The 143,781-nt window shown below is 41.6% G+C and overlaps 8 protein-coding genes across 12 annotated transcripts in view; 4 read left to right on the top strand and 4 right to left on the bottom strand.

The window, feature by feature from the left end:
• The window catches only part of helz (helicase with zinc finger), a 47,364-nt gene extending 27,514 nt beyond the window's left edge, over window positions 1-19,850 (bottom strand). For all 4 annotated transcript variants that reach the window (XM_070977278.1, XM_070977286.1, XM_070977269.1 and 1 more), the window contains exons 1-15: window positions 19,796-19,850; window positions 13,080-13,325; window positions 12,432-12,468; window positions 11,739-11,863; window positions 10,393-10,449; window positions 10,046-10,094; window positions 9,758-9,833; window positions 8,889-9,087; window positions 8,584-8,691; window positions 8,256-8,397; window positions 7,633-7,788; window positions 7,131-7,401; window positions 3,725-3,851; window positions 3,394-3,597; window positions 2,058-2,188 (exon numbers count right to left, since the gene is read on the bottom strand). In XM_070977278.1, the coding sequence (XP_070833379.1) occupies window positions 2,058-2,188; window positions 3,394-3,597; window positions 3,725-3,851; window positions 7,131-7,401; window positions 7,633-7,788; window positions 8,256-8,397; window positions 8,584-8,691; window positions 8,889-9,087; window positions 9,758-9,833; window positions 10,046-10,094; window positions 10,393-10,449; window positions 11,739-11,863; window positions 12,432-12,468; window positions 13,080-13,307 (1,910 nt within the window). In that variant the 5' untranslated portion in view covers window positions 13,308-13,325; window positions 19,796-19,850. The remainder of the gene's footprint in view (window positions 1-2,057; window positions 2,189-3,393; window positions 3,598-3,724; window positions 3,852-7,130; window positions 7,402-7,632; window positions 7,789-8,255; window positions 8,398-8,583; window positions 8,692-8,888; window positions 9,088-9,757; window positions 9,834-10,045; window positions 10,095-10,392; window positions 10,450-11,738; window positions 11,864-12,431; window positions 12,469-13,079; window positions 13,326-19,795) is intronic.
• Window positions 19,851-24,147: 4,297 nt separating this feature from the next.
• psmd12 (proteasome 26S subunit, non-ATPase 12) lies at window positions 24,148-30,003 on the bottom strand. Its single transcript, XM_070988722.1, has 11 exons — window positions 29,805-30,003; window positions 29,289-29,348; window positions 28,625-28,753; window positions 28,265-28,372; window positions 27,834-27,938; window positions 27,470-27,619; window positions 27,217-27,351; window positions 26,850-26,962; window positions 26,229-26,403; window positions 25,557-25,634; window positions 24,148-25,085 (listed from the first exon to the last, which is right to left on the bottom strand). Exons 1-11 carry the CDS (start codon window positions 29,910-29,912, stop codon window positions 24,876-24,878), a joined length of 1,371 nt encoding a protein of 456 aa, XP_070844823.1. The 5' UTR covers window positions 29,913-30,003; the 3' UTR covers window positions 24,148-24,875.
• A 5,875-nt stretch (window positions 30,004-35,878) lies between these two features.
• LOC139341121 (cytoplasmic phosphatidylinositol transfer protein 1-like) lies at window positions 35,879-106,774 on the top strand. Its single transcript, XM_070977477.1, has 9 exons — window positions 35,879-36,148; window positions 88,114-88,262; window positions 93,118-93,206; window positions 94,402-94,409; window positions 95,262-95,333; window positions 99,277-99,372; window positions 100,035-100,190; window positions 100,710-100,773; window positions 102,864-106,774. The coding sequence occupies exons 1-9, from the start codon at window positions 36,101-36,103 to the stop codon at window positions 103,220-103,222; spliced, it is 1,041 nt and encodes a 346-aa protein (XP_070833578.1). The 5' UTR covers window positions 35,879-36,100; the 3' UTR covers window positions 103,223-106,774.
• Window positions 106,775-112,538: 5,764 nt separating this feature from the next.
• Window positions 112,539-120,422, bottom strand: vwa10.2 (von Willebrand factor A domain containing 10, tandem duplicate 2). Its single transcript, XM_070990961.1, has 17 exons — window positions 120,186-120,422; window positions 119,564-119,771; window positions 118,866-118,951; window positions 118,667-118,760; window positions 117,952-118,080; window positions 117,686-117,872; window positions 117,199-117,368; window positions 116,846-116,958; window positions 116,555-116,671; window positions 116,203-116,406; window positions 115,985-116,120; window positions 115,511-115,663; window positions 115,281-115,373; window positions 114,906-115,015; window positions 113,996-114,160; window positions 113,578-113,901; window positions 112,539-113,052 (listed from the first exon to the last, which is right to left on the bottom strand). Exons 1-17 carry the CDS (start codon window positions 120,369-120,371, stop codon window positions 112,630-112,632), a joined length of 2,898 nt encoding a protein of 965 aa, XP_070847062.1. The 5' UTR covers window positions 120,372-120,422; the 3' UTR covers window positions 112,539-112,629.
• Window positions 120,423-123,290: 2,868 nt separating this feature from the next.
• Window positions 123,291-125,426, bottom strand: LOC139349891 (T-cell ecto-ADP-ribosyltransferase 2-like). Its single transcript, XM_070990935.1, has 3 exons — window positions 125,358-125,426; window positions 124,422-124,566; window positions 123,291-124,222 (listed from the first exon to the last, which is right to left on the bottom strand). The coding sequence occupies exons 2-3, from the start codon at window positions 124,557-124,559 to the stop codon at window positions 123,377-123,379; spliced, it is 984 nt and encodes a 327-aa protein (XP_070847036.1). The 5' UTR covers window positions 124,560-124,566; window positions 125,358-125,426; the 3' UTR covers window positions 123,291-123,376.
• A 315-nt stretch (window positions 125,427-125,741) lies between these two features.
• On the top strand, window positions 125,742-127,241 carry LOC139346514 (T-cell ecto-ADP-ribosyltransferase 2-like). Of its 2 annotated transcripts, XM_070985589.1 has the most exons (3): window positions 125,742-125,888; window positions 126,013-126,152; window positions 126,286-127,241. In XM_070985589.1, the coding sequence occupies exons 2-3, from the start codon at window positions 126,015-126,017 to the stop codon at window positions 127,189-127,191; spliced, it is 1,044 nt and encodes a 347-aa protein (XP_070841690.1). In that variant the 5' UTR covers window positions 125,742-125,888; window positions 126,013-126,014; the 3' UTR covers window positions 127,192-127,241. The 2 variants fall into 2 exon arrangements, with proteins under 2 accessions (XP_070841690.1, XP_070841698.1); XM_070985597.1 differs by having other exon boundaries at window positions 125,742-126,152.
• Window positions 127,242-127,696: 455 nt separating this feature from the next.
• LOC139349898 (ecto-ADP-ribosyltransferase 5-like) lies at window positions 127,697-128,986 on the top strand. Its single transcript, XM_070990948.1, has 3 exons — window positions 127,697-127,898; window positions 128,064-128,148; window positions 128,231-128,986. Exons 1-3 carry the CDS (start codon window positions 127,765-127,767, stop codon window positions 128,984-128,986), a joined length of 975 nt encoding a protein of 324 aa, XP_070847049.1. The 5' UTR covers window positions 127,697-127,764.
• A 3,916-nt stretch (window positions 128,987-132,902) lies between these two features.
• LOC139348131 (NAD(P)(+)--arginine ADP-ribosyltransferase 1-like) lies at window positions 132,903-133,790 on the top strand. The gene is made up of 2 exons (XM_070988084.1): window positions 132,903-132,968; window positions 133,056-133,790. Exons 1-2 carry the CDS (start codon window positions 132,903-132,905, stop codon window positions 133,788-133,790), a joined length of 801 nt encoding a protein of 266 aa, XP_070844185.1.
• Window positions 133,791-143,781: the final 9,991 nt, after the last annotated feature.

The raw sequence follows: 143,781 nt of genomic DNA, 5'->3' as shown, positions 1-143,781 counted from the left end.
TGGAAATTTGTTAGAGGGATCATAAGGTTAACTTTCAATTAACTGACAGAATTTGGGGTGGTGGGGGTCTCCAAGTAGCCATTCTCAAGCTGAAAAAGATTAAATATTGTCTTATAAACAAGGAATAGCTTTGAACATGACAGACATGGAGAAACATTCTGTTAATCTAATTGACTTCAGCGAGACCAGTGTTTCTCAATTCCGGTCCTCGGGCCCCACTGCCCTGCATGTTTTAAATGTTTCCTGCTCCAACACACCTGATTCAAATGAGTGGCTCGTTATCAGGCCACTGCAGAGCTTGATGACGCGCTGATCATTTGAATCAGGTGTGGTGGAGGAGGGAAACATCTAAAACATTCGGGCAGTGGGGCCCGAGGACCGGAATTGAGACACACTGAGCGAGACAGAGATAAAGTGAGGAAGAGCAGAATATACAAAATGATAGGAAATGTATGCACACACATACAGACTCAAAATGACAACTGCAATTGTGTTACTAGGGAGAAGCTGTGATGGGTGGGGTGCTGGGAATAGGATGTGGGTGGATGGAATAGGAGAGAGGGAAAAAGCGAGATGTGGAGTTGTGTGGGAAAGAAAGGCAAGAGGGTGAAGATAGAGGGAAACAACAAGGGTAGAAAGTGGGTAAGAAGAGAGGGATGTTGACCAAAATTTGTTTTACTCAGTCAGTTGTCCAGCATACATTCTGCTCTATAGCCTGATAAATCAGAAACATATAAATCTAAGCAGTGTACACATCTCAGACTAGGGACACACAAGCTGTGAGTACCCACAGTCATTTGTACTTTGAGGGTCTGTCTTACATTTGTGGAAATATCACTTTGTTTTGTCACCGCGTTATGCAGTCCACCTAAGCTAATACACACAGGCGTGTGTATGTGTGTTCAAACAACATAGATGGATAGGCAAGAGGGATGCACATAGTTATTGTGCATGCAGTGTTTGTATGTGCCAGTGTTTGTCTCCTACCATCACTGTCCTCATTATGAAGACTGCACCCTCTGAAGCTGCAAATGCACCAACACCAATTGATTGAGCTCCAACTGAGACATGTGGGGGGCTGAGAGATACCGTGTGTGTGTGTGTGTGTGTGTGTGTGTGTGTGTGTGTGTGTGTGTGTGTGTGTGTGTGTGTGTGTGTGTGTGTGTGTGTGTGTGTGTGTGTGTGTGTATGGGTGGATGAGATCAAAGGGTACTGTTAGGTGTGATGCAGAAGGTAAGACACAAGTCAACCATCTCCATACTCAAAGTTAATATACTGTACACTCTGTGTTTTCATCCTTAAACCACAAAACCAAGATGAAATACTTTTATTTACTGCAGTAATTCCAAATACTTCACACCTGAAGTGTATCGTCCTGTACACTGACATTTAAAACTCAATAAAGAGACTGTGCACCTAAACTTCAGCTAAACTCACTCCTTGGCCCACATTTAATGAAGCACCCTCACTTATCCAAAATCCAATTAAAACAAAAGTCCACATCAATCATATTCTGGAGCCCAGATAACACAGTGGCCTTGAAAATCACAGGGGATTATATTTGGCTCGAGTCAATAAAGATTACTGCCTCGCTCCCCTCACCTGTCCAACTTTAGAGAGAAATATCTAAAGCTGCGAAGAGCTGCCATCGTTTCAGAATGGCCACCAAGTCAGCAAGGATGGGCATAGTCGGTCAACTCTCAAACTGATGTGGTGTCCCCTCTGTCAGGGTATTTGTCAAGCTAATATGATGTGCAGGTACGAAAGGAATTTCTGAATAATAACTGCGTTAAAGCTTAGCAGTATTTACTATGCATGAATGTGTGAATATGCTGTGTGCAAACTAATGTTGTCAAGATACAGGACAAAAAAATTCCCTTTTCCTTGACTCTATTTGTATTTGTATTTTTATCATTTAAAGGCGGTCCTTTTTCCCACTGAATCCATGATGTAAGACAACACACCCAAAGAGGTGAACCCATAAAATGTGGATGGAATAATGGTGTCTCTCTTCAATGTAAAACACATTTCTGCAGTACACATGGTGGAATACACACCTGTTGGGGCTCCATGGGATGGTGGGGACAAGGCCAACATCAGGGAAAAGGATGGTATTATCTTTGATGCGATCCAGGGCATAGTGCATCTCACAGAGTGGCAGTCTGTTCAGCTGGAACTGGAGCTCCACCTGACACAGAGGGAACACCGAGAGTTTACTGCACAGTAAATCCAACAGTTTATCTACCCACACTTCCAAGTCATGTATTGGCCAAAGAAACTATGTTACAATGTAATTCAATCAAATCCACTACAAAAGCTTTGAAACTTTTGTTAGGCTTGCAGAATTTTGTATCAAATGACAAAGACAATCCACATTTAGTAAAGGACTGGGAGCCGAGGCAAGGGGCAGTAACACGTGTAAACACCCCAACCAAAGTCTCTGTTGCACAACGTGGCGCCATGTTTAATTAGCAGTGGCCTTAGCACAGCATAACAAATTGAACAGTTCTCTGTTTTTCCCATGACGTCTTGGAGAGCCCTTTATATTTCTATTTAATCCCTTGTCTTAAACCAGTTTTTTGTAATCACTAAAATTCTGTTTTCACTACTGGAGGACATTGTCTTCATCATACAGACAGAAACAGGCTTTTAACAGATATACTGCAAAATGTGCAATGCCTTTAGGCCAGGAGTATCAATATCAGAAGGAGAGAGAAAAAATAAACTACAGCTCAAAAGAAGTGCGAACACAGTAAGGAGGAAAGTGGTGGAGAAAGACAAAGCAAGAAAGTGAAATAAACAACAAATACAAGAGCAAAAAAGTCTGAGATACGCAACAGCAAGAGGAGGATGAAACTTCAAGGCTGTGTGGAATATTGTAAGAACTCACAGAGGAGATAGCAAAATGAAAGTGTAGCACGTATGCAGACAGGAGTCGTGTATGCAGAAGAATAAGAAGATTATGCTCCCGCAGTGATAGGAAGAGGGTCGTTTTGATAACTGTTAACACAGCGCCTTGCCTCATCTGCCAACGTTCAGGCTGGCGGGGGAAAAATATCAAGCTGACGAAGGTAGAGTCACTCAATAAAGGGACTTTCTCAGAACCAGAGAACCTGACAGAAAGCAGTCAGTGCTCACACAGACTAGCACATGCAGGTTTTCCCAGAAAGATGGTCTTCGTCTGCCTTGCAACCTTTCGTTCATATGCTAATTAATAGGAGAACTTTTAACACCTCAAAGAATATCGGGGCGGAAAAGATCATGAGCTGGATGCTAACTGAAGATCGATCATTCAACTGTCTTTTCTTTCCTGTCAATCCACCATTCTTATTTAATATGTGGTGGTGACAGCAGGACAGGAAGTGTCTATTTGTCCCTTGGTGCAGCCCTTACCTGTATTTCTCTGTCAGGCAGTAGCCCCAGCTCCTCACAGCAGTCCTTGCAGATCCTTAGGAAGATGTAGTCCTTGGTCTTCTCCTCGATCACAGCTTCATATACTCTCTCCTTGACCCCAGGAGGTGGCTGGCTGATGAAACCTTGTGGCAGCAGCAAGACTGAATTCACCTTTGTCATCACTAGCCGCCCGGCCAATGTGTCCTAAGGTTTACAAAAACAATAATAATTCAGTAGAGCTAGCTAGCTGTTTTAGTATGCAAGAGTGACAGAGTAACAGAAATCAATCTGGCAAGGTTGTCACAATTGTCAGTGCAACCAATACAGTTACCTCGGAAAGTGTTTCAGTGAGTTTGAAGCGTGCAAAGAGCTGTCCATTCTGGGCATACTTCGCTCCAACAGAAATACCGGTCAGCATAAAGCTGGTGACTAGCTGGAGGTTCACTTTGATGTTAAATCTGCGGGGACAAATGTGGACATCTTATTATTCTGTTGCAGACTTCTAGCTTGAGTTTATAAAGCATTGTAAAACATGACAGCAATCACAATAAGGCACATGAGTGTCCTTCCCTCACTGCAGACATGTTAATCCAGGAACTGTTCTGCTTTCCAGCAGTTCAGCCTTTTGCAACTTATTCAAAGTTAACTTGCTGTGTGTTACCACTGCAGGCAATATTATACATTTACTCTTAAGAGAAGCTGGTCTGCAGTCTCCACTCGATAGCCAGAACTGTCAGTACAAAGACCTACTTTAAAATGGATACGAGGAGTCAATGTGATTGGCTGCAAGCAGCACCAACACCAAACAAATTTCAGACACCCCACTGAAAATGTATGATAACAGGTTTTCCTTTCGTCCGACGACGTGCATGCCTCACACATTTGGGCATTCTCTGAATTTTGATTCACTACAGTGGCCGCATAATGACCGGCACACTATTCACTGATATTGGCAGCACATTGACAATCAGCTATATTTTGGCAGGTTTGTGCATTCACCAGACAAAGCCAAAACCTGCACAGGCATTTATCGTAAGATGTGAAGTCAAATATATGGGTGAATTGGGCTCTAAAGAGAATCACTAAAAATACCTTTTTACTGTCATTTTATTGATGCCTTATAGATTCTTACTAATGCAAGGTCACCTAAATAAAACACTGTCAGTGAGGAACATAAAAAAAACAGGAAAATTACTTTCAATATCTGTCACTCAGAGATAAACCACCATTGGAACAAAGGTTATCCATGAAAGAAGTGGAAAATTGAAGCACTTTGAGTAAATATTCACTTCAGTTCCAGATTCTCTAAGATTGTCTTTCTGGTCTCCGCTGGATCAGAAATGATGAAACAGGAAGCAATACTGGTGATGAACACTGATGGGTGACTGACATACACAGATAAGTTAACACATTCTGTATTTATTTGCAAACCAGTGGTGTTTCACAACCAACGGGACTCTTGAGGTTTCTTGTTATGGTTTTGCATCAGCTTTCTGCCTATACTCTCAGAGAGGGAAACGTCAAGACAAACACTGACAGCAAGGCACTCTTGACTCTCCGTGACTCACTTCATGTTCATTTTACATAATCGGGTAATACCTCTTGACCTCCTGATACTAGACTGCCAACTGGGAAGATGTTCCTCTCATCAAGCGGGAAATAAATCTAGTGTGAGATATTCGAGCAGAGATATGTATTTAAGTTATTAGTTGCACTTAAATGACTACAGTAAGCTTTTAACAATCGTACTATACGCCATGGGATCTTCGAATAGCAGGGAATCCAAGCTCAATCAGCCGTGAAAAGCATCAGAAACTGCCAGAGGGTGGATGGTTTAATGGGCAGAGAGATTATTCATATGCACATTGGAAACACAGCAAATTGAAAGAACATCTCACACTGCAGGTAATAACAGATAGAAATCCATAATTCTTCTCCTTATCAAGTTAAAAATGACAGTGAAATTGTGAGTCACGAGACAAGATCAAACTGAGAGCAAAGAGTAAAAGCTGAGAAATGTGAAGTGGTTGGGGAGGGTCTACTGTCACTGATTGTGGAAGGAAGCTGTGCCTGTGATCTCACCTGTAACCAGCATCACACTTAAATTAAACCAGTGGAGTGGCATGTAAGGTGGGGGTGGGGGGTTTGACAAAAAGGGCAAGATTTGTGTCTATCCTGGGGGATGAAAACAAGATTTTCTTCACCTGCCTCTAAGGAATCCCCTCAGACACTCTCACATTCACATGTTTCCATCATTTTTGGGGACATTACAAAGACGTAGACTTACATTAAGTCATTAAGCCCTGTCTTCACCCTGAAATTTTATGATTTACATTATGGGGACTCGCCATTTGTCTCCACAGGGAAGTGTTGAGTGCAATAAGGAATGCCCACAATGTGACTGAGTAATCAGAGTTAGCTCCCCACAACATAAATAACACACACACACACACACACACACACACACACACACACACACACACACACACACACACACACACACACACACACACACACACACACACACACACACACACACACAGCAAATTCAAAATGAAGGTCGAGCCTGACACCTTGTGGTCGGTTGGCGTCTCACACAGGGTCCAAATTGGCATGTATGTATTGTAACACTATTATCATCACATCATTATTCATTCTAAGTTATCAGGTGACCACTAATCAATACACCATTTAAGAATATTATTATAAATATAATAATATAAATATGTCAAAAAGGAAAGTGCATCAAAACTATCACCAGCTGTTTAATAGTTTTGTGTCAGGTAAGGCAGGACAAACACAACACTCAGTTGTTTGAAGTGTATTGAAGTGATGTTTGTTCTTTATTGCTAAATCACTGACGGGAGGTCCATTAAATCGACTGGTCTGAAGTCTTTTTTTGACAGTTCAGTTTTCAAGGACATGCACTCTGATTTTTTAAAGGTCTGATTGAAAGAAAAGCTAGTAAATGGAGCTCGAGTTAAGATTATTTTGTCACGCTATAATAAACAGAATTTTTGAAATATTTGGATGACATTTTCCATATCATCTTTTTTTTTTTTTTAAACTGATGCACTTCACATTTAATTTTCCTGTCTGTCAGTGGAGGCTGTGTTGCAAACATTTCTACTCCCAAGTTATAAATTGTCAGTAGCTTGCAAAGGTCTACTCTGACTGTAGGTTCAGTGCCAGAATGAGGTTGCAGCTAACATTAGTTATTGCTCTCAACGTTTCAGAATGGTAAGAGAGCAAGGCAATGGTTTTAAATTAGCATCATATGTAGGACATATGCAGATATACACATATCAGATGTGACTGTATATTTAGATTTCTTCTTGAGGGACAGCACACTGTAATGCATTTACAAAATAGAAACATATTGACAGACTTTGTCACAGTTGGAACAATTTAGTCCTGGTCATGTTTCCATCAGCGGAGAATAAGGATCTGGTGGCCTTATTGACTGGATAACTTTTAACATCACCAAGCAGAGGGATTACCGAGTCTGGACTGAGTCTGGAAATATTATCAACTTATTTTTAGCAGTGCAGAATACATACGCAACCCAGCTTGCAAATACCTTATTATTTTAATTATTCGAATGATCTATATTTCTATTATAATAATGTATTCTATATTCTCATTATGTATTATCTTATGTTGATGTTGTTCACGCTTTATTGTTCAGCTCAGATGTGGGAAAAACCAGCCATGAAACGTTCATAATGTGTACTCACTTGCTAACTTCCTTGTATTGTGCAATCTCCTCTATGTAGAGCAGGTCATGCAGCCGGGCCTGGTAGTTATCTTTGGTCAGAGTCTTGTCCAGGACTGACTGGGTGAAGAGCTGGTCGGCCGACAGAGGGATCTGATAGCGGGAGAGGAGGCTGCGCTCCAGTTCGGCCATTGTTTCATTAGGAGTGAATTCTACAATGGTCTTACAGGAAGAGTCCCAGCGCTTTGCAGTCAACAAGAGCTGCTGCCTGGCTGCCATCAGGTGTTCTAGGTCTGAGAACAAAAGGATGAGCAGGTGGTGGGAAGCATTTATTAGTAAAAGTGCTTATTTAATCGACTGTGATCTGCACATAAAATAAGTATCTTAAAATATTTAAAAACTGAAAATACAACATGCAAAAAAAAGCATCCTCGTCCAATCATAATCTATAACTTTACACTTACACAAAAACACATAAAAAAAAGGTCTTATCAAAGAACTCTCTATGATCTTCTTTAGCATACCTTCAATGGAGGCAGCGTCCACCATGATCCGCTGCATCAGCACAGGTTCTGATCCGAAGTCAAAAACAACAGTCTGTCGGAAGGTACCGAAGATTTCTGTGCTGAAGCCCACTGCTACCTTGTAGATGCAGTGGTCCAGGCCATTGTCTGCTGCCACTGTCAGAACAGCAAAGTTTAGTGTAAATACATTTTGACAATCTATTGTCGAAAAAATGAAAAAGAGGTGTAACTTTAACATTAACATGAAAGGAAACTAAGGTACGACACAGGCTGCAATTTCCACTTGCCTGCAAATGTAATAGTAAAAAAAAAAACAAATGTAGACCAATGCAAGATAGACCAACACATCACCGAACACAAAAAAATGTGGTATGTCAAAATGTACTGATTCAAATGTGATTTATACTATTTAAGACATTTTACAGCCTAAAATGAAAGAGCTCGAACAGAATCACAAAACTTATTGAGCTCATGAGTTCCAAAGAGAAGATCCACCGTCACACGGTTCAGTACCATCGTAATAATGCGTGACTAAAGAAATGTGTGAAAACACATTTTTAAAAACAACAAGGCACTGTTCAAGCAGGAGTGTAAGCAAAATCTGATGCCTGGTCATGACATACCTGCTGTCTCCTCTCCTGGAGTCCACTCTTGGCAACCTTTGGGGAGGGCTTGTAGCCGCTCCCCAGCTGACACACCTGTGATGAAGAAGTGTGGTCGGTGGGCATCGTACAGCAGGGCGATGCGGTACAGTTTTCTGGCCGGCTGGTCAAGGAGACAAATATAAGAACATCAGAACAATAATGGGATGATTAGCACCAACAAAGACTTGTTTGGTGTGCAGAGCAGAATACGGCCTTATTCTTCAGTGTCATATTGACAAATGATGTGCTGAGACAAAGGAAATATTTGAATATGTACACATGCTTGGTATTCAACATTACACCCTACCTTGCACAACAAGGAGAAGGTCCAGGAGTGGGAGGACTTTTTGGTGGTGACAGTAAGAGAGAGACTGGAGCTGGTTTCTACATTCACTCCTTCTAAGTAGTCACTTAGCTGGAAGACAAAAACACACATGGTCAGACAGAATCTGTTAGGACACTGAAAGCTTGGAGAGACTTTTAATAAAATCATAACACAGTACCATACACACATTTGTGTTCTGGTGGCCCTTCTAGGAAGTGACCGATCGCCTTGGCACAGGATTTTGGCTGTTTTTTATCCATTGAACTTTTGAGCTCGCAAGCACTCACCACTCTCTCTGGGGAGAGGGAGTTCATCCACTTCTCTATCAGAGTCTCCATGTAGTTCTCGGTGAAGTGTTTGCTCTCCTGCTGCTGTTTGAGGCGAATGAGGCGTGACGCATAGCGCTTCTGCCACTCCATCAGCTCCTCCTGCGAGTGGGCTGATGTACACTGGGCCCCGTACCGACACAGGCCCTGCTCCAAGTACCTGCAGTGAAGACAAACTGTGTGCTCAACTCATGCTACAACAAGTAGTCAATAAATCAATTATTCAATATATAAAAAAAAAAAACAATATGTGAGACTTTCAACTAATTATTTTATGTGATGAAATCCAAACAGACACAGCACTTGACACGATCAGGAAAAATGTGACTTGTGGATGTAGAACATTTAATAAAAGGCAAAGACAAGTTTGACATATCAGCAGACAAATACATCTAACCCAGGAAGCACTGTGCTGGTGGAAATCCAGTGGGACACACACTAAGAGCTACGAGAGACAAGTAAAACTCAAAGAAACTCAAAATCAGAGAAAGCTAAAAAGACTAAGCCTGAGGCTCAACAGATTTGTTGGTATCCGTCTCCACAAAGATCCAGGAGGTATACTGACGCTTGTGACAGGGTTGTTTCAGCGTGAAAAGCGATTAAATTAAAATTTATGGCAGTTAACTACCATGAATCAGAATCGTATAGCCTTCAGTGTAACTGCATACCATCATTACTTCCTGGCAGCTGTATTAGTCACTTTACAATCAAACGCCTGTCTCTCACATCCAGAACAGCAGACATGGCACATTAATTTTCCTCTGCAATATTCTGGATGAGAGACGACTTCCTCATTACTCAAACCTGTGTGCTAATTACCAAAAAGTTACCTTTTACAGAGGGTGTACTCCTCACTGCTGGTGACTCCTCGGGGAGGAGGCCGGAACTGCCAGCCATCTTGGACCTCTGTCAATACACACAGCCAAGTGGTCAATAGGACAGTGAGCCAAAGCCTTCAAAAACATTCAACGATGGGCTTGATCCAGCTTTTAACCTGTTTTGGATGTGTTCAAGGTGCCAACTGGCTGAGAAAAGACTTTCTAAACATAAATAAGACTTAGTGGACATTGATACATGTAGATTTTAGGTACTAAAGACATTGGTACAGATTTGCTCACCTTCCTCCTGGTCATCTGTGTATTCTGGTGCCATCTCCCTATTTATAGACTGACAGAGACAAAGATCGGGCGGGGTGGGTGGAGGTGGGGGCAGAAAGATTATTACTATTATGTCAACTACAAACAGCTGGTCCACAGGACTTATTACAGATAAATTAGTAATAAATCCACAACAACTACCAGTAAGGCAGAGGAGAACAAAATAATTAATTCAGTGCTGGAATCAGGCCATTAGTCATCCTCATGACTCTTGCCTCCAAGCATTAAACCATCACCTATAAAGCCAACAAGCACTAAAAGGCATGAACAAAGGAGGACAGGAAGCAGTAAAGTCTGCAGTTACTTACCTCGATTTCTGAGAAGAGCATTTTTAATCTGGTTAGGTCTTTTGCGACAATGCCATTCTGTGACAGAAGGGGAAAAAAAAAAACTCTCATTACAGCAACATACTGCAATCAGTGCTGTCAGTACATGTCCGTAACTATAAAATCCACTCAAATTCATCGTGTCATGTCCACATACACTGCATAAGTTTGAATATTTGCTGCTCCAAGTGGCAGTGAGAGATGTCAATTGAAAAGTGGCAGAAAGTGTGTAATTTAAAAGCAAAAGGGGCACAAGTGACAGAAATGTGCAGATTATCTAGATGAAGTGTTTATGGTTTATATGTTGCTCTTCAGTGGGAGGATTTCCTGTGGGTAACGGGCTGAGTCAACACGCTTACCTCCCAATTCGATACGATCACAATACTGGTGTGGACTGGATATGTATTGTGATTTTTAAATGCTGCGATTCTGCATGCAGTGTGATTCAACTTTATGATCTATTGCAATTTTTTTTTTTTTGTTTTCTTGACACGAAGCTCAGCTCAAGCTGTGTAAGAAAAATGTTTGTCTGTTTGTGTGTCTCTAAAAGACACAGAGAGCAACAGAGACCTGCCCTGCATACTGCATTGTTCCAACGTGCATAAAATGTTCCATGACTTTGGGGCCAAGTTCAACCTTTGAGTACATGCTTGTGTCTCTGTTTGAGTCAGTGTGTGTGTGTGTGTGTGTTGCAGTGGTCAGGACATGTGAAGCTGAAGACAGCATTCAGGATGAGCAAATGGAGAAGTTAGAAGAAAAAGTTACAAAAAAAACATACAAAGCCGGACCCTCTGTCTGCCCCTTACATTCAGAACGTAACAGAGTTATCGGTGGAGCATCACACTTCACTTGATCTTAGAAAGTTATTTTCATGTGGCCCGTTTTTCAATCTAGAAGTAAGCTTTGTAGAACTTCATTCCAACATTAGGTTGGAACTGATCAATATGAAATTACTCCACTGTTCACCAAATGATACTGTTTGGATCCCAAAAAATAGTTTTGGTTTTTAATAGGTCACATGTCTTCTCTGCACGTGCTTATTTGACAAAACACCACCACTTTGCAAAGAATATACCAAACTTTGATGGCATTGTATGTACACCGATGAACAACAGTATACAATACTGGAGCATCTCAGCTCGCTGTGAAAGTCAGTGATGATCTTAATACTTTTCTAATAATATTTTCAATATTTTACCTCTTTTTGGGAGTGACAATCTGACATCAACAGGCGTAATATCTAAGCATGACATAATAATAATTGTAATTTCAGTCACTGTGTAGGTTGTCTACATGCATATATTGTATACATAGTTCATTAATCATACCATTGGCTCTCCATACAAGGCTTTAGAGAGGATGCTGACCACCTCCTGCAGGCTGCCATCCAACAGCATAGAGCGCAAGCTGGCCTGTAGTGAACCGTCTCCCCTGGCAATCTCTTCTGCCAGGACTAGGACAGAATACCAAGAATTATTCATTATGGTTTCACCCAATATATGTAATAAGCTGTATCCAAATATGCTCTCCAGAACATTGCAGCTTCAAATTATGTGAACAATTCAATGAAAATGTGCGATGTTACATATTTTAGTCAAGCTGAATGTCAGTATAGTGTTGTACAGGCCATTCTACAAAGCAGGCTGCGACAGTGCACTGCTACATCAGGCTTACCACAGTTAGCTAACCATGTCAAACACTGACCTTCACTGGGGCAGCTTTGACCCTAGACATTGCCTGCCTTTTGATCAAAAAATGGGGCAAACTACTGACCCAAACCTTTCTTTTCTTTCAACTCTGACTGGAAGCAGTGACTTTAACCCAATAGATGCACACTAAAAAGTTTGGGACTTGCAAAGAAATGAGTCCAAATTGAAGATTTCTTCTGCGACACAAAGGCATGTTACAACTTGATGCTGCCATGACCCAGACAGCACACTTAACCACTAGATCAGAAAAATAAACAAACACACTACTGTATACAGTATCAGCAGATGGTTCCACTCTGAATTGCTACTCACCGTGTTTGCAGTCTTCATCTGCTTCATCATAGTTTTTCTGTTGGCAGATGGAGAAAAAAAAGTAGAAATGTGGTATCCATAACACATGAGGATTCTTTGTGTTTGAGGGTCAGAGTTTCACATAAGCTCCAAGAACGGCTATCTTTGCCTCACAGTGGAGTTCCTCACACTATCATTACAGGACTTAAGTAGTTCCCATAATCTTAGGGCTTAAGTAACTGGTGTAATTTTAGTGCTCTCGAAAGATGACAACAGCAGCATGGAGAAATAAAGTGGGGTTTATTGTTCTCATTTCTAATCTGCTCTTCATGGTAATTTAGCCTGCGATTAGAAGTACAACAGTGGATTTAAAGCATAATAATCAGCCTACATCATTTCAATGTAATGTACTAATTCAAGCATAGGAGAAAATTATTTCCACTGTGTGATATGACAGTTTACACCTCTATTTAAAAATTATGATTTTTATAATTCTCAAAGAAAGGTATCCCTCCCTCCCCTGGTAAAACTGAGTTATATTGGTATGATGAAAAATTGAAAGAACATGGGGGCCACAAAGCAAGGAGGAGGGGAAAGAGTGATGGTCTTAGACTACAGATTGCATCCATGCTAGGGCAGCAGCAATGTTTAGGCAGTCACTGTCCTCACCAGCTGCAGGAAGGCAGCAATTCGGTACAGCAAGACACGGCTGCGGAGGGGTCCGGCGGCGGCGACAAGGGATGGTGGGCTCGGCGGGACAGGGGCACCGGAAGACTGGGCTTGGGGTGCAAGGACCACTAGGGCGTCTGTGCTGTGGCTGACTGCCGCCTCGTACTCCCGCCTGGTTAACGATCTGCTGGCTTCTTCACATGACTTCTCCGCTCTCCTGTCCGCCATGACTCAGGGACAAAACATCTGGAGGACAAAAAACAAAAGGAAAGACATAATGTGATCCTTTATGAAGCAGGGCTGAGGCAACAGGAGAAAAAAAAATCTCATCTTTATCTTTTGGCCACTGCAACCCCAAATTTGGCTATAACCAATGTAAAGGGGGTGCTTGCAAATTTGCAGTATAGCACTAGATTGCAATCACTTTAAATGAATGACAGTCTTTTACAACAATAATTGCTGTATCATAATGTAAACTGAAATATGCATCCATTCTTAGACATTACTTAATGTGGCTGTACTGGAAATACATTAAAATGCCACATCAATACCACATCTGAAACTGCACAGTGAAGTGTGTGAATCATAGACACCACAGATTTTCTAGCAGACCAAATTTAAAGTTTAAGGAAACAAGAACTAGTTTATTTAATGGTTGCAGACACAGGGTCCATATTGTCCATATTGTATTGTATTAGTAGATTCAACACATAAACTCTGAAATGGAGCTGCTTTGTGTCCTTTCGCTTCCAGTTGAGCAACATTTTGCAGGTGCTCCACGAATCTTAAATGGTGCCATTGGTTAAAAACCAAAAACATTTTCATTGAAATGAAGAGAGGCTTTCCAAAGACCCTGCAACAGTTCAAGGCTGACATTCTTTTAAATGACTCTGCGTTACAGAAAACATCACACAAACCTACAAGGAATATTCTTCTTCCAACAGGAAGTGAAATACTGCCGATAAACAGTCAACCAAGGCACAGAAAAAGTAGTATAAATGTAAAACTGGGACATTTATTCCACATCTCATTTTCACTAAGTCCTCTGCTCTGGGCAGTCTGAATCATGGCAGCTTGCTTCTTGTTACCTCAAGCATGCTCACTGGTTGCATGTTAGATTCTGGTCTAGATTGTGGACATGCAAACATGGTCAGTGACCATCACACTGACCAGGTTTTTTCCATCATTTTTGGATGCTGCTGAAACTTGATTGTGAAATACATTGTGTACAATTTTTGTGAACGTAAATGACTGTGATAATTACTAATGTTAATATTCTAATGCCTTTAGTCTGATCTCTTGGCACAAGGACACCCAATAAAAAACCTTCTATAAATGCTACAAGGTGGAATTTGCAGGAAATAAACGTATAATTTCCACATTCTTCAGAGTGAAACAGTAAAATGTTGAGCGATGAGGACATCAGAGAACTAGAGATAGGGCTGTACTCTAGCTCTTTTGGGCGTTATGGATCATTTGTTGACGCTTGCTCATGTAGTTTTAAATATCACAAAGTTACATAGCTAACATTCATCCACTACTTTACAGATGGACATAAGTACATCATATATGGGATATATCAGTGCCATGGAGGTACAGCAAGACATCTTTCCATCCATGCAAGGGCAGGAAATTATATAGACTCCACATGCAATGCAAGTCAAAACGGTATCTTTCGTCTTATGTATTGTACTTCTAAAATGTTTAATGTTATACACAAACCTAACTGCCATCCAAAATGCCACCAGTCACTTTGGTGTAAATATCCCACCAAGACATTAAAACAAAAGCTACTACATGAGTCAGCCAGAACCAAGACAGATCTGCATCAAATAAAATGTTTTACTACTTCTTTGGAGTCCCTTGAGACCATTTAGGAATGAGACCAGCAAAATTTTCCACATGAACGATGATGGTCAACATGATCATTTGCTAACTAAAATCTTAATTTGAAAAGGGATTTTCATGCCTGCCGGGCAACTTACAAGTTATTACATGTGACTCTGACACAACTTTTAAAAAATAAATCTGATGTAAATGGTTTTCTTCTGTACCTTTGGTAACCCTTGCTTTACCTAACATACAATCTCAAAACTTGAACATGAATACATACAAAATAAAATACTGGATGCCGTTAACAATTTTGTATCTACAACAAAAACGTTTTTTTTTATATGAAGTATGCTCTCAAAAACACTAGGGACACAAACACTCGATTGTATCAGCTTCTGAAATGTGAATGTTTGCACAATTTCTCAATCTTATATAACTTTAAATGTGTTTTATCTCTGTGGTTGTCAGACCAAACAGGAAATATGAGGACTTCATCTTGATCAACAGACAAGAAACAACTTTTATTTCTACCCTAAAGAAATGGTTTTTGGTGGGTGGTAGAATGCAATGTGGATGCCTGCTCATTAAGAGTCACATCCTCGTGTCATGTTCTGTGTCATAAATCAACAGGAAGAGAGGATGAGCCTCCTAATAGTGGCTCCTACATACCTTGTTTTCAGGCCCTGTGCTTACATTACATTACAGTACATTAAAATACATTTGCACCTAGCTGGGATAGTGGTCATATGAGAAGCCTAAAGCATTGCATGAGACATGTTCTTTTTATCATGGCAAGCTCCCAGGCCAACAACAGTGAAGTCAACTGTCTGACGTCATCTGACTGCTCAGGCTAAGGTCATGATGACAAAGAATTGAAACAAAGAATGCAGAGCATAAGGGCTTTACTACCACTAGCATGATGTGCTGGAGAGAAGGTGGAAGGAAATGGCCGTGTTGTGACACTTCACAGCCACAGAGCCAAGCGGTCAAGACCAACTACGTACCAACGGGAAACACAAGCCAATACACTGAATCTCTACCGTGGACCACAACTCAGACCACCTGCTTCAGACTTGACACTGCTTCTAGACTTTAGATAACACATCATCTGCACATGCACTGATGAGACTGGTATATTTACGCACATTATATTTTTTCAGCAAACAGCTCAACACATTGTGTGTCACCCAGTGAATTAGACAGGAAATGCTTATCTAAAACATGGATTAACACAAATGTGCATGTGTATTATCATCATCAGTGGTTTGATTTCTTAATGCTTCTCCTTAAAACATCTACTGACTTTGACGTCTCCAACACAATGCACACAATCTATGTGAGTAAACTCAACGACATATACAATCAACTGTTGTCAAAATAAAGCAAAGATAGCAATGGTAAGGGTTGGCTAAAGACATCAGACACACATCATTCTCTGCTTACCAGGTAGTCAATCACAACATGTTTTGACAATCTATGTTTGTAGAGCCAACAACAGGCCTTGTAGGACCAGCAGCATCCTCTGGAGTGCACCTGCTGTCAGCTTCTTTTAATTACAGTTGTGCACGAGTGTTTGTTTTTTGTTTTTTTGTTTTTTTAAGGATTGCATGCCACTAATAAATTTACATCTAAACGCACACTCATATCCAAGTGGAAGAAGGAACAGCCTTGTGTTCTGTGTGGATGAGGAGGCTGTGCGTGGTTGTAGGTGGTGGTGGGAGGATACAACATCCAGCTACTTTACTGCACATTAGGGTGGAAGGGACTAAATTTAATTTAGAAAACCATGTGATTATCTCAATACTTTTGCAGCTTTTGATCAACACACAGTCAATAAAGACAAACCTCCATTGAAAATCAACTGTAAGGAAAGTCAATAATTGCACTATGTCTAGAAATTAGCATCAAATAGGCACAATTATTTCTAAGCCATGAAAACACCAACAATCATTGATCAACAATCAACAATTTGAAGTACTAAGATTATTATCAATTGTGCCACAGTAATCAAAATTCATGCAACAAAAAGCAAAGTATGCGCAAAAGTGTTAAACAAGCAATATCTTCAGCCCTCAATATGTGCACAGAGGAATCCAGTCTAGAAAGCATTGCATGTTATGATGAGCAGTTCAATAGTTAGGGCAGAAATCTGCTTTCACCCTTTCATACCGAAGCCAAGCAGTATAAGACCCACTGGTTGGAAGAAGCATCATGAAGCCTGGCCAGGTAACATTTGTTTCCAAAAAACACAGGTTTATCCCACATCACTAGTTTGGTGTGACAGGGGATGCTTTCCATTTGTCTAAATACCAAGCTTAAAAATATGTTAACCTACAGTGCATTCGATGCAGGATAACTACAGCATGACAATCTAAATCTCAGTCCGAGATTACAAGAAGCAGCATGCCCTCCTTCACTCTAAACAGATCGGGATAGGGATGGTACACTGTGACCTGCTGGGGAACACCAGGGCTACAAATGCTCAACCTTGGCAAACAGCCTCATAACTTTTGGTCCTATTTTCATTTCACTGGTTCCATTGTTGGTATCTCAAACAGGCAGGAAAAAAATGCTGGCCCTGAAAGCCCCATTAAAGTTATTTTGTGAAGAGATGGCTGGCAAAATAAACATTTGGTTGCAAATTAAAATTCCACAACAATTAGCTGATGCTGAATTTCCATCCTCATCCTCACCACAGCCTGAAATTTTGTTTTTGATTACAACTTGCTCAAAGGGGACGGTGAACATTGTGGCCTGTGGCCCAGTAATTTTGGGAATTTTGGTGACAGCTAGTGCTTGAGAATGAGACATGAGACAACCATTGTATGTTAAAGCTGCATTAAGAGTATAAAAACAAAATCAAACAACAGATAATGGCACATTCTGGGAGAAATGTGGCTTTTCATGAAAGAACATTCACTGGGCAATTAATGTATTATCATTGACTATGCGAGAGGAGGCAACCAACAGTACATCTGCCACTTTGGCTTAATTTTGCAATAAAGAGCTTATTAACCCTGCAGTAACCATTTCAAATAGTCGCTTCCTGAATATCCAGCAACAAGCAACTATGCTTGTAACAGCTGCTCTAGCCCAACTGGCAGTGCCTGAGTCAGCCTGTTCTTGTCTCTTAGGACTATAACATATAGACAAATTCTCAAGCCAATGTACAGTACATGTTGGGTGCACACATGACACGGACTAAATCTGAAGTTGGTGTCAATGTAGAGTATTCATCATGGGTTGAACTGCTTTGATTTCAATCAAAATTACCACCGTACTGCAAGACATGCAATATTTTTATTGCCTCAAATGCGATGTTGATGAATACAGCACACCTATCTCCATCTCCTCAGACAGTCACTACATGAGTTTGTACAAACTGAGCATAAACAAACTGAGCATGATGCATGTCCTGAGCAATTACCACTTTCATTTACAGTTTCAGATGAAATATCACAGCTCTGTTGTTCTCCATATTTTTTTATTTTTCTCCCAAAGAAAAAAAGTGAACTGCTGCTGAGTTCACTTCCTCTAAAAATTGAAGCGTCCTAAAGAGGAGCAATTTATATTTTATGAGTTGGTTACATGACAACAACTGGCCAACTATGACAAATAATGTGGCAGCACCCGCTATGCCAAAAGGTCACATATACCTTTACTAGAGCATTTTAAAGCAGGAAGACAGGTTCAGGTGCATTACACCAAGTGTGTTTATGTTGTACAGGATGGATGCCTAACCCATAGCTGAAACATGTCATGTTATGACATTACTGTCATGGCGGCAACTACGACATACCCTAACCTAACCTGACTAAACATGGAGGGACAATATATAATTATCATGAAGTAGTGAACAAATGTACATTATGTTTGGCATGCAAAATCACGGTTGAAAGATCCTTGGTGTAGAAGACAAGGTTTGTTGATGGGAAATGGGCCATAGGGTCAAAGATTAAACCAAACATAGGCTGTACCGCAGTACTTACTCCAATTAAGAGGGGTGGCTTCAAAAGCTAGCTAGGATAGCTCTTATCTAATGTCAGTGCTTGCAAGGCAGCCACTCCATAGGGGCAACAACAACTAGTCTGGCGGGATACAGCGGGTGGACAGCTGCCCTGGTTTTACTGTCCAGTCGTGGGATCGTACTACAGAGGCTACAGCTTCGAGTGCAGGCCAGTGAAGGAGAAAGCTAATTTTATAGCTGTGGATTGGCCGTAGAAGAACATCGAGAGCTTTTATGCAGGAATAACGTTATTTGACTTGACAGTATGGTTGGCAGCAGTGTGTAGAAAAAACGAGTATAAAACTTGCGAATTTCTCAGAGCCAAATGATTAGATTTCAAGAGAGCATAGACTATTAAACACAAACGTGAGGAATTACTTGTTTGGTCTTTCGGTGGGTAGTTATAGCTGTTGTTTGTCTGGTAAACTTGTCATGACTGTTGCAAGTCAGAGCGATGACGGCAGCGTTACAAAGCCCTGGAAAAAATGTCCCCACGGCGTTGGTTAACTTAACGTTCAGGTTTGCACGGGGTATACAGTGTTGCCACTAACCAGAGTGCGCGTAGCTAGCTGTTAGCTAGCAAGCCAAAGCACGGCCTTTCTTGGCACTAAACAGGCAAGCTCAAAATAAGAATAGCTGGCTGGTTTGTTAATGTTAGCAAGCTAGCTAGCTGGGTTCGCCGAAACAAAACGGGTTCGGGCCTGTAATTTTGCCACGGTGTTTAGGCGCATATAATTGATATGACATTGTGTTGTTATCCGTGCACGAACTCAAAGCATTCGTCATTATCCTAATGATTAATGGAGGGGATTCGCGTCAGTGGCTTTGCGATTAAAAAGACTATTGAAAGGGCTGAAAATGGGAAGTCAACACTTACCTAGCTTTACTTTCTACGCCATCTTGGATCCACTTGTCAGACCATCGCAAAGCATAGTGGGATGTACTGATCTGAAGGTTGAGAGGACTGGTGTGTGTGCGTGTGTGCGTGCGTGCGTGTGCACGGACTCCGATAGCAAAAAGCGTTTCTCTTAAAATGTTGATTTTTTTTTTTTTTTAATTTCAGTCATTTTTTGTACATTCCAATAAAACTGTTCTGTAATTTATGAAAAACAGAGGTTAAATGTAATATTGTAGGATTGATCATATTCTCTACAAATAGGACAAAAAAGTTCATATTTAGCATATTCACTTGTTTATTTGTATAAAAAGCATAAAATGCACAAATGTGACATTTTGCAATAAACACATTTTTGCTGCACAGCTACTTTGGTTTGTTTGGTTTGCAAGATATAAATGTGTGTGTGTGTGTGTGTGTGTGTGTGTGTGTGTGTGTGTGTGTGTGTGTGTGTGCATGTGTGTGTACTATATATATATGTATGTACGTGTGTGTGTGTGTGTGTGTGTGTGTGTGTGTGTGTGTGTGTGTGTGTGTGTGTGTGTGTGTGTGTGTGTGCATGCATGTGTGTGTATTATATATATATGTATGTACGTGTGTGTGTGTGTGTGTGTGTGTGTGTGTGTGTGTGTGTGTGTGTGTGTACTGTATATGTCTGCCTCTTGGAAGTCTCCTGGTGGCAAAGAGGGTAAGGTCTTCAAAAGTAACAGGTGATTTGGCGTCAATGCTTCCGGGTCATTAGGATCCGTGGATGCTTTGGTAATTGGACGGCCATTGGTAATGGCTTCCACTTCACAAAGAACGGGGTGAAGGCCTTAACCTCTCCCAGGATCCTCCTTGATGCAAACCAGCTGGGGGGTTAAAAGTCCACTGCTCAGTGGCTATTCTCAATTCACACTCTGCTCCAATGAAAGTCGTCCCATTATCAGAGCGCAGTTCCATCTTCCATCAGTGGGCAGAGTTTGTAGATGTGACAATGTCTCTTCACACTTTCACCCTGTTGCAGCCTGGAAAACTCTGGAAACCGGTTCCTTTGACTAAACTTGATGATCTCCAGTTCTGCTTGCTCAAGCTCCTCCACTGATAGACAACTGGAAACAGTCTTCCTCTTGAAAGTTTCCATATCCTTCTCCAATGAATGTCGCTGTTGTTCCGCATCCAAGTCTGACTGTGAAAGAACCATGCTCAGTTCTCTCCTCTTCTGACACAGAGACAAGAGCCAGGTCTTAAATCTCAACATCCAAGCCACAGACTTTCTCAGATGGGTCCAAGAGTCAGTGTACTGGATCATGCAGGTCGCTGCATCAAGCTCCTCTTTAGCTTGTACAGCATTCACTCCAGCAGTTCTCTTGACCTCAGGGTCATCTGTTGGAAGTTGATTTACATCGTCCAGATTGACAGGCCACTCACTCTCTGGTTGAAGGAGAAAATGAGGTCCTGACACCCAGGTTGAATCTCTGAGACTCAGTTGGCAACAAAGACTCTGAATCTGGAAGTGTCATTCCTGATATATTTTAGTAGTGAAACGCTGTCCGTCCAAAACACAGAATCCTGAAGATGTATGTGGAGCTCTCGACAGTAAGACCACTCGACGCCAGAGTGCTGTCCACTGACACCTCTGATTTCTTCCCAGCTTGGTCAGGGTCCTTTTCCTTTTCCTTTGGAGGAATGTGAAGTATGGTTGGATGTTAGAGACCACATTTTGTTACAGGAAATCTGTTTTCTGCAAACTTCACTGATGCTATACACAGACAGCTGAAACAGACATCATTTTCCCACAAGAAGCCGATCTTCTCTTGGTGTGCACTTTTCTCCAACTGGGGACACAAGTCCAATGTGTGTCCTCCTCCACAGCAAAAACATGTCTTCCTTGCCATTTGAATTGGCTTTGATTCCAGGCTGAGTTTTGTTTTCCACAGTAGTGGTAAAGCTAGTTCCTTTAATTCCAGAAAGAGGATGTGGACTGTGTTTGCTCACACCTTTATTTGTTGCCAGTGATGGAGCATCCTGTATGTTTCCAAACACTGGGTCAGATGAGATTCTCACTTGTCTTTCAATGAAATTAGTGATGTTAAGTCAGCCTCAGCTCTTAGACATGCAAAAGAAATTCTAGACACATTATCTTGCATGTCATTTGTCATGATTGTGGATGCAGCCTGCATTAGTGCTTGAGGTCCATCAGCTATTGAAATGAAAGACATCTGTTCATTCATCCCAACAAATCCAATGGAACATGACCGTCCTCATTGAGCAGTTCCTCTGGTTCACTCAACCACTGTTCAGCATCCCCTTTAAATGTCTTGCTGTGCTCCACAATGCTGGAGAACCGTTCATTTTGTTTACTCTGTTCATCCTCTGGGAGTAAAGGAATCAACATATTATGTCACCTGGTGGCGTTTTCACAAAGTTGACTTAAATTCTCCAAAAAGGGTTGTACATGTGAGACAGTTTCCTTTTTGTTCATGAATGATTTTATTTGTGGTATGAGCCCTTTAATTTTAAATTTAAATTTGAAACTTTTCAATTTTATTTACAGAAGCCTTTGCAATGAGTTGAGATTCTCTTTTTCCACACTCCATTTCAGAACTTGCAAGAGCAGCATTTATTTGACTCATTTTCCACTTTTGATTTTCTGTTTCACCATATTGTTTGTGCATTCAAAACACATCCACAGACCGAAACGAAAGTCATCCTGCAAACATCACAATTCCACATCAGCAGGGTAGCGGCAAATTCAAACAGACCAAGTGGAGATTCCTTATTTGACATCACAGGATAATAATGCATTGGGACTCCTGAGCAATCCGAGAGCTGCCAGCACTCCCATAACCAACTCTCAACCAACAATCAATCAGCCATTTGTCCCCAGTGGACATACAGTAGTGAATATGCAAGCCGCACTTCTTTCATTAATTCACAGCTTGATGCGCACATACACTGGCAAGCCAACTTGGGTTCTTATGCTGGCTTTGACTGCGAATCTCGAAGTTGTAGCTTGCTGACAGCCGGCATCTTCATTCGTCCTTTACCTCTGTTGATCGCTTTGTTTAATCTCCATTGATTTGATCCTTGCTCCAATGCGCCATCCGCTGATGTTTGTTGTGATGCCTTTTTTTTGTTGACCAAATGTAGTGACTAGGCCTAGCCTACTGGAAACGTAAAAGTAAAAGTGACTGAGAGGTTGAGGTAGGGCCTTGCTTGCCAGTTGCGTGACACACTTATTATTATTTTTGTTGTTGTTGTTATTAAATAACAAATAAACAATCAAAAATAACCAAAATGGCAAATATGTCAACCACCAACAAAATTATCTATGTACATTAAATTCATCATGGCTCCTCCAAACAGTGACAGGAGTTCTTATAATAAAATGTAAACTGTAATATAAAACGTTAAAGAATTATTGTTTAGTTTCAGACTCAACTCAGAAAAATGTACCTTGTAGGAAGTGCGCATGCCTCACAGCAAGAAGGTTGCCGGTTCGATCCCCGGGTCGGGCGGGGCCTTTCTGTGTGAAGCTTGCATGTTCTTCCCGTGCATGCGTGGGTTCTCTCCGGGCACTCCGGCTTCCTCCCACAGACCAAAAACATGCTCATTAGGTTGATTGATGACTCTAAATTGTCCGTAGGTGTGAGTGTGAATGTTTGTTTGTCATTACATGTGGCCCTGCAATCGGCTGGCGACCGGTTCAGGGTGTACCCCGCCTCTCGCCCATTGTAGCTGGGATAGGCTCCAGCCCCCCGCAACCCCGAACCCCGTTCATTTTGAGAACCAGACAGGCGTTAGTCAGGCATAAGATTCTGCATCATGTAAGTAAGTAAGAGTGCAGAGTAAATGTGCAGATGGTTGCCAAAGTGAAGGTGCTGAACCACCGTGAACAGCTTGTTGCTCCTTAAAATAAACTTCTACTGCAGGAATGACCACCATTCTCCCAAACAATATTCCCTCATTTGGTCATGGTGGCGATGATGATGATGCAGTGGGTTGACACTTGGTGACTATGAAGGTCAAAGCATATGATTCCCATCATTTCCTGACATTCAGTGACACCTCCTGCAGAAGCATCTGTGTTTCCTTATTCACAATTATCCTCTTTAATTATCCTTTAGTTTGCTACCTGCCTGTAGGTGGTAGTCAGTGTCCAACAGAGTGTACAGTATAGTCCCACTATGCTGTAACTGTTATAAAAAAAAAGAAAAAAAAGCAGGCACCCCTCAATACCTCATTGACTTTGTTGTACCAGTGTTTTAACCTGCTGAAACTTAAACCAGTAAAACCAGTAAGCAGTAAGATAGAAGTGAAACCCTTCATTAACTTAAACAAAAAAAAAAAAAAAAGATTTCTCAAAGAGATGGAGTTTATTTAAACATTACTGCACTAACAGAACCAGTCAGGCAACACTGGTCGAGACCAGTAACGGCATACAAATACAACCGTCAGCTGGGCTTCTGTTCACTAAAGACGGATTGTCATTATACTTGTATTTAATTTGTACTGGATTTCAACTAACAAACGTCTTGCATGGATTTGATTCATGTCACAGAAGATTTCTTTTCTCTTCTCCAGGTCTTTGTTACAGTATATGTGACTTAAGTGGCACCACAGCAGCAGCAGCAGCTGAAAGTCTTCTTAAGCAGTCATGTTTTGCAGACACTTTAACACACCAGTCAGGTTAAACACTATAAAATCTACATACAACCCTTAAACCAAATGTGAGGAGTTTATTGTTTACATTGCCAAGTGTACATTTAAAAAGAGCTTTCAGCCATGTTTTCATACAGTGAGAAACGCTAGACTTCTGTATATAATTCAATGAGAAAGTCTTCTATGTCAGAGGGATGCAGAGGCAAGGTGCTCATGAGTTTATTGTTTATGTTTGACTGAGTAGTAAATAAAAAAAATGAACAATGTTGAGGTGCCGTTCATGTGCTGCAGCTTTTTCTCCAATTACACGACATTGGAATAATGCTGCCTTCACAGTCCACCAGTATACTGTATATTCAAAAACAAAACAGAAGACAAATATCAACCAAAAGACAAAATAATGCACAATAACTGTGTTTCACTGCAGGTTGTGGATCATCTCCTCCTTGGCAATGAGATGCGTGGTCTTGTTGACCAGAGACATGAGAGAGTTGAGTTTGTGCGACCAGTCGTTGAGCAGGTCGTTGGGGTCTTTAGGCCTCTGAAAGTTGATGATGCCAGCCAGACGGTCGACTTTGGCATAGATGGTCTTGTTTACGACTAGGCTGGAGAGGAACTCCTCGGACTCCTAATGAACAGACAGACGCCATGTTAATGTCTTTCAAAGTTTTCTTCAGTCTGACCAAATCATTAGTTTCCTTACTGTCTAAAAGCAGCCCTGCAAGTCCTATTGGCTGAATTAAGATATTTTCCAAAGGAAATCTGTGGTACGACTCACTGTGTACTTCTACTCTTACTATATGTATGCATGTAAAGGGTGCCACAGCTAAGCTGACAATTCAGAATTTATGATTATTATTTTCAGGGTCTATTTAGTCGTGCCATAACTGACCACAAAACATGTCATTTGTCAATGACCCATAATTACCAAAGTCAGTACTGAACTCTTTATGTACAACATGAACTCAAAATGCCAACATTGCTGAAAAAAAAACAAAAAAACAGACTGAAAAATCATTTGCTCTAAGAGCATGCAACATTTTTCTGTACCGCTAACGTGAACTTCACACGTGAGCTCATTGGCGAAGGTGTTGCTTACATCAATAGAGAGGTCAAGGAGTCCGGCCATCCTCTTCATTGTGATTCTGGTGTAATATTTGGCCATTATTCTGATGTTCTGGAGGAAGAGTACGTCATTAATATACATTATCTGCAGCAGAATATTTACATAAATTATTTAAGGTTAGAACAGGGAAAACTCTTAGGTCACATCAACACTTGAATCAATCCACTTTAACACATCACTGAATCTGCACGGAGCTTCATAATCACCTCCATCTATTTCCCATGTCGCTTGCACTGTTCATCTACTGCTCTTTTGTAACTTCACTGCATTTATTCCAATTTAGAGAACATAAAAAAATCTTTTGAGTCTTAAAATAGCACTTTGAGCTTGAAACCTCTTATTCACTGCATGGTTTTTGCAAATTGTGCAAATGATATGCAGGACAGATCGAGCAAGGGGTGTTCAAATTAGAGCCTAATAATCAAACTGACACACTTCTACTTTCACTGTCGATGTGAATTAAAGAAATGACTTCGTCATCACATCTAGTGCAACTTCCATGGCCATAATTTGTCACCATAAGATGCTTCTTCTTCTTCTCTTCTGTGATTAATTATTGGTTCGAATGAGCTGGCTTAGTTTGGATCAGCTGTAATTTGATTAGACATCTCCCCACTGCCAAGCATCAACAGATGTGGGACTTACATGCTCCACCACTCTGTTCTTCAGGTCCTTCCACCTTTTCTCCCCCTCCTCTGAATACGAGAAGACGTCTGTGGCAGGGCTGTCGGGTGAGCCTTCTCGCAGCTCCTTCCCGTAATCCTCCACCAGGGAGGCCCAGCGCATCAGCTCCATAGTGGTGAACTGCTTCAGAAGGTCTCTGTGAACGGAGGAGGAAGATGGTGAAAACTCCCGTGTTCACACCTTGCAGTGCACACTCGTGTTGTCAGCATATGTGAAAGTTGCTATGATCATTCCCCAGCTGAGCAGCAACCAACAGCCTCTGCCATCAATCGTTCCCACGTGGAGAAAATATTAAAAACGCTACTGAAAGAACTGTTGTGTAACAGACTGAATGCAGACTCACACAGAATATAGGTAAAGGCTGTCAAACCGCATATATATGTGCCAGGAAATTCATTTGTTGAACTAAGCTGAGTGTTGATTCAGACGGCTTTTACTTTTTGAAAGATATGCATTTGTTTTTCTCCCGGTATCACACCCCTGCCCATTCATAACAACAAAATGCTCTCACGTAGTGCTGTAATCACACATGCTAGTGAAATTGCCAACATTCAGAGGAGCATAAAGTACAGCATCTCTTACTTGTATTTGGGGATTTCTTCCAGTTTCTTGTCTGCACTGATTCTGTGCACGAGGTCTGACTGCTCGTTGTCGTAAGGGGAAAGAATCACATACAGCACTACACTCTTCAGGGCCTGGAATACAAATGCATTCATGGATTTTTTTAGCAACTGGCAACAAGCAAAGTACATTTTGATAAGACATATATGTAGTGTTATTATTGCAAACTATACGGTGATCATTATTGTTCATAGAAAGCGACATGTATCAAAAGGATGTTCACGTCCTAGGTATGCACTCAGAGTAAAGCCAGTGTATTTAACTGTAAATTAAATGCATTCAAGATATGTTAAAAATATACTGGGGTATTGACAGAATGCTCATGTACCTGCTGCCACTTGCTGCTGTCCTCCAAGATGCAGGGGGTGTCATAAATGGCCCGGTAGTGTTTACAGATAGACAGGTATGAGCCCTCGTGCTGGTCCACCTGGATCATTAGGTTGTAGTACTTGAGCTTCGATTCCTGAGTTGATCATTACACAAAAGGGAAAAGTTACACCAAAGATGACTCAACAGCTTCTAAAGCTGTGCTGTAGCAAACAGTACTTTAGCAGTGTTTAGTCTCTAACCCTTCATCTCACCTCAGTGCCCTCCTCTTGGAAGAATTTGGTGTTTATCTTCTTACTGATGATCTGGGTGCGAATGTAATCCTTGACAGCAATGCAAAGCCTCATCTGTTCCAAGATAAACTCCACCTTCTCCTTTTTCTCCATGGAGCCATATGTCTCCACCTGAGCAGGAAGAAAACATATCTATATATATCTATATCTATATAAGCACTTTCCAAACTGGAGGCCATGAAACTTAATTTACATATTTTACCCTTCATAAATGTGGTGACAAAAGGTTCTTCAAACATGGACGCATCCCCATTTGTCCCCACAACAACTGTACAGAATTTTCTCCATCCCTCCGGGGAGAAAATAAAGGCAGCTCGTCTTTTACCTGCAGTTCCTGAAGAATGGACGCTGCCTCTTTGACCTCTCCGCTCTGCTCCTTGATGTTGGCCAAGGTCTTTGTCAGCCTGGCGCGCTCGATCTCTACATAAATCTGTGGGGAGGACATGTTTTGTGTATTAGTGAGGCTTATCTCTTGTCTTTTCTTTCACCAAAACTTACACACATACCTGACCACCATGTAAATCAGACCCTCGCAAACTGAATAAAACCTTAATGCCATTGTTTCATTTAATATACATGCACCAAATAAGACACAATTGCGGGGTTCCTCCATCACTGCTAACTTGAGACTTTCACCCTCACCCAATCTGGCACAGAGTGGCACGCAGTATTTGATTTGACAGCTGTTCAAATAAATATACCCTTTTTTTTTGTCTCTCATATACAGCTCTTTTGACACACAAACACATTCCAGACCTTGCCAGCAGTCACAGTGCGAAGTGTGTCGATGAGTCTCAGCTTGATGGTCAGATCAGTCACAGCATCCACGTACTTGTAACACTCTTGTACCATCTTGGCAACAGCCTGATAAAAGACAGACAGCAAACGAAAAAACATATTTAAATCTGAATAAGTGCTTGACAAAGAATACTGCTCACTAAATCTTGATTAATCAAACTATCTGACAACACACACTCCTGGGTTTTGTTAGTAGTAATACAGCTTGTAAAATTATTTTTGGGAGCACAAGAAAATACACAGAGTGTAGAACATAATAAAAACATCTCTGGACATAACTGTGAGACAAGAGCCTTCAGGGAAAAAGAAGCATCTGACCTGTTTCAGCTGACTCCTCCTTTTGGTGAGCAACATGATGTTTTCATTCAGGGCATCCCAGTCTTTGGCTTCATAACACATTTGGACCACAGCCACGAGGATTCTGGAGGTGGACACCATGTCTGATGCCTGTGCAGGGGTTGAAGGCAGATAAGTAAAACAAGAACTAAAATACACAAAAACATACACATGCTATTACTGCAGATCCATCACTTACTGTATTTCATTGACGTGACTACACTGTCAAATTTTCCGGTCTTGCAAATCTTTGATGCCACAACCCACCTTCATTTATCCTGTAAAATTGTGCTACTGTAGGCTGCTGGTCAATGCCATGTTTTAGGGTTCCATCAACCCCTGTTTTCCAGGCCTTTTTTTAATCCCCATCAAGCATAAAATAATCATTCAGTCTGCTAAGATCGGTTCCTGCAGATATCATTATTATCATCAAATATCAGATCTGCTCTGAACAGTTTTGATCGGAGTGTGTAACAATTAGGGAGTCTTTGCCTTACACCATGTTTTGGAGTAGACTGAGAAACAAATCATGCCATGAATGCGTTTTTGACATTCAGATCTGGGTCAGATGCGGGGTCTTCCACGGCCAAATGACAGGAAAGTAAACAAGCTGTGCTTAGAAAGTTACTGTACAGAGACCTCTTACCGTTCTGGTTTGCTTCTCCAATGACAACAGGCTCTCAATGGCCTCCTGCAGCTTGCCCTCCTGGAGCAGAAAACAAACAAACAAACAAACAAACAAACAAACAAACAAACAAATAAATAAATAAATTAAAAAAATGCGTTACGTACATTTACTGCTTAGAAAAACCATAAATGTTAACTTCTGAATTTGGACAATACGTTAGGTACTAACTTAAGTTTGGCTACCGAGTTAGCGTTAACGATAGCTGAAGTTGTTGCCAATGACTGTGCTGAGACTGCTATCATGCTAGCGACATTAAGAACAAAAACAAAAGCGTATGTGAGAATAAAAGGGACACAGAAATGTGTGGAGCTTAAACAACACATCAACATCCTTGAGCAGTTTACACTCAATATATTGTTTATGGGAGGTTTCCGGGTGGTGCTAAAGCAAATGGATGTTAGCTTCCATGCTAACACACTGATCCCGATGCACCATGACTCAGCCAGCGCTGGCCTCTTTTCGGACTCCGCTTACTTTAGCCATTTTTTCGCATTCCGGGAGACGCTGGTCTACAGTTGAACTGTAGTCGACCTCCATCTTCACAATTTTCCCATCGGACCTTTCAGATCGCTCTTCAGACATCTTTGCGGTGTTCAGTTTAGGACAATGCACGGTGCTTTGCTTTGCTTGCTACCAAATTCAGCCTAGCACTATTTTACCTGTCAAATGAACGAAAGGGGTAGGTGACCAATCAAAGGAGAGAATCAAATAGCTGTCCGAGGCGCCTGAAGGACCCAGTGAGGACCCACCAGAATATTTCAGGCAAGCGTTATGAAAGCCTGATTTTTGTCTTGGTACTTGGTTCCTTTGCAGGGACTCTGCAATTAATGTCGTTCCTTGAAAGCTGCACTATCAATCAGTAAATTAGTTAATAAACAAACAAATTAAAAAGTTCAGAATTAGAATCTGTTTTATTGGCCAAATATGTGTGCACATACAAGGAATTTGACTTGCTTCAAAACACTGAAATGTACATGTATAAGAAAATTGACATAAAGCTCAACAAGGACAAAAAGACAAAAAGGAGACCCCAGAAAAAGACTAAACAATAAGTTAAGTAGAGCAACAATATATAATAAACAATAAGAATTATATACAAAGTATGATAAGGCAAAAAACACTATATACAATGAGTGATGGAGGTAAATGATAACACGTAAAGCATATACACAAAATACTTTTCTATTTGGTAGCCTATTCAGTAGAATCAAAATCAACTCATTTTCTATGGCTTTAAGATAAAGAAAAATGGTGATATTTCTGAGCTTATCATGGTTATGTAGGTTGTTTTACATATATGTAAGGAATGCCCAATAATTATGACATATATGGTGATCATGATTGGTTGAAAATGCTGGACAGCTTTAATTTGTTTGACTAAGGGGACTTATGTTTTCAGACATCCAGCTTCATCTTATCTCTAAGCTGTCACAACTGGACTTAATAATGAGTGGCTCCCATCTCTATGGAGTGACTTTAATCTGTTCAGGAAGCCATTTAAATTTGGAGGAGATGCTATCTTAAATTCAGTGCCAAGTGAGTCTATATTTAGCTGAAAATTATTAGAGGTACCTTTTCATTCTTCAGGAGGGACACACTATTTTCTTTAATATAACTTTTGTATTTGCGAGCATGTGAAATGGCAAACACTGTGAAAGGTTCAAATGAATGAATGAATGAGAGCAATACAAAGGAAGGTAAAACAAACAAACAAACAACAAAAAAAAAGACAGATTTAAGAGGAGTCTGTAGCACCCACAAAAGGGGCTTAAGAACAGGATTTCACTTGATTTGGAGGAAATGTCCTACCTTTATACCAAATAAAGTGAACAACAAACTCAACCAGTTGGGGGGAAAATACTGTCACTTCGGGACAAGACAGTTCTGTATTTCATTTTAATTTCATCTTAGTGAAGACAAAGTTATAATGATGAGGTGGAGGATGACATTCATATTTCAAGTTGATGCTTTTTGTCAAATGGAGTTGAGAGCTTTTATTTACAGTATGACTACCCTAGAATCAAAACCCAGAGTCATGCTGTCAATAATGACAATGATGATGGAGGAGGAGAATGAAAATTAAAAGCAGGATGATGATAATATTTCTAGGAATTCATTTCGAAAGTGTAACACCTATCCTGCACTTACCAATTGAATGGTCAGGATGAATGAAGATCTTTGTGAATGGACATGATCATGTGAATGAACGCTGAGTGCAGTGACCATAGTCCACCAGTAGGCGTCTCTTTAACGTCTGCATTGTGCATTCCACTCCTCACACAGTTAACTGCTTTGAAAGGCACCACCACCAGTGCCCTCATAAATAAAACTAATGTGGGTCAGTGATTTTCCTGCTCATGGCAGAGAAAGCCCCTAAGCCCTGAACTAAAATCAGTTTGATCCCAGTGCAGGCTCAGCACAGACCTTGGAGGCCTGATAAACTGAAAATGACTCTGATCCACTGAGAGGAAGATCCAAAATGGAAAAAGATCTCTGACTGCAGAGGTATAAAAATATGCTGAGTGATCTGAGCACACTTTTCACACTTCAAAAACATCACGAAAGGCTCAGCTAATCATGATCGACATTATCTTCCTGAATACCAATGATGAAAATAACAGACTGTGCTGCACCAGGGCCAAGAACAAACATGTATTAGAGACTCTGATTAAGCTGTAATTTACAAAGTCAGTTAATGTGGACAGACCATCATTTTCAACGCAGCTCACACCAAAGAAAAATAAAAACTGAATGTTTGAATCAGGATCAGAATCTGCTTTATTGTTGAAGGTCATTGTTGACTCTGGTTTTTCACTGCTCTCCAGGTGCTTATAGAGGAATAGAAATATAGCTGAGAGCAAGGCCAAGTGCTGAAAATAATGGTAGAGAGTAAAGAATTCTCAGGACTGCAATGTACACTAACATGTGGAAAAGATATCTGTAAAAATCACCAGTTACCAACAACATAAATAAAAGTCTCTATACACGTAAAGTGTTATAAGTAGTAAACAATCAAAAATAAATAAACATTGAATTGACAACAGTGAGTGGATGATCACGTACAGTATATGTATGGCCATTGCATACATTTGACAGTGTGTGATGATGTGTACAAGTTAAAAACTGTACATTTCAAACTAAAAAATAACAAAAAAAATCACGATCTATAATGGAAGTAAGTGGATGTTTTGGTGTTACTGACACTGTATGACTGATTTAACTGGTCACCAGAGGTGAACCGGGAAAATTGGACGAGGACAGGTTCAACTCTGATGAGGAGGGATGCACACGAACGTCACTGAAATGTGCAGTGTGCACAGTAATGGACAGAAACCCTTTAGTGCACAAGAACAGAAGCCATTTGATGTGGTGGAGTACTGCTTGTGTTAGCCTACCTGTACATAGTACTGTATCTGCAATCAATATGACAAGATAGCTCAACAATAGATTGCATCATGCTTATATACTTGTGACTCGATGACTCTATAGGTCACCATGTTTATTATTCCAACGTTGCCTTAACTGTTCTGAAGCCAAATGAGTGAACACATAATCATATTTGCACATATTCATAATATGTTTTGTGAACATGTATTTCTCTGGTAAACATTGCACTTTAGTCACTTTATTTCTTGAAGCTTCCTGAAGAATGCAACATCCTGGAATGCTTTTATGTCAGTTATTTCATTGTGAATATGACAATTAATGTGCCGCTACACAATATCAGACCATTTACAAGAACATGAGCGGGAAAACTTTAATTAAAAACTGATGCGTTGTTAATGGGACTAATCAGTTAGGGCTTTAAAACAGCTTGTCTGAGGAAAAACATTAAGTAAATGTTGTATCTTTGTTTAAGACACACCTATTAAGAACTGCTCTTGATACTACATACATACAACATACAAGTGTAAGATATGTTACTTCTGTTGCATATTCTATTCATTTGATAAGTCTAGAAAGTGCTGACTTTAAATCCAAATGCTGTTTCAGAGGGTTTGCCACCTTCCATGAATCTATTTCTGGTGGACCCACCGTATGTTTGCTGACAGCGCCCAGTACTGTTTGTCAGCATCTTCAAAGCAGAATTATGAACATGAATTTTGCTGAGTCAAGTCAAATACATCACATGTCAATGAAGCCCGCCATGCAACTCCCACTTTAACTAAACGTGACCAATTATTAATGTGCTGACATTGATTATGTTTGACAAGCCACACAGGACGCTAAAGCACTGAGTGTGGCTGATTTTGTTCATGAGTGCCGTCATCAAAGATACAGGCTTACATGTCCCTCAGTTGGATGTTGAAGTATGCATTGGGCCTAGTGAGCTTCATTCATTTATGCCTGGACTGTAAAATCAGTTCTTGTTTAACAGGGGCAACCCAAATTATGTAAACCTGAGAGCAGCAGGCGGGAAACGGGTTCAGCAGATGTCATTTTCATTTCTCTACTGCATATTTTGTCCACATTCTGCTTAAAGTGAATTACTTTAAAACAGGAAACAACATCTACATACAGTGCAGTATCATACATACATACACATGAACCATTCTAGTGCATCTCTAGTCCACATTGAAACACTGAAGTGCAGCTTAAGCCTAATTTGATGAACGATACAGCCACTTCTGATAAACCATGAATTTTCACTGTTTTCTAAGTCTCATGGGGGCAGCTGTAGCCATTAGATCTGAAATGTGCATGTTGATCCCTTGCACTGAATGGTAAGCTGAAGGCTGCAAACTGCACACCAGCAGACACACAGCGTCCATAGCAGGGCACATCCAGGCCTGTGCTGGATCCTCATGAACTGCACTGTCTGCACGGTGGGCTGATGGTGTCAAGAAAGCACCGCTCTGTACTCTCATAGCACGATGACATGAAGTATGTACGTGGGACCGCGGTGCAGAGAGGTGAGACAGATGTCGGGGCAGTGTGAAGCAGAGCGCTGATGTTTCCTGAGCTGCGGTTGTGTCAGCCGATGTTTCCACCGAGCACAGCGTCGTATTTCAGCGGGCCTCGCAGCGGGAGGAAAGGGGGGCTGGGGCTGCTGTTAACCGCTGAAAATTTTCCGATGCCGAAGCTGCTTTAGAAGCAGCAGAAGAAGAGCGGAGAGCCTCCGTTCCCCCCGACTTCAGGACGTGTGTCGTCCTCATAACTTTGACGTCAAAAACCTTAAAAGTTGAGACTCTCAGGGAGGGCGGGTTTACGATGGACCGCTTAGAAAAGTACACATTTCCTTGATCAGCAATTTGGACAGTCACTTCTAACGGTAACCAACAGAGAGCCGTGTGTAGTCAGCGTGCACGAGGCAATGCCACGTCCGGTCACACGTTTTTCAAATTATTGGTCTTATTGAAGAATGACGCTGGAAATACGCTTCACTTAGCGGTTCAAGTTGAATTGTTAATCTGAATGTTTTACATATTTCTAACGATACGCAGGCCACTTGTAGTCAGTATTATGATCCAGGTGGCCGCTATGTAGTCAATGTGGATAACTAAACCGTACGATAAATAGACTAATAACATGTATCAGCCAGCATTTTGTCCAGTGTTACATGATCCAGTGTATTACGATATGGCCCAGATATCATAATCAATGAGATTGTGCAGATCAGATATAATTAATTAATTCCACTCCACTGTATGCTTGGGCAGTTTATTATGCCACCGAAATAGATTTGAAATTAATTGAGCCACTCAGTTTCAGCACATATGTTGAATATAACCAACCATCTGCTCTGCAAACACATGAAGTGAGTTCAGTTGTCAAAAAACAAGTGTGAGGTGAGATTATTTGTCTCCAACAGAAATCTTTTAGTTTATGGTGTCAGTATCTTAAACTAGACTAAATAAGGGCAGCATCATTGAGAGAGAAAACAAACAAACAAACAAACAAACAAACAAACAAACAAACAAACAAACAAACAAACCCCGAAAAAACTCGAGCCCCTTTCAACCCCACAGACACCCTCTGTACCCTGTTGTCTCCACATTCCATGAAAATCGATTAGATTGTGGCAATAGGTTGTTTACATCTGACATCACATCACTCTTGTTGTGGTGTGAACTGCAGCTGGAAGTGAAGTGGAAGTGATTTTCTGCATAGGAAACATTATAAGATACTCTTAAAATGCTTATGTTTTTGCATCACTTATGTTTGCTGAAGTCGATCAAACCGAGAAACCATGAGGAGCCTTTATTGAGTATTAAAAGCTGTTGTTCATAAGGGTAAAAAATGCAAGAAATTGAACAAAAACCCTGAAAACAGTGAGCAGTTAACAATCTGTGGTCAAGAGAAGAGCTATTCTTTTAAATCTAGGTGATAGATTTAAAGTATTGGCTACAAGCAACACGACTGACACTTGTTAAATGTCTATCACACAGAATGTGTTTTCAGAAAAATACATTGTTACTGTTAACGAAATTAATTTGATACTCTTATTTTGAAGCCATCCTTCCTACGTTTTCCGGTCCCGTTCGTCGCTATTTGCCCGTAGCTTGACTCCTCAGCGTGATAGGAGGGGACAACCGTGAACAGAGCTCATTTCTGCCCTCACTTTCGCTGCTGCAGAGCGTGTCCACCGGTACCGATGAAAAAACTCAGCTGTATCTCGGGGTGTATTTCATAACCCGGGCTCACCATCCTCCCACATGCGCTGACACGTCTCCAGATATTACACACATCCCGTCGGTCGGCGGAGGGAGCGTTTACTCAGCTGGTTTGACACATTGTGAACACACAGAAGAGACGGGGAGAGGGGGAAGATGTTGCTGAAGGAGTACAGGATATGCATGCCCCTCACAGTGGAGGAGGTGAGTTTCCTGCTCTTCTTTAAACACTTTTTTGCGTAATTTTAACCGCGACGGGGAGTCATTGTTGTTGAAACAACTCTTAACGGCTAAAACGTTGCGCTTTGATGCTCCGGACATGTGATCAGGTTACGTGAAGTGGAAGAAATCCACTTTAGTGCAATTCAGATAAACTTCACGTCTCATGCCAAAACTTTAATCCTGCTTAAATGCAGCATGTTTCAGAAAGATGTTAAACACTTTTACTGTGACCCCATGACACCCCCCCCCACACACATTGTGCCTTACACACACACACACACACACACACACACACACACACACACACACACACACACACACACACACACACACACACACACACACACACACACACTTACATGTGAATTGGATTGCTTTAAAACCATGCTGTCCTATTGGTTGCACATGATGGCACTAACACAGTGCAGATCAGGGCTCTGTGCCCTTCCTGTTCCTCTACAGTGTGAAGAGCTGCACGGACTGTTATCAGAAAGAAAAGGTGCACTGTCTGTATTCATGTCATGTCTGTCTGTTAGGTCTCAGACTCAGTCTAAAATTAGAAGGTGAAGATGATTGCTGTCCTGTCCTGTCCTGTCCTGTCCCGGCACGCATGCTGTCCAGCAGCACCATCTCTGCCGCTTGTGTTGTGATGCGTGAGGCTTGTTGTTGGTTTTCCTGTAGCTCGACGCCAGGTGGAATGACGGTCTGGCACATCCTGCCAGTGCTGTGTGTCGAGATGAAAATCCTGATGAGCCCTGGTTGTCTCTGAAGAAACGTCAGAAAGCTTCAACAAGCAGCGCCGGCGGCCAAATCATCAGCATTTTACATTCAATCAAAGTTATTTTTAGGAAAGAAAGGCAGAGATGGAGGCAGATAAAAGGCTGTTTGGTTTCAGATCTCTTACACATATTTTCACATTTCCTTTCCTTTAATCTCTGACTGTTGATTTCCACCAACACGTGTAACTTGCAGCTATCAGCAGCAAGCTCATGCCTATTTTAAGGGCTGTTAGGAGGCGTTCTGTGGATTGATGTGGAATGAGATGCACCCCTGCTTTGTGAATTAGGCCGACTGAATGGCTGCACATTTACACCAAAGTCTTGACCACCACCGGCCTGCCAGGGCTGTACTTTCTATCTCAAGCAGTGAAAGAGACGTTACATCACTGACTCATAGAGAAACCGGCTGTGAAAAAGGAAATGTCATCTTTTAATATAAAGGCGTTGAGGGAAGAATGCGCACGCAGGTCCTGTTACACATGCTTTTGAATATCATTGCGTGGTGTGTGAGACACTGCACGTGTGTGTGTGTGTTTTGCGGCTGTTTGCATTCGTACACGCCTTTTCCCGTTCCGTAAATCAACCTTGAGCCTTCACCATGCGCGAACTTATGTACGGATGGCTGTCACGAGAGGCAGGAGCACAGTGTTTAAAAGCTCAGTGTGATCAGAGGTGAACAAAAAAGGTTATCCCACCACCAAAACTCCAAATAAAGAGAGTCAGTTCCACTGTTAAAAAAAGTGACGAGTCTGTTAATACATGACGGTGTCGTATTTTGTGATGATGCTGATTAGAAGCGCTTGAGAATATGTTATTTCATATACACTTCAGATTCATTATGGCCAGGAACTAATGGATCGAGCCAACATTAAGGCTGCCTTACCACCACCTGCTGTACTACTTCCTGCCACTATAAATCGCTCCAGAGAAAAACACTTCCTTCACAGTGCAGGCCAGACGTAAACAGGGATGTCCACATCTAACTTATGATTACACAAAGAAACCAGTTCAAGCTGTTAATAACTCTCTGTTTGTCAGCTTGTGTAGGTTTTTCTTACTGGTTTGCTGTAAGGTCACGAAGGTTCACGATATAATGAAGCCGAATTGGACACTCTGTTTAACTGCTTCTCAAATGCAGTATAATTAGACGTGATGTGCACACTGTACATCTGTGGGATGCCACAAGCCACAGCCATAAGCTTTCACTTCATACTGAGATTGTAGCATTTAAAAAGGGGATGGTTGCGTAAGCCTTCCACATTTTAGCAAACGAAGGGGAGAACGGCTAGCTGTTACTGCTCAGATCAGCACTGCACTTTGCTTCCATCTATTCTTATTCTGTTGTTTTTTTTTTTTGCAAAGATAAAGCCCCGCTTTGATGAATCCCAGGAAGCCGGGGCATCATTGTTTGTCCTAACTTAGAAAGAAGCCTCCTCACTGTTCAGGGGAGGAGGTGGCGCTTCGGCCTGTTTGTTCTTATCATGGCGGCACACATTGAGCAGAGGGTCATCCCTTGTCTCCTAAAAGTTGATTCAAAGTTTCCCGTCTGTCCAAAGGGACAGGAAAGATGGAATGAAAGAAGACTGGATGGATGGATGGCGGGTTAAGGATAAACTGCTGTGTGCCGACTGCTGTGGGGGTTAGGGGACAGGGAGAGGGACAGGATGGCAGAGAGGACGGAAAGAGAAGAGGGGAGGAGCGGGGGTGATGAGGGAAGCTCTGGGAGATTTTTTTCTTTGAATTCCCCTGGGTCATGCACTAATACACTGTGTGTTTGTGCGTTTAGATTTGGAGTCATAGGGACATGCAAGGTCACGTCTCTCTGTGTATTGTCTCTGGGAAGAGATTACTGTCTGCTGCTGGCTGTGTTGCGTCATCACACTCTTACTACTGCAGATGTTGGACCGGCTATCTTCACACTGTTTATACAAGTTGAACAAACGCCGCGCACATGGAAGAAACCATTTAGCAATACCAGATCGTATGAGCTGTTCCGTGAGCCTTCATTCTCTGTCCTCTTAATCATCTCCTGCCTGTCTGGGTGTGTGTCTGGTGTGCTACTCCTGCCTTGTTTCCCTCTTGTTTTCTTCATTCAATTCATTTGCACAAACAAGTCCAACAAAGGATTTGAACCGATGACTTCGCTTCTCTCTGTGGAGCTTTTCGGTTTCTTTAAATGAAGATAATACTTTGACATTTTGCTCAGATTGGCAGGAAATAAGAGGAAACTGGGTAAAATAATTTATCTTCCAGCACCTCCAAGCCTCGTTAGATGACACATTATCTCCATAAGCCAACGTGTAAAAACAAGGTGTGGTTCTGGCTTGTTGTCATCTGGAGTTCTGTTGTTACTGTGACGTTGCCAGGCAGGCAGGGAAGACAAAGGGAAGTCACTGCTCCTGGCCAAGAAATACTCTTGGATATTACCAGACTAGCTGTTTCCCCCTGTTTTCAGTTGTTATGCTAAGAAAAGCTAACTGGCTGTAGCTTCAACTCTTAGCCAGAAAGTGTTAAACTGTCCCTTTAAAGGACACTTTGGACTCTTAATGCGGTATCACTGCGAAAACCAAGACAATGGGAAAGGTCTCAAAGACAGGGACGTGACAGCTGAGCAGTGGTTGCAGTTTCAGCCACATAGCTAAAATATGTTTTAAAATATGTAAGAATAGCTATTTTCCACCTAACGCTGTTGGAAGGGTATTTCAGCCTTGTCCTTTCGGGCGATTCAGTGTTTTTTTTAGTCTATGAAATGTCAGAAAATGGTGAAAAATGCACATCACAGTTTGTTTAGCTCTGGGAAAACCAGCCAAATATTCACATTTGGGAGGCAGGAACCGCCAAAGGCGTGGCATGTTTGATTCACAAGAAGTCTGTGTTGCAGATCAATTTTCTGGCTAAAAATTAAAGGACCATTGAAGAAAGTGGAAGTTTTTTTTTTTTTTTCGTGGCACCTTAGCTGAATGAACTGAAGAATAACAATGTTTCACACACACAATCATGTCGAAGGCTCGAACGGGTGATGACGAGAGAGAGGCAGTGTGCTAGCTAGCTTCAAGGATCTATGTGTGGAGTCAAATATTCTTTGGGGAAAAAGGCGAAGCTGTACCCGTTTCTGGTCAAAACTGTAAGCAAGGAGTGTTGCCTGAATGTGAGAGTAGCCTCTGTCAATTAAAATGAATTTCACAGGGCTTTACTGTAGTAAATGGAAGACCAGTTTTTTGCGATTAGTGTGAACTGATCCTTTAAATCCCTTCATTCAAAGGGAAGCTTAGAAACTACCCATGCCTTTAAAACCACAGACTGATTGCTGATTGTTTCTGGTGAGGTTGCTGACCTGATTACTCATCTTTTTGGTGCTTTCCGTGTCAAATAAATATGTAATTTTCCCAAAAGTATCCTCCATGCAACATCTGAAACACAGAAAAACAGTCCTCCTTGGGTCTAGATAGGTTTCGTAATTGCAAATTCAGACATGAAAACATTTGCTGCCATGAAGTTTGATGTTCACCGTGCAGTGAGACGGGCCAGGATGACTCAGTATAACCCAATCAAGAAATTCAGGTCTGGATAAAGTTTCTGCCTTTCAAGGAGTCCAGCCACACTGCAGCTTCTGTGTTGGAGTATTGGTTTAAAGTTCCATCTCAGACAAGATTTAGATGTAACTCTAACCAGAACCACTTAGCCAAGAAATAATCATCTTCCCCTCTCGGTCCCTCGGGGCTCACTCTGCTCTGTTCTTCTCCAGTGAGTGGGGCCATTCATCAGCCACGGCGTCCATTTTTTTTCCTGGAAAGGACAGGCAGGTGATGCATCACAGGAGACACGGATAGATGTGTTCCCTCTCCTGTCTACTGTTATTTCTTTCTCTGCTGCAGTCCCTCTTACTTCCACCTCCCTGTCTCTGGTTGGCATGCCCTTTGTTCCAGCTCACGAGAAAAACGCTGACATCGTCCAACCTTTGGCTGACCCGAGTCACCAAATGTCGCCCATATTCACCCTTAATGTGCCCTTGGCTGAAGAAGTCTTCATCACAATGTGGACTTCGTACTCTGATAGCTTTGTCCGCATGGTGGAAAGAGCACAGGAGACTGCTTAGAAAGACCCAGATGGTCCCAGCTGAATAACGTTTTCACCGGAGCATGGATTCATTCCCGGGCTAACAAAACGGAAACAGATCTTCATTGCAGAAGGCCTCTTTTTTTTCTCCATTAACCGTAGTGACTCAGAGCATAATGACGTTCAGCGAAGGCCAGGAAAAGAGACACCCATTCAAAGCAGAATTAGCTGAACATCCATGTGTTTCGAGCCTATCTGATGAAGTCAGTAGTTGTTCTGCTGTTAGCTCTGGCAATAACTGAAGGATTCTAGATATATCAGCATTTGATTGTTTCTATAATCTGTTTTTCTGTCCTGTTGTGCACACAGTAATCCCAACCGGCGCTCACTGTTCAAATCAGTGAAGTCCTCAGAGCAGTTTGGAGGGGATAGCTGTAGAAATGGGAGAATGGGAGGATGTGGGGCTGGCTGCTTGAATGAATGCTCAGATGGATGGCTGCTTGCTCACGCCGGCGTAAGCGTCTCTGCAAGCAACGCTCTTGCCAGAATTTATTAAAGAGTTGCGTATGATGCAGTGTGCCCCACATTAGGCACAAACCACACACCGTTCATTCACCTTACTAAAGCCTCATTTGGGCTCACACTGTGTGTTGCAAGTGGCACACCTGCACCTGCACAGCTTAAGATATGAAAACACACACACACACACACACACACACACACACACACACACACACACACACACACACACACACACACACACACACAAATCAAATCAAATCAAATCAAACTTTATTTATATAGCACTTTTCATACATAATAAAATGTAACACAAAGTGCTTCACAGGATTTAAAAACAATAGAAATCAAAATAAAGCAACAATAAAAACCCATCCCTCCCACCCTCCGTATGTACAAGCACCCACCCTCAACTACATGCATACACACACGCACACATGCGCACATACATACACACACACACACACACACACACACACACACACACACACACACACACACACACACACACACACACACACACACACTCACACTCTTACTGCAGACGATGGCAGGGGTAACGAGACACACACACACACACACACACACACACACCACAGAAAGCCATTTGTCTAAAAGCAGCTGGTGCACAGAAACGCAGTTAACACCTGATGCAGCGGTGTTGTATTTTAGTGGACCCATGAAGTACTGTAATAGGATTAGAACTGCTGCGTCATCCCAGGAAGGATTATCTGTCATGAATGTACATAGAGGCGTTCATGTTGTACAGACATTGTATCAGCCATCAAGCATGACATTGACAATTTGAACCATTTCAAGCGATGCTACCTTCCATGGCTTGAGGCATCATTAAGTGGCAGAATTTTTATTCAAATAGAAATTTGGCAAAAGGCAGTTTCATCAGTGTTGGTCGTGTCTCTTTTTGCGTCATTACGTCATCGATGTTGGTGAACTTCTCAGGGATTGCTGGTTTGTTAAAACCCCTTTTAATAAGTACTCTTTAACAAGATTGGTCGCCATTGTTCAATCTTGGAGCACGTTTCCATGACGGCAGCAGTTAATTTCATGTATCCACAGGCGGGGAGGGCTGAAAGCGCTGAGGACAAACACGCTTTAGCTCAGTGAGAACAGCAGGCTTGTTCAAATCAAACTGTTCTTTCTTTCTTTTTAATTAAACAAGACAGCATCCTTGGAGTTGTGGGTGTTCCTGCATTCACGACTTGTGATGTAATGGAATGCAATGTGGAACTGTGCAAAGTGGGCGATTATTGATCACAGAAGGGGAGCTTTCCCCTTCCTCTGTGCCCGTTCAGAGGGAGGTCAGGGGTCGTGGTCAGTCAGTAGGATGTTTGTCCACAGGCCGGCCTCACCCTTGGATTTGGGGTTGAGCTCCTGTCTCCCTACTTAAAGCTCCAAGGCACACAATGTCCATATTATTCTTTCACAAGCACTGCTCCCCGTTCATTCAGAATATTGTTTTCTCTCTCTGTGATTAGACGCCTCCCACCCACTCCAGTGTTTGTTTAGGAAATGGGGCCAGTGGTACGCTGTTTGTTTCTTTGGTGTCATGGTAAGGTGCCATGCCTTTCTGCCATCTGGTATACATGACAATGCTGTGATTCAATCAACATCCCATTTGCTGCCATTTACTCTCCTAGAGGAAACCATCACGGGTTGTGATGGACCATTATCCATGGATGAGGCCCATTCTCATTTCCTAGATGGGTGTGTGCATGCACGTGTGTGTTGTATCAACAGAGAGGCTTGTTTCAGAACACGAGAGCGACGCCTCTTTGACAGTCACACTCTGGAGATGGGCTGTTTCAATACTGTGTCTGTGTGTGTCTCTCTCTCCCTCATGCCCACACTTTGAGTGTGCTTGTGTCTTTTATTTAGAGGTGACACACACACGCACACACCACAGGGGCACGTCATCATTGTCTTATGAGCCGTTCAGCAAACTGTACTCTGCAGCAGCGTCCGCCGCTCCACCGTGGAGACGCTCAGATGAGGTCAATGATGAACTCTGCGTGCTGGCGAAGCGTGACACTGTTTCCTAACGTGGAGAAAGGGAGTCAAAGCCTGACGGTGGCTTTCTGACAAATGATGTGGCCTGAAATGAAAAGCGGTTGTCCTTCGTTGGAAATGTTGCTTTATTTTTGCTTCCTGCTCCGTGTAATAACTTTGGTTTACTATGACTGTTCGTCTTCTCATATTTACCCTATTACTTTTAAAATAATACATTCATTCTGACAACTACGACAGGTATGACTTTATTTCCAACACTAATGGTTCAGGGTCAGTGACCTACTTGTAAAATATCTCGGGGCATATTTATCCATTGTGGGTAACAGCACCCTTTTTCAAAGTAAGTTATCGTCATTATCACTTTAATTTTACATTTTACTGAAATTTTGCCGTGAAACTGTCTTGCGTCGTCATGGAAAAAACGAGAAGTTCTTTCACCATCGTTGCTCTGGCAAATCACAGGAGGAATAAGAGCCATTTTCTAACAACAACTACAGTCTGAAGGCAGCTACTTAATCTGTAACGTGTGGCTGAAAATAGAGACAAAGCAGCTGATTCTTTAGACCAAAGCCACTCTTCTTGCCGCGTTCAGCGTGGAAATCTTCACAGAAACTGCTTTCTGGTGCTAATACGGGTTCACTAGCTTCCACTGTGTCCTCAGATTGGCTGCAACAGCATGCTGAGATTAAAATGAAGCATTAACTTTGCTGTGTTGCTCTACATCAACATGGCAGAGGAACTTGAAGGATTGGTTATATCTGGTCTTTCTTGTAGTCATGAATGGACCTTTTGTACAGAAATAATGTCACCCAAATATCTACAAATACGGTAAAAAGCTGAGAGGCTGGATAGAAGATGAGTGTGGGTTAATGGAATTATGTGAGAGGTGAAGCTTCACAGCCTCTTTGCAGTACTCGACATTACAGACATTCATTTGAGCACTCAGCCAAGTACCGACAAGTGCATTTGCACACATTTCTTTGTTGTTTATCAGAAGAGATTCCACAGATGACATGTAATAGTTTATTCTTTGCCTGGATCTGTTCTTTTTTGGTGACGTGTGGAATGATTGGTCAGTGCCAATGGCTGCAAGGTCATGCTTACACCTGCAGGGAAGCAATACAGCATCAGAGAGGGTGACAGGGAAGTTGATGAGGATTATGTAGTAGTATGATTCTTATGTTTCATATTAGTACATCATTGAGACTTGGGTGGTGGGAAACAGATCTTGTCATAGGATATTATATGCATGTTAATCTTGGTAAGGTTTTGCCTCGGGGGGATTCACTGTCTGGATACTCAGCTGTGCATACTCACAATGGCAGGATAGATTCTCACATAGGAGCATACACATATATTTTATATATGTGTGTATGATGTAAGGCAAATTCCCCTCTAAAGCTCTTAAACACTGCACAAAAGTTAATGTCTGATGTCCAATTTTCTTGGGTTTCAGGGGAATTTTTTATTACTTCTATTACTGTTAGGGCTGCAGCTGAGCATTTTCATTATTAATTAACTGCTGATTATGTTCTCGATTAATGTCTGATCGTCCCATTAAATTGTCTTAGGCCCAACGTGACATCTTACATTGTCTTGTTTTGTCCAAAATCCCCAAATGTTCACGATACATGTACATGGTACATCATTATGAAGCCAGATCCAGAGAATGTTTGCTGTTCTTGCATGAAAAATAAGTTAAATGATTAATTAGTTATTAAACCCCAAACATGCTAACTTGCAACATGCTAAATATGAGCTTTTTAACTTGCAAACATGGACCATTCAAACTAGCCACTGATAGCATGCTAACATGTAAAATGTTACATATCGAGTGTCGTCATATTCACAACATGTTAATTGTTGACTTTCATATATTAACATGCTAATGCTAGCATTCTGCTGACGATGTGGAGCTTAGCAAACAAAACGACCACTGTATAGCTTCTCTGATGGTGTCACCTTCAGGCCAGACTCCACATAAAGCTATCGTAATTTTTCAACCAGCCAACGGTCTGGTTTTCTAGCATGCAGTGTGAGTGTAATGTTATCATATCACAAAAACATGACCCTCAAAGAGCTGCTAAACTTTTTATACTTTTGGTTTTGTTTGTTCTAGAAGTGAGGGTTTGTTATTTCTCTTTATCTCTCTTGAATATTTTATCGTGTCAAGTGTCACAGCCTATCACAGTCATCCACCTCAGTTTATTTACAGCATTTCCTAATGCAAACACTAAACCCAAATCCAAATGATTCTTCTGAAAGCTGTGTATGTGTATGTGTGTAGGTGGTGTCTCATATGTGACACCCACGTGCTTCGACAGTGCATGAATTTGAGCTTTTTGCACCATCTTCATCAGCTATGCTGCTAAGCTGCTAAAGCTATGTGAATGGATGGACGGATGGATGAATGAAAATGATTCGTACTAGTGTTACAGTAGAGCCACATTGCTCCCAAGTGACTTGATGTCTAAACTGGTGGGGTTCTGCGCTCCACAGCGGGGGGGTCGTCTGAATGAGGTCGTCTGAATATAAAGCACGCTCCAATATCCAAAAGTGACCAAATGCAGCAGACACAAGCATTCAACAACAAAAAAAAAGGTTTTAATCGATGAAAATAATGCACAACACATCGCACAGTGTCCACTTTTTCCTTTTTCATCAAACACTTCCCGTTGGACTGTAATCCTCTGCTCAGGCCAGAACATGACCTTCTTTTAAAGAGGCTGAGGAGAAATATTATCACAAGGTCCACACGAACACACCGTGGAGCTCCACAGCGAGACTTAGGCTTCTAATATCTCCATTACTTCAGCAAACGATAGCACTGATAGCGCTAACACTCCAGCGTCAAAATGTCTTTAAAGTGGCTTTGTGTTTATTTGGCTATGTTATCAGCGGCCGACCATGCGCTGTGTGCTCTGACACTGATTAGGGCTGTGCTTGTATTGCTAACTGTTTGCCTTTATTTCTGACTAACTCTTACCACCGCAGGCTATGAAGCGCGAGTCGTCATCTGATCAAATTTAATTTAATGTTCTTGCGGTCCTGTCTCACCCACTGTGGTTTCAGGTGTGTGTGTTTGTGCACGTGTTCACAGGCACAGACCTGATGTTTGTTTTTTTTTTCTTTTACAACCTGTACTTGCACAGTAGCTGCGAGTCCCTGCTTCAGCTCCACTGAGAGACTGATACAAGTGCAGCAGAAGGGGAGGCACAGCAGAGCATGGAAAAGGAAAATGAGAGCCTTGTCCCTTCTTTTCCTGCCTCTTTGGTCTGAAGAGAGATGAAAAGGAAAGATTTACCAGAGGTTTAACAAGATGGGATGAGAGTAGACAGATGGAGATGGTGAAAGGAGGGTCAGCAGAAGCCTTCGAACGAATTACCTGCTGTAAAAGACATGCAAACGGGAAGAGGGAGACAAAGAAAAAGAGGTAGACAGAAGCTTGAGTTGTCCCATGAAATATGAATATGGGCTGAAGAGTTTAGAGGGAAGTCATCTACGGTTTAATGCAGCCAGTGGTTTCTGAGGAGCTCATTAATATTGTGTCAGGGGGACTGTGGCTTGTTTACAGAAGCATTAAAATGATGTAATTCCAACAGCTTTAAAAGATCTCATGAAAATTAATGCTCTACTGTATGTTGGTTTTCTGTGTTTGTTTTCCAAAGCTCTCCAGGCTCTTTAAATTGAAGCCGGTCAGGCTTAAATCCTTAGCTGTGTCAGTGCTCACATGCGCACAGAATACAGTGAGTGCGCTGTGAGTCCATTTTGTAGCTGCTGTTGGAAAGTTTCAAGAGGTTCGATTTCCATCCTGCGTTGAGGAGGATACGCTCAGGATAAGAATACACTCACGCACGCTGGTCATCATGCTGTTCTGCTATGCCTCCAGCCTACGCACAGGTGCATCTTTGGAAGAACTATCAGCTCAGCCCACACATGCACAGACTTGCACATACACACACGCACACACATGCACACAAATTAGACAGGCTATAGATAGCTATATGCTGACACACTTCATTATCATCTCTCGTTTCCATGGTAACCAGCGCCATCTATCCCTACCATTACCCCCATAGCAGAGTGGATTATAGTGATTATGGTGTAAGGATAACCATCCGTAGGATAACTGTCAAATAATGAGGCAGATGATGGAGTCTTGCCTTCCCTCAAGTCTGGGATTTAGCACCAAGCATTTCCTTTGTGTGTGTTTGCTGTGTTTTGTCTTCGAGGGTAAACAGGCTGCGTTGACATTCCAGGTAAACATAATCTGCTGCTCTCAGGTGGTCAAATGTTGCTTGCAGAATTTGTTTACAATAACATGATTTCATGGGGTTGTTTATTCTAATCAAGCGTTCGGTTTAAATGCAGCCAATTAGAATCGTGTGTGGCGAGTGTTCGCTTTGTGTTTCAGCAATATAAGGATTATGTTTTATGTGGTTTTAGCAGGGATAAAACTAGTGAGTCGGCGAGGCTGCAGCAGTGCTTCGTGCTCAGTGCTAATGTTAGCATGCTAACATGCTCACAGTAACAACGCTAACAGGCTGTTGTGAAGTTCATATCATGTTTACCATACCATCACATTTTCTAATTAGCACTAAACACAACGTCTGATGGGAATAACATTAGTTCATTTAAGAGACGGGCTTACGAGCATCATTATTGACATCACAATTAACAGTTAAACCAACAGTTAAACTTTGGAAATGAAAAATAGTCACATGTTCATAGATTCTGTAATTTTAAATGAGAGAGAAGGAGTATAATTTTAAGGACTTTAAAAAGATTATTGAAGAGTTATTGTGTCCGGGGAGATCTTTGATTTCATGGCACTCCATCCAATTGCTGTTGAGACATTTCATTCAGAATCACAAATATCAAAAGCATGGTGGTGCTAGAAGAGAAGTCAGCCATCACCAGAGTCACTAGGAAACATACAAGTGTTCTTAATGACAAATCCACAGGGGAGACATCTGGAAGAACATGTTTTTGAAAAATAATCTTGTAGTAAAGAACTCTAGCCCGTCTGCAGCTGTGTCATTTGAATGTCATGGAAGGCAGTACTGTATATTTTTCACCCACAGAAAAAATCTTAATAGCCCTCAGCCCACTGTGTGGCAGTTAGCATCTCAGCAGTGGCAAATCTGTTTAAGTCAGGAGAACAAAGGCGTCAACGGGTTGTGCTGCACAGGTTTGACATGGAAGACTGCGCTGCGTTCAAGTGATTATAATGACAACAGTGACATTTAGTGTGGTGCATCGTCATCTCCCAGGTATCCTGTGCTGGCTAAAAGTAGCAGCTCGAGTGCAGTGTTTTTTTTTTTTTCCCAGGTAGAGGTATCTGCCATCCAAATACAGAAGAGCTCCCATGACAGCGATTCTAGGGTAATGGTAGAGATACAGAGCTGCACTGGTGTCATCTGGAAAATGAGCCAGTTTGTCTCAGTTCCCACTCAGTTGGGTTTTTTGTAAAAGGTTTTCGGGGGACGGCAGCGTCCTGCGAGCCTGGGAGAGATGTAAGGTCAATATTTCCTCTGTCACGTCCTCACGAGGGAATTGTGATGAACACCGAGATCATCATCATCAACCCACTGAATGACTGCTGAAATGAACTAATAAACTCCACGTCTTATCTTAATGGCCTCACAGTGATGGTTGATGTTCAGTCAGTGTGGGACACTGCAGCAGGAGGGAGGGAGGGAGGGGGGAGGGGGGAGGGGGGATGTAAGGACAGAATCACCATTGCTCACATGATTGTAAAGTGTAAATAGGTCACATTTTCAACTCTTCTTAGAAACATAAGAGTAAGGATTGATTTTTTTCTCACTGATCATGTGGATGTCTGGATGTGTGTTCGTGGCATGTGTGTATTTTGTCCCCTATCTTAGTGTTGTCTTAAGCGGAGTCAGCCCTGACCACGGCTGATTCCTAGTGTCATTTAGATGATTAGGGAGTGAAAACCTGCCCGTCTGCCTGCTAAGATGTATCAACTGGCGTAAGTGTGTCTTTGTGTGAGAGTGTGTGCACAGGGAAACAGAGGACACCAGAGGAACAATGTTTGGTGGAGCAAGAAGCAAGATGTTCCTATTTGTTCATTTAGATAACAAGAGCATTAATCACAGTGAAGGTTCCAGGCAGTCAGTTCATGTGAAACTGATTTTTTTTTTTTTTTTGAAGCACATTGGCTCTTAAAAAAAAAAAAGATGCTAACAATAATGACTTAAACATTACTTTTCTCATTTTGTAAAACAGAATGTGACAAATAAATCCGTAGATACAAATGTACCGAATTAGTAATTGTTGTTGAAATAATAAATATTTGTGCAACTTAGTAAAAAAAAAAAAAAAAAAGTTTTTCTATGGCCTGCAAGGAAATTATGGCAGCTTTAGGACACGTGACATAATGATAAAATCACCTGATTGACAAACAAGTGTTGCGCATAACATGGCTGATTCAGAGTGACCCCTGCCGCGCACCCACCCTCAGAGGTTCAGTTTAAAGGCATAGTTGTAATAATCCTTTATTGCATTTTAGAGGGAATTACAGAAAGTAAAGTAACTGGCCTTGTTCCATCTGATTTTGTGCTGCACGTGGCATGAGTCTGCGGACAGCAGGGCACTGGTGGAGGAGTTGGTGACGTGGCTGAGAAGTTGGAGGTGTGCTGCCTGTCACCTGCAGCTTTGCAGTAAACGCTGTAGCAGTAGGAAACGCTTGGTTGGCATTAGCAGTAGTTTAAGACAGCATTTTTTCTGGGAGTGTCCACACAGACACCCAGTTCATATTACTGCAAATAAATTTAAAGCACTGTCATTGGTGGGCCATAGGCTCAATCACCATTGCGTTAGCTCATTCAGCAATAGAGGAACTTAACAGACATGAACAGACAGACACATGTTTGACAGGCAAATCTTTGAGACTGTTACTTTAAGCATATAAAGGAACAAGAATTTTAATTGTCACTACAAAGTGGAGCACTGTGTTGATGAAGGAGGCTACAGAGGGATTCTTGTTACATGTGGTGGAGTTATTAGTTCCTGTCTGACCCTCGTTAAAAGAACCGTGCGGCCCACAGACCAGAAACACCCAAAACTGCGTACGCCAAGATAGGCATTATTCATATTTCTGCTTTAACTTTTAAGAATAACTGAATACTTGGACCAGCAATAACATACTGCCACTGTAATAATGCCAAGAAGTGGAACTGCAACCCTGATTCCAAAAAGGTTAGGGCACTGTCTAAAATATGAATAATGATAGTTATGTTTTACACATTGCAACACCTATTTTGAAATCAGGGTTGCAGGATTGATATAGTAAGACGCAATCTTGGAGATAAGTTTCATGGTGTAAATCTGGGTCAATGTTTTTTTTTTTTTTGTACATATTTTCAGTAAAAAATGCTAGTTCATTTTCAGTCTTAATAGTGTGGGCCTGACTGTTTGAGTAAACATGAGTGTGCCGCGTGCAGTGGACTTGCAGTCATGTTATAGCAGATTTCTGGGTATCAACGTCCTCGAATTTCAAACACATGCTATTTGGAGCAACCGACATGCATAAATTGCATAATACAGCTTTAAGGTGCTTACCGTGTGTGCTTCAGTTTCATAGTTTCCATAACAACAGTGAATGTTTCTTGACGGCTATCCTAAGTGTACCAACGAGTGGAAAGTCGGGGGGAAAAACAAAACAAAAAACACTTGAGAAGGTTGATTTGTATGCACAAGTCCCATTCTGTTCATTTGAAGGTTGTGGTGCAAACAATCTAAGTGTGCATCTCATAAAGACTATCTCCTCTCTCTTTCATCACGGTTCACCCTCCTTTCACTTTCCAGGTTTTACAGCCCTGGAAAGGCAAACAAGGGGCAGATGTGCCGGCTCTTTAAATAGACCTAAAGAGGTCTTAACAAGCAGCCTGCTCAAGTTAAAGTCCGGCTGCCCCTCGTGGCCCTTCAAAAATTCCAGAAATCGCATACAATTATTCTAATTTATTCTCAGTTTGTTTAATTTTCCCTTTTTATATGAGGTTATTTCCGTCGCACCTGTTATTTGGCAACTATAGAAATGCTGCTGCCATTGCTAAGGAGGCATTATTACTGGAGGAAACAGGAGAGCAGTGCAGGGGCTGAAACATATTTAGCACAGTCCAAACAGCTACATGCAATTTTTCTATTTCCTCTGCATTTTTAACATTTCAATATGCACCATGAGAGTTCTCGGAAGCACAAGAATCTGACAAAACTTGTGCAGAAGCAGAATTGGGGTTATAGATGAAGGTTCACGTACCTGTTCTCGGTGCTTTGAGCCTCTTTCTGCAGCTTCTACAGGCTGCATGGACTCTCTGACATGATTCACCCCATAGCGATCGCTCGGTGCTTATTTTTTACTCTTCAGCTTGTTGCTTTCTGACCCAAAACGTACCGTTTGTTTGGTGCTACCACACTGCTGATCACGTCCCACACACACTTCTTTTCTTGTTGCGCATGCTTCCGTGTTTTTGCGCGCGTATGAATCACTTTCATCCCACATCCTTCTCTCCTGAGGGCGACCCTTTTCAAAGCCCTGTGCTATAACCTCAGAGTTTACTGAGGGGGGTGCAGGGAAGTGCTGTTGAATCCTTTCCTGGTGTCTAAAGTGGCCCGATGAAAAGTGTTGCATAGAGGCTATACAGTACTGAAAAATCCACATGCACAAATACAGGTAGACATGCAGTGAACGTCTACATGTGTACAATATATCCATTTACAGAAACACATACACAGAAAACAGAATGTACACCCCCTCCCTGCCCAGTTATTAGCTTTTTCCTCTCAATGTGACCTCTGAATTGCATCGGCCTCCCTCTGTGCCCTTGAGTGGCCTTATACTGTACGTGCACATGCTTTATCCCTCTGATAAAGATATGAATGTTAGAGAAGACGTAACAAAGACATGCAAGAGCGAGAGATGAGTCAAATGAGGAAACAAAGCTTATGATGGGTGCCGGCCTTTGAGGGACATATCCTGACATGTTTTTGTTAAAGCTGGTTTTACCATTTTTTGTCTGCTCTGCTTGGATCAGTGATCACCCAGAGCAGCAAACAGCTTATCGTTAGCCTAATAGCATAATTGCCTCAGTCATATTTTAAGGTTTTCGGGCGATAAGGCAGGATGAAGCAGCAGTGTCAGGAGAGTAGAGTTAGGCAGATATCTCAATTTGGCCAAAAAATGACTCATGGCAATTATGCTATGAGGCTAACGTTATGCTGGTTGTGCCTTTTGTTTCTGCAGCAGTGTCACACTGAAGGGTTGAGCCTTTCAAAGAGGCTCATTAACAAGCAAGACAGTGAACTTCATGTGGGAAAACTGACAGATAGGCGGCCTGGCTGAGTGAATACAGAGGGCAGACCAACGGGAGATGCATTTTGGGTCAATGTGCTTTTCTGTTGATGCTGAAGATCACTCACAAAGCAGCAATTTCAAACTTGTTGTAAAAGAGGTTGATGCACACGAGGCGTTTCACTTTTTCTGTCATCTCTAATTAAACTATTTTACCTTCACTTGTACTAGAAAAGCTGGCTTTTCCTGTTTTATTCTCCGTAAAGCAGTTTACCTTGTGCTGTGCTGATGGCAATGCAGTCGATTTCCTGCAGAATCTGTCTTCCTGGACAGCAATGTAACATACTTTTATAGGCAGTTAGTCATCAGAGTTACAGTCTCTTTTGTTCATGTTAAGTACTGGTGTTCAGAAGTTAATGTGGTCAGGATGAGGTTAAAATAATGCACGTACTGTAGCGTCTCTGTCAGTTTTGAAATGGAAAGAAAGAGCGAGGCTGTAGTAAAACTGAGCCAAGCCACCGTTTAACCTTTCTGCGAGGCAGGAATGCTTTGCCGGGTAATTAATAAGATATAGTTCTGTCTTGTCTCTGTCTAACTCAAAACATTTTCTCCTTCTAACTTCCTTCCCCTCTGCACCCCCAGTGATGTCATTGCACACAGCTTCTCACAGCTATACACACACACACATGCTGATGCACACACATCTCAGGCGCTGGCCAAGACTCAACAGTGCAGATATTTTGGAAAAAGCTGAGTGATTTCCTTGAAATAAACGGAAAAGAGAGGCATTGCTGTCGGCCTGATTTGGCCTTAATAGGGCTTTGACGTCAGTTGGAGGCAAAACTGAAAGCTTCACTTGAGACCTTAATAGAGGACCTCTTGCAATCCCTCCTTTTGCTGTTCCTGTGAAGTCGATCACACTGGTCACTCCTTCTGGGGCTCGTAGGGGTTTGTGCTTTAGAAATCTTGCTTTCAGAGTGTATAAACATCAGCTAATTGAGCACTAACTGTGAAGTTAATGGTGTCACAATTAAGGATTTTGCTAATAGCTTCATCAGTTCACCCTCATAGTTTTACATTGACTTGTTAGTAAGAATATCATCATCGTTTTTAATACTATTCTAATGATAATAAAGACGCTGGTTTTCCTTTGATTTGCCTATGTTTGAGTTTTCTGACCAACTTGGATCCCTAGATTACATCAGGCAGTCAGCAAGATGGATTAGTATTATCCTTGAGGCCGCCTTTGTGGAAGCGTTTACTATATCTGTTTCTGGGATTGACCCTAGTCGTGGGTGTGTGTGAAAAGCACATTTGCAGCATTCTTGCTGATGGATGACGCAAGCAGCTGGTCAGCGAAGTGGGAACTGGTCCAGAGGGCTGAACTGTATGCTGAGGCTGAACGTCAAGTTCTCTTTGTTTGTTTACCTTCCCCCTTCCTTCATTGGGTGGCTTCACTGTAGGGCTGAACGACTTTAAAAAGCAAAAAATCAGATTTAGGTTGATTTATGCATTACATGGGTATTGCACTTCGGGCCATATTGTGATTTTGATGGTATTTGGATTAGTTGTTCAGCCCTGCTTCAACGCTCCGATGAAGGCATGGAGAGAAGGAAGGAGGGGAGGTTAGGGAAGGCAGGAATTCAGGAGGAGAAAGAAAGATGGGGGAAGGAAAAGAAAGAGGAGAGAAATAAGTTACAGCCAGTCTGACATCGTTGACAGCTGAGAGGAAGTAATTTGTAGAAAGCTGAGGTGGTGCCAAAAAGAAAGTTGGCCTCAAGTTCAGCCTATAACACAGCACATCTGGAGTATGTTTCCACCCTAGACTGTCGGTATGTACAGAAAGCTGGAAAGTTGGATAAATAATCCAATATACTGTATAGTTTTCATGAAAAAGTTCCCCCTCTAATTTTTAGAATCTGAAACACTTAACACTACATTTGCAAAGCAAACCAAACTGGAGACAGCTCTGTGATTGTGGGCAGTGAGAAAGGGGAAGTGACTGACGGACATCCAGAGCAATAATATTTAGCAATAGTAATGTTGAGGCTTGGCTTTGGCTCCGCGCTCACCACATCAGTCACTCCTGCCCATCACACACAAAACAAATGAAGATACAGGCTTGCAGCAGTGATTGTTCATGTGCGGCTTATTTGTGGTCCAGCATAAAACCGAACGGTGACGTCAGATTCGCCAAGCCGCACGTTGGTTCAGCGTCATGGAAAATCAGCTCGGGCGCCCACTTGGGTGTGGGCACATACATGTGGCTGCCTTTCGCGGCGTAGAGCCCGTGTGTGCGTGAGAGAGGGGGCACCATGTTGTTTTAATTTATTCATTCCAAACGTTTGTACGTCATCAACTATTAATGTGACCGCAGTGACAGACTTTCGATTCATTATTTAAAGCAACAGTCTTATTTAATCAAGATTGCCATACAATATATGAATGATTGGATGTTTTCTCTCAGGATAACTTAATCTGTCTTTGGCATCCCATTGTAAATTACATCGCTAAATTTTTTTATATGCTTCCTTAAAATTGGGCTCGAACCACTTCAGAGCCTTACATAAACCTCTTTCTTGCATATCCTGCTACAGGCCTTTTCCTCAAACCACGAAAACACTGTCAAACATTTATGTGTACACATTGGAGTCCTCTGTGAGGGTGTTTACTGGACAGAAGCGTCAGGGCGAAACGAGGGAAATTGCACTCTGTGGTAGGAATTCTTTAACATAACCGTCTTTTCTTGTTTAAACCCAAACGGAGACGCCACGCCATGCCCGTATTTTGCAGGGTGTTTGTGTATATACAGTGGTTTGTGTGTGAGTGACCCGTGTAGGTCACAGTTTATACATCGTGTTTGATAATGTCAGCTTGCTGTGTTGCGTTTAAGATCATCAGTAGGAGTTTATAGTGTCCGTGCAAGTGTCCATATTCCACCTGCTCAGTTTGTTCCACCTCCTTTTAATATGGTTCTAAGTGCTTGCCTGTCTGTGCCTCATGCACTACCTCCTTTCAGCGGATTGTGTTTGTCCTTGGATCAGCCGTCCCCGTTAGCGACGCTGTTGTGGAAAACAATTTTTCTTTGGCCATGGAAACACAGACGGACAGAAGGTCAAGGACGTTCATACGGAAGCCTTTAGAGTCAATCAGCGCGCCGTGCCAGCTGCTTTTTGTTTGACATTTTGACTGCAGAAGAGTCGAAGTGGCTTGATGAGTCGGCTTCTTCGTTGACCGAACAAAAGAGAGATGGCTGAAAACCAAGACACTGTCTGATGCAGGTTACGCTGCTGCGACTGTTGACTGGAAACATTCCTCTTTGTCCTCCGTTGTGTTTGCTTTTGAAGGGGAAAACTTCAGTGCAACATTTGGTCACCAGCGTTGGAGATAGAGAGCCGAAGTCCAGCGTAACATCCGGGCTAGCTGCGAGCTCAGCCATCTCTCACTGACTTAAAATGGTCATAAAAGAGCTTCACCCCTCCAAGGGTATAGTTTTCCAAAATTTCAAAACCTTTTTTTTTTTCACCTGGGATGAGCAAAGCCAATGTTCCGTTTCATAGAAGTGATTCGCTGCCTTTGAACTGAGAGCCAGCCATTAAGTAATAAATGTCCTTTGAGTGATTTACAGGCACTGAAATGTCTTGTCTTGGCTCCGTTTCTGGCCACGCCACCTCACGCCTCCATCTCTCTCTCTGTTGCTTTCTCTCGTCCTCGCTCTCTTTCTGACACACACACACAGACGAATGGTTCACAGGCACCAACTTAACGCTCCAGGAAAAAAACAGACTGCAAACCTGTAATGTACTTCCATTCAGCTGCCAAGTCCATCGCCGGCCGTTTGAATCCACTTGTTCCTGTCTGCTCAGTGGCGCTGCCACTTTTCTCTCTCTCCTTGTCTTTTAGCCTGTACAATAAGACCCATGTAACAGCAGGACTGTTAGTTCTTCATACCATCAATGGATGAAATGTCACTCTTTGTGGTGGGTTACACTACAGGCTGACAGATGCACTGCTACCATCCTTCTGCCTTATAAATTTTAATAAAGGCTAATTCCAGATGCTTATTTTTGCATCCAGCAGATATAGAACAACATGAGCATTTTTTTGGAATCACGTTTCAGACAATCTGAGGATGTATGTCCAGTATTCACTGCTCGTTTTAACTCCTTTTATCTCCTACAAACAGTGTTTGCCGTTGGCTTAACTTTCTCTTTGTTTCCTGTTAGCTGAATGTTGTCTGTCTGCTGTTTGGTGCAGGGAGGTATAGCACAGAGCTGGTGTATTGAGCTTTTTTTCTGGGTACAGGATTGATGAAAGTGGTGCAACTGACCAATACAGTGAAGAAAAACATTCAACAAAAAGGCTAAAAAGGTGAAAAGCTTCTGTCAAACTGGAAAGTTGGGTGATAATTCACCATGACTCCAGCCCTTTCGCATTACAGAGTGGTTTGATTTGATGTCAAATATAATCATTCATGTGGTTTATACTCTATACTATATTAGTGTTAGCAGAGCGTCAGTCGGCCAGTTATTTGGACGTATGTCGGCTTTGCTGAGGATCATGAATAGTCAGGCTTGAAGGCCATGTGACTGCCCTGAGTTTGGAGAATGTCCGAATCACATGGTCTTCATGCAGTTTCAGTGGCTGATCCACTGCAGAGCCAACAGTGGTCAACGGGATAGAAACTGACTGGTGATTTTTTTTTTTTTTTTTTTTCGGGTTGTCATTTCCTTTTCTGTTACTCAGCAGTTTGTCAGAGGACTTCTGTAGTCAACAGTGTCTCAGTGTGCCTTGATGGAAATGTCTGAGATTCTTGTTGCATCAGTTTTCACTCTGAGACAGCTGAGAGAACTGTGTACAATACATCCCAATCACACACACACACACACACACACACACACACGCACAAAGTGGGCTATCTCTGTCTCATTCTCGCTCACAGATGTTCGCAGACAGTCATCTCTCCTTAGGGAGCCACTGCAATGGACACTCAATAAGGAGAGCTCTATTGATCTCCATGCAGGTGGTGAGATAAAGTAGGGCCCGGTACGGCTTCAATAACACACTTCGCTCTGTGTCAGCCTGCCATACGGGCTGTGCAGCCCTCAGGCTGCCCCGTCACACAGCCTGTGTGGCGCACAGCGCTGCATGTGACTGACACTGAGACTGTTGTCATGACACGGTGGCTGACTGATTCAGCTTGCTGAATTACACATATCTGCTGTAGCTCATCATGTCGGTGGCCCAAAACTCTCCAAAGGCTTGGTTGTCTTTAGGTCACAACCTGAGGTGATGTGAGGCTCCCACAGAAGATTTGTCAATTTTCTGCATTTTGTCAATGAGCCCTGAGGTTGGAAGGACTTCTTTGATCATTGCCTTGTTAGAGTTGTTTTCTGGGCGTGATACATTGGCACCATAGAGATCAATATTGAGGTGCCCGGTAATATACATTTTTCTTCTTAATGTTGCTTTGTACATGCACAAAGCCTTTTATTTTTTAATGGCATTTCAGACGTCAGTTGTTTAATGGAAATACTGTGTATGTGAGATGTAGTTTACTACTGTGCATGGAAACCGACAAGCCACTCTGTTCCATTAAATGCTTGTGCTAATGGATGATGGGAAGAAACCGGCAGGCTCGTTCATATCATATTTCCTATCAGTGCTGTTTTCAGCTGATATTGCTTTGAAATATTAACTTGAAGTCTTGAACTGAATGATCGCTGCCATGTTGGGGTTTTTCACAGCATCATATGTCTGTGACATTTAATGGAAATCAGCATGGAAATCCCAGATTTGAATACTCAGACTAGAGGAATTGGACATAATAGAGTTCATGGGATTCATGTAGTTTAACCCAAAACACACAGACAAACACTTGTCTATAAGTGGCCTGTGAGAATGGAGGCCACAAACAATGAGCCCAGTAAGAATGAAGAAATCTGGAAAACCGGGAAGGGAGAGAAGTTGATGTAACATAATTATCTTGTTGTTCAACATTCCTGACACACTGTAACCCTGCTGACTGGTTGCTGAGAGCTCTGTGTGTGTGTGTGTGTGTGTGTGTGTGTGTGTGTGTGTGTGTGTGTGTGTGTGTGTGTGTGTGCAGTAGTGCACATACTTCTGAGTTTTATCATTATTTTTCATTTATGATCCAGAGAAATTTAAAAAGCTGCCATCTGCTATCCCACACTTTGATGTTCAGACATGCTTTGAGGTACCTCTCCTCACCTCTGACCTTGACCCATCACCGTTACCATGGCACTTGCCATCAACCACCAATTAGCCAGTTCCTGGAAAAGGGAGGCCATTCTTTGCTTCCCGGAAAGCTCTGTGGTGCTCTAAAAGAAAGGAAGAGGGGCGATTTGGAAAAGCTTCGATTCCCATATTGATACAGGGCCAACTGAGCTCATTTCTATTCTTCCACTGTTCCTGGGCTTTCAGGCCTTTTTATCCTTTACTCTTTGTCTGTTACCAGGCAATGGGTCAGAGGGTTTGTACTTCAAAAGTTTAAATGGTGGAAAGTAAATAGTTTTACTTAAGTTTTACTTCATGCTGCTTTCTAAATCTACTCTTTATACAACTACTGTGCAATAGATTAAACTGTCCAACAGTATATAAAGTAGGGGTGGACGACGTGACCTAAAATTGACATCATGGTACTTTTTTTATCTTGACTGTATGATATCATCAAACTCAAAATGTAATAACTCAACACAAACCACGCAGTACACTCCAGCTCACGTATCTGTATTCCCCTGCAGGCAGGAGCCCAAAGATTGGTGTGTGATGTCCTTTTATCTGCTGCACATACATGTCCTTGTATGGCAGCGGCGTTGCTTACTGATCCTTAGCAGCTGCAGCAGAAAGCTGCGCTGCATTCGAGCTCAGAAACGCTTGAGAAAATGTAGCTTGTGTGGACACCAATGTGCTGCTCGAGTGACAGGAACAGTTTCCCAATTCCGACCTTCTGCTCTGGTTACTTAATTGGCTTCAAATGAGGCTTAATGTTCACACAGTTTCTCTTGACTGTTGAATTGATATTGAATATTGATATTGAATACGTCAATATTGCTCCAGCATGTGAGTCTACAGTAAATGCTACTAGCCACATTAGCCGTGGAATGTGCTAATGCCAAATTCAATGGGCTCACCAGCAAAATAAAGGAACAACGAAGACTTTTGTATTAGTTCTTGCAGCAGCTTCCACATCCTTGTGTGAGTTATGTGTGACGGTACTGCAGAAGCCATGTTGTGGCTGCATGTGACTCCTGTGTTGCCTACCCCTAACGTGAAGTGCTCCACCTCCACCCGCTGTAACATTAAATTACAGCTTATGTGGTATGTAGAATAATAGAACTCTCTGAAATGGCCAAAGTACTGCTGAAGTGAAATGAATGTAGGACTTTCGCTTGTGTTTTCTGCTACTTTTACTCAAGTAATAGATCTTGAGTACTTCTTTCACCACCACAAGGTTGTCATGGGTCCAGTTGGTCTTCTCTGGAAGTGTAGGCGTCGGAAAAACATACAACTGTTCCAGAAAGAACACTTGAGTTGGATCATTCTGTCCTCCGTTATCCCTCGGCTTCTTTCTGTGTGGTCTGAAGAAGAAAAAAGTGACTTTATTCACATTTTGCATTTTCACACTGTCAAGACATGAACTCGTGTGATTAAGAAATCAGTGGCTGGGGTAGAATATCAATAACCATTCAGAGTCGTAGGAATGAATGTTTGGATTGTTGTCAGCGGTTGAAGGTTTATGACTATATAGAAAAGGCTTTCTTATTAACTCAGCATTGGTTGATTGCCTGTTGCTTGTCGAATGGCTGTAGTATCTAGTTTAATATTGTTGGGGATTGAACTCATCGTTTTACTTGGAGCTGAAATGGCTCTTTTTTATTTCTGGATTTTGTTTTATTAATGAACTGTTTCCCTGGTAAATATAATAACCTTTATTTAGGCATTTTAATAATGCAGTGCTGGGATCACGCGAAGGTGTGCTGGGTTGTTATTATTCCTGTATTAATCCATCATAAACTCTCACAGGGAAGTGAAGATGTGGGTTTTCATTAGAACACCTTCAGTGATTTGAGAAAACACATGTACAAGCATGATTGTTTTCTCCCTGTGTGTGTCTACAGCTGTCTACAGCCTCTGTGCTGTCCTCTGTGTTACTGTCTGTGTGAACCTTATCTCCATCTGACCCACTGGCTCCCTGAGATCCCACCTGTCCCGTGTTTTTCAAAGGCACATTTTCTTCCTCTCTGACTGCTGCTGACTGCTGACATTTCCTCGTTAAATTCCACAGTGAACATCTAACAGTGTGCAGCTAAAGAAAGATGACCTGTGTCACACGTCCAGACCTATTTTTGAACATCCTCCGGCTCTTTACACACAAAGCAGGTTCTGTACCTCCTACATACTCACAAAGATGCATGAGATGGAAGCATATTTTTACAACTGTGTATGCTGGGATCACACAGAGAGGCCTCACAGACACTGTCACTCCTGCAGAGAGCAGCAGTCTATTCTGTCAAGTGTGTTCTGGGGCCTTTTTGTGACATCGACGGATTTTAATGTGTATGAACTTGTTGCCTTCAGCAGTGGATAATATATGTAGGTGGATGGAGAAATAACATTAGCGTATGATAAGATGAAGGGCTTTTTGCAAGCAAAGTGAGAACACCATTAGCCTTATCGGGCTATTAGGTTACAATGCATTCTCGTCTCTTGAGGATACTGAAAATCAATACATTTAATGGGAAATATAAGATATCCATTTATGCGTGCCCATATTCTAGTTTACAATCCATTTACTCATCCGTTTTTCAAACTCATAACTTCACTTCACCCAGCACAAGTGCAATCATTCTGCAGCCAGAGGGTTCACGTTCCCACTTTTTTTTTTTGCCCACAGCTGTTTAGCCACACTCTGCGCCTATCAGGAGGCTGTCAGGCTTGAGTCCAATTTAAACAGGATTAAACTCACTGTGGCAGCCTCTGTAATTCTAATTATTGTCAATCCAGCCACAAGAGTAATCCACTGTGCATCTGCCGTGTCAAATCTAGAGCAAATTACCTGCTGGTTTTCAGTGAACCCCGAGGTCATCTGATAATAGCAGCACAATCGAACGTACATCTTGCATGAATTGTGGTGTATTCATGGTGGGCAGCATAGGTGTGTATACATGAAAGCATGGGCTGTAATGATTTTAGATTGAAGCACATTTGGATACTGTAGCTCATAAGTAATGCTGATAATGTGCAGGTTGTCTAGTAGCTACTGTGAATCTTTGCTGCAGAGCGAGCTGTAGTATCTGAACAGTGGCTCATGCACAGGTAAGTTTAATGCAGTGTCAACGCAGGTTTTAAGCGACTGCACCCACTTTCCCTCTGTGAGAGACTGTAGCTGTCCAAGGTACTGAAGTATGTTTACAGCCCAAGTGGTTGGCTCTGGCATGTTGTGCATTTACACAGACACACACACACACACACTTCATTGCAGAAAATGCTGACATCCACGTTTCATTGACCTAACTTCAAGCTAACCAACTTTGTCAAGTGAAGTTTTTTTTTTTCCTCACTGATGCCAGAGGTTAATGGTGTGTGCGCGTGTGCATGTATGTGTGCATGTGAGACTTTCACATTCCTTGCCCTGCCCCTTATTTTCCATTCGGTGAAAAACATCTGTGTGTGTGTGTGCGTGACAGAGAGAGTTTACTGTGCAGTTTTCTTGTTTTGTGTGTCTATACAGGCTTCTGCTTACAGCATTTCCAACCATCAATGAATAAGTCAATCACTAAAGGATACCATTTTTCATATGCATGAAAACTCATTACACAAAATTTGTTTACCCATAGTGCATACTACAATATGCTAATCTGAATAAGAAAGAAGTGAATACGCTGCAGACTGTTAATGTGTGTCTGTCCGTGATGTCCGTGAGTGTACATGGTTTGTAGTGATGGTGGAGACAGTTTGGCAGCGTTCCCTCTCTGCTTCTTCACTGCCTGAGGTGGATTTATAGCTGCCAGTTACCTTAGCCTCAGGGGGCTAGGAACTGTTTCGAGGTAGACGTCTTATCAAGATGAGTGACAAGTGCTGGGGGTGCATGCCTGACCAACTGAGGCAGAGGAGTACAAACAGTAAACTTTACATCCTGCCTCAAGGTAAAAAAAGTTGCATGTTGTGTCTTTAATGGCAGGTGGAAAGTGGTTGATTTACAGAGCGTGTTGCCGCTCGGGATTTAAAGAGTGAAAAAGGAAGAATTCTTTAAGAGGAAAGGATGGAAGGGATTAAACAGACATTAAAAAAGACACGTAGAAAAGGTCAACCTTTGGGTTTAGATTTGAGGGAGATGAAACAGGGAGAAATAGGTGCAGTTGCAGAAAATAGAAAGTATTTATTTAAAGATGAATATTTATGAATATATTTATGAATATTTATAAATAAATATTTATATTTATTGAGGCAGAAAACTGGAAATTTGCAGCTGATGAAAGATGCAGGATTTTTTGGGAACAGAATAGCTAATTATATAATAAATCATTGTTTTCAACTTCTTTCCCATCCTCTCTTCTGTGTGGTGAGCTTCAGACCACAAACCTCAGAGCAGTATGATTGTTGGTGCAGCACCCAGGGGAATACTTCTGTGAATTTGGCAGCAGAAGCCTGATTTAAAATATCCTCTGGCCTGTTGTAAGATACTGAGAGCATTGTTTGTTCTGTCACTTCAATGTGCGTTGTGTATCCTCCAGCATATTATGACATCAGCCTCCTCACACGCTGAAATCTGCAGAGCCTTGACGTATATGTACATTATTCAACCTTTTAACAGAAAAGCACTGCCTCAAAGGTATTTTATGGTGATATTATAAAAAAATGTGAGTTATTAATTCTGATTCCATGACAGTTTGCGCAAATTGTGATTAATTTGATTATTTGCCGAAGAGAAGCAACATTGCCATCGTCCCCCAAGGACGAGTTTCATGAATATTAGCAGAGAATGAAAAGAAGCTCTCCTTTCTCTATTACATTAAAAAACACAATGAGCAAAGATGCAGAGGATGTCGTGGAGGCATGTCATGACACCTCTGATTACTGAAACCCAATGTAAGCAAAGTTTGAGAGGAATATTTTTGACAACAGTGAGAAACTTAACGCTCCTCTTGCTTCCAGGTTGTAGCTGCTTTCCTTTGGTCGAGGCAGCCAGCAATTAACGATAAATGAACACTGACAAATCGGTTTGGTTTGGCAAGCTGCACTTAAGTCGTCCCAAATGTTCTCCAAGCAGGCGCTCAGACCAAATACAGCTCCATGTTAGAAATCTGCAGAGGGCTGCCTTGGCGGGGGCGTGCTGCTTTAGATAGCAGTGAGACACGAAATACAATCCCGAAGGTCCAGTTTGAGTAACACGTCCACGAGTTTGAAAGCTGATCAGATGCTACTGTCCACAACTTTTTAGTATTATGAGGAGGGATTTTACAATTCTGGAAGGTTGTCACGATGGCAGTTATGTAACCTTTCGTCAAGATGATCGTGAGCGTGGTGCAAAAGTAACTTTTCACCCACTGGCCAAACGGTTGGTGAATGTAGTGAATGCAACTCTACCAGCCACCTGCTTATTTTACCAGCATCCGACTGGTTGCTGGTGGTAATTTTGTGAGATAAACTGTACAAATGTAGTGTTAACATTACAAAGTGAAGACTGACATAACTTTTTTTGCGGTGAGACAGATGAAGAGGCAGAAGGGAAACAGAGGATAGAGAGGGGTGTGACATGCAACAGAGGTCACCAGAAGCGATCCGATGACAGTGGCAACCATGTTGGTATACGCTGTAACCATTCAGCTGTGACTTTTTTTAAATCTGGATTCATCTATTGTGTCTTTAGTGTCTTAATGAAAAGATGGGTGTACATTACATGTGTAGCAGTGAGGGTACATAAGTGCACTTTAGTGACCTGTTGCTAGCATGGACATATGATCAGTTTGTACTCTTCACAAAGACTTTTTGTGTTAACATGCTGTATCATCACCACGTAGTTTCTGGTCATAGCTGCCATCATCAGAGCCAGTTGTTACTTGAGTTATGTCTCTTTCCATTCCCTCACAATTTCATCTTATGCACACAACATGCTCTTATTAGAACAGAGAAAAACAGTATTTAGATAGTCTGAAACTAGGATAGTCTGAGCAGAACTGGAGGGTTTCAAATAATATCTAATTATCCACACTTGTCGCCATTGTGGCTGTGCCATGATGGAAGAACGTGTGTGCGTGTAAATCAGGAATGTTGCTAATAAAAACAAAGGCATATGATGAAGAATATTGCATAGTACATGATGATGTCCATTGAGATGAAACCCCATCAGGACGTGGATTCACTGACAGCTCACTGAAGATAAATTGCCAGGCTGCTCAGTGTGTTCACGTGAGCGTGCCCGAGTGTGGGTTTGTGTCCCATAGTCTGCAGCTAGAACTATAATTAGCTCTTGTGTTTTGGTTGCCTTGGTAGCACCACAAAGTGTGTGTCTCTCTCACTCTCTGTATGTGTGTGTGTTAAATGCCAAGACATGTTAAATGGCAGTTATCAGTCAGCTGCACATCTGCATTGATGTGGCACATTTGAACAAGTTACACAAGAGTAAAATGCACAGGTACTAGGCTCTTAGATCAGCACGAAAACAACAGTAGAAACACAATAGGTTGTTTGCAGTCACGTGACCTGAAATTCAGATGGAGGGCAGGAAGTGAAAACCTCAATGGACGAGATGGAGGAAAGTTGTTACTGGGCTAGTTTAGATGAAATTACGAGAGAAAGGTATGAAGAGAAAATCAGAAACATATGTTGAATGTGAGCCTTGTCTTATGAAGAGGAGTGATTTTTCAACTGAACCGAGAGAGCAGTAGATACAACCAACTACCTGGTCATTCAGACGCTGGTGTGCTCGAGAAACCAATGACAATATACAAAAGTATGGAGGGGTACAACTTTTTTGTTAGTGGTTGGGTCCACGACCTCGTTGCCAAAGTGCTCCGTGATGACAGTTGTTTTGTTTTCCTCTGGATTAACTGAGCAACAAACTTTCGGTGCTGCGTTGCTGAATGTTGCCGTTTAACATTACAGTTGTTTGCTAGGTCAAACACTCGCAAAGGCAAGGTGAAACGCCACTAAGACGTGGATCACCTTGAAACAAGACAGAGCACGTTATTTATGTTCAGCTCTTAGGTGAAACTGTAAATGCTGATTTAACACAATGCGTCATGTGCAAACAACCGATTAGGTTGAACAGATCCAAGTCGATTTTTTTTTCCAGCAGTTGTTTCCAGGATCTAAATCAGCAGTTGCAAAACTTAGAGTGTGCTCACATCAGTAAACTCTCTAGCAGTTAATTTGAGCAGTTCCTTTAGTGCAGTGGGAATAGCAGGTGTCATTTAAACTCGGATGGTGTTTCATGGCAACACAGCACATCAAAATGTGGCTCCCAGTCTTCCTTCTCTAAGAGAATCACAGTGCATTCATTTTTAAGGAAGCCTAAATACATTTTTTTTTGTTTTGTTTTGTTTTTTTTACAGCTGTTAGACCAATGTTGAAGCATGAGCAGCAGCCAGCAGTTTGTTAGCACAATAAAACAGAGGGAAGGGGTTCAGTTCCTACCTGGCATGTGCACTAAGATTATATAAATGACAGAGTAAATACAGACCATTGTGTTTAGTTTAAGTTAGCAACTGGAGTCACATAAGTCTTGAGCTTCCGCTTTTTACCTGGCAGGTTGCCATATGTCTGTCCTCTAAATTTGCTGCTTGTGAGTTTGTGCAGGTTTTTTTAAAGCACTGGTCTACATTAACAAGGCAGTGTGACAGTACAAAAACAAGTCAAGTACCACTTTGGTCCAGATCAGGATCAACTAAAAGAACTGCAGGTGTCCCAACCCTCAGTAAATACAGTTGCTTTGAGGCACATCAGGGCAGTGAATGTTTTTTTATAGCAGAACATCTATTCAGGGAAATGGGCAGCCTCTTTAGATCTCTTTCTCCTGGTGTCACACATACTTGCAGAGCCCTAGACAATGGACCAGGTCAGGTGTGCAAGGTCAGTGGAAGCGTTTCCAAGCACACCTCCTGTTTTTGTTTACAATCTGTATGCATCAGGGAAAAGTGCAATAAATTGTGAGGGTGTGGTGATCCATTGTGTCATCTTAGCCAGTCACATTACTCGTCTCATACCTTTCAAACATTTTTGCATTTGAAGCAATTTGCGATATTGGGGATTATTAAGGTTTTATTTATTGATGGTAAGCATTGAATTTACATTTAATTACATTTAGTTCTATTAATAGGCAACAATAATGCAACTAATGCCTAAACTTTTAAAGCCAGCTCCTTGATTGCATGAACTAACAATTCTTCTTGACATATCTGCATGAGGTAACCAAAACTATAAGTTTTATAATTTTGTGGACCTCTGGAAAAATGGCTGGAGAGCAGCTGAATTCATTTAGATGTAGCTGCAACTGCTGCTTGCTGTGATAAGGAGATATATATATATATATATATATATATATATATATATATATGACCTTTGCCTTCATGTTATGTCTCCTTTTTTGTTATAATTCTTTTTTCCTTGTGGTCATAACTGTGAAAAGTTTCAAGATGTTTGTAGTCTTAATGATAAGGGATTGATAATTATTAAATAATTAATTATTAATGATTCAATAAGAGTGGAATTATTAATCCATTCAAATATAATATTATATAATAAATATTATAGTCTCTGTGAAACAATATTTAACCACAAACACAGTGAAATTTGTTCATCATTCAGACATTCCTCTCCACTCTTCCCCACTGCCAGAACTGGCGATTGGTGATTCTTGTGAGCAAAAATGTGAATCATGTTATATATTGCCCAAGCTTAGTGTCCATTAGGCTGCTGCTGTCCCAATAATGCACTATTGATTTCTCTCAGCTTGTCAGCTTGACAAACCCTTTGTTGTAAACAGGCCTGTTTCACACCAGGGTCCATAAAGTTCACAACCTGGAACGAATCAATTATGACGTATTGGATATCAATACAGCATTATGTCAGCGTTGTTCCGTATTCAACCGTACAGGTTAGGGTTTGAATCTAGGGTTTTACATGGTTTCTGGTTGTTCTTAAGAGCTTCATCAATAACAAACTCGATCAAGAGGCTTTACCAGTATTTCACTGATAATGATCTTTTCCTTACTCTCAATGTAAGCTAATGTTAAAATGAAGCTAAGATAATTTGCTTGGTGCCAGAGGAGCGACTGTCAGCACAGCTGGCGAGAAAGTGACCTCAGCTGACTGGCCGGTGCTATCGTGTTACATCGGGAATCATTGGCGCATGTAGAATTACACCACCGTGGACAGCAACACAATCTGACCTGTCATTATGCAATCACCCAGTGTGGCAATCTCAAGAGCATTGCATCAGTAAACGTCCAGGTCATGAGAGGGTGATGCAGACGTCAATGGGTGACATAAGTAAGGGAGATCAAGATGGGGTGGAGAAGGGAGAAAAATGCCAAGATGTGAAGGAAAAGAGAGAAGGCCATGTATGGTCGGCATGCCAGACAGTAGGAGTGAATGTCTGTCCAACGGGATGTGCATGCAATATTTTGTTTGTGAAGGGATGTTTTTTTCACCTCACTGGGGCTGAAAGTGGTCAGTCACTGCATTTGCCTCCAGCTCAGTGTGAAAATAACCCTACCCTGCAGGTGTTTGCACAGCCGGTCCAATTAGGCACTGCACAGGGTGGATCTCAACCTCAGCTGGCTGTAGTAGGCAGTTAATCTCTACACTGGATTTTAGTTGATGATCATTGGGACACTAATGAGGCCATGTAAGCTCCGTGGAAATAGAGCTGTTGACTGACTTGATTTCATTCATAAAATAACATGTAACCTTATCAGGTTCAGTTTGTAATGACTCAAAACACTGACGAGAAATGAGGGTGACTTTCCAAAAGGGGGGGGGGGGGGGTATTATGAAGACACATGGAGTGCAGAGTAAGACAAAGAGGAAGGACAGAGGAGGAGGAGGAAGCAGGAAAATTGACTGTCCTTTGTCCCCGATCATGAAGTCAAACTTCAACCAGCACGGCTAAAAATGGGACAGTAGTGGCCCTGCTGCTAACACACGCACACACACACACACCCCAGTGGGGGTTCCCATCAAAGCTGCCTTCACCCATGCTGACCTTTTCATTTAAGTTATGTTTGCTCACCCTATCACTCTGCCACTCACAACCTCCCTGTGTGGTATAAACCATTCACCTGCGCTCCTACACTGAGCCATTAGTTTCATGCTGAAGCAAATACACACACACACACACACACACACACACACACACACACACACACACACACACACGCACAGACAGACAGACAGTCTTTGTTACTCTTTTATTCATCTCCCTTCCCCACACATTCAGCACAGATCCCACACGACCTGTCTTTATCCAAATAGCCTATGATTTACTCTGTGTTGCGCTGTGGAGCTGCTCTTTGTACATTTAGCTTTCATATTAATTTCCTCACCATGCATTATAATGCAGCAGCTACTGAGCAGCTAAATGAAGGAAAAGCACAGCAGCAAAGGACACATAAATTATGTGAGCACGCTGAGAGATGTGCAGTGTGCAGCAACAGACATTTTGAAGTTTGTCGGTTATTAATCCTAAACTCAGTGCTTGGCTTTAGCAAAAGCATTGTGAAATTATAGTAATCTTGAAGTCACTGGGAGGTTGCCAGCTAACCCGCAGATACTCTAGCAAATCACTGCGCCGCAGCAAGAAGTAGTGCCCCTCTTTTTTTCTTTTTTGTTTTTGGTGATAGGTTTTGTTAACATTGTACATCGCCAGGCTAGCTGTTTCCCCATTTCTAGTCTTCACTCAAAGCTAAGCTAATCAGCTACTGGTGATAGCATCATATTTACCATGCAGACATGAGTGGCACCTACCTACTCATCTAACTCTTCGCAAGAAAGAGTGCTTTCCAAAATGTTGGAACTAACTTCTCAGCTACGATCTTTCTGAATTATGATGATAATCAATTGTGTTCATGTGCAAATTATATAGGTTGCATGTCACAGGTTACTCTCTCGTAACACATACCCAGGTGGTTCAGATCATATCTGTGGGAAAAAAAGACACTGCACAGCTTCTTGCTGTTACACTAACTAAAAACCATAAGAGAGGGGGCACTAGAAAAGGAAGGTGTGATGCTCTCAGTGTTCAAAAATAGACCTCTTTGTTAAAAGTGTGGCTTTTTAAAAGGACATTAGAGAAAGTTAAAGAGCTAGGAAAGGACACTAAATGCAGATGTACTTGCAAGCCGGTGTGCAGCTGTGTTGCATAGTCTCTGATGTCTGTCACTGCATTGTCTTTGTTTCCTGGCTGCTGTGGTCACTCTGCACTGACACTGCCTGTGTGTAGAATGTGTACATATGAGCAGTGGCAGAGAGGAAGTACTTTAAGTGGCTGCACATATGCGTGCACACCACAGGTTTCTGTCTTGAGTTCTAAATTACTACCCGGCAGGGCTGCATGGAAACCCCCCCCCCCCAAAAACGTCACTTTTAGTTCACGCTAAATTCTGAAAACTAAAAACAAAACATGCCAAATTTGTTTTGACACATTCTCCTCATTCGTGCCATCATCATAACTTCAAGAGATCTGACCATCTGTGGTCACAGTCGCAGTAAGAGGAGAACATTTAAGGGTTTTGGCATCAAAAAAATGTGTGAAAATGAAGACAGATTGAAAATCCAAGAGCCTTGGAGAATGACATGGAGCTGAAAGGAAAATTATTTGATGAGAGCGTGTGGAAGTAAAGGGCCAGAGTGGAGGAGTGAACGAGGTGACAGATAGAAGACAGATGACAGTTATAGTTAGGAGAGAGAATGGGACTTGTGAGATTTAGACAGAGCAGAGCAGAGCGTGGTGAGCATTCAGTGATTACCCGGCCGGCACTGCGAGCGCTCCAGCCAGTCACCTCCCCTCCTCCTCGTCCTCTTCACCAGGGTTTATGGCTCTTTAATGGGATTTGGTGTCACTGTCTCCCTGTAGTTCACAGCTTTAGAGTTCTGTTGGTCAGTCTCCTTGTAAGTTTAACTCTAAAGTTCTTTCAGAACTTTATATCACACCAGCTAGTTTTAGCCAATATCATGAGCGTAGGAATTTATCCAACTGGCAGAATTTTTTCATCCCAGAAATAACAAGATTCTTATCATCTATCTCTAATGCTGCTGTTACTGGTAAGGCAAGGCAAGGCAAATTTATTTGTATAGCACAATTCATACACTAGGCAATTCAAAGTGCTTTACAGAAGCATAAAAATCATACATTTTGATTAGAAGAGAACAAAAAATAAAAATAAAATACAATTAAAGGAAAATTAAAGACAGACACCAGTAAAAGACAATAATTTAGCATTTAAAATGATTAAAACCATTGAGCAAATACATTTACTTTAAGTAAAAGCTGTAGCTAATAATAATGTTTTCAACCCTGATTTAAATGAGCTGACACTTGGTGCAGACCTCAGGTGTGCAGGGAGAATGTTCCACAGGTGAGGAGCATAATAACTGAAAGCTGCTTCACTTTGTTTGGTTCTGATTCTGGGAACACACAATAGACCTGTCCCTGATGACCTGAGAGGTCTGGATACTTCATATGGAGTCAATAAATCTAGAATATATTGTGGTCCTAGACCATTTAATGCTTTATAGACCAACAGTAAGATTTTAAAGTCTATTCTTTGACTCACAGGAAGCCAATGTAGTGATCTGAGGACTGGTGTGATGTGGTCCATTTTTCTGGTGTTTGTATGGACTCGTGCAGCAGCATTTTGGATCAGCTGTAGTTGCCTAATTGATTTTTTTGTTTAGGCCAGTAAAGACTCCATTGCGATAGTCCAACCTACTGAAAATGAATGCATGAACAAGTTTTTCCATGTCTTCTTTGGACAGACAACCCTTGATTCTGGTTATATTTTTCAGGTGGTAGTAGGCTGATTTGGTAATCAGCTTTAAATGGTTGTTAAAATTCAGGTCCGAATCAATAATTACACCAAGATTTCTGGCTTTATCTGTTGTTGTCAGTGACATGGAGTTAAGTTGAGCACTGATCTTTGACCTTTCATTTTTGGGGCCAAAAACAATCACTTCTGTCTTATCTGCATTAAGCTGAAGAAAATTCTGGCACATCCACTCATTGATTTGATGAATACACTCACTCAGTGAAAGTAAGGGACTGCAGTCATGTGATGACACAGAAATATAAAGTTGTGTATCATCTGCATAAGTATGATAAGAAATATTATGATGCTCCATAATCTGAGCTAGGGGCAACATGTAGATATTGAAAAGAAGTAGTCCGAGAATGGACCCTTGTGGCACCCCACACATCATCTTTTTTCATTCAGACACATGCTCACCAATTGACACAAAGTAGTCTCTATCTTGTAAATAGGATTTGAACCAGTGTAGTACAGTGCCAGTAAGTCCCACCCACTTTTCCAGTCTGTCAAGAAGTATGTCATGATCAACCGTATCAAAGGCAGCACTGAGATCTAATAATACTAAGACTGAGGTTTTGGAAGCATCATTATTTAGATGTATGTCATTTAAAACTTTGATAAGTACAGTCTCAGTGCTGTGGTGTGGACGAAATCCAGACTGAAATGCATTAAAACAATTGTTGCATCATGAAAGCATGTGTTTGTTGAAAAACAACCCTTTCAATAATTTTTCCTAGAAAGGGAAGATTTGATATTGGCCTGTAGTTACTTATTACTGAAGCATCCAGATTAGTCTTTTTTAGGAGAGGTTTTATTACTGCAGTTTTCAAGGCCTGGGGAAACTGACCGGACTGAAGAGAATTATTTATTATCTGCAACACATCTGGAGCTATGCAATTAAAAACATTTTAAAAAAAGTTTGTTGGCAGAGTATCAAGGCAGCATGTTGTGGATTTTAACTGTGATACAGTTTCTGTCAGCCTTGTATGGTCTGGTGGAAATCTTATCCCGCCTCAGTGATAAGTGATTTACATTTACACACCCTTTTCTGTGTATTACTGTACTGACTTTTCTCTTAACATTTATGGAAAAATCAGGCCGATTAATCAGCTCCTTGTTGGCCGATCAGAACAGGCCTAAGAAAACGATCTGTGTCCCATTTACAAAAAGGACAGAGTAGCAGTGAGGGTCAAATCTGTGGGAGAGAATGTATTTAGAGTGTCCTTGTGGGTGTGTGTGCGTATGTATGTGTGTACTATATATACTTCTCTGGCAGGCATGCATATTGGTTTGCATATGTGCCACCAAGGTGAGCATGTCGTTCACACCTGTCTGTATGTATGTCAGTGTACGCTCCTGTTTTTGTGTGTGTGCGTGTGTGTGTGCGCGTGTGTGTTTGTCGAGGAGGATGGTTGTCCCTTTGGTAGAACAGGGCTAATGGTTTGTTTACATCCTCTCAAGTTTCGTGAGGGATTTACAGTCCCTGCGTTGTCCAGTAAGGACAAGGAGGGAAGCTCTGCAGGATCCTATTCCTGTGCATCCTCTTCCTCCTCGGTTCAGTTGTCTCTCGCTACTTCCCGCTTATGCTTTATTCAGTCGCTCTCTTACTCTTTCCCACTCCATGTCTTGCTTCTCCATCATTTGCTGTCTCACCTGTTTTTCAGTGTCTCATTCTCTCTCCATGAAATACTCACTTTCCCACTTTAATGTAGAGTATCTCTCGCTTGCTTGCTGTCTGTCTTTCAGATTCCTTTTTGCTCCATCGCTCCTGTCATTTGTCTTGGTTTAGGTCTTTTCTCTCATTTAATTCTCTCTTTCATTATCTCCCTCACTCTTCTCTGTTTGGCTGGGTCCTGTCTTCCTCTTTCCTCTTCATACTACCTCCTGCCTCCCCCCATCCCATCGTATCAGTTTTCTTTTTGCTTCACATCTCTCTACAATATTAAGAGTCAAGCCCTGTCACAAATTTGTCAGACTGGAGACCTGCATAAATGTCTTGAGCCTGTTCCTCATTTTCAGACCCCTCTTGAATGATAATTCAACCGCACCCAAGCCTAAGTCATAACAGGGCATCATCATCGCCGAATCATCTCTCATCATGAGATAATTTCCAGTAACAAGCTCCCAGTTCGTGCCATCCCACAGTGACGGCTGCAGTAAGCTCCTCTTGGGAAGATTGGAATAGTAGAAAATATTGTTTTCTCATTGTCTTTGTCTAATAATGTATTCAGCATAAACTTGTTCTGCAGTGTGTTAGTGTCTGAGTATATATCTCTGTTATATATTGTAATATATGAGCAATGTTTATTTGGCTTGTAGCCAGTGAAATTGAAAGTGTTTTTGTGGGACCCCTCCTCGCTACTCATCTCCCAGTTTTGACCAGTTAATCTAAAGCGATCCAGTAATCCTTGAGAATAAAAACTAAGATTAGAGGAAAGCTTTAAAATAACACTGTGTGTCTGTGCTTCGTCTCCTGTCAATCATCATTCCCAACCTCATGTTGGGAAGAAATAATGAATTAATCTTCAGTGATTGCTTTCCATCTCAGATACATCCTGAGCTCCCCTCCATTCACATTTGTCTCTTTCAGGCAGAGCTTGTTGTATAAATTTGTGTTTAACAGGTACTCCTGATTAAAAAAGAAAGTGTTATAAAGCAAAAGAAAATTCCAGAGGTCATGTAGAATCACTGTCAGCAGGATCAAAGCTGTTAAGACATGTAATTTACCTTTTGACGACTCATTTTCATTTTTATTATTTAATGAAATCGAAACAAACGTGCAATTTCATAGCAGCCACTTACCTCATTCATGTTTCTCCCAAAAGCCTTCCACAGCCATCTTTTTATGGTAGCAAATGTGGGTTGGCATGAATTAATTGGTCTGAGTGCGCACTCAGTGATCAGGTAATGAGTACAGTCAATTAAATAATCACTCAAACTGTGAAAATGACAGAAAATGTGCCAGATTCTGTGACACTGAGGTTCAGGTGGAGGAAAAAAACAAACGGTGTAGAGGAAGCATTGGTGCTAAGTGAGTGTGTCAGTGCTGCTGTTAAATGGAGGTGGGTGAGGAAAAAGGTGTTCTGTGTGTGTGTGTGTGTGTGTGTGTGTGTGTGTGTGTGTGTGTGTGGGACATACAATGGAATACACAATATAGATCACTCAGAAAGTAACCACATTCGCTTTCATCCACACACACACACACACACACACACACACACACACACACACACACACACACACACACACACACACACACACACACACACACACACACACACACACACACACACAAAGTCGATGTATGTATAGTGCATCTGCCCACTTTGAAAATCCAATGACACATGGGGCACTGAGCATATGTTCTGCCCCCCTTTACCCCACTCCAAGCACCACACACAAGCGTACACACACACACACACGTACACACACACACACACACACACACACACACACACACACACACACACACACACACACACACACACAGAACACGGTGGCATGTTGCTGAGTGCTCTTCACACCGCTCTCTTGTGACACACACAGCTTGCAGCAGCTGTGGGCACCCATCTGCAATTCATAGCACAACTTCCATGACCTTCACCTCAATGCCAACAGCTAAATGTGTTGCCCAGCTCCATACAAGCTGGGGATTTGACTGGACTACCTCTGCTGTTAGAAGCTTTCTTCAGTCCAGACAGGTATAACATTATCCTGACGAGCCAGCATTCGAATTTGATGTTAAGGGAAATTTGAAAGTGGAAATATCAGCCAAGTTGACTGGCACGTCTGTAATGCTTTGTTTGCTTCTGGGACAGCAGGTTTCCTGTGATAGATTACCTCTTGTACTCCGTATTTATCTGCCAAACTGCATCCAATCTAGAGTGATGATCTGGATGCTCCATCAAAGTCGTGCAGTTCTCTGAAAACAGTCCAGATCAGAATCCAGTAATTTCCATGAATATGATATTGTGATGCTCGTCCTCGTGTTGTCATGAAGAACATGACCACAGGAAAACATCCCTCTGACTGTCTCTGGCATTGGATTTGTATGTATAATTGTGCAGTGTGCATCATCTGTGTGTGCTGATCTGTGACGATACGATGAATAATAATAGTTCAGGTGATTAATAGGTCTGTCTGAGGAGAGGCGTGTGACCGGGGTGTATGCCTCAGCTGGCCAGCACTTTATCCCACATTAGCAGGAACTTGGAGCTGACAGGTGTCAGGTTGAATCACAGGTGGGCACAGTTTATTTCACATAAAGGTCAAGGGAGCGGCCATCAAAATCAAGATACACCAGTTGAAATCTGTTTTTGAAATACAGTTCCCATTCAAATGTGAAATTTCAGTGGTTGTTTCCCCTTAAAATCTTGTGCGTGATTGCAATGACACTGAGAAGTAATCAATAATCTGAGATTAACCTGGATTCAATATTTTCTATTTGTAACGTATTAATACCCTTTCACTATAGTTAATGTGCGGATACTTCGCCATGCAGTATATTAGACAATGTTTAGCCTCAATCCAATACAAAGGTGTATTCTTAGGAAAGTGAACAGCTGTTGAATGGATTCCTATTAAATTTTGAACAAACATTCATGGCTCCAAAAGACGAATCCTGCTGGCTTTGGTGATCCACTGACTTAATCTGGCACCACCAAGAGAGAGAAATGTCTCAACCGCTATTGAATGCATTGCTACTGTGATTGCATTTCTGTAGTTTGTGCTTAACACAAATTAGCAAATGTTAGCATGCTAAAATCGATGATCCGAATCCATTTTGCTGTATAAAAATGAATGGATTGCTTTGTTATATTGTATTGGCAGATACTGAGCATGTCGTCATGCAGTGTAAAAACACCAGAGGTTTGACTTCTGTGTAAACACAATCCATCCCTCAATTATCCAGAACAGCAGATCAACTTTGACAAAACACATTGTTGACTTGCTTTGATGAGCAAGACAGAGACCGGAAACACATTAAATTTAATTTCATAATGTCTATCACAGTTCAGCGATCACACATGTGGCACATTTGTCTGTGTTAGTCTCACTTATTGGAAATACTTTGTTTGGTTTAGGCAACGGGTGGCACCTGGGTAGAGTGTGCAGGAGGAGGAGGAGGGAGAGGACTCATCCATAATGATGTCTGTTTTTTCTTTGATATTTAATACTATATGTATTTGGTCATATCCACAACATCAATGAAAGAATGGAAAGCAATGTACAGGCATGCAGAAAAGGATACGAAGTATCTACAGTTGTGCAATGTCATCAGCACGCCTGTTCGCACACAGAGTACCAGCGACAGGTGTACCAGACCTTTGTCTGCAGGGCATTGACATTGTGCAACAGTCGCACTTTCCTTAGCTTTAGGCAACAAAAGTACTCGGTTAAGTTTAGGCAAATATGTAGGTCGTGTTTGGCTTAAAAATGTTGCTATTACATATGTTAAGTACATTAAAATAAGTCAATGTTGACTTTCTTTTTCACGTGGGACTCGAACAGCAGTCTCACCTCCTCCATACGCAGTCTTGCTCTTTAGATGACTTTACCTAACTTCCTCCTTTCTTCCTCGTAATTATTACTATAGAAGTCATAATTGCTACGGCCACTAGAGGTCGCAGCCCAACAATACACGTAAATGTGGATCTTAATAAGCTACTTGCGGAGACGATTCTGCCATTTTTCTGGTGAGGACAGGCTACCTTCTCAATCTCTTGTGCCCTTCTTGTTATAAGCAGGTGCAAACAGACAACCAAGTCTTCACTGACAAACACATACTTTTCCTTTTCTCATGCAAATTTGAAATCCCCCCTCAGCTCACTCTGTGCAGCTCACTCTGTGCACGCGAGGCTACCTGTGGAGAGTAGAACAGAGATGCACTGCAGGCGTTTCTCTGTCCTGAACGTTGCTTTCTTGTGTTTATGCTGCTCAGATTGTACAGGCTGAACAACACCGATAAATTGTCTTTGTCATTTTCTCTCTCACTCAATCACTATCTTTACCATCTTTTTGTTGTCTTGTTCATTTGCCCTTTCTCTGTACTCTGTCTTGCCTTCATACGCACACACACTAATTACACTCCTGGTCCACCTATTGACTGTCAGGCCTACAGCTGAAGGATAATCTTATCTGGAGAGAGCAGCCCAGTTCACTGCACACTGCCGCCCAGTTGATTAAATGTGCACAGAACAGGGGAAGAAGATTGTGTGTGTGTGTGTGTGTGTGTGTGTGTGTGTGTGTGTGTGTGTGTGTGTGTGTGTGTGTGTGTGTGTGTGTGTGTGTGTGTGTGTGTGTGTGTGTGGCCGTGTGTGTGGCCGTGTGTGTGGCCGTGTGTGTGTGTGCCTTTGCCATCATAGGTAATGAAACTGCAAGGTGATGGGCGCATAGCTGTGCCAGCAGTATGGGATTGTGCATGTATGCATTTGTGTGTGTGTGTGTGTGTGTGTGTGTGTGTGTGTGTGTGTGTGTAGATGGATGTAGGCAAGGCTGCCAACCTGTGTAATCCTAGCTACATAGAGCAGAGGTGATATTTGTGATTTTTTTTTTAAATGTATATCAACTTTGTCCAGTGTTCCTTTATGGATTGAGAGCATTCTTAAGCTAAAATCGATATGATCATGTGAAATGTGCTTTGTCACGCAACTAAAAACATTTTTTTTTTCTTATTTAATCGATATGGGGAGTATTTGTTGGACCTGACACTTCTTGGGGGATAGGAATGAACAGCGTTCATGGGGACAACAATAAATGGTTAGGGTGTCTTAACAAATCACCATCTCATGTGGCCAGCAAGGTCACCCGGTCTGTGCATTTACCCAGGGATCACCTGAGAAATCAGTATCATCCTTTTGAAGGGATTTCTCTGCCAATTTACATGTTGTGAGAATTCAGTCAGTGCTGTCCGCTGTTCTCCAGCAGTGGTGCCACCTTTGGCAAGTGGTGAAAACTGGACACCCATCCAAGAACTGTTGGTGGGTTCCAGCAGTGAAAGAGGTGTTATTCTTCTCACGTTCCCCCTTGTTTTCTGATATTGGTCAGCTCAGTCTGCTCTAATGCTGCACCTTTGTCCACATTCCCACCACCCACCACCTCCATTACTCAAGCCACTATCGCCCTGCTAATGCAGCAATCCATCAGTATGAAGGGCTGAGAGTGTGTGTGTGTGTGTGTGTGTGTGTGTGTGTGTGTGTGTGTGTGTGTGTGTGTGTGTGTGTGTGTGTGTGTTGGGGGGGGGGCTGCTTAGAGAGAAGTAATAAAGCACCAGGGTTTTCTTATTATTTGATGTTCAAGATTTCCCCATAAATTTATTTACTCATTTGTTTTTGTTGATGGGAATCATGACCTGCCCGAGCATCAACTCTGGCCACATGACATCAAAGTCACTTTGTTGTATGATTTTGCTAATCTTTGTTATCTTACTGAGGATAGTTTCAATTTGATTCACACCATGACTGCTTAGAGCGACTTACAGGTAGAGCTATATGGTGGTATTGCTAGTTGTTATAGAGGTGTGTGGGTTGTAGCTACTGTTGCTGTTGCAGTAACATAAATAACTTTTACAGCGCTCTAGACTGTGGCCATTTGGGTTGCCTGAGTCTTTTAGAGACAGCTGTAAGATCTAAAATTTATAATGGGGGCACCACAAGCAAGATTCTTATGAAAGCACCACCATTAACAAACAACTACAAACAACATAATAGGCAAACAAATGGCCAAAGTAAGACTGATGGTGGCACCAACTCTCCAGGAGCTCATTGAGATTTCTGCTCTGAAATAGGATCCAGTAGGCCACCATCTGAAGACAGGCATATGACACCCATTCAAAATACAGACTATAAAAATGATCTGCAGCACAGAATGAATTTCAATGGAAAAAAAACAAACATTGCTGTAACATTTTTTTCCTTTTTGTTTTTCCACTGCTTTGAACCTTGTTCCGCAAGAGGAAGGAAGGGGTCTGGTGTATTTATTAAGAGTCCAACACTCTTCCTGTGTGGGCTGCGTGTGGGTAGGTGTGCTATTTTCTCAAAGAAACTGCTGCTGATGTTTTTAAAATAGCCATTGATAAAGAAAAGCCCACCTTTCTGCTTCGTGTTACCACAGGTCCTCAGCATGCGATCTTAAATAGCACCGTGTACATACGTGCTTCTCACACTGACTCATTCACTGGGTAGAAAAGGAAAGCACGTTGAGCTCATTTACACAAGCTGTGAGCCAATGATTATTTTTGTTCTTCAGTCGTCATCCCCATTTCACTCTTTCTGGCAGAAATTTGGCCATCAATAGTACTTGAGCTCTGGGGCAAGAAAGGTTTCTTTTTTCCCTCCTGAAGTTGCTCTCGCAAGTTGAGTTTCAGGTCCTGCCAAGCATGAAGTGGTCTCGCTGTTGGGCTGTCGTGGTGGGCCTGCGGGGCATTAATGTGGCCTTCAACAAGTGGAACACAGAGATTAGCGGAGCTATTAGTGTAGCTATTACCTCACGCTGACATTCAAATAGAGAGGTGTGCTGACCTGGATGCTGAGGATCAGTGCTCATTGACTGCAGGTAAATTATGCCCTCAGTGACACTTGTTCATAAGACTCTTTGGCTGATGTGGAGGACCTCTGTATGCAAGTCATCTGTTCTGCATCATCAGCCATAAAAAGTAATGTGGAATTCCTAGAAAATAACAATAATACAAGCTGAATAGGGTTTAAAGATCTTGCGTCGAGGAACGTCTTCTGTTATTTAGGAAAATGTAGCTAGTTCCTTGAGTCATTACTGCCACCTTTTGGTGGAAGCCTTCCATTTTGCACTAATTAGTCTTAATATGTCTTACTCAGCCAATGATGGATCACAGTGTCTCTTTGGTAAACACAAATTTAATTACCACCCATAAAACAAAATTTGTTCGTGTGTTCGTATGTTTGAATGATCAAACAATGTGGGTCTGAACTTAGAAATGTCACATACAATGGTAGCGCAGCTTTAGGTCAGCCCTGAGCTGTTTGCTGCCTTCTAGAAACTCACTCTGATATGAAACCTTAGGGCGTCTTAGAAACATCCATTTTTGATGGTACCATTGATGATGATAGTTGAACGTCATAATATCCAGTTGATTATTCATATCTACCAATGCCTCTGTCTGGATGGATGTGGTTTCCACTTGATTTCAACTGTACACACAACATATCCCATGCCACCTGTGTTAAATGACATCAACTCCAACAAAATACCATGTGTATAATGGTAAAACAACAAACCATTAAATACACAGATTTCAATTCTCAGTAGACAAACTGAACTAATTGCAGCTCATCATCAACAACAATAGACTGAACTCAGGTTGCTAAACTGTTTCTGTTGTCACAAGTAGTGATTGATTCAGTGTTTGCCACTCAGGGCAAGGTCTCACTTCACACAGAAGCCAAATAGAAACGCTTCCATCACTGTGTTTGTCTGAGTGTGAAGTGAAGCCAGAGTACTTGTGGCCTCCGTATGTTTGATGGGTGATGTTGTCATGCAGAATAATGAGGGAGATCATCTCTCCGTGGACAGAAAATCATTCTACTCTTGCCTCTATCCATTCCCACCTGTCTGAGTTTATTGCTCTCACTCACTTGAGTTCCTTCTTCCACCGCTTGCGCACCGAGACCTGTAAATGTAGTGATATACAGCGACATGCAGCCTGTACTCATAACTCCTCCCTTCCTCCCCTTTCTCTCCATCCTCCTGTCTTCCTCCCATCCTCTTCTCCATATCTGCTGATTCTCCATTTCTTTACATTCTTCCTCTGTTATCCACTCATTTTTCCTCCCTTCTTGCCCCTTCAGCAACAGTACTGCAGCTTTGCTGAACATACAGCGATGCCTCTGAACTCTTTCTTCTCCTTGTTTGCCCCCCCGCTCCACCTTCTTCATGATGGTGCTGTAGCATTATCGACTGCACAGCAATGCTGAGGGAGTCCAGATAGAACCACATATTGATTGATACAGCTTAACGCTGCAGTGTTGTTTATTCATATTGTGTTCTTCCAGTCCAGCGGTATGTCTGGCTGTCTGACAGCTAGTCTAGACCTTTTTAAGCCGCTAGAAATGTGAGCAGTGTGTGCACAGGTTTGTTTTTCTTTTTTTTTTGTTAATGAATAGAACTGTTTGTGTTTGAAGTTTTGTTGAGATTGCAGTGAATTAATGCCTTTCTCAATGGTTGGGCAAGGCCCGTCCTTTTACGTATTAACACTTCAGGTGGGCAGCAATAAATGAGATGAAAATGAACTGGATTGGGAAATTGAAAAATGATTGATGTGTGAATAATTTAAACGACTTCAGATGTGTGTCTGGGGTGTGTGAGTCCCAGAAATGCTGAATGCAAATGCACGTTAGAAGGTTTATTAAAAACACACTTTGATGATCTAATGTCATTTGAACAATGTCACCTGAGCTCAGGCCCAGGAAGTCGATTATGTGTTTGTGTGGAAAAAGAAAATATTCCTACTTCCTGCAAAGTGGTTTTATAAGAGGATAAATGTTAGCACTTGATAAACAGCGGGCTGTAGAATTTGGAAACTCTGGAACATACAGAATGACGCCAGGCATGAAGCCTTGTGTACTTAACTAGTATTTAAACTTCACCAACAGCCCAGATGAATATTATTTAGTTAAAGAAACTGAAATCCAGTTTGCTTTGACTCAGAAACCCTCCCTGCAGCTATAAATATCGAACTCGGCTGGATAACAGGCTGTCAAAACGAGGGACGTGTGCAACTAGTCGCCATGTCGAGGCTACGATGTTTGGTTACTGAGGAATGGTTTTAAATGGCTCTTATATGCAATATTTTATTGGAAAATGTCAAACCTTATAGATTCAATTGTCCCCAATTTTCTGACTTTTAAACCAGTGGACTAATCTAAGTTTAACCTTGAGCTTAAACTTCAGAGAAATTAGTGCTTAGGAACATTGTTAGTCAAAACTTGCAGTAGCTAGTGAATCTATGTGCCTCAGCTGTATTTGTGCAATGTAAACACACTGAGGGCAAATACATGGCAGACCAGTATTTCTCACAATGATTCCATTCAAAGACAATGTGAAACGCACACACAAGACCTTCAAATCACACACTATTATTTATCATTTTTGTAAAATGTGGAAATTACAAGTAGTTCACGTCTGAAGACGCTCAGGCACGACACAGTTGTCGGCTGTGAATTCACACCCGTTTCAATGAAGGCTTCTGGGTTTGGGTTAAAACAACCTAGAACCCTGTAATACAGGGTGATAATGACAACACACTCTAGTTTATTGGCTCTGATTAATGAGCAACAACAACCCAGAGCACCTCATCATCAGACAAATTGAATAAAGAGCAGACAAGTACTGGCCTCTTTGTGCTGGCTGCGTCATGTCGCTAAACGATCAATCATGCTGTGAAGATTCTAGACAAGAGACGGAGTGAGTAGTACTCCAGCACTGCAGCGTTCTCTGAAGTGATTGCCTGTTTTGCTTTGACGTGGGAAAATAACAGGGCCATTCAGCCAGTTAGTGCAAGCTTTCATTCGTTGTTGTGCAATCCTTCCCTAATATGGAGCGTACTGTTTTTGCCTGTTCATGGTCGAGCACATTCATCACGGTGTCCTCAAACATTTCAAATCATCGCACCGGCCCTGATAAGAGAGAGGTAATATATGCACGGCCTTGATATTTTTAGAAGTCCATGACCGCTACAGCTCATCGATGACGACATGAACGGAAAAGGACACTTCTTGTCTAAAGGGATGCTAAATTAGGCTGATGTCACACTGTGCTGCATCCGTAACCTTGTGTCTTTATTTCTGTCTGTCTGTACTTGTGTCTCATTTTCTGCAACTTTGTCCTCACTCACATGCACAGGACTCACAAAAAAAAAACAAAAACAAAACGGCTGATCCCCCTTTTAATTCCCCCCTCAGCTTGTCCTCTGCCTCAGTGTCTTTCAGTCCACACCACTCACTTCCCTCATTTCACATGTGACACGAAGAAGAGGGATGGAGCGCGTCTGCATTATTTACAGTAGCTCTAAACCTGGCAGGCTCGCACTCACCACAGCACAGAGCTGTTTTTAGAAACACTGCCTTTGCTTTCGAGACTTCAATGAAAAGGTGAACTTTTATTAACGGAGCTGATGTGGCCGCCGTTTAAGAGAGGAGAGACTGACATAACTGAGGATGAAGCAAAAAGAACATGTTATGCAATCTGTTCTGGCCGGCTACTGTATACTCTCCAAGGGATGAGAGAGGTAATGTAATAACATCAGCTCATGTATGCTGCATTAATAAATTAACACACAAATAGGCAGAAGGCTTTTTCTGTTTTAAACGCTGAATTACATAAGCTTTTCTAACATCAGCTCCACCATGTCTGGCTTTGTACATATTTGAAAGCGTGTACGTTTTCAGTGCTCATCCTCTTGACATTCCTCCTAATTAATTGATTGTGACTCACTGAACTGTCTCAAAAATGAACACATTTCTGGCAGATTTCATTAACCAGCAAGTCTTCCAAGTCTGATCACGAGAACACAAACCGACCTTGTTTTTATTGAATAAATGCAGTGCGCTTACATATAGTCAGTATATGTGATGATTGGCCATTGCTCTCAGAACTGCCGTACAGAGCCTTACACTGTGCACGGGTCACCTCGGGGCTCATTCTGCCGACACTCAAAATGTCCTTTAGCTGTGCTGTGAGTGCCAAAAATGTGCTTTTGCTTGATGCATTTCATAATCTTGCAACATGACAGCCCTGCACTTACCAACTTCTACTGAACTTTTTAAGTGGCTGGTTGGTTCTGCTCCACTGCTCCAAGTTGGTTTAGGAAACTGTGGGCGCAAGTGGCTGTTAAAACCTCTATAATGATAATTATTATTAATGTTATAATTATTAATATTCAGAATTTATTAAAAAGACATGACCTCTTGTATCTGAAAGGGGTTGCTTGTAGCGCTGAATGAACCTGCGGAGAATTAGCATCTGACTGTGCAGTCATGCAGTCTGCAGCTCATTGTTTAAGTTTTATGTACTGTTTTCAGGCAAAAACCTTAAGAATGGGTAGAGTGAAAAGAAGAGTTGATACTGGACTCCAAATTGATGCTAATGTTGCTATTCATCTGCTGAAAGTGTAAATAGGGAACTGTTTGCTCACAAGTTTGCAGTATCCACTTATACTGCTGTAATGAATAATATGTGAGTGTTGTGTTCGCTGCTTGTTTCTGCTGCCCTAAGTGGCTTTAAGGTTTTTGAGTTTAGCATTTTACAAAATACACTCATTCACTTTGTTTCCAAAGACTGTCAAAGATTGATAACGCTCTCCTTTGTGTCTTTGTGTTTGGTATGGAACTGATGTTGGTGGGTGATTAGCCTAGCTTAGCATAAAGACGGGAGACAAGGGGAAGCAGCTAGCCTGGCTCTGTCCCAAATAAAAAAAAGTCCACCAAACATCTAAAGCTCACTGATTAACCTGTCATGCAAATGAAAAATGCAACTTTGGGCAGATACTGTTCGAGCTGTAATGATTCTTGGAAGAACAACAGTTTATACATCCTGCGATTAGCTGTTCGCCAACCAATGGTTACAACTTGTAACTCCCTCTAAAACCACAAATTGTTGTCACAATAGTTACAGGTAAATTTACTGATGGTTGAGTCAAACTTTCAGAGATTTCCCTTCGCTACTGTGGGTCTTCACTGCTGTCACTGTGTAGTCAATTTACACCAGTCGACAGATAAAGTGGGAAAAACACTTTTATGACAGGTTCCTTGTTGTGGTGGAGGCCGGCCAAACACCCTGTGTCTTCCTAGCTATTTGTCTCTGATCTTACCCTGCTGCTCTGTCTGGCTTTCCAGTTGGGGAATTCTGTGTTCAGACAACCCTCTGCGGCCTGGTGTTGTTTTTTCTTAAAGAGTGTGTCGTTTTCTGCCATCACAAATCTTGCATATACACCATTGTCTAGAGACTGGGGGCCTTGAAGTGAATTGATACAGAGTGAGTGAGTCATAGTGCCGCTGCCCTTTCCACAGTGAAACTCGTCTGCACTACCACAGAGGACATGGCGCCAAGGTGCTACAGCTGGGTTTGTGACCTTTAATGCATAGGTCGTGTACATAACGGGGTAGAAGTTTGGTGATGTATAACTGAGGAACGTGAGTGTAGGAGACACATTTCTTCAGGCGGTCTGTGGTATTTGATACAGCATTCATTGCTTGGTAATTTTTGGATCCAAGAGCGTTCCATTGACCAGTGGTTACTATGTTGAGCGAGAGGAACTGTACAAAATGCTTTTGAGCACATCTGTGTGTCTGCGCACTGTACGTGTGTGCAGGACTGTGCGTACTGCTTTTAAATTTGCAAGAGTTTGCATACATGCCTGCGCCGTGCAAGTGTTAAAACCAGCTTTCTGGAAGCCGCAGATATCCTACCTATGCAAATCCTCCCATGATGGGATCTGATATAGCTGCTTGGTTTTGCATCCTTCTACTAGGCTTGGTCTAATGACCAGCAGGGCTTTACATAATTATTTCATTTATTTTAGCAGGTACCTGTAAAATACACGTATTCATCAGAGATTTCCAATGGCAGCGAGGCACTGACTCCGTTTTGAGGCCCTTTGGGAGATATTTTATGCGAGCACCTTACATTTTTCCCAGGACATTATTTCACAGCCAACAGCCATGTCAAATAAAGGTCAGGGAAAGAGTGTGGAAACCACTGGAATACAGTTGATTTAGTTCTCCTTCATTAGCAGTGCCATATTCTCAAGCACATGTGGGGGAGAGGAGCGCAGAGGGAAGAGGAAGCCATCAGAACAGAGTTCAGCTTCACTTGTTCACAGCCTGTAATGTATAAAAGGATTATAAGCATCACTGGCTGTCATCAAGCCATCTTTTTCTTGCCCTTTACATCTAATTTCTCCTCATCTTCCTGCTCCCTTACTTAACAATCTGTTGTCAGAATTTTCCACTTGTGTTCCTTTTACTCTCTTTAATTTAATTTAATTCCAGCCCCTCCCTCTCATTACAACTCCTCAAGTTGCCCTCCTTTGATGCTCCTTAGTCTCTCAGTCAGCTCCGGGTTCATTCATTTCCATATCTTTCCTCCTCCTTTCTGGCTCTTTTGTCACCAACAGAAGCTTTGGATTTAGAATATGAAGATTAAACATCAAAAGCAGGCAGAAGTGCTGCGTTTAATCAGTTTATTGCTTGAATGAAGTGAACAAGCTGTGGGGCATCGGAAACTAAAAGCTGTTATTGCATGGCCGGAGTATTTAATTAAACGAACACGTACAATGTACAAATGCCACCGTCATTTTAAGTCCGGCCTATTATTGAAGAAGTGTTGTTGCTGCAGAAGCTTGACTTTATTTTGTTTTCTGACCTTTTGCTCAACTAAGTCTGGAAAACAAGGCAATAAATAAAGACGGAGTGTTGACACAGGGCAACACTCAGGCAGGCAATTCATGATGAAACTCACACAAACATCTGCTTTTTACTTTGTGGAGGAGGACTTTCTCTCTGTATTTTGGCCTTGGGGCAGAAATAAAGAATCCTGAAATTTTTATTTATGATGAAAGAAAGTCGGACTGCACCATTTATGTATATTCTCTAATAGTGAAGGTATGGCAGACATCATTATTGAGCCTTTGACAAAAGAAGCAAAAACATAATAAAAAATGACACGATGACTATTCTACTATTGTCTTTTATTACTATCAGTGTTGTTAGTGTTATTCCCTGCTACTTTTTTCAGAGTTGCATAAGATTTTCATGTATCTAAATGCCACAAATGCACAGTTGAGACAAAAAAAAATGTATGTGTATTTATTGTTGGACGTAGTAAGAGCAGAGCATTGGTTTACTTTGATGCAAAATACAGAATATCTTATTATATTATTCTGTTTCGATGGCTCCCCATAGTTACATGACTCCTGTTAAGATCTGATGCAGGCTAACTCCAACTGGAAACACTTCAAAATGTGGAAACAGCAGACGAAAAAAAACAATCCCAGCACAAATCCATTAAGTAGCTGTTCTCTGGCTTTCGTTCACATCACATGAGGAATTCTTTTAAGGAATCTGAAAAAAATGGAAATTCGAACATGGAATATGATTGAAAGTTTCCTAAAGTGGTTGTTGTCTGACGAAAGTTAATGAACTTGTCCTGTCTGTGTGTTTTATCTCCCAGTACCGGATTGGGCAGCTGTACATGATCAGTAAACACAGCCACGAGCAGAGCGATCGAGGGGAAGGAGTGGAGGTGGTCCAGAATGAACCGTATGAAGACCCGGCTCACGGCCAAGGGCAGTTCACAGAGAAACGAGTCTACCTCAACAGGTCAGAGGAAAAGTCTTTTCTAGTTCATTGTCGAACACTCATTTGAATGTGGAGTGCCCGTACAGCCTCTACAGGCAGTTCATTCAGTCTGCTGGGTTAAACCTGTCGCCACTTCATGAGAGCTTCCACAGTGTATATGATGTCTTTATTAGAGTCCTCTGGCCAGCAGAACATAAGTGAAACACTACAGCAGTGAGCTCAGTAACAGTCGCTACTTTGAATGATTATTTTTGGACGTTTATGTTTAGCCTGTGGTCTTAAAGCTTGCTCACCGCCTTGGACTATATCTCTCCTTTCTGGACTCCCTCTTACTCAGAACAGCTCAGCTCAAATTTGATCCTTCACCATGATTTTTACCAAAGCTGAAAAAAACTGGAGTGCAAATTACCACTTATATCATATATCAACTGGCTCACACTACATTCTTGAATAAGGCTGTACAGGTTTGCACAAATACACACATGCAAACACACTCAGCTTTCCCTGAGTTACTTATCCACAGTTATATGTCACCCCATACTGATGCATCTCATCCTGCGTGCATCCTGTGAGCCTTTGATAATGTGTTTTTGCATGTGACCCTGCCACACACAGTTTAGTCTGACCCACATAAATGAAGGAGAGATGACAGAGAATAGGATGGTGAATATGAGAAGAAGAAAGGAAAATGACAGCGGGACAGAAAGAACAAAAAATAAGAGCAAGGGAGGGGGAATAGAGAGGGGCGGGTGGCGGGCAGAGATGCTGCGGGCCATTTGTTTGAGCACAAATACCTGTGTCAGCATTTGCAATGCCGGGGAACTAATTATGTTGAGTCAGCACAGCTCAGCTCTTCAGAGGAGAGAGGAGGAAGAAGGCAGACGGAGCAAGCAGATAAACAGATAAGTTGGGCTTTCGCACAGACAGTCTCATGCAGTTTCCTCTCTCTGTTCCACAATTTCACAGAAAAACTGCTTTTACAGTTGCTCGCGGCTTTGTTTGGACAATAAAGCAATCATGGTTTGAATAGCAAAGAAAAGGAGGCTGTCATATGGATTTTTGTCTTTGCACACCAGTTCCACGACAACCTCCTAGACACCTCAAACCATTGCACCGTCTGTGTTTCACTCTCGATTGTGTTTTTTAAGTGTGTACACTTAGAAACTCGCCCCAGGCCAGGCATTCAACAGCTGGCTTTCAAGTCTTTGCCTATGATGGGAACGGCGGTAGAGAGAAAGCGAGAGGGGGAAAGCCAGAACAGACAAATGAGAGAAAGAATACAAACACTGACCTTTCCAGAGTAGCTGACATTTTGTTAAGATAAAGTGTTCATTTATCAGGATGAACATGAGTCGATGCATGAATACCACTCACTTTGTATTGGTGTGTGAGCACCGCAGTTTCCCATGTAATGTTTCAGCCCTGTCCAGAAAATGCAATCGTAGGGTTGTTTGCTCCCCTGACAGAATGCAAAAAGACGCTTGAAAAACGCATGAAAGGACAGCCCCGTGCAATCTGTGTATGTCTATCTGAGCTGTGCATCAAAAGTACTCACTGAGTGAAAAATGGAAGGTCAGCAATGTAAAATCAGGGTTGATGAAAAATTCAGTAAATTCAGTAAAAAAGAAATATCTGCTACTTCACATCAGGCAACGTTAAATAAATTTAGATTTGACCATAACTCAGCACTGTTCTGCCCCATTCTTCTAGCCATCTATCTGGCTCTGCAACAACTAAACATTTAGCTCTTGATTCACCAGCAGGGAATTCAGTCTGGACTCATTCTGTCACACTTCAGCTGCCCCATTAGCCCTCCCAATCTGCCTCACGCTGTACTTCGCTATCTGTCCTGATCCCATCCGACCTGAACACCGATTCCACGCCTGTTTTGTCAATAACCTTCCTTAAGAGCGGAGAGGGGATCATTGATTTTCTGATTTAATAAAGTGTTGCCTTTCTTTGGGTGCGTTCAACTTAACTACGGTAGGTTTTCTTAAAAAAAGAATTCTAAATACAATCCCAGGCTTTGGTGTGAAAACTCCCAGCAGCCACCCACCACGCTTGCACGCCTGGCAACGTGGGCTCCCTCGCAGCAGCTATTGGCAAAGATCTGTAAAAGAACAAGGAGGGAATGGGAGAAATCAACAGATGGGGGTGTAGGAGGAGTGTCAGTCTCTTTTGTTGGGAGGGAGGGAGAGAGAAAGAGAGGGAGAGAGTGAACAGGCCTGCCAACGTTCACACAATGTGACCGTCAAAGGCTGGTTTTATTCACAGCAGTCACGATGCAGTGGGCGCCATTTTTGTCCTCCTGAAGGAATTGTTTTCCATGTCAGTCAAAGCAAGTGCAGATGAAGGCAGGCTCATGAAAGCCTGTGCACTTCTGTGTTTGACACGTCTCATAAATAAGTTGTCAGTGCAGCCGCAATTATAGTCTTGGCAGAGTTCAGAGTTCAAGATCACAGAATGTCAAGCATGAACACAGTAGAGTTGGGCGGTATCCAAATTTTGATACCGTCAAACCTTCCCCACATTTTCCCGGGGTATACGGTATTACTGTGACTAATTAAAAATCACTTTGCAGGGCAGCGTGACATGCGCGCAGTTCAAACAGTCAGTGCTCACGCTAAGAAGCACCAATCGTAACTTTGTAGCATACCAGAATGACGGGGAGAAACTCAGCTAAAGCCTCTACCAAGCACTGCTACCCAAACAACACACAATTCATACCCCAAGAAATTATATATGCATATCTGCTGATTTCACCACTTCATGCAAACCACAAAAGCCTGGTATCATATGAAAAAACTTAAATAATAAAGTTTGTCTTAAATTTGCTGTTTTGTGGTCAAAAGTTATATTCCAGCCCGAAAACACGCTACTAATGTCTCCCCCTATGACTCTGTGTTAGTTTGAGACCAATCACGAAGGTCCTGCTTGTTTACATAAAGAGGAGGTGGTATCTAGAGTGGAGGGAGCGCTCTTCAGGCAATAACCTATCTCTGGGCTTACTTCCTTCTGGATCGTCATTGGTGTTTCTATGGTGAATGTGGGCGGGTCGCTGAGCTATTGACCGGCGTAACCACGCAGTTAGTTTCACCGCTCCGTCTCATGAATGAGCAGAGCGCTCACAGAGGACTCTGCTGAGCAGCCCGAAGTGTTATTTTACTGTTTTATTTGCATTTTGTCCTTTTATGAGAGCTAAGAACAATAGCAAGCAGAAAAAAGCTGAAAAACTGTTTTCAACAGTGGAGTTTCTCCGTATGCTTGGACGAGATAACGGTACCCTGCTCAGATGCGCCTAAATGAGCGCCTGGACATACCTGTGTTAAAACATCTGTATGATTGCTCGGGTTCATTCTTAACACGTACTTTTGCAGTCACCTTTTCCTCGAGTAAAAATTCAACCAGATACATTGAACAGAGTGGACTTCATTTTTCTTATGACGATGCTACAATTATGTTAGATCCCTACAGACCTATATGCACAGCATTTTTTTAATGACGGTAATGAAACTGATACCGTTGGTTTTTTTTAGATACCGTGGGATACCTTATTACCGGATTACCGCCCAACCCTAGAACACAGTGTACTGTGCCCCTACGAACAGTGAACACATGCTAGACGTTATGCAGAGGTTCAGGGTGCCAGAAGGGGCTGAAGTCTAACTGACAGAATAAAATGGGAATATTACAAAGATTCATATCTGTATGTTAAATATGAACCTGTTGCAGCTGGTTAGCTTAGCATAAAGACTGGAAACAAAGTGAAACAGCTAAAGATTTGCCTAGCAGCAGCTCTCAAGATCATTGAAAGACATATTTTATTTGGCTAGGCGCAGCCTGGAGTCTTTTCCAGCGTGAACTCCAGGAAGTTAGAGTTCAGCACAGGTATTGTAGATGGAACTAGGATTGCTGCTTCCCCCAGTTTTCAGTCTGCGCTAAGCTAAGCTAAGCTAACTGGCTGCAGATTCATATTTACTGCACAGACATGAGAGTGGTATCAATATTCTCATCTAACTCCTAGCAAGGGATTAAAAACCATACCTCCCAAAGCGTTTGCTCATTAGTCTGACGATTATTCTCTTGAATAATGGATTTATTGTTGACAGTCGTCAAAAAACAGAGAAACAACAAAACGTCCATCCCATCACGTCGTACTCATGTTGTACAAGGAGATGTCTTCAAATTGGTTGTTTTATCAGAACAACATTCCAAAACCAAAGACGTTCACTTTCCTAATACATGACAAACAAAAGCAGCAAATCCTCATATTTGCCAGAATAAAGAATCTTTTTTTTTTTCACCATTTTATTTAAATATTTTAAACTTTTTTTTTTTTTTTAACACAACACTTGGTCCTGTAACTATCAAACTAATACAGAACACAGTCAATGGGGAGGAAAGTGAAAGCGTGACACTTTCCCCTCCATCAGTAGCGCCACTGAGGTAACCTTGAGCAAGGCCCTTAACCCCCATCCACTGATTGTACTGAGCAGTTTCCAGATGTGGATGTGTGCAACCGTGTGAATGTGAACAGAGTGTTTCTGAAAAGAGAGCTCAGCTTTCAGCTAAAACGTCAGTATGAAGACATACACCACAGCAGGTAAAAAAAAGAAACAAAACTTAAAAGTCTGAAGGTACCATGGAGAAAAATGTGTGTTCGTGTTTGATCTCCTCTGAATTAAAGCTTTTGGAAGCGTTCTTTTCACACCAAATCTTGATTTCAATGTTAGAGCAGATTTTCCTTTCACAAGTGGAACAAGTTTTTGATGATTGCTGCGATAAGGATAGCGATTTCACCCCCACCCCTGCTCTGAGGCTGCACGCTCACGGTCTCTCCCCTCGTATGTCTGTCTGTCTCAATGTCTCTCTGCAGTAAATTACCCAGCTGGGCTCGAGCAGTGGTTCCTAAAATCTTCTACGTGACAGAGAAAGCATGGAACTATTACCCTTACACCATAACAGGTAAGCAAATGTGTTTGCTGGACTCAAACATTATATGAAATCCATTTAGCTGCTGTGACAAAAAGAGCCCTATGTTAGCACTCCAGCCCTCTTCCTGTGTAGAGAAAGAACCTACAGTAGCTCGGGCTGGAATAGTTTAGCGCTGCAGTCACATGAACACAAACAGTTTTTTTTTTTTTTTTAAAGGTCAGCTTCTCAACTGCTTTTCAGTGGGCAGAAAGTACTTTTTTCAGTCCAAACAGTTTACTCAGAACTATAAGTGCTTTGCTGGATGTTTTTAGGGAGTTGCGAAAAGATAGTATGAGCGCTCACAATGTTTGTGGAGCATCCACTTCTGACACGGTCCCGCATTTGTTAATCCATTTTAAAGAAAAGGCGCCTCCAGGAAAGAGAATATAATTCAGGGCGCTCCGATGCTCGGTTGTGAAGGACGTGTGAAGCATTGAAAATCAGCGGTTTTAGAGCAGTCTAAGCAGCATGTAAATGAAATGTGAAAAATCAGAGACCTTGTGAAGACAAAAGAGGAAGGATGGATCAATAAGATGTGACCTTTAACTTCAAAAGGTGATAGTATTGATGGCAGCTCTGGACAAAACACAAGCGACACCATAGATTCACAGTCTGTAACGCTGACACACATTTAAAGACAGCTCGGTCCAGATGTGACGATGACACGCTGATCAGTCACACCATGGCGGCTTTCTGTGTGTCACCCCATCAGTTTGCCAGGAAGGCGTGTGGGAAAGCACGCTGAAGCCGACATGTATTTACTGTGCATGTTTTGCCGTGAAGTAAACACTTTTGATCCACACTGACTTTCAATGAATGCGGCTGTGGAATAAGCTTCCCTTCGCACATCACCAACATTACAAGCAGCCAGCAGTCAGGAATGCAAAGATCAGAACACATTTCTGTGGTGCTTTAATGATCCTGATCTAAGGGAGAAGTTTTACAAGCTGAGGAATACAGATAAAAGGGAATTTCTGTGTGATGAGAGCAAATTAGAGAAAGTAGAGGAGAAAGTCACTGAGGCGGGGAAGATGTGCGGTATCAGATATGTGACAGTCACTATGCAGTCCCTGTATGTGTCGCACTTTTTTCCTACATTGTGGCCTTCTGAACAAGCCATGTAAGTAATGGTGTTTTTCTTGTGTTCTGCCTCTGCTCTGACCTCACCTCCTGCCATGGTCTGTAGAATACACAGTAAGTACCCTCTATGTCTGTTTCTCTACTTTTTTTTGTGCACCATATTTACACAAATTGCCAAATTGGCAGTGATTTCGGACTTAATTATATTGGATATGGTGGCATGGAAAATTCTTTTATGAGTGTTAAAGCAGAATCAACAGACCCCTCCAACCCCAACACAAATGCACACACACACCCACACCCACACCCACACACACACACACACACACACACACGCACACACACACCAATGGACATGTCTTTGCCAATGAGCAGAGCTTCCTGTGTGACCTGTGATTAACCCCTGAAAACACATGAAGCTTTGGCATAACAGGCTGACACATTTTGAAGACACATGAGTAAGAAATGCATGAGTCACGCCGCTTTAGGGTTCAGGGATAAGAGGGGAAAGACAAAACTGCTGTGGTGACAGAATGCCTGATATTGTCTCTGTTAACGTGTGGGTGCGTTCTGTGTTCATGTGTGAGTCAGTGTAAATCCACCCGTGCCAAGATCAGTTTTAAGAAAAAAAAAACAAATCAGAAAAGCCTCAACAATTGTCTTGGCTTTTGTCAATTTTCACAAAGAGAAAGAAATTGTAATCAAAGCCTGAATTGCAAAGGAGAGACAGAAGGTTCCAACAGCAGCGTCAACCGTCATTCTTAATGCAGTAAAAGTACTTTGAAAGATGTAAGACGTCAAACCAAATCTTGTGACTCCATCTGCATTATCACCAGGAGTAAGGAGGTTTAACTTTCTCTTTATTTAGTCTTTTAAAGCCAGTAAAACAACGACAGCTATAAGTTGGGTTCAACTCAATAGCTTTTTATGTAATGTAATTGTTTATTTTTCTTTCTTTATCCACAGTGCTCATTCCTGCCCAAGTTCTCCATCCACATAGAGACAAAATATGAAGACAACAAAGGTTGCAATGACAATGTGAGTACACTGTGTGTGTGTGTGTGTGTGTGTGTGTGTGTGTGTGTGTGTGTGTGTGTGTGTGTGTGTGTGTGCGTGCGTGCGTGCGTGCGTGCGTGTGCGTGCGTGTGCGTGTGCGTGTGCGTGTGTGTGTGTGTGTAATATGAGGTTTTAATTTTGGAAGATGTAATTGCTTCATTGTTTTACCACCAGCATATCTTTGCATTTTCTTTACTGCAGTGTCTTGTTACTAACTGGTTGACATACACAGCGATAAGCTTCTATCAGCACATTGGCCCAGTCAATTCATTAGTCAGGCTCCAGCTCTCGTACAAATCTCTCAGCTTAATATAACTCTGCCTGCCTTCTGTCCATCTTATACAGCGATATAGACAGCAAAATAGGCCAGTGCTAAACACAAAATATCTCACAGCAGACATATGGCTGAAATCAAGACCTCTATGACGGCGACATAAGTAAAACCATCTGGGCAGATTTGGCAGCTCACAGAGCCTCCTGTGCAGTCCCGTTGTATCATAATGCCAACTATACAATGCGCCTTGCGCGTCTGCCAAAAACTGATCTACTTGTTGGACAGCTAAATTCATTTGGGCTGCTGGACTACTCTTTTTCTCTCTATATTTTACTCCACTCTCCAGTTTACAGGGGCATTAGTCATCATATGAAATGCTGCCACTGTCTGGACAGTGAGGAATAAGAACAGGGGTGGGCAACAGACTCATAGCTGGAAATAGATCATGGTGGATCACCAGCAGGTTAACTTTACTGTTTCGCTTGAAACTGTCAGCGATTCTGCGACTGTGTAAGGGAGGAATGGCTCCCAGCGTTGCTCAAGTGTCTTGTCGCAGATTAGATTATACAAGTTCTCATAAAGTAAAGAGGGAGACCAAAATGGACAGACTGTCAGTGTACATTAAACATGTGGTGATGTTTTAGATTGATGGTTGTTTGGCCTGACAAGACAAGGCGACAGAGCAGAGACTTTTTCATTAAACGTACCAGAATTCGCCTGCAGCCAGTGCAGTTTCTGGGTAAAGACTGAGATAAATCGCAGTTCTATTGCATAAATATGTTTGTGCACATCATCGTCTATGCGCACACGCTCAAGTCAATGACTCAATGACGCAGCTGCACTACTTTGTGTAACATCTTCAGGGCAAACAAACAAGAAGCTCGATGACATTGTATTACCAGCTTCATAAGCGTGTGAGGTGTATTTACTGTAACGGGTGCTGTGAAATAATAATGCAGCTGTGCGCTGCTTTGTTCTGAACATTCATGTAACAACATTCTTTCTTATCAAGTGTCATGTTTTCCCACGTGGGGGTTCTGATGGCGTAGCATATACCCGTCTGCTCGGGGTGTCTCAACACTGTGTGTTGAAAGAACAGCTGGAAATAGGAGGACTTACTGAGAGGAAAGGATTCCGAAATAGTACAAGTGAAGGAGGACAATCATGGAAGCGTGGACAGGAAATGAGTGGGTGTGTGAGTGGACGTCATGCACCGTCTGAATGGAGGCTACAGTAACATTACACGACATGCAGAGTTTCACAGTGCTGTGCGACGTCAGACACACACACACATTCACACATTAAGCTTTAACATGTGTCCTGAGGCTCATGTTGCTCTTGTGATCTCTCCAAGGATCCCTGAACTACACAGCGGGCAGAATGAGAAAAAACTGCTTTTTCATTCTTCCTCTCTTTTCTTTTTCCGTGTTATACATTTTCAGCCCTTTGGCACCATTTAATGTTTCGTTCTTGTGGGTTTTTGTAAACAAGTCACGAGTGATAACACATGGCCAGTCTGATGCAACACTACAGTCTATGTCATGCCCATTAAAGCTCCCTCCAGTCCTCAACAGCATATGTACTACATTCTTCCTGTTCCTTAAATAAGTTACTTTAGGTTTAACAAAACTCTCAGCCTTATTTATGCTGTTAAATAAGTCTCTCACGCATGTCTTGAGTGAGATTGGTCTGTTTTGTGTGGATTCTCCCTTTGGAGGATAATGAAGTGCAGTCCAATCCAATTTTTTATTTAGCCTTTGATTACTATCAGCCTTCAGGGGCCGTCGCTGAGGGGCATTTTAGGACAAATTCCCTGCTTTGTACTGAGATTACCACATTCTGTCTGTCTGTGTGTGTTTTGAGTATTTATTGGAAAACTGACAAAGTGTACCAACAAATGCTGGCATACACATTGAAACAGTGCTCAGCACATAGTATTCACATGACACTGAGTACTACTGATACTGCTACTTTACAAGTTTAAACAAGGTCACATGTTACTGATTGATGAACGTAATGTAATTTTACTTTGCGTGATAATGCTTCAATTATTACATGAGCAAGGACCAATTGATTAGTACACTCATGTATTTATATTTGGTAAAATAATGTGTATATGCTCATTGCAGATGTTTTTCCATTCGCTTCTCAAACCCATGTTTCTCCTCTCACTTCATCCCCTTTCTCCCTCCTCCTCCCTTCTCCTTGACAGCCTCTGCATACACGTCCACCTCATTGTTTACCTCCTCCATTCCTCCTCTCTTCCCGCTCTGCCTCTCTCCAGCCGTCTTCATCCCAGTCTCCTCCCCTGTTGCATGGCTGCACTCATGCATGCTGACACATCACCCTTATTGTGCCAGCAGTGCTCATCCACACTGTAAATGACAGCATGCACCCTCAGAGGGGATGGAAAAAGATGCAGCGAGAAACAGGGAGGATGTACACAGTAGATGGATGGAGATGTATCAGCAGAGAAAGTTCACATTAAAAAAGATGGGAAGGCATCACTGATAGTTTAGTAAGTAATAAACACGGGAGCTGCCTTACATGTTAATGTAAAAAAAAGTAAACTTTTCAAATACAGATAAAGTACTGTAATTATGATATATATCGATATCGTAATACCTTATCACCTACCCCTTGGAGTCTTTTTTATCTTGGCAAAATGCAACTGCCCCCCTCTCCCCACCCTTATCTCTTTCTTATGATTTGTTTTCATTCATTTCAATATTCCAGCAGCCTGCCTTCAGTTAAATTAAAGATGAATAATCCCTTAAATGAAGCCTTTGGCCTCTAATCTCACTTTAAATGCACACACACGTAGACCTTCCCTTGTGGCAATATGGCAAGCACTGAGAGTTCTGCTCAAAGATGGTCAGGTGAGATACTGTGCGTGTGTGTACAGTATGTGTGTGTCTACTCATGTATTACACACGTTGCAGGGACTTAAATCTGTTTACACAGTCACATTGTGGGGACAAAATGCAGGTCCCAGTAATGTAAATCATTACATTTTAGGGTCAAGACTGGGGTAAGGTCATGTTTAGGTTAGGGTTAGGATAAGAGTTAGGCAAGTAGTGGTTATGGTTATGGTTGGGGTAAGTCTCCAGGAAGTAATGTAAGTCTGTGTAAGACTTCAGGACAAAGGATGGATTGATAAACAGCGAAATGCATAAAAGTATATGAATGTCGTACAGTGCAAACATGTGAATTCATAGTTTATTGTAGTAAAATGTTTCTCATTATCGACAGCATTAGATGTAATGAAGAATGATTATAAAAATAGTAAAAGCTAAGAAGGCAATAAGGCTGCACTCACATTTTGTTCAGTCAGCTGACTGTGAACACATGAAACAGTAATTGCAGTGTGTCATTTGGCATAGTAACAAATAGAAGATGTGGGTATGGAGCACCACCTTGTGGCTGTGTCAAGAAGTACAGTATAGTTTCTAGAGTTTGGCTGAGTGATGCTGGGACAGAGAGATAGACAGTCAAGCATTAGTAACAGTCTGAATAATTTCCAACCTTTGAGTCAAGCAGCAAGGCTGGCATGATACAACCTGGAAAAGACACATTTCTGAGGTGTATTTTTATATGCGATGATTGTCAGCCAGAGGCTGCAGTTGGCAAACCGATCTGTTCTGTTTTCAGATCTTTGACACCGAGCTGAAGGATCAGGAGAGGGAGGTGTGTTTCATCGACATCGCCTACGATGAGATCCCAGAGCGCTACTATAAAGAATCCGAGGTGAGCTTGTGTAGGTGTGTGTGTCTGTGTGTGTGTAGAAGTTCACATGGCTACTGGGAGCAAACACGAATGGGGGGGTGTGAGTGTGGTGCTCAGTCTGGACTGCAGTAGTAAAACAACGCGCTTCAGATGAAAGTGTCTGTCGTGTTGTGATCTTACTCATACAAGTTTTCTCTGAGTCTAAATCGTTTTGTATACAGTATTTTCTTCTATCCCTATGATGATCCTCACGGGGGAGATAATAACATGTTGTTGTTATTGTTATTATTATCAGTTAAATTTGTTGAAGCCCAAACGCTAACTCTAATAAAAACTTTCGGCACTTGAGACCTCAATCCCACTTGTCTAGCAGCTGCACTTCTGATTCTGTGAAGTGTGAGAGCTGCTAATTGTCTTCAGAGCGGATGGATAGCAGATTGCCTCAGCTCTAATGAGCCTGCATAGAAATTCTCCATGGACCAGAGGGGTTAATGTGAATGGTATTTAATACAGACATTCAGTCATGCATCTAATTTTAGGCTCTCCCTTGTGTGTGTGTCTTGTGGGTCTTGTTTAATCATTTGGGTATAGAAACAATTATGCCTGAAGGTTTCGGTTAATTATTGTAAGATTAAAAGTGTGTTTTTGTTTGCGCGTGTCTGTTCATTTTAACCCCATTACAGGACTTGAGATATTTCAAGTCAGACAAGACGTCACGGGGGATTCTTCAAGAGGGCTGGAGGGACACCCATGATCCCATCATGTGCTCGTACAAACTGGTCACCGTCAAGTTCGAGGTGTGGGGTCTGCAGACCCGTGTGGAGCAGTTTGTACACAAGGTGAGTGTTAGGTCTTTCATTTTAAGTTGCTTTCTTTTAGCCCAGTCCAAGCCATTTGGTTAAAATGTGCTGTTCAAAATGCAATTGGACACCGAACACAAGAATTAATGAAATGTGTTTTTTGGCTGATTGCAGTTTTGCATCATCTGTGCTGACAGCTGTGCTGTGATGTCTTGTTTAATGGAAAACGGCAATGGTCAATAAGTGCCAGATGGAATTCACAACCTGTCATAGGTGTAAACTCAACATGTTTGGCTCACACTGCATTTTGGTTGGCAGTTGGATAGATTAAAATTCGTGGTTAATTACGAATTTATTTCGAGGTAGCTGCTTGCAATACTCCTGCCACTGAGCCTGAATTCTGATTTAAAATCCTAAAGATGAGAAGGACCTTTGCCTCCATGACTGCACTCCTGCAGGCTGAATATTGATTATTTTGCCTCTAAACATAACATAGAATGATAAAAAGATGTTGCCTGGGTAACCCTGTTCTGACGTGGTCATTGTGTGGTGTTCTAGGTGGTTCGGGATGTGCTGCTGCTGGGACATAGGCAGGCGTTTGCCTGGGTGGATGAATGGATTGGTAGGTCCATCGGCCTTTTTCTGCAGTCCTGCTGCCAACACACTCCAGCTGATTTACAACCATTGGCACATATCAGCCTTTCAGTCATTGACCATTTGCTCACACCAAATTATAAAGAATGTATTGCCTTCACAATAGTATTGAGTTTACTTATATAAATAAATATAGATCATCTTAATTGTATTTACAGATCAATGCAGCCACTTTTCATTTTTGTGTATTATGAATAACCACTTATGTGAGCGTTTAAGGAATACATAAATAGTAAAGAAATGCTTAAAATTTTCCATGTATTTGCATGCACTTAGATTTTCAAACCCTCTTAAAGTGTAACTTATTTTTCATCGTTACTTAAATTACTGTGTGATTGCTGTTTATTTACTTGTCAGTGTGCATGAAAAATCACTCGACCTGCATCTAACCTCATCACTGCCAGTGCTTCTCATCCTCCAACAACTTGTGTCCTCCCCTTGGGTTTACAACTAACACACTAATGACAAACACTCTCCTGTCCTGACAGATGTGGTCAGTGTTTGTTTCACATGATACCTTAACAATACAATTAACTCTTACACTCTATTTCATGTTTCATGTCGGAGAAATTCATATGTATCAGTTTGAGACTCAGCTTAGACACAGCACTGGTTTAAGTGCTGTAATACTGTTGCACTCATTTTAACTCAATTTGGCAGTTTTTCATAAAAAGCCAAATATAAAGTAGCAAGAAAAAAGGCTTCTTTATGCTTACCAAACCTGTATTAGGGGTATAAACCTTGCCAACCAATCTGCTGCAGTTACATGAAGGAGCGATTGGAAATTTACATCAGTTAAGAATGATGCACTCATTGAAACATGAAAGCTGCCGCTGTCGGGTTCTCTGAGAGTCTGTCTGCACACGAGGCAGCCCTGTTTCGCTCACTCTCTACTGTTTAACTTTTTCCATAGCTGCAGGGCATAACGACAACAAGCCCTTTATCTTTGCCATGAAACATATTCCTCCTCTCTCCTCCATTATACCGCAACTCCCTACAACTTGGATGCTTGAAATACTCCCTAAATCTTTCCACAGTTAGTGAGCCCTTCCAGGTGTTGCTTTCTTGTGCTTCCAATGATCCAACCTCTTCGTTTGGTGTGGATTTTTCATGCTTTTCCGTAATCTCTACTTAATCTTGAAGAGTCCTTGACCTCATACTTCCTGTCTCCTGTAAACTCTCTGGGTCATGGGAAGCAAGCACGATGGCCGCTAAAGTTTTTAACTTTAAAAAGCTGTAATTATCCGTTAAAAACTCTGTACTCACCCATGGAATGCACGTTTGCCACCTAACCTTCTCCTTCCACACCTGTCCGTCAACTGGAGTGCAGTTATAGAGGAGTTACCAATGTTTCGATCCTCCGTTCCACCCCTCCCCCCTTCTTCCAGATATGACTTTGGATGATGTGCGGGATTACGAGAGACAAATGCATGAGAAAACCAACATTAAAGTCGTAAATTGCCATGAGCAGCAAGAGCATTCCACAACAAACCCATCTTCACTGGATGGCATAGAGATCCATGACAAAGCAAGCGTATGTGTTTTTTTTCATTGTTTCTTTACTCCATTGCCTCTCCTCTGTCTCATATTTGAACCACTGGTGTCTGTGAAGGAAGTTATCACAGTTGCATATAACTGTCCACATACATGCACTCATTCTACCCATTCTACATGAAATCAAACGATGCACACATGAACTGTTGAATATGTAAAGAATAGAATAATTCAACTCTGCCAACATTTCCCAAAACTTTGAGAAGGTATCTAGGAAACATGAGGCAGCGCAAATGAGCACTAGAAATGTCTTAGTTATTAAAGTAACACGATGTGAGCTGATAAAAAATCTTAATTTTTGGGGGGGGGTTTTCAATCTTTGTTTTTCTTGGTATGCCTGTGGCTTTAATAATGACTTGTGTTTAAAAACTACAGTTCCAGTCCTTTTTTCTCAAGCAATATATATCTCTATCTAGCTAGATAGCTAGATAGAGATATATAGCTATAGATATACTTTCCCAATTCTTCCTCTCATTAGTCTCAATTTATCTTTTTCCAATCCAGACATGACAATGGATGAGGTGAGAGAGTTTGAGCGCACCATCCAGGAGGCCACAAACCAGAAGATCGGGATATTTCCCCCATCAATCTCCATCAGCGAGACGTCCCTGTCCTCCTGTGCCCTCACCGGCCCTGCCAGCGCCCCCTCCACCCCCATGTGCACTGATGCGCCTGAGTCCCTCTCTGTCCCCAAGGACCGACCCCGCAAAAAGTCTGCTCCAGAAACCCTGACCCTTCCCGACCCTGTCCCGAGTGACGTCCCCCAGGGCTCTAACCAGGGCCCACAACCCCTTTCAAATCACCTCCAAACATCCACACCACCCTCCTCCAACTCTGATCTTGCTGAGATGGATGAGCAGTAAAGGAACCTTGGGATGTCTTCCCCAACGCCTTGCTTTACTTACTCCCCCAATGCCACTGTCTTAGTAGCCCAACAAGACTAGCCTAACCTCCAATCACCAGTGCCCAGATGTTCAAGTTCTCTAGCCATATCACATGATTTGCCATAACACTGGACACACAGCAATCACTTTAGAATTCTTCATCAGTGTTGTTAAAGCCATCCAGGCAGCTGTAGGCTCAGCCACCTGATGTGGCTTACTTCCTCTTCCTGTGAGTCTAGCCAGTCACGTCTCATGTATTTTAACAGCCACCTGTGATGTGTAATCAAAACAAAGAGCATTCATAATTAACTTTGTTGAGCGGCAGTTTCTTATGTATATATTGATAAATTACTCTTAGTGTTTCCGTAGTCATGTTTTCTTCAATCAGACAAGCTCATTGCTTTCAAACTATTGAACTATGAAGTAGCTGCCTTAGCACCACAGAGCCACTGGTGTTTATTAGTTCTGACAATGTGTTCAGATTAAGGAATATTGTCATTTTTCAGGCCAAATGCACTGAATTAGAAATGAAATCAATGTCACAAACTAGAGTAGCACATTAGACCTAATATGTTAGTGTAACACACACCAGAAAGACAGCAAAGTGTCCTCATAATAGAACCATTTCACAACTGTTTCCTGAGCCGTCCAAACTGGCCTGCGGATCCGATTTCACCCATCCTGTCCATCCGAAATCCAATTACATGACAGATGCAAAATCAGTACAATCATAGAGCGTTTACACCTCAGGTCTACCCAATTCTCCCTGGCTCACACTCCAAAGGCAGGGATGTTACTGTACCTTTCTCTCCCTGCTTATTGCCAAACAGCCACATTTTATACCTCCACGGGTTTTACAATACAGCAACTATTGTATGTACTATATCAGTCTACTTAACCAGTAGAATGTTTACACACCAGAAACCTTGGAGGATTTGCATATTAGTGAGATTAAGCTGTTGTTATATCTGCTTTTGCGGTTGTAGCATGACAGTTTAATGGCTAAAAATGAATTTGTTTTTTAGTTTATTACTGCATATATCTTACTCAAGTTGGCTGAGAGGTTAGTACAACAGAAAACACAAAATAAAAATGTTGCCTGAAACTAATGCTGGACAACTCATGTGACATAAAATGTGATGGAATTTCAGCAAATCAGCAAATCACTTTAATGTCATATGTAGGAACAAGGCCATGTTTTTTTTGGGGGGGGGGGGGGGGGGGCGGCATTAAGCACTGACTGAGCTTTGTGCACAGTGGAGGTAAGGAAGACTCAAAGCTTGATTTGAGGGCACGTGCATCAAGCTGACTTGAGCATGTGCTTTGTTAGCTGCAGAAAATTTGCAGAAGTGCTGACACCTTTGCTTTGGTGGCGCTGCTTGGTGATACTGAGCCAGTACTGCAGTGGTCACAGAAAACATACTTTGCAGTGACCCATTATTTCTGATGTTGCAAATTAACATCTAAAACCCTGAAGGAGAAACAAATACATCAGGAGAGCAAGTTACTAATGAACCCCCTTTTTCCCTACAATGATATTACTCAAAGAGAGTTTTATATGCTGCATGGATTGTTCACAACATATATACATATTATGTGACATATATATGTATATACTGCAAATGAATGGATTGGAACAGTATATTTGGTGATGCAATGCTATGAAAAAAGTGAATGCCAACTTGGAACCTCTGTACTAATTTTGCATAATAAGAAAAAACAGATTTCGAGTGAAACGTGAGCATGCCCCGAAAATATCGGTCTACAAACGCTTTCAACTCAGTGCCTCTGCATGCAACTACTATATCATCGCCTACATGTGTGTAAACCAAAATCTGTTCTATTTTATCTATGGAGACACAAAATTTGATTGCATTTCTTTGCCTGTTTTCTATCTCAAATGTTGAATTTAACCCAGACTAAAAGTGAGCTACAGTATAGAAGCTGAACTACAACATCATCAGATCAAATGAATCATATCAAACTACATTACCAGTTTCTCAAGTAACAGGGCTAACTTGTTATTATATTTTAGAAAATGAACACATTTTTGTTCCCCTCTCCATGCCAATTACTTCCAACCTTACTGTGCAAATGCACTTTCCAATATTTGACACCTTATTTGACAAAGAAGAAATGTTCATATCTTACACAGTCTTGTTGGGTTTGTTGGACCAAAGTCCTATAATACAGCATGGTGACTTCGAAAAGAGCAGGTCGATAATAGAGTCCTCAGCGGTCTTGCCACAAAATCCTGTTAATATTATGTACAGTTTCTCACTGGCTTTTGTTAAAAAAAAAAACAAACAAAAACAAAACAAAACAACTGTAGCTATTTATCTGTAACTGTAGCTTTTGTCTTTGCCTTTTGAGGATAAAAATGTTATATACCAGTTATTGGCCCTCTGTATTGATCTATTATGTATAGATTATACATACTTACAACTCTGGTATTGACCATCTCTCTTGTCAGGAACACAGAGATCCAGGGATATGTTGATCTACCACGGGCTATTAAAAGTAATGCAAAATGTCCAATTGTGTAACATTAAGCTCTGCTCTGTTTAAAAGAGTAACATAGTAGGTATTGTAAATACTGTTGTTAATGACTAATATAGTAGGTTTTCTTACATGGAATCTGTTCCAAGTTGCATTACTGATGTGACATGAATGTGCACAAAGAGACAGAGAAGGGTCTTCTTTAGTGTGTGTGCGATAAGGATAACATCTTCACAGTCATAATTAAAGGTTTGCTTTAATCTCGGAGTAATTAGCATCTGTATCTATGAGGTCATTCACATCCATTGAGGATACTGAATTCATTTTAGTTTACTCTTCGCAATCAAGTATCAAGATATTCCTCATTGTAGTGTTGCACTTTTGACTCTCCAGTTGCTTTTGGTGACCCTGCAGGGCAAATTGATTTGTACAAGTTGTAGAATGAAATGAAGCTTTTCTTTTTAGTGGCTGCTTTGCTGTATACTTGACATGTTAATTGAGCAGTGATTGGCTTTTCTGTTGTTTCTCTTTTTGTAATAAACCTGCTGTACTTTGATTTAGTGGTTGCTGTATTGTTTGAAGGAAAATCTATGTTAGTTTATCTTTAGTTCGTTGGATAAAAGGACCAAGCATTTCACTCCTCTTCCCTTCTAATGATGCAGTTTACATTCCGCCAGGCTGTTGTGCTGTCTCCTGATAACTGGGGCCAGTCTCACCAGCCAGGATCACTGCGTTAGCTGTCCACCTGCACTGAGTGAAACCAGCAACAGCTCCGTCTACTTCACTCTGTGTTGGAGATCAGTTGCTGTCCAAGCTTATCCAGCTTTCTACATTAATCCTGCTGTGTGAAACGGGTCCCAGAAGTGCCATTGGTGTTTGGTTGCTGGAAGTCACCCTTAGTTCTTACGTCCACTTTAACTATTATTGTATTTGTTATATTTTTACGGCTCTTTGAGGTTAATTTGGTTCATTGTTGTAATTATTGTTTTACTTTTTCTGAAATAGACAAATAAACTTTACTAGTCATTGCAACAGTGTTTTTATTCATTCTGTTACCTGTGCATGTTTCACGTCACCCTTTATGCATGCTTTATCCTTCTGTTTGCCCTCTTTACCACCAGCTGATGGTGATCTTCACCTAACAGTGCTTAGACATATACCTAATGTACACAAAGAAGATTTTGGACTTAAATAGGGCATGAGAAAGGGCACTTTTAATGATTTTGGGTCTTTGAAAAAACTTAATGTTGGGGACAATAAGAAAAAACGCTCTGCCTGTAGCAAGATGTCAGCAAAGTTTACTTAACGTTGGCCTGATACACATACAGTGAAAAAATACACAAGCAAATTTAAGATTAGTAAAACATATTGTCTGCTCACTCTGACCTGTACCTTTAAATATACATGCATTATTACATTATCTCGCTGCAAAATAACTACAATATTTTTTTAGAAAGCTCTAAACTACTCAAATGGGTCATTTTACAGTTTAAGTTCTGTTTTGGTTCCAAAATGAGTTCAACATTACAGTCTAAGCATTGGTTTACTATATTGAATCTTTAAAATATATATTTTTTTTTTCATTAGCCGTTTTATTCCATTCCTCATCGTCTTCAGAGGAAGACCCTTTAGCTTTGTCTGTGCTGGTAGAAAAGTGTTGTCTTCAGGTCCATGTTGTATAGAGCCTTTACCTAGAGGACCTGCCATCAACCTGCAGTCATGACCTCCACTGTCAGATTCTGTAATAGACCTGAGACCTGAGCCTTTACTTACAGCCTGCAGACTGCAATTACAGTATCCACCTGCAGATACTGGCAAAAAGGTACAGCCCAAAATTCAACATACTGCTTCCACCACTTTCCTGAAGCCGCAGCCTCCACCTGAAGCCTCTGCCTCCCCCTGCATATTTTGGTAGAAAGCTTTGACCAGATCTTCCACTTACAGCCACAGCCAAAAACCACTGTTTCCAACTGCAGCTTCTGACAGCTGCTAGCAACCTACAGCTGCTGCCTCCACCTACAGACTTTGTCATCACCTGGTGTCATTGCCACCATCTGCAGGTTCTGGCAGAAAGCTGCAACCTGAACCTTCACCTGCAGGCTTTGTGCGCAAAAAGTGCCACCCAATCCTCTACCTACAGCCTCTGTTTCTAACCTTCAGCTGCAGCCTCCAACTGCAATTTGTGACAGATAGCTACAACCAGATCCTTCATCTGCAGTTGCTGCCAGAAAGCTGTAGCCCCCCTCCTCCGTCATACAATTTAAGCATACCCTCAAACTAAAGCCTTTGAGACATCCTGCAGGCTCAGACTCCATCTACAGACTGGTAAAAAGCAGAATCCTGAACCTTCAGTGTTAGCCTTTGCCATCAACCTGCAGCCACAGCCTCCACCTGCTGATTCTGTCAGAGACGCACATAATCTGAGATCAGGTGTTTGTGTGTATGAATGATAGTGCTACCAAATGCAATAAGAGAGTGCTGGAGATTAATGGAATATAATGATAAATGACACCATGAGAAACATGATCTATTACTATCTCTGTCTCTCGCGCACACACTTATTTTTTATTATTATTTTTTTTTTTTTGCCTCATTGCAGTCCTGATATGTTCCAATGCTGGTTCAACCACTTTGTAACTTTCTTTTAACAAATGCTGCATATATTAAGTTTATCATCATTGCCATTAGAAGTGAAATAGCTTTCAACATCATCAAAACCTTCATTCTCATTTTAGTTCTCATGTTACTGTTCATTTGACATTTTGTAGAACTGTGATTTTGTAGATCAATTTGAGGCGCCAGTCAGAGATTAGTAGTCACTGTAAAGACTCACAATTATGAGCTGAAACTTAAAAACACACTAATCTACAAAGTACAGTTACTACAATATTAAAAGGCTTCTATGGTATAACATCAATTGTTCAGACTTCAGACTTTTGGAAGTGAAATGAAAACATTCTGTATTTCTCTTTTCACAAGCTCACAAAGGAAAAGAAGCAGAGTAAGATCTTCTGGAGCTGGTGCTCTTAACTCTAAAAACAAACTGCTTGACCTGTCCTACCCCAACCTTCACCCTCTATTCGATCCCAAACCCCTCTGACCCCGACATTTCCCTTTCCTTTCCCGTCCTATATAACAATACGTTGTAAATAAACTTTGTGACCATTTACAAACCACTGGATCTGTCCTCTGACTTTGTGAACAGACACAATATGAGATAACATCAAATAAACCTTAATGATCCCATGTAGACTTCGTGTCACAGCAGCAGAAGACCTTTTAAAAAACTAGGCCATAACATACATTATAAACATTATAAGTTTATCATACTAACTATTTGAATCATTTGAATTTATTTGGAATCATTTTGATGTTTGGACTGTTTGTTGGACAAAACCAAATGCGACACCTTCATTGTGAAGGTGTCACATTTGGTCTCTGTGACTGTATTTCTCACTATCTTCAGAATTCTTACAAAGCAACCAATCAACTAATGGAGAAAATCATCAGCAGATTATTCCAGAATGACAACTAGAATTACCACCTTGTGGTTGTATGCCTCTGCCAACCAGTCGACTTGTATTTACGTCCACGTCTGTCCAGACTCATATAATATATGTAGTGAAGACTTTGAAGGAATCTAATTAATGCATGATTCCAGAGGATAATTTCCAGTGAGAAACATGCTGTCTTCACTAAAAGGCTAATTTTATTCAGGAGTCTAGAGGACTGATAGAGAGCTTCACCACATGGATCAACAACAATCACCTGAAGCTCAATATCAACAAAACCAATGAGCGTCTTTGAATCCAAGTGAACATTTGAACCAAATCTGAAGAAATTCCCTTAAGGTGCTCCTGAGATATTGTGCTGGTGAGAGTGGAGCGCAGGGAAATATGTATGTATGTATGTATGTATGTATGTATGTATGTATGTATGTATGTATGTATGTATGTATGTATGTATGTATGTATGTATGTATGTATGTATGTAAGTAGAGAAAGATGGACGGACGGCAACCTGGAAACATAATGCCCCCATCCACGGCTGACTCTGCCGTCGAGGTATAGTCATCATTAGTTCCAGTTAGTTCCATTAGTTCCTGCTTTTACATGAATTCATGATGAATAACAATCAAACAATATAATACAAAACAGTTAGTCACATGGGACATTTCTCTGCATTGAGTTCTTTTTCCTGATTGTACTCACATACTTTTACTTTATTTGTAACAGGATTTTTACACTGACCTAAAACTTCCTCCACCACCGTGAATAACAAACAAATTCTGGGAATAACACCTCACAGTTCAGTGACCTGAGTTCCATGTATTGTTGTTTTGGTCAGTTTAAAGGTAAGGTTAGGAATAGACTCTCATATGTACCACTTACCATCTGGTGATGCTGCTGACAGAACACATGCTCCTCCTGAGATTCACCATGAACTGTAACTGGAATCAGATTTGCTGTGTATCTCATTAGTGGTGAAATTCACACCTGCCCAGTCTGCACCTTCTGCCACGTCCACATCATATGTGACAGATGGCAGAGATGGAAAAGGTTCCCATGTCATGCCAGTGCTCACATCATTGTGACGGTTGTATGATTACAGAGCTGGACTTGTGAGCATTTAAATACTGCGCATTAACAATGTGACACCATATCCATTAAATTAGAGATTGATAACATTGAAAGATGGTCTTTGGCTGATGGGAGACATCAATAATTGTTTGTCTTTTCAGGCACTTTCATACTATTAAGGGCCAAGTTGCATATATCATAGTTTTTAGAAAGGTTTCCAATTTGTAATTACAACTTAAAACTACATTGCAATTCACAAGTCACAAACCCGTCATAATGATAACTGTGAAATATCATGAACACAACATAAGCACTGCCTGAAGCCTCCTGCAGCGTGAATCCAGATGCAAACAGCAAAATGGAAGAAAGCAGATAAAAAAACAGAAAAGGCTGGGCACACAGGGGTTGGTTGGGGACAGGTGAGGCTTGATATGAGGCTGAGGAGCAGGTATGCAGGTGGGTGTGGAGGTCTGGTAAACCTCCATTTGTTTGAATGTCTTATTTGAACAAGACCAACTAAGCCCAGTCTAGTTCCACATAATGGCTGTGCTCGGTTTGACACACAGTGAGTTGAACCTGTTCTAACAACCCTGTCTCCTCGAAATTACATTTAACAAATTTGCATTCATAATTAATTTGTGCTGACAAACATAATCACTGCTGAGTCGATGTTTGTCTGAGTGAATTTAACTCTACATTTTATGAACCTCACTAAAGTCACAGGAAAGTGGATGGTGGGTGTGCATAGTGCAGGACTATGACATCAGAATCTAGTGTTCACACCCAGACTGTGGTCATAAGCACCTTGGTTAAGGTTTAGGAAAAATCATTATTTTCCTTTATGTTATTTATTTTTTTTTTTTTTAAACTGAAATGAATGATCTTTCCCTCACATTGACAAAATGCAGTCAGTGCAAAGCTAAAAAAAAAAAAAAAAAAAAAAAAAAAAAAAGGCGAGTAATGCTCTAGTCACCACAAGAGGATGCCACATTACAAGACTGACAATGTTGGAAGAAAACATGAAATTTCCTTTCAGTGAACATTTTACTGATACTGATAATGATACTTTCAGTATCAACATTTTTGCGACTTGGCAGGTACATTTATTAACAACATTTCCTCATGTTAGCAGAAAATGTAATTCAGTCTGTGCTTCCCTGACTGCAGTCGCTAATCAGAGACAGGGCTGGTTGTAAACCACAGCTGAGCTAGTCAAATGCTAAGTGACACACCATCAGCTCCAAGATGTTCAGCCTGTCGAAAATATTCTGTTTGTCAAAAACTGACAGTTCTCATTGTGGGGAAACCTCATTTAATTAAAAATTTAAAATTCACATTGAATTTGGGGTTTCACTGGGATTGTTTTATGACATACAAAGGGCTGTCATGATTTGTGATACATAGATATGTTTCTTCCAGCCTCTCTGAACAGCAAAGGCTCCTACGCAGACCAGAGCATATAAAGGAAGCCAAGACCTGTTATCAGCTGGGGGAAAAACCACAAGCTTTACTGTTAAAGAAAGATAACCATACTCAAAGTTTAAAGAGAACAAACAAAAGAGTTGGAATTTCTAAAGAAAAAGAACAAAAGATGGGTAAGCACTGAGCCAGCCACACAAAGGGCCGTCAAAGCCAGCTCATCTCCCCTAAGCAACCTAGAGAAAATAATCTAAACCTAAGAAACCCTGATAACTGAACTACCGGTGATCTCCAGCCCAAACTAAAATACTACAAACCAACATGTTAAACCATGCTGTGGGACGAACACTTGAGGGGGAACTCCTGCAGCATCACACTGAAACTGACTGACCTCTTTCCAATATCAACCCCAGAAGTTCACTGATCTCCTCTTGGTGCTTTAGTCAGAGGTTTTAGTTCCTGTTTTGGTTCTTCCTGGACTGGAAGGGTGAGTCCTTCCAGGTCTGTGGGAGTGAAGTTGGGTCTGACGTGTTTTTCAGCCACCCCTTCCCATGCACTGCAGCTGAACCTGGGACACTGAGTTCTGTGGGCCTGTCAGAAAACATCAGCTTGTCTCCAAAGCTGGGTCACATCTGCATTCTTCACTGCTCTCTCCACATTATGATGGCTGCAACAAATCTACACACCACCAGGAATATGAATAAAGTAACTCTTCAATGTTAATCCAAAATAGTTGTTTATTTTATTTATACATGAAGAAATGAATATGAATTAATTTGAAGAGATTGTACTTAAACACACCTGATGAAATAAATCAAAGACTTTGAGAGGACGCTTGATTTGTGTGCTACAATTTCTCCTTCAAAGTGTGTCTTCCATTTACCCCTTTTACTTCCACAGGAGAGAAACAGCAACACTGATCCAGAGACAGTGTGATGTGCTGAAAGTGTGCCCTCCAGTGGATGTTGTGTTCACTGCAGCTGTAGTCACAGGGGCAGCTGTGGCAGATTCTCTTGCCTGACCCCCACATGTCCCCACATTTCCTACTCTGTCTACAGCAGCCAGCTCTACATTCTGTGAACAGCAGGAGGCGCTGTAGGTAGCCACTGTGATGTTCTCGCCCCCTGCTCCAGCCACTGTGCTGGTATTGAGGGTACCGTTGCCTTGGCGGATGGTGACACTCTCGATGCCGGTTCCATTGATGCCATCGGTGAGATTAGTGATGAACTTCCACTGGGAGGTAGCACATGAAAGGGATGGACAGCTGGTTGAGCTGACCACCTGACACACTGGCCGGGTAATATCTGTCACCTGGAGACACAGAAATAGGACAAAGAATGGGGCATCATAAAAATCATAAAAAACATTCAATTCAATTCAATTCAATTCAATTCAATTCAATTCAATTCAATTCAATTCAATTCAATTCAATTCAATTCAATATTCCCTTATTAGTCCCGTGAGGGGAAATTCCAAAAACATGAATAAAAACTGGGCAATTAGTTTGATCAGCTATGAATAGCATTACAACACCATTAACACTGTAAAATCAAAGAAAATGAATGGTCGAAGGAAGAAGGTCATTTAAATGCTACAAATGGCTACCCAGCATCTCTCCTGTGGTCTCATTTGTCTGCAGTCAGCATACATTATGTATTTGACCATTGTTCTTTATAACTGGCTTAACAGAGAAATATTTATGTTGAAAAATGTTGCCCATACATTACTGCTTTCAATAAACCTCTTAACATTTTCTTTTTCCTCCTACATCAAACCACCAACTTTCTTCTTCCTTTAATTCCACATAAAAATAGAGTGCATGAGTTTGTCTCTTACCTTGGAAGAAACAGAAAACCTGAGGACAGTGTAGTTGATGTCAGTGGAAGCTGCATTTTCTGCCTCAATGGTAAGGGTCACATCTGTTCCTGATGCAGCACTGGCTGCTACTGTTAAGGTCACCGTGCCGTTGGCTTTGCCTCCACTGTCCGCTGTGATGGTGACGGTGTTGGGTGAAGTTGAAGAATAGCTGCGGTCGTTGTTGGCGCGCACTGTGAATGACCCAGTTGCAGAGTTGTTAACAACTCCGTTGGTGGTCGTGGCAACAGTGAAAGGGATGGAGATGGTGGAGCCAGGTTCTATGTTGGTGCTGTTGGCTAAGGCCTAAAAAGTGAGGGGAAAGTTGAGGGAAAATGAGGTTATACATATCCTTTTGTATTGTATATAATTATATTTTGATGGTAGTGATTGAGCTCACAGTAACAGATATGCTTGAGGTCTTGATCTGTGTGGAGGCCTGTCTCTGGAAACTGCTCGGTGTTGACCTGGAGGAGGAGCTGCTGTCCTCTCCTCTCAGGCGAACCACAAAGTCACCTGCTGGGACTCCACTGAATGTCACCAAGAAGTTACCACTTCCCACCAACTGCGGAGGACAGAACGAGGAAGACAAACATTGTCACAAGGTAGACAGCAACATGAGATGGTCAGATCAGTAAGAGCTTGACTGCTGACTGCTAGCTGCAATTTTCTGCATTATTTACCTGCGAGGTTATTGCTTTGCATAGAATATTGTGAAGGTCAACAGCATTTCAACTGGTGGAACATTTCTCTGTTGCAGCCAGGCTTGTAATTTCGACTAATGAAACATGTCTGTTGCTTTATCAGATGCCACAAATAATCCAAACTCTCTTTCATGCTTTGTTTTGAAATAAGTCAGAGAGATTAAATGACTACAATAGAGATTTTTTGCTGGATCACTGCCAGCAAAGTGTATCTAAGTTTACACGTCCTACATTTGAGGCAGCCAGTGGTTCCAATTCATTCCAACTCTCACTAAAAATGTGTTTCTAGAGACAAGAAACTTGCTCTCAGCAGTTAATGGACCTCGTTAACCAACCTCTTGTCAACTAAACCTAACTTTGACAAAAAACAACATAATCATCACATGAAAGTGCCAATCACAGGACTATTTTTAGGCTCTCTAGAGGAGCATTCAGGGACGCTGTAGATGTGAGATATGAGGGTCATCTCTACGTATAGACAATACAACAAATGGCTTCCTTTAACACAGCAAATGTAAAATCTTGTTTTAATGGTTTTGTTTGGGAAGCAGAAAAGGAAAGTTTACACTTCAGCTCCTGGGTGTGTGATACAGTTTGATGACATGCCTGCAGTGATCCGTTGACCTCTGTTGGCCCTGAGCTGTCAAACAGAGTGACCTCTGTGACCTTTACTGTGTCACTTCCTGTCACAGAGACCAAAAGGCTGGCATTACCACCTGAAAGTTATGACAAGAGAGGAAGGGAAACTAGATGAGTATCACTGTAAAAGCTCTGAAGATGTGAACATTATGTCCATAACCTCAGAATATTGAGAGGCTCGTGATGAGAGAGACTAGTTTGAGCTGATGTGCTGGATTATTAGTACTTTTTGGGGTTGTAAGAGGAGCATTTCAAGGCAGTTGATTCTTTAAAAGGACAGTGAGAAAACAAACAAACAACAAACCCCAATGCAGATGACAATAATGATAAAAGTGGTCTGACCTGAAAGAGGACGTCCCTCCTTGAGACTGAAGTCCCCGTGGGCTCCTTCATGAGCTTCAACAAGGTTATATATGAAGTTCACTGAACTTTGACCTGGTGTACACACACACAAAAAGATTAATAGGGTTACCATTTACAATGGCAAACAAAACTATAGACAACAAAATGTTCTGAAAGTTCTTCTCATTTAACTCTCACTGGCAATAAGTAACCTCTTTCATATTACTGACCTGTGACCTTCACAGAGTAGGGATTATTAGAGTCAACCCTGATTTCCCATGATCCTGTTTGATTGTCAGTGTTGAGGCTTAAACGACGTAGGTTTCCTGCTGTGGTGAAAGATGCCAGAGGACCACTGGACTGACTGGAACTCTGAGATACACCTGGAAGAGAGAGAGAGAGATGCTGTTAAGACAACACTGTTAAACAATATTGTTTTCTGCCAGCACAAACAAATCTAATCTCTAATCTAAAGGTGTTTTTTTTTAATGGCAGATGACAGAGGGAGTAAGATGCCACTCCCTCTGTAGATATGAAGAGCTCATTCTAAGGTAACCACAACACAGTGATTCTTATGCTGCCCTTATACACTCATGAAAACATACTTATGAATTTTATATTCCATTTCTGCCACATTCTGCTAATAGATCCCCCGAAATCTTACAAACTTACTTAAAACAGAGAGACAGAAGCAGTAACAACACCTGTGGAGCTGGTGAGGTTGAAGGTGAGAGATGAGGCTCCTGTGATGTAGGCAGTCATGTTCCTTAAAGAACCATCAACGGTAAATGTGAAATTATCAGGCCTTCCAGGATTCCTTACCACCTGAAAAACTGTCACCTGAAAGAAGAAGAAACAGATACTGCATATTTATACTTGTAATGTCTTCAGTCAGGTATGATTTTCTTGCTCGCTGTCTCACCACAGCACTGGCTGATGAATCCTCTATTACACTTGTAGCCAGAGAGAGGTCGGACTTGGTGACCTCAATGGCTTGACCTCCAGAGGCTTGGGCTAGGTCACGGTAGAGCTGGGCATCTGATTGGCTCATTGAGCGTGGACTCACACCCCGAAGGCTTCTGCGGCGCCGTCGACTGGTCAGGACGTCCGTCAACATGAAAGTTACCTAAAAGTATAAAGATAGAAAAAAAAATGCTTGTGAAGGCGATATTAGAACTGGATACATACATACACGGACTTGTTTCCCTATTATAATTTCTTTATGGAATGTGTTGACATTGAAAGTGGTAGGATGGTAAAAAATCAACTTTTACCACAGACTTGGTGCTCTCTATAAGGGCAGTGACAGTGCTTTTCAGATGAATGTCTTTAGCTGGAGCATCGGTGAAGACAAAGATCTCAGAGGAAGGTGGAGCAGCAGTCAGGGCAAGCTGTCAAATGTATAGAGGACAAGAAAAGGTGTTATTTATTAAAAACTGTCTGATAAACTAAAAGTTGATCAACTTTAAGTGAAATCGTCTCATGACATAATGATATTGTTTTACAAAACTTGGCTGCCTAAATGTTGATTCCAAGAAGACAGTGGACAACACTTTGATCAATACCTGAAGTCCAGACAAGCACAACTCTGGGATGTCTCCTCCTCCACTTGCAGTCAGTTCGCTGATGCGGTCTTTGAAGACGTCTGCATTGGTCGTCACAGTCAGAGGTCCAAAACCTGGATATAGAAACGATAACAATGTCGCTTTCACTCACCTGATTATAAATCTTACTTTGACCACTGGGGCTAAAGTACTCACACGCAGTTTACAATTACAGAAAAACATCCAGATTTTGCACTTTTTCTTAATGTTCACAGTAGAATTAGGCCTACTTTATTTGAAATATGTCAAGGGCAGCATATATGCCAGTAAATTCTACTCAAACTGAAAAGCTGAAACTGAACTGACATCTGTACCTGGGTCATTGAAAGGTACCAGTATGTAGGCAGAGGGCTCCTGCTCGGTTCCCCTCTTGCGGTCAATGATGTCAAAGGAAACTCTCTTAGCCTCATTTATGTCATCGCTCATACTGCCTGTGGTGTCAATGACAAAGCACAGCACAGAGGACTGGGAGAGGCCCATCAATCTGCAGGAAGACATAAGAGACAAAACATAATACCTTATCCTGCTGATCATGGGTATTATCTGTCGCTGATCTTGGCCAAGACCAACAACTAAAGATGGCTAAGTGTGGAGGAGCGGGAAACACCCCAAGCAACAGGATGCTATTTTTCAGCACAGAAAGTACACCTGGACATCTATGACAAATGATGAAGCATGAATACATGCTCTTCATCACTGCTATAGTTTGGTCCATCCAGTCTACATCCACCCTATATTGGATGCATCTTTATTCCTCTGTTACAGGGTCACAAAAAGTGCTCAGGAGAACGTGGCCCACACCGCAGGAAGTTCTTGTCTCCGGTAGCCAATCTGATGTCCTCCAGCAGCTCCATGGTGGCACTGACAGCCAGATCAGCTGCTTTGTGGTGAAGAGAGCCATGACTGGATCCAGTGTCGTCCTTACTGATGCCCCCCACTGGGTCCTGTTTGCTCGTCTTGTCAAATGATCCACCGTGGCTGCATTTACCTTGAACCAGTGAGAAAATGTTGTAACATATGTTCATAAAATACTAATAGTGGAACAAAAGAAAAATGATTAAAGTTACCTGCAGGTTTTGCTGAGGAGAAGATGCTGAAGTAGCCTGAAGTGAGGAACCGCTGCTGCAGCACCTCGGGCAGAAGGTTGTTTGCACAATTCCCTCCTGTACAGTTCCTACAGGTCGGAGTGCTCGGGCCTGCAGCAAATTCAACAACAAAAATCAAACCTGGCATGGTTAATTCAACTGAAAACATGGGACAACAAATTTAAAATTAACCAGTTGTATAAACTTATTACTGAACACATTCCTCTACTTCAAACAAGACATGAATATCTGTATGTGTGTTAAAAATTGTATTCAAAGGAGAGTCTGCAACCTGGCATAAATAAGAATTATTTAATGCTTCTATTACTGGATGAACTGTGATCGTCGCTGATTTTAACCATTAATCAATGGATCCTCTTGAATGGGAAGAGCAATGGTGAATAATGGACTTTGTGAATTAAAGAACAATTTGATGTAGTTTGGTTAAATAAAACAAAACAAAACAAAAATGTGTGTTGGGTGGGACCTAAGCAGTAGGCATGTGTGTCAACCATGCCAAAACATTGGGCAACAATGTACTGGCTTTGTTTGCATTTGTATACATGTACTGTAAAGTTCTTATGAGTCACGCAAGGTGGATTTTTGTCAAGTGACAAGTGACAGATAAACTGACAATGTGCCCTGTGTGTTTTCTAACTCAAGCGCATGCAGTACGTGTGGCCAAGCAGGAACCTACCTGCCAGGTTCTCAAGAGGTTGGTCTGGTCTGATCAGAGTGCTGTAAGGAGCATTGTTCCCCAGCTCCACCCAGTTACTATGGCTGTAGAAGTCCTTAACATGGACAATGTGAAACATTATTTAGCACATCATGCCTGCCACCTCGATAACAACACCACCATCCCTGCAAAAATTAGGAACAATAATCATCATTCTCACCTGTAGAGTATGAAAGACTTGTCCAAGAGTCCACCTCCCTGCGACAAAGCTCTCCCGCTTCACACTGGCCTTCACAGCAGACACACCTCAACAGCAGAACAGAGAACAGAGAGATTTGCGCACAAACTGAAGCTGCACTTTGCAAGATGTGAAAATTTACTCTTCTGCAAAACCTGAATAAGCACATGCAGGTGATGTGAAGTCTGCAGTAAGGTCTCAATAAAGTCTCAGTAAAGTTGATCAAATTTATTCTGGTGGCATGTTTTCCACTGGAAAATCTTCTCTCATCAGTAAAGGGACTAATCCAAAAATGAAAGAGTAAAATGCAAACTGTCTCCTGAACATATATGTTCATAGAGATACTAAATATGACTTTGTTCACTGCCTTTCACTACACCTGGCATCACCATGTTTCCTTTGTGGCTAAGCCACACCATTACTTTGTTTTGCCATTTGTCACCGCCAGCTGGCTAAATTGTCTTTATTTAGTGTAGAATTTGTAATTCACCACCACTGAGCTGAACTTGATTTTTGTTTTCCCAAAAAGAAATGACTTCCAAAGTAATGGAACTGTTACACTGCCCCGTGATCAACTGAAGGAATAATGTAAAAAAAATAAACAAACATGAAATTCTTGAAGTATATTTAGTATATTTTTAATATGTTTCTTTTGTAGGAAAGCAATTCTTGATGTGTACCTGCTGTGATGATATTGCGTCCTCCCTGGAAGGTCTCACTATCAAAGTGGCGCTCCTCACGCAGTGCAAACACCACATCCACTTTAGCATTGCTGAAGTACATATTTGCAATGGACGTTCGGAATATGACAGTTGAGAGGACAGAAGTGGAGGTACCTGCAGAGGAACAGGCCCTTTGCACCTTTGCAACTGTCAGGCTGTCGTCAATCTGGAGACAAAGACATGACAAATGTCCTCATGTTCGAAAATCTAGGTTTGAAACACAAACACTGTACTCCAACACTGTACGCCTTACATAGTTTTGCACTTAACGCGAATTATTAGAACATTAGCTTCAGATTTGCATCAGTCATAGAGACTCATATCTCCATCTCCAAGAACGCAGCAGGTTGCTAACAAAACAAAGACAACTGATTGAATTGAGATCATTTCACTTGTTTTATTTTCAAGATTTTGAAATAATTAATCTATCTATTTAGGGCACTTCCATGCCCAAAAAGTTGAGCTTAGCTTCCTGGGAAACATTACACAAAACTGGACCCATGTCATAAATGTATTCTAGATATTCAAATGTGCCACAGTGATCACAGTTTCTCAGTTTCAGTGTGGTTTTCCAACTCACAGTCAGGCTGAAGTCCCGTCCCTCAGAGGCAGCCATGTCTCGGCAGACCTCGGCTGTCTTCCTCAGGACCGCCCTTTGTGTGATGTCACGGTGAGTGGTGGAGTTCCCATCAAACGAGAAAAGTGGTTGGAAGCTGTGAATGAAGCCTGGCAGGGAGAGGACCACCACCACCACCACCAGGAACATGATGTTCTGTCTGACAGCAACGATGGAGGATGATGAAGTTGGAAGAAGAGGAAATCTGAATGGTTACTGCCTCTAAACCTGTCTCGACTCTTCTCTCGGTCTGTTTTCAACTCTTGCCTTCACTTGCTCTCGCTTTTTGTGTTGTTGTTGTCTGCACCAAAAATCAACTGAATAGAAGCAGACAAGTTTTGGTACTCTTTAGTAGCTCCCCAGCAGTGGGTTGCCACAAACAGAAAACAATATGGCCAAGCACAACAACGGTTACTGGAAGTAAACCAGGTCTAACGAGGCAGCAAGTGGCAAATGAAAACACCTGAGGAAGAAAGAGAAAATCAGCACAGAGAGCAACGAGGGGGGAAATAAACCAGCAAACGTTTTACAACACAATGGAGTAATAATACTGAACCAACAGATAGCACTAGTGCTACATCTTATCATGAGAGTACATTCTCATACTGTCAAATATGAGAATCTCTGCTTCTAAAAGTTTCAAGAGCAACTCAAAAAGACTCTAAAAGACAACTTCTTGTATAGAAAAAAAACACAAAAATGTTCACATTACCACACAGAACAGATTATGGTGCTAATGATATTAAGATAAAACGATGACAAACGGTGCAATGTGTAGGAGTACCATAATAGAAAATATATACAGAAGATGTAAACAGATTTTCCACACTCTTACCTGTGAGTACTCTGCTCACCAGCAGTCCAGCCTTATTCTGATTTAAGCACCACTTCAGTATTACTGTCAGCATTCCATGTTTGCACTCAGGTAGATTGTGCTGTGTCTAGACCTGCATGAGTCCTGCGTTATCTGGAAACTTTAAGAGTGTGAGTGTGTGTGCTGAGAGACAGTGAGTCCGTGCTCTCATTCCTTCTTCTTATGGCCACGGCTGATGAATAGAATTTCACACACAAACTCCCACACACATTTTTTTTGCATGTGTGCATCATGTTTGAGTGAGAACATGGGTGTGAGTGTACTTTTCATTGTATGCAATACATCCCGTTGCAAATTACATTCTTTTCATCAACCCTAGACCATCATCCATCCATCCATCCATCCATCCATCCATCCATCCATCCATCCATCCATCCATCCATCCATCCATCCATCCATCCATCCATCCATCCATCCATCGGTCTGATAGGAACAGAGAAACTGTATTCACATCTATAGGCAATGTGTTTCCAGTTAAACAAACAGTTCAATGTGTTTGTGTGTCAAATATGGAACTGGAGTCATGTTAAGCCTCAGCACAAAGATTGGAAGCTCAAAACTCAAAAACACGCCTACCAACACCTCTAAATCTCACAAATTTAATTTGTGCTGGATCCCCTGCTGTAGCACAGGTTGCCAGATATAATTGTTAAGCATGTGTTTGGTAAAGTATACGTATCTGTGAATGGTAAAAATCTTGGAAAATCACTGTAAGGACAGGACTACATGTGGTCACAAGAAAAAGCTACAGCAGGCAGTTCAGACTACAACCAAGAAATGTTGCTTTTGAATCTTTATTTATCTATTACATGTTTTTTCTTCAGTGTATGTCAGTCAGTTTGATTCCTGTCATGCAACCCCCCCACACAAAAACACACACACACATTTAGAAATCTATAACAAACACTGACAGACCCTCCCTAGCTGAGACATACAGTTCTCAGGAAATAGCCTTTTCCCTCCTGCGGCAACTCCCAAGGCACGTTCTTCTTCCATGGAAATTTATAAATATGGACAGTCATGAGGAGGTGATGAGACTTGTGACCTGACCTCTGAAGCAACAAAAAACATTGAGCAGCCTAAAAGCGATGATTCAGAGTCAAGTTTATGTTTCCAAGGAGATAGCACTGCTTTTGTCGAGGATAAAAACTGACAACTAGTGCAATCACACAGACGTGGCCGGTGTCGTGTTGTAAGAGCATTTCAAGACAGAGACGTTGTCTTGAAGTGTTGTCCCTGTGGAGTACATTTACAATAAGTCAGAGGGCAAAAGGATTTCATCTCTGATAATAAGCCATGAGCGATAAATTCTTTATGAAATGATATATATATACATGTTTATCAGCATTCTCCTTTTCTTTCTTGCGATACTGCCTGATGGCACTGATTGCCAGTCCTGTTCATCTGATTGGGATATTACTAATCTTAAACCTTTTGCTGATGTCCGTGCACTGAAAGATCGCAGGTAAGAATCTTGTCTACATTGCCACAATATCAAATTCCAAAATCCATCTCATGATACATTGTGAGTAATTGTGCACCACCTAAAACAACATAGTCGATAAAATTAACTTCCCTGTTTTGGGTTTCTTTGTCTTTGAAGTACAGTACCTGACATACTTTCACCTCTTCACTCCCTCAGTAAAGTTGTTGACTTTAAAAGGTTGGTTTGAATATTTAAACCATATCTTGCATCAACAAGTGATTGCGACATTTCAGAGAAGAATGTGTGTGTAAGATTGTGACAAAGATGAACTTGTAAAGTAACATTCCTCAGCTACCAATACACAGTAAAATGCACTGGGTGAGTGTTCCTATGGAAGCCCAGCATTAATGTAAATGGTGTTTTGGCATCCTGCAGTGGGTGTTGGGCTGCCAGGTATCACAAAACAGGAAACCTAAGAAGCTGAAAAATATAATGAGTAAGTGAATATTATTGCTAAAATTATCTTATCAACTGAAAGGTGGTAAAGAGGAAAAAGACAGTATTTTTTATTGATGTATTCAGGTATGTTCCAGGTCTGATCAGAGCGCTCTATTCCAGCATGACAAGTAAGACAGAAATGTGAGCTTTAGCAACAATTACTAGCAGCATTTGTAAATATCACATTATGAAATTATGAACATTTTCCTTCATGTATAGATTGCAAATATGGTATATATTAGCTGGGATGAACAAATATGATAACCATACATTCCTCTTTTCCTATGCATGAAGTTTTAAAACACAGAAATGCCAATTGCAAAGCTCAAAGGACCATCTTTATTTAAAATCAAACCTTTAAATCGCCGCTGTAGCAGGAGAATATGTGCTGTTATGCAAAGATGTGGCACTGTAAACAGCAGTTTTCTTATGCTTTTGTAATACTTTCACAATGACAAAGGGTAGCAAAAGTGACACAATTATCATACAAATGATGCTAAAAATTAGCCAGAATCCATCCACTGGTAACGCAGATATCGGATGCAATGTATCGCTCTCTTTATCATAGACGCAGTTTAGGTTGCTCTTCAGCCTGTAGATGACTTCACACCTCTGTGCATCTCTCTCGATGCCAGTGACTTTGAAAACCTCATATGGAGGAATCAGCACCTGGCTCTTCTGTTTTAAGGCTGAATAATGTATTATGTCAGCTCCAAAACATGTGCAAACTTCAAAACATGAAGCGCTCCTTGTGAGGTTCCACCTGTCAGAAGCTAATATGAAGGTGCTGAAACGGATCAGTCTGTTAGAGATGTTTAGATTGAGAAGCGTCTCTGTTCTGTAATTGGTGGTAAGGCATGTCACCTGACTGTGCTTCAGAATCTGAATGGCTTCACTCAGAGACAAATAAAGGGAGCGGGACTCAAATGTCTCCTTCAGTTGTTTTTCAGCAGTGTCAAGGTCTGGCTTGACGTGCTGCAGTATAATATTTGTGTACATGTATATGGCAATTGAATGATGTTTCTTTATGTAGTCATGTGAAGGCTCTCTAGCTTTTTGCTCTGCGTTCCTAAAGGCTTGACTGAAGTTTGTACTGGAGTCCCATGTCTGCATAAAGGCTTCATCAGACACAACCGTGGCTTTGGATCTGCAGTCGTCATTCGTGTCTTCTTTCAGGTCACACGGCAGATCCTGACTAGAACGCTGCAATGTGGAGAGACATGCTATTCAGTATTTATCCAGTAGATGGAAACATACACTAAATGAACAGCACTAAGCTGGACGCTCTGTTGCAGTTTCCATTTTCCTTGAAGAACAATGATAGATCATAGCTTTGACAGTGCATACTTAAACATGAGGAAAGGATCCTAAAATATGCAGTAAATTAATAAACGTTAAATACCTCTCCAACAACATCCTGCCAGCTGAGTGTCGGATGAATGACAACAAACACCAGCAGTCCCACCAAAAGAACAAGAGACGTAACTACACATGCAGTTGCAGTTTTTCTCTGACATGCTTGCATCTCCCATGAAGACATCGTGCATCTGGAACATAGGACATCTGTCAATTAACCTGGGGAACTGAGATCCAGGGGCATTTGTTTTTCATATTGTCTTTTCTGGAATCAAGAAGGGAAACCCCTACAGTGCCTGGATGGGGATGATATTATGTCCCTAATGTGAGGTTGCACAGGTCGGACACAACAGGTGCGTGATCGCAAGGATAACTGTGCTGTTCACTGATTTAAGTTTAAATTGTAAACTATACTGCAAGTTTGTTTACTTTCATTGTCTACATACTTTCAATTGGCCTCACTTCTTGTAAGCACCACATTTTATCACTAATAGGCTAACAAATGGGAAATACACCAAGGGAGAATGAGAGCCTGGATGCTGGTGTTTTGCATGTTTTTGGCTCCCCTGATAGTAAATGAGTCACTCACACACCTCTGTACCTACCTGGCCAGGTGTCTGCCTTATCAACAACAGCCTGCAGTGTCCCTTGAATACTCCAGCACAATATTGAACATACGCGCTTCCATTTGATGTATTGCACAAGGGTTAATTTAAAGCTCATTTTCAACTGCATCTTGACAGTACAATCTACTTAAAGGTATGTGACTCTTCCTGTAAAATTCACATTAGCGTATCAAGCTCCACTGTGAAAAGCCAGTTGACCTAAACACAAATAAAGATGTAGCACTGCATGCTAAAGTTGTATGGTGCGGAGCTATCGACTATTCTCAGAATTTGATGTCTATTCAATAGACGAGCAGTGGTAAGAAAGTACAATACATTTTGACAAGCTATATGTTGAAAATGTTTTTGTGACTTACCACATTGTAAACAGCACTATGGTGAAGTTTTGTCTCATATCACTGCATTTCGAGAGTGAAAATGTCCTCTGTTCTAATCTGTGCTTTTCGTGTTTTGCTACTCGATGACTTACCTTTGTTTTTGCCTGTGAAAGCTACCAAACAGGATTTACCAGTGTTACCACATGCAGAGCCTCCCTTCTGCCAATGCAAACAGTGAAGGGACTGAGCCAGTCTGGAGAGAGAGTTTCATTCTCATTTGACATGTACACATCGCACAAGAACATGACGCAGACTAGGAAAAGAAAGTTTGCAATAAAACTGCTTTCTGTTCTTAAGTGGTTTCTCATGAACACTGAAATCTGTTTAAGCAATGCAAAAATAGGATCCATATTAGCTCTGATGCCTTTGGGCAAAGGTGTGGAAGAATGTCTGTGTGGTTGTACCTGTAAATCATGTGAGCTGTGCTTTCCTTGGAGGACAACAACACTGTTGCACCTTCTTCCTTAAAGGAATATCATGCTGCTGTTGAAAGTACCTGGCAGGGGAAAGGTAAGCCAAATTTCATATGTTGGAGAATGCAGGAAACATTGTGTGGCACCGGATTATCGCTTATCTCTTACATTTCTTCCTTTTTAGAGCCTTTTTTGTTACAAGAAGTATTTTTCTTTTTAAGATATGATGTTTGGCAAAGGAGCAGTGTGTCGGCTGAAGGCATTTAGAAAATGGGCAACCCTTGCTGTGCTGTTGGCGGTGGCGCTCCTATTGTATCACGACCCATTTCTGCTACTCTGGTGGCCTCAGAACCCTACTGAGGTAGGGCGACAGTTCATTCTTTCACATGAACCAAAAACATACCGTGTAGTGACATTGACTATATCCAATTAACATTGAATATTCCAAATTTGTTGACTTTGCTCATTGAAGCTGTGCTTATCTCCCCCTGCAGAAACCTAAGAGTGTTGGTTTACCTCTGGATATGGCAATAGATTCCATTGATGACATGTATGACGGTTGCCGACATAAAGCAGCCTCTGTGATCGACCTGTTTGGTGTGTTTGAGTGGCACTTCAACAGAAACTTCAGTTTGGCCTGGGTATCAGCTGAGAGAAATGCAAAGAAACCTGTGCACAAGAACCTGCAAGAAGACCATGCTACAGTTATGTACATGTACACAAACATGAAATATATCCAACAAGATTTCAACAAAGCAGTGAAAACAGGAAAACACAATTACAGTACGCATGGATTTAGGTTCCACTATTTCTACTTCTACCTGACTGATGCCATTCAAGTTCTGCGTAACAATCAGACATTGTGCAGAACCACCTATCACAGGACTCGGAAAGAGTTTGATGTCACAATCAATACCAACATGCGTTTTGGTGCTTTCACTTGGGTAACTTTAAACAAGCAGTCCTTTGGTTTCAATGGCAATGTGTCTTGTTTTGAGATTGACTCATGCTTTGGTGCTGACATAACATATTACTCTGCTATAAACCAAACTGGACAGGTGCTGATTCCTCCCTATGAGGTCTTCAAAATCACTCATGTACTGACAAATGACACGTGGTGCAAAGTGGTCTATAAGCTGCAGAGCACCAAAATACCGAAGACAGATTTAAATTGCAAATTGGATCAATGGCAAATAAAAACATATGTTGAAGAGGTTTCAACACGGTGGCAGGCAAGCAGTGTTGGGATGATGTCAGCATCCATAATGCTGTTGATTATCATTTCTTTAGTTCTTGTAAAGCGCAGGCAGACGTGTTTTGTGGCGGCAGTGCTGGGTGCTCTGCTAATGATGATGACGATGACTTTGCTGATGTTGGGAGTTAGCATCAGGGAGGAGTGAGGATATGTTAAGGGGTGTTTGTCATTGAGATAATTCAGAAAGTATGTTTTTGAAAGATCTACGTTTTAAAACAAAATGGCATTAAGGAACAATATTTTGTACTATTTTTCTCATTTTTATTAAGAAGAAAAGAGCGGTTTTGCTAAGCACATCATAGAGTACGTGGACTCTGTGTGCAAGCTTTTGTGTTCATGCGATGTCTTGCACTGGCTCTGTATTGTGCAGCAAATGCAGTCCTCTTGTTCCTTCACCATGTATCATGACACATGTTAGTAGAAATAAGAAAATAAACAGAGTTTATAAAGAAAATGACACATCTTGATGCAGTAGGTTTGTCAACGGTCACTGTGTGTCTAAAGAAATGACCCTGTGTGAACACTGATTATTTCCATGAGACTGACCTGTTTGTTTGTTTGTTTGTTTGTTTGTTTGTTTGTTTGTTTGTGAATTATTCCCTAAAAACACCCGTTCCAACAATGGTATTTTCAGAGGTAGTAATACTGCAGAACTGAAACACTATTGTAGTATTACTGGCTATGGTCTTGGGTACAACTGCAAAATTCCCAGAGGCACATGGGTTGTCCTCATGAAGGTCAAACGTTTGATTGGAATGACCCGCAGCTGCTGAAAGACAAGCAGGAGCTCAGCTCAACACTTAACCTGCAAGTCACCAGAGCAGTGCCACACCACGTGACAACTGAGCTGTGGTAAGTCAGTAAAAGTCTTCATTTCCTACTGGTTTGAACCAAATCAAGCCATCCAAGCCAGTTTCACACAGTTATTTTGTCATGTAAGACATTGGAAATGCAGTGATTTACACAGAACATTTACATCAAACATTGTGCTAACTGAAAGAGGTAGTTTGTGTGCAGGTTCCTGTGCTGGTTGAAGATGGCAATGATGGCAGTTTGGGCAGCAGTGTTAATGACATATGGAGCCTCTCCAGGAATTGCAAAGGTAGTGCTGGGTGGAAGCTTTCTGAACTGCAAGATGCACAAAGAAAGATTTCTATTTTCTCATTGTTTCTATTAATTTTCAGGATCCTACACAACCTGGGTTAAAAGCTCCACTGGATTTGGCTCCAAACGCTGTAGATGACATGTACACTGGCTGCAAAGACAAGATGGAGTACAGAGTGAAGAAGGAGTACTTGGCAAATGAGAAAAACAAAGACAAAAATTTCACCCTGGCCTGGGGTGAAGCAGAAAAGTATTACAACAAAAAATGGAAGCACAGAAAGGGAAAGCGACCTCCCACCTCCCTGAGCAAAGAACAGATCATGGCTATATATGTTTACACCCTTGACAAACCCAAAGTCTATTTTGATTTCAATAATGCAGTTCGAACCCAGAAATCTAAGTACAAGACCACATTCAGATACCACGCACTTCACTTTTTCCTGACTGATGCCCTTCAAACTCTCAACGCTCGCAAACCTCAAGAAGAAAGATGTCTCACTGGCTACCGTAGAGTTGATAGTTACTTTAGCCAAGATGTTCTCAACAAGCTGATTCGCTTTGGCACTTTCACCTCCAGCTCAATGGGACGGTACCCTGGCGCTTACAGGTTTGGAGACAAGTCATGCTTTGAGATTATCACATGCTCTGGAGCAGATGTCTCGCTGTACTCTAAGCTCGGTGAGTCAGAGAGAGAAGCCCTGATTCCTCCTTACGAGGTCTTTAAAGTCACAAAGATAGAGAGGAGGTCTGAGCAGAAGAGCCTTCCATGTGAAGTGGTCTACAAAGTGAAAAGCACAGGAAAAACTCTGTCCAATACGAATTGTGCTCTTTTCTGAAATAAGCCATCTCTGCTATTGATGTTAACAAAATAATACACTGGGCTGGGATCATTGTTTTCACAATGCATTTGGATATGTAGATTTAAATAAAGACATGATATCATTTTGACTAGTCTCGTAATATACAAATACAAAATGCCAGTACCCTCTTTCTAACATTTGAATGATGAAAACTTTAAAAGCCAGAAGTCAGAGAAGGGTGGAGAGTTTGGGAAAACGCATTTAGATATCTGTAACTACAGCTGTGTGATCCATCTGCAACTGGGTGCATTAAAGAAAAACAACTGTCCTAAAATCCTGTCACATTGTCAAACTGCGTACTTGTGATTAGAAAGGCCCAGTTTGTGAGTCCAAACCTGCTCAAAGAAACCTGCTTTCTCGTTTGGCGACAGAATAAATCAAGGAAAGCAAATGAAAATGTTGCTAGCCTCCAGTTACCCGCTGACTCCCCCCTCCCTTCTGTGTGCATTATGAGGCTGTGTTAGAGGAAGTCGATACAGCACACAGAAATGAGATACTGAAGCTTGTATTAACTAAACAGAGGCAAAAATTCTTACTTGGATGAACTCAAAGCCATAACTAACAGAAATGATGATAAATTGCCTAAAATTTGTAAAAAATGACCTACAGAACCCAGTGATGGAGAAAGTATTTGTTGTGAAAACATACAGAAATAATGTATGAGCATGTATAAGTTAATGCACACCTTCAGTATTTGTTAGAGTGTGGGGAGTGGGAGATATGATATAAAACAATAGAAGATGTGAAACACTCACTAATGTAAACGTTGTCAAAGTGCCTCCATGTGTTGTCCTGACCAAACATTAGGTTCTTCAGACCAGTAGAGCCTGTAAATGATGTCACAGCAGTTTGCATGGAGCAGACTTTATCCTGTACCAGATCAGATAAATGAATGTGGAATTATTGATTTACAAGGTAAATAATTCTTGAAAAGTCCTCAGCAATGGGAGTATCTGCAGCAACTGTGACGACTGTAATCTATCCACTTTGCAGAATAACTGGGATCTTTTCACTTGGTGTTTTTTATTGGTTATGTCAGACAAACACTGCCATATTTATGGTTTAAACTGTTTGTTAAAGCTGCAGATTAGTAGTAGATACCATTTTGAAATACTGTACAGAATATTGCATTTTCTGATCTGAGTGCAATAAAATTTAACTGTCAAACAGAGAAATGTCTAGCCAAGTGCTTTCACATTTTTATAGTCAGGATGTGAAATGGACCAGGTTTCTTTGACCCTTCTACTTGGAGAAATTCAAAACATTTTTTCACATAACCTGTTTTAACTACTTTTCACTACTAAATTTAAAAATGACCAAAACCCTCCTTTAAAAATAAAACAGTTTCACAAATGAAAAGTCCACTTTCCTGATGCTGCTTGTCTTCCGACTACTGTTTGACTGCAGCATGATACTGTACCTGGCCAGCAGTAACTTCCTCTCTGACTGCTTTACATACTGTGTGTTATCAGTGCCAACCATGAACAACTGACTACAGATGTGCTCTTGAATGAAAGAGAAGCAGAGAGAGAAGCATGTATTTAACAGGGTGTATGGTGATCACAGCGTCAAGGTGATGACAGTATGACCACACGAAACCAAACCAAAAACCTTTTTATTCCCATAAACATATTCCCCTGAAGTGACTCACCCACTGTGATTGCTTAATTCCTGAAGCTAGTGTTTTTATAGCATAGTGGCACGGTGACACAAGTGGTAACACTGTCGCCTCACAGCTAGAAGGTCCCGGTTCGAATCCCGCTGTGGGCGCTGTGGTGTGTCCTCCACCATGCCCTCAGTGCCTGCTGCTCGAGGAAAAAGGGCCTTTCTGTGTGGAGTTTGCATGTTCTCCCCATGTTCACCTGGGGTTTCCTCCTTAAAAAAACCCCACTAAAAACATGTAAGAAGATCACCGCCTGACCAGTGGTGACAAACAGGAACTGGGTCCCCGGGCGCCGGTCGGATGGCAGCCCACCGCTCCTGGTCTGCCACGGAGGATGGGATAAATGCGGAGGACAAGTTTCACCAATTGCATGGCGTGTGTGTGCATGTGCATGTAACATTGTATGACAATTAAGGGGATTGTCCCTCTGATTCTTCTTCTTCTCTTGTCCCTCCGATTCTTCTCTTAGCATGGTACATATTTCATGCCTAGCTGACTTCATGTTGTGGGCTTTTGCAAAGTCTTCTCAGTATTAATGGTAATTCTAATAGAGGCATGATCTATTTTTATGTGCATTACTTTTATATATTTCATGTACCACATTACTGTGGTAGTTTGCTGGATGACCTGGCTGTGCTTCATGTCTGTTAGGTGACAGACATGTAAAGCAGTGTTGTATCTTTGGCTGATTTCACTTGCAAATCATACGAGGTAAGAGACGAGAGACTATTGTTCCCCCAACGGATTCACTGTGAAAGTTCCAGATAAGTTACAAATGTCATATCAATTGTGTGGATGACACCATATAAAGGTAAAGGTGAAAAGAAAATTTCAAATGCATGATGAAAGATTATTCCACAAATGCAAATTTAAATGGATTTCACTGGGGTTGGAAGTAATGGACCAACATGAGACAGTCCAAATAAAAATCTGAAAAGTTTTGAGTGCATACTTGAGGAAAGTGGTAAAAAATCCCACATAGAGTTTGCCACAGGCTGTGTGGGAGACACAGCAAACGTGTGGAAGAAGGTACTCCAGGTGTCCAGGCGAGACCAAAATTGAACTTTTGACCCTGTTGCAAAACGTTGTGTGGCAGAAAACCAAGACTACACATCTGCATGAGAACACCACCTCATTTCATCCGTCGTTACTGGGAAAACTGGGTCCAAGTTGGATGGAGGGATATACAGGGCAATTCTCTGGATAAAATGTCAGTGTCTTAGAAAAGCCCAGTCAAAGCCCGGACCTCAATTTCTATTGACAGTCTGTGGCGAGACTACAAAATTGCAGTTCACAGACAGTTTCCATCAACCTCTGGATGTGCAACTCTGATGCAGACATGTTCCAAAGGACTCACCACTGTAACCACAGCGAGTTGTGGTTCTACCACTGATGGTTCTAAAATACATCTGCTTTTTTGTCATAATTAATACTTGTGTCTCAACAAATAGTATTTGTGTGCGGTAATCAAATAGTAATAAGGCCAATTAAACCAATTAGAATTTTGTAACACTTCATAATGTGAAAACGTGCAAGGAGGGGGTGAATACTTATAAAAGCCACTTTAATTTAATTTAGTAGATAATGTCTATTAAACATTACTCTGTCACTCTGTCATTACTTACTTTCATCATTTTTTGAATATAAAAAATGCATAGTGAAGAATAAATACTTTCTTACAAATGAAGACAATGGGCTTTTGATAGGGGCAATTTCAGAGTCACCAATTAACCTAATGAGCATGTTTTTGGTCTGTGGGAGGAAGCTGGAGTACCTGGAGAGAACCCACAGATGCACAGGAAGAACATGCAAACTTCGCACAGAAAGGCCCCGCCCGGGGATTGAACGGGCAACCTTCTTGCTGTGAGCCACACGCACTACCTGAATTCTACAGGACCAAACTCAGTCATCCCATGCTTATTATGAATACACTAAACTGGCAGAGTTGTTAAGATAAGCCCTTTATGTTCCCTTTCATGAGCATGTTTCTCTTGAAAACCCTTCTCTTTCTTATTTTATGATCTTATATGGCGCTCACGAGCTGTCTTATCTTACGTCCAATGTTTATTTTCCTTAACTGCTTAGTATAAAAGTGTACCGTACCCTCTCAGTCAGTCAAGACTGCAGAGACAGACTTTTTGGTCTCATTGAAGGCTGTTTCTGCTTGCAAGTTGCCAGAGATTATTTTTATTTGACAACTGTGTCTCCGGGTTTCTGCTTTGTTGCAGGATGGCAGTGATGGCAGTTTGGGCAGCGGGCTTAATCGCCTATGGAGTCTTTATAGGAACTGCAATGGTAAAGAATGCCGGATGATGTTTCTTGAATGTAACTGCTGTGCATTGTAAGTAAGATGTTCTGATGATGTCTGTTATTTCTTTGAAGGAATCTGCTGATCCTGTGTTAAACACCGTCCTTCCATTGAACATGGCTCGAAACTCTGTTGATGACAGATACGATGGCTGCAAAGATGAAATGATGACCAAGGTGCAAAGTGAATACCTGCCGAATGAGCTAAACACAAATGAGATATTCAGAAGTGCTTGGAATGAAGCAGAGAAATTCTACAGAAGGAAGCCTAAACCAAGAGCTGTTTTGGGGAATGAAGAGCTCTTAGCACTATATGCTTATACCTCTGCTCCAGGGAATCCACATGTTGATTTTAATGCAGCAGTTCGGAACGGCCGATCTGAGTACAAGACCACATTCAGGTATCACGCACTTCACTTTTTCCTGACCACCGCTCTTCAAAAACTCAAACCTGCAACATGTCAAACTGGCTACCGTGGTGTCAACCGCACCTTTAGCCAAGATGTTGTGAACAAGGAGATTCGCTTTGGCTCTTTTACCTCAACCACAATGTTTAGGTTGTCTAAGGCTCAGACTTATGGAAATAAGTCCTGCTTTAAGATCCTCACATGCTTTGGAGCAGATATCTCTTTGTACTCTAGATTTGGAGATGCAGAGGCAGAAGTGCTGATTCCTCCATATGAGGTGTTTGAAGTCCAAAAAATTCTGAGGAAATCTGCGCAGAATAATCTTGAATGTGAGGTGGTCTATGAAGTGCAGAGTACAAAACAGCCTCTTTCTAATTTAAACTGTACTCTTTTTTCAAAATAAGCAGTAGCATACAGTTAACAAAACTAATACACAGTGAACACAACAATTTGTGATACATCATATTACGCATTTCAAATGATCTTGAATCAACAGTCAGTTGAATATGGATTTCTTTCTAATGCACACAGGAAACACTAACATTAACATTTGAATAACTTGAGTAACACTGTCAAACTGAATTTAAATGTTGAGGTGTAAAGGTCATACTATGCAACAAGTGTTAAATAACATCATGCAATATCATCTGTATTAAAATGTGATGCATAATCCTATTTTATTGTATCAAAACTGCCAAAAAATCATTAAACAGCCTTGTGTTTCACAAATTGTGCATATTCTCTAATGTTTTTACAGTTTCAGTTTGATTCACTTCCTAACACACCTGTGTGCTCTCACTGTGCCACAGCCAAAATCTAAATGGGAGAAGCTGTGAATTGACCATCAAGTTAATTTGCTTAGCAGAGTCATTTCCTCTTATGACTGTGTGTTCACAGCAATTAAGCTTCAAAGTGGTAGCAAGTGATTTGTAACATGCACGGTGTGCTTTAACTGTTAGTAGAAGCTGTTGGGGCTGTATGGCTGTCTGTGAAGAAGACTGCACACAGGGCTGAAAAGTTTCCTCACCTCCTCTGCATCTTGAGGGAAAATTACTTTTCCATACTGTGAAGGGTTGGAGAACACAATCAAAATGACTTGAGTGAGTACAGCTTGAGAGACAAAGTTTCCTTGACTGTAAAGGCCTGCAGAAGATATAGGCTCAGCTTAACAGATATCACACAGGTTATTACTACTGTGTGTATTGTGTAGTAGTGAAAGTAACTTAGAGCCAGTGTTTCTCCTCTATTCATTTTACAGCAGTTGGAGCTCTGCTGCTAACACTCCAACTGATATCCTTTGCTCTTGTGCTGATGGATTCTGCGGTTTTTGCTTTTGTTTGCTGAGCTGGACCAGAGAAAATTTGGTTACAGGTCAGTGATGCTGTTTTGACCTCATTGTTCTCCATGAAGTTTGCTGGAAGTTATGTAATGCGGCTCCAGTGTCTTTAATGCAGAGTGAATACTATGATCGACTCCATTTGGAAAAAAAAAAAAAAAAAAAAAAGTTTTTTTAAATGATATATTGCTCTTCAATTACCCAACATACGGTAACTCAGGAGGCAGTCTGGCCTTATGTGCTCTGATCAATTTGGCATGAAGTTCACACATTGGTCATAGATTTGTGTTAATGATTCAACTGCTGGTGTTCTTCACAACTGCTTTGGAAGAAGGAAATAATGGCCTGCGTCTGACCTCCTATCTTTACTACAACTGACCCTATAAATGTACACTTAGTAAGTGAATAACAATAATTCATTCATTTACATACCACTTTTAGAACATGGCATTTTGCAGCATCTGTAGGAGAGGAGGGACAGCGGCATGTTTGGAGGTAAAGAGGTGAACAAGGCAGTAGGCAAGAGAAATATAAATAAATGAAATATATATTAAATATAATATGATTGTCATCTTAACCCTAACCATAACACAGTTTACACTGTTCTATCAGTTTGATACAATATTATTTTTGGTAATCTTTGCCCATAAACCTGATTTTGAGCTGATGACACACTTCAGTGTAGTACAGAAAATGACTCATTACTTCAGTTTGAGGTTTCTGACAATGCAGTTGAACAAAATGTTTTCATAGGAAAGACGAGATGCAGATGTCAGTGAGACCTCTTGTTTAAATAAAGACTTGGCAAACAAACCACAAAGAAGGGAAACAGTGCCATCTAGTGGTGAATTAAACATAATGAAGCTGGAGTGCAAACTGTCAGAGAAAGCTGAGCCACCAACATCACACTTTTTACCTCTCTGGGATGTCATTTTGAACAGTTAATCGTAGCTTCAATAAGCTGATCAGTAGTGTTGTGTTTGTTAGGATGGTGGACACTTTGTATGCGACTGAAAGAAAAATTGGAAAACAATTTTTGGATATATTCAAGTCCTCTACGCTGTAAAAACACCAACTTAGATTCTTTGGCATAACAATTCAAAGTTGTTTGGTCCCAGAAAACTAAATTATCAGCATTCAAAGTAAACTTTGAAACAAGTCACAAGTCAAGTTACTCTCTGCTTCAATAAGTGTGAGTGCTTCATCACAAAAAATGAAATTTGTGTTATCTCAGTGTGATGTCAGTCCTCATGATCACTTTCAGAACTTATAGTCATGAGTTCAGTTGACTAAATATTCATAGATCATTTATGTGACTCATCAGATTCAGTCATTTAGACACACTGTTATATCATTTGAACTTATTACTCAACATGCATTGCATTGAAGAGAGTTACATGATGGAGGCTGTAATATGTCTTTTTATACACATGTCTGGGAGAAATCAGATGTTCTTCTCTCTCATAAAATATAAAAACAACGATGAAGACAATATACAGGCCATGAATCATGTGTTAAAGTCCTCCTGGACGCACTATGAATGCATGAGCCTGACGAGTTTTCTTTCCAAGTTCAGGGCCCAGGCATGCAGGATGCATTTACACAACAACAGATATGAGGTGACGTGTCCAAGATGGGGCTGCATGATGGAGCAGCAGGTAGTGCGCGTGCCTCACAGCAAGAAGCTTGCCGGTTCAATCCCCGGCGAGGCCTTTCTGTGTGAAGTTTGCATGTTCTTCTCGTGCATGCGTGGGTTCTCTCCGGGTCCTCCAGCTTCCTTCCACAGACCCAAAACATGCTCATTAGGCTAATTGGTGACTCTAAAATTGTCCCTAGGTGTGAGTGTGAATGGTTGTTTGTTTTGTGTGTTGCCCTGTGATCGACTGGCGACCGGTCCAGGGTGCACACTGTTGACAGCTGGGATAGGCTCCAGCCCCCCCGCAACCCCAATATTAGCGGCATAGAAAATGGATGGATGTGTCCAAGACCACCTTTGCAAGTGGTGCAGTGGTGATTGGATAAATGGGTCTTGGCAATCATTTACACTTTTATTTTACACCATCCAATTTTGCACTGCCACAACCCTCAGAACATATGGCTGAGCGGTGGGAGTGGCTGATGGCACCAGAGGGCTGCTCTCATCATCTGTGCTCTCTTTGGCGGGCAGCCTCAACATGTCCTCATTGGAATGTCCATGTTTTTTTAATCACGAGATCAACGCTCTTTGGACTTAGTGAACTTGTAGTTTTTTATAAGCTGTGGCCACTGCTAGTAACGTTAGAAAAACTACAGGATCCGGTTGTTAACCGGAAACAAAACAATAGGCACGCCCCACGCACGTGTTTGGTCTTGCCTGCTCGCTAGCTGTGAAAACAGTAGGTGTGGATGTCAAGCGCGAAACGCCGAATTGGATGCGAACAAGATTCTGAATGGAAAGTTAAGTTTCGAAAAGTTGCCAGATGGGTCGACTGACAACACCAAAGTTATCTGTGTGTATTGTCGGTGTGAACTGAATTATCACCATAGGACATCCAGTCTGAAATACCACTTGATGGCCAAACACACGGCGAGTGCGAATTCTCCGCCGCCTCCTTGTCAAAACCGGGCGACAATGGATGGCTTTCAACAGAGGCATATGGATGCTATTATGTTCAAAAAGAAATGGAAGTTTAAGCCATGGTTTAACTGCACTACAGCCTGAGTCCTAGTTTACAACGATGTGCACTTTGTAACTTTTGGATCACCCTGTTTTGATCCCTTAGAAAGGGTTGTTGAAGGCGCTTTTTTTGTAACCAAATATTTATTTTTTTGTCATCTCTTTACTGACAGTGTTAAATTGTGAGATTTGATTCATTCAAATGTGAATGACTGCTCAAAGTGAGAATATTAGTGTGAAATAAAACACTACACGTTGTTGTTTTCAATTAAAAAACATTTGCACAAAACAAGCCTCTCCACTTTCCATGTTGATAAGAGCATTAAATGATAATTCAAGGGACATTTAGAATAGATAAAAATGCGCGATTAATTAATGTGCGAGTTAAGTATGACATACATGAGATTAATCGTGATTAAATATTTTAATTGATTGACAGCACTAGTATACACTCACACACGTACATTGATTCATGCCTTACACCACTGACTCCTTCTATAGCTCCACACTCTTTACATGTATGGACTGAGAAAAGAGACCACTTCAGTGTGTGGACCAAAATGAATGTGTTCAGTCCATCCTGTTTGTTTAATTGCATATGAAAAGTGGAAACTACCCCACATATCATCTTTGGTGTCATCTTTGATGGCGGCCTCAGTGTTAGTTACAGTTAAAGTGTAAAATTACTCACAAATCAGTCATAATGGGCTCTGTCTGTGTCACATTTATATGCTACAATATTATCTCATTATCACTGATGCATTACCATGTGAGAAGAGCTACTTTCACTCATTTTATATCCTCTGAGGTGGCTTATTTCACTCCATGAAAATAATTTGGATTCTTTCAGCTCATTGCAGGTTTTGAACCTTCATCTGCAAAGCAACTCGAAACTACAGCTGTCAGAAAAAAATAACATATTTTCCTCCAAAATATAGGGGACAACAAGTATAAAGTAAATGCTCAAGGAAAGTACAAGTACCTCAATCTGTTTCAAGAGTTTTTTTTTCTGTACCTGATGTTTCCTTCAGCCTGGTAACCTTCAGCCTTCCTCTCTGAATTCCCCTGAAGTTGGTATGATCATAAACTGTCCCATGAACACTTGAATTCAAAACACAGTTATTTAGGTTTGAATAAAGCTTGGCTGCACTGCACAAATGTTTCCAACTGGTGGCTCAGTGGTTTCATATTAATTCTAATCTTAAATCTCATCTGTGTTACTTGCATTACGTCTACTTTTTTCTCCTGTGGCTTTAAAACCATGAAACGTCTTTTCTGACATCACCGGCAGCTCATCTCGGCGTCGCTTGCTGTAAATGTGAGCTGTCATGAGAGTGTTATGTGCCGGTGAGTGTAACATGGCTGTCACAGTGGTGATCAGATCTTTCCACTGATATCTTTTACTCCCTTAAAGATACAAATCCCACAGTGTAAAAATCCTGCTTTCAAAACCCGATTTACAGCATCAACATTAAAAGTGCTCATTATGCAGAGTGGACCATTTCGGTGCCTGCTGCTCGAGGAAAAAGGGGCCTTTCTGTGTGGAGTTTGCATGCTCTCCCCGTGTTTACCCGGGGTTTCCTCCTTAAATAACCCCCACTAAAAACATGCAAGAAGATCACCGCCTGACCAGCGGTGACGAAAGAGGATGGGTCCCCGGGCGCGGGCATGGCGTTGGCTGGCGGCTGGCCGCGGAAGAACGACGGACAAAGATGGGTCAAAAGCGGAGAAAATAATTTCACAATGCATGGCGTGTGTGCAGTCTCCTCCCTGTAACATGTGTGTGTGCAGTGATCAATAAAAGTCAATCTTAATCTTAATCTTAAGCATTTACTTTATACTTGTAGTTCCCTTCTCACATGGCAATGCATCAGTGATAATGAGATAATATTGTAGCATATAAATGTGACACGGACAGAGCCCATTATGACTGATTTGTGAGTAATTTTACACTTTAACTGTAACTAACACTGAGGCCGCCATCAAAGATGACACCAAAGATGATATGTGGGGTAGTTTCCACTTTTCATATGCAATTAAACAAACAGGATGGACTGAACACATTCATTTTGGTCCACACACTCTCTTTTCTCAGTGGACCAGCTGTGTTAGCCTCTGGCTCCATCTCGTGGTGCTGAAATGTCTTGCAGTTACTTGATGAATAGACCAAACAGATTTCATGACATCCTGATGTTTCCCTGTTTTTACATATGTCCACAGGCTTCTTGAACCTTCAACTTTTTCCTCAAAGACACTCTCTTAAACTGTTGTTTGTCTCTTGTTCTGATGTTTCAGGGTACAAGGTTCATTTATTTGTCATTGTACAACACAGGTACAACACAATGAAAGGATAGCTATATTCCCTTTATGCTCCTCACAAAACAAAAATGACAAAAATGGATGAATGAATAAAAGGTCCAAAAATTAAAACAGTTTCTATGGTGAAGTGAAGAGGATGAGTTCAGAAATCTCACAGCCTGATGGAAGAATCTGGAATCAGATGGAAGAAAAAAAAAAAAAAAAAAAAAAGAACCATGTGTTCCTGGATTAGCCCCGCCCACCAAATGTGTCATCATGTGTGCAGCCAATGGGATTGAAGTGGCTTTGACGAAGTTCTAAGTGGCTTTGATGTGACACCAATGAATTCATCTGCGAACTCCAGCAGAGTCGTATCGACCTTGGATTTACACACAAGAGAGATACGCGTTCCACAGTACAGATTATTACATCGATTCATTTATTGATTGATTATTATTCTGCTACTGACGAACACATTGTACTACGAGATTGTCTACTACAGGCGACTAGTGTCTACTACAGAGAACTGCTTTCTACTACAGACAACTGCTTTCTACTACAGACAACTACAGCCTACTAGACAGTCCAATGGCAGAGAGAGGCAACCCCAGAAGCTACCAAAGCGGTCCATTGGCTGGTTCTGCTCGTCAGGCCCATCCCATCCATCCCGCTGAATTCTTCCATCTGAAAAATGCCTTTCAACGCAGCCAGCGCCACGTCAACTATCTGAAGACCCAGTTGAACCAGGCGTGGTATGAAAGGGATCAACTGAGGACTGAAAAGACGAGACTCAGCTACAGTGTCTCCAACTTGGAAAGAGAAATTTGCAGACGGGATGAGCTTCTGAAAGCCAGCTCTCAAGAGACAAACAGCGCTGAGACCTTGACTTTAAGCGAAGCAGAGACCAGTCCCCAGTCTCAGGTGGAACAGGTCGAAAGCATCCAGCACGAGGCCTTTCAACGCAGTCAGCACCAGATCAACCAGCTGAATATCCAGTTGAACCAGGCGTGGTATCAAAGGGATCAACTGAGGACTGAAAATAGGAAACTCAGCTACTGTGTCTCCAACTTGGAAGGAGAAATTTGCAGACGGGATGAGCTTCTGAAAGCCATCTCTCAAGAGACGAACAGCGTTGAGACCTTGACATCAAGTCCCCAGTCCCAGCTGGAACAGGCACAAACCATCCAGCGCAAGGAGATGAGCGAGATGGCAGAGAACCTGGAGAGACTGCAGATGATGGTGAACCATCTGGAGCAGCAGCTCCGACAGAGGGACACCGAAATCGTGGATCTCAAAAAGGAGAAAGACCATCTCTCTGACATGCTCAAAGAGGCCGCAGACCACACCGAAGCTCTCGAGGAGAAGCTCGCAGAGCAGCTGGTCAAGAGCGAACAGACCTGGTGCCAGGAGAAGAGCGAGATGGAGGACAACCACGAGAGACTGCAGATGACGGTGAACCATCTGGAGCAGCAGCTCCAACAGAGGGACACTGAAATCGTGGTTTACAAAGAGGCAAAAGACTCTCTCTCTGACATGCTCAAAGAGGCCTCAGAAGGCATCGAAGTTCTCCAGGAGAAGCTCGCAGAGCAGCTAGCCAACAACACAAACAAATGGCAGACGCTCATGGAGCAGGTGGAGAACCTGGAAAATCTCTGCGAGACACCAAAGGAGGCCGCGGCGAAGAAGAAACGCAGCTTCTGGTCTCACCTGAACTTCTTTAAGGCTGGACAGACAGAGGAAGACAAGGCAGAGATGAAGGAAAGGAAAAAGAAAGAAAAACAAGAGAAGCAGGAGAGGAAAAGGAAAGAAAAGCAAGAGAGGAAGGACAAGAAAAAGAACAAAACCGAGGGAAAGACAGAGGAGAAGAACGAGCCTTTCAACGGCTGCGTCGGTGAGAAGAAGAGTGATGGTGACAGTGAGCTAGAGGTGTAGGTTGCTCAACTCTTTGTATTGTTTGGCAACCAGACTCGATATTGAGCTAGGTTTAGAGGGGGGAACTGATTTGTACATACACTTAGTTTTGATTTGTTAGCTTCAATAGGCTTAGGGGTGCTTTTCTCTTGTATTTTGGTTCTTGTTTTGTTTCCATTTGAATAGTAGACCTCATTTAGGAGGGTTTTGTTTTCCATTTTGTTTGGTGTGGCATTTAGGTAGCTCTCATTTTTAGAGAGTTCTCTTTTGGTTAGTATTACTTAGGTCTCTTTTATATTTAGTTAAACTCTCATTTTTAGAGAGTTTTGATTAGTATTTCTTAGTTCTCTTTTATATTTAGTTAAACTCTCATTTTTAGAGAGTTCTCTTTTGTTTAGTATTACTTAGGTCTCTTTTATATTTAGTTAGTTTTAAGCTCTCATTTTTAGAGAGTTCTCTTTTGGTTAGTATTTCTTAGGTCTCTTTTATATTTAGTTAAACTCTCATTTTTAGAGAGTTTTGGTTAGTATTACTTAGGTCTCTTTTATATTTAGTTAGTTTTAAGCTCTCATTTTAGGAGAGTTCTCTTTTGGTTAGTATTTCTTAGGTCTCTTTTATATTTAGTTAAACTCTCATTTTTAGAGAGTTCTCTTTTGGTTAGTATTTCTTAGGTCTCTTTTATATTTAGTTAAACTCTCATTTTTAGAGAGTTTTGGTTAGTATTACTTAGGTTTCTTTTATATTTAGTTAGTTTTAAGCTCTCATTTTAGGAGAGTTCTCTTTTGGTTAGTATTTCTTAGGTCTCTTTTATATTTAGTTAAACTCTCATTTTATGAGAGTTCTCTTTTGGTTTTGATTATTTCATTTGTTTGAAAAGCACCCACTCGCTCTTTTCGTTGTCTTGGCCTTTTGTCTTTTGTAATTTAAAACAATTTTGAATACTTTGATTTAAATAATTGTTTCTTCCCTACCCCTAGCGAGCTCGGTTGTAACAAAAAATGGGGGCTCGTCCGGGATATCTGTTAAAAGATTCCCGAAGGTTTATTGTTTAAATCAGAGGGTTTAAATTGTCTTGTATTAGTAACTGTGTGTGTGGTAGTGAGAACATGTCGTTCGATTTGCAACAGTTTTGGCCAGACCTTCGTTGGACAAATTGGACGGCTGCCGCAAAGATGATCTGGCGCAAGTTGCGAACTATTTCTGTCTCTCGTTCCAGAAACAAATTTTGAAAAGGGAGCTTAAAGCTCTTGTTCTAGAGAAACTGGTAGAGCTGGAGATAATCGGGGTGCCGGCGCAGTCAGGGCCAGTGGAAGATGCTCCTCCCGGTGCTCAAACAGTCTCAGGGGCAGAGACTGGAACAGCTGAGCGGCCGCAAACTCTGTTCACGCTGCCTCGATATGAAGCGCTGTCTATTAGTACTGACTCCAGAGCGGAGGCGAATCTTAACGTATGGCTTGCACGTCGCCAGATGGAAGCTCAGGAAAAGGCACAAGAGAGGCAGTTCCAGCTGGAGATAAAACAGCTGGAAATCGAGGCTGACAGAGCCGTGCGGCTACGCCAGCTAGAGCCCGAGGCTCACCCCTGGCGAGCTGGGTCGTAACAAAAAGTGGTGGCTATCTGTTAAAAGATTCCCGGACAAGTTGGACTGCTGCCGTAAAGATGATCTGGCTCAAATTGCGGGTGGAGTTAGAGACCCTCGTGGTGCCGGCACAACCAGGGCCAGCGATGCTGGAGGGTGATCCTCCCGGTGCTCAAACAGTCTCAGGGGCAGAGACTGGAACAGCTGAGCGGCCGCAAACTCCGTTCACGCTGCCTCGATATGAAGCGCTGTCTATAAGTACTGACTCCAGAGCGGAGGCGAAGCTTAACGTACGGCTTGCACGTCGCCAGATGGAAGCTCAGGAAAAGGCACAAGAGAGGCAGTTCCAGCTGGAGATAAAACAGCTGGAAATCGAGGCTGACAGAGCCGTGCGGCCACGCCAGTCTATTAGTACTGACTCCGGAGCGGAGGCGAAGCTTAACGTACAGCTTGCACGTCGCCAGATGGAAGCTCAGGAAAAGGCATAGGACAGGCAATTCCAGCTGGAGATAAAACAGCTGGAAATCGAGGCCGTGCGGCTACGCCAGCTAGAGCCCGAGGCTCACAGAGACACCCTCGCGCCGAGAGCATTCGCTGATGCCCCAGGTATGCCT

Source organism: Chaetodon trifascialis, chromosome 2, assembly GCF_039877785.1.
Source record: "Chaetodon trifascialis isolate fChaTrf1 chromosome 2, fChaTrf1.hap1, whole genome shotgun sequence".
Taxonomy (NCBI): domain Eukaryota; kingdom Metazoa; phylum Chordata; class Actinopteri; order Chaetodontiformes; family Chaetodontidae; genus Chaetodon; species Chaetodon trifascialis.
The sequence above is the reverse complement of the archived record's forward strand: the minus strand, read 5'-3'. Positions and strand labels throughout refer to the sequence as shown.

Bases quoted from the DNA above. Each gene is read 5' to 3' on its own strand.
- LOC139349898 (XM_070990948.1), top strand. From the start codon at position 127,765: ATGGGTTGTCCTCATGAAGGTCAAACGTTTGATTGGAATGACCCGCAG. The intron at 127,899-128,063 runs GTAAGTCAGTAA...GTTTGTGTGCAG, and splicing joins CACGTGACAACTGAGCTGTG to GTTCCTGTGCTGGTTGAAGA. The intron at 128,149-128,230 runs GTAGTGCTGGGT...ATTAATTTTCAG, and splicing joins CCTCTCCAGGAATTGCAAAG to GATCCTACACAACCTGGGTT.
- psmd12 (XM_070988722.1), bottom strand. From the start codon at position 29,912: ATGTCTGAAGAGCGATCTGAAAGGTCCGATGGGAAAATTGTGAAGATG. The intron at 27,352-27,469 runs GTGAGATGAAGG...TGATCAACTCAG, and splicing joins TCCAAGAGGAGGGCACTGAG to GAATCGAAGCTCAAGTACTA. The intron at 26,404-26,849 runs GTAAGAGATGCT...CTCCGTTCACAG, and splicing joins GAAGAAATCCCCAAATACAA to AGACCTTCTGAAGCAGTTCA.
- vwa10.2 (XM_070990961.1), bottom strand. From the start codon at position 120,371: ATGTTCCTGGTGGTGGTGGTGGTGGTCCTCTCCCTGCCAGGCTTCATT. The intron at 116,672-116,845 runs GTATTGATCAAA...TACATTTGACAG, and splicing joins TGTGCTTGTCTGGACTTCAG to CTTGCCCTGACTGCTGCTCC. The intron at 116,407-116,554 runs GTAAAAGTTGAT...TTATACTTTTAG, and splicing joins TAGAGAGCACCAAGTCTGTG to GTAACTTTCATGTTGACGGA.
- LOC139349891 (XM_070990935.1), bottom strand. From the start codon at position 124,559: ATGTCTTCATGGGAGATGCAAGCATGTCAGAGAAAAACTGCAACTGCA. The intron at 124,223-124,421 runs GTATTTAACGTT...TCCACATTGCAG, and splicing joins GGCAGGATGTTGTTGGAGAG to CGTTCTAGTCAGGATCTGCC.
- LOC139341121 (XM_070977477.1), top strand. From the start codon at position 36,101: ATGTTGCTGAAGGAGTACAGGATATGCATGCCCCTCACAGTGGAGGAG. The intron at 99,373-100,034 runs GTGAGCTTGTGT...ACCCCATTACAG, and splicing joins GCTACTATAAAGAATCCGAG to GACTTGAGATATTTCAAGTC. The intron at 100,774-102,863 runs GTAGGTCCATCG...TTTCCAATCCAG, and splicing joins CTGGGTGGATGAATGGATTG to ACATGACAATGGATGAGGTG.
- LOC139346514 (XM_070985589.1), top strand. From the start codon at position 126,015: ATGATGTTTGGCAAAGGAGCAGTGTGTCGGCTGAAGGCATTTAGAAAA. The intron at 126,153-126,285 runs GTAGGGCGACAG...CTCCCCCTGCAG, and splicing joins GGCCTCAGAACCCTACTGAG to AAACCTAAGAGTGTTGGTTT.
- LOC139348131 (XM_070988084.1), top strand. From the start codon at position 132,903: ATGGCAGTGATGGCAGTTTGGGCAGCGGGCTTAATCGCCTATGGAGTC. The intron at 132,969-133,055 runs GTAAAGAATGCC...ATTTCTTTGAAG, and splicing joins TCTTTATAGGAACTGCAATG to GAATCTGCTGATCCTGTGTT.